The sequence below is a fragment of the Scyliorhinus canicula genome, chromosome 18 (genome assembly GCF_902713615.1).
Source record: "Scyliorhinus canicula chromosome 18, sScyCan1.1, whole genome shotgun sequence".
In the NCBI taxonomy this organism is placed as follows: domain Eukaryota; kingdom Metazoa; phylum Chordata; class Chondrichthyes; order Carcharhiniformes; family Scyliorhinidae; genus Scyliorhinus; species Scyliorhinus canicula.
In genome coordinates this window covers 72,532,224-72,665,803 of record NC_052163.1, presented here as the reverse complement: position 1 = coordinate 72,665,803, position 133,580 = coordinate 72,532,224, and the positions used below count along the sequence as shown (strand labels likewise).

At 48.8% G+C, this 133,580-nt stretch overlaps 2 protein-coding genes across 3 annotated transcripts; both read right to left on the bottom strand.

Moving 5' to 3' along the window:
* Nucleotides 1-12,520: 12,520 nt before the first annotated feature.
* wdr55 (WD repeat domain 55) lies at nucleotides 12,521-51,159 on the bottom strand. Of its 2 annotated transcripts, none has more exons than XM_038778072.1 (8): nucleotides 51,048-51,159; nucleotides 47,483-47,551; nucleotides 41,698-41,840; nucleotides 31,095-31,195; nucleotides 28,280-28,367; nucleotides 20,866-21,045; nucleotides 13,442-13,541; nucleotides 12,521-12,717 (listed from the first exon to the last, which is right to left on the bottom strand). In XM_038778072.1, exons 2-8 carry the CDS (start codon nucleotides 47,537-47,539, stop codon nucleotides 12,544-12,546), a joined length of 843 nt encoding a protein of 280 aa, XP_038634000.1. In that variant the 5' UTR covers nucleotides 47,540-47,551; nucleotides 51,048-51,159; the 3' UTR covers nucleotides 12,521-12,543. The 2 variants fall into 2 exon arrangements, with proteins under 2 accessions (XP_038634000.1, XP_038634001.1); XM_038778073.1 differs by lacking the exon at nucleotides 51,048-51,159 and adding an exon at nucleotides 50,869-51,003 and having other exon boundaries at nucleotides 12,544-12,717.
* A 6,224-nt stretch (nucleotides 51,160-57,383) lies between these two features.
* LOC119953043 (vimentin-type intermediate filament-associated coiled-coil protein-like) lies at nucleotides 57,384-63,655 on the bottom strand. Its single transcript, XM_038776844.1, has 2 exons — nucleotides 63,343-63,655; nucleotides 57,384-58,294 (listed from the first exon to the last, which is right to left on the bottom strand). Exons 1-2 carry the CDS (start codon nucleotides 63,540-63,542, stop codon nucleotides 57,925-57,927), a joined length of 570 nt encoding a protein of 189 aa, XP_038632772.1. The 5' UTR covers nucleotides 63,543-63,655; the 3' UTR covers nucleotides 57,384-57,924.
* Nucleotides 63,656-133,580: the final 69,925 nt, after the last annotated feature.

Here is a 133,580-nt window from a genome sequence, read left to right as displayed (position 1 = left end):
ACACCACACACCCAGTCACAGGAACACCACACACACAGTCACAGGAACACCACACACACAGTCACAGGAGACCCACACACACACAGTCACAGAACACACACACACACACAGGGAAACCACACACACAGTCACAGGAACACCACACACACAGTCACAGGAACAACACACACACAGTCACAGGAACACCACACACACAGTCACAGGAGGACCACACACAGTCACGGAACACCACACAACACAGTCACAGGAGACAACACACACACAGTCACAGGAACACCACACACACAGTCACAGGGTACACCACACACACAGTCCACAGGAAACACCACACACACAGTCACAGGTGCACCACACACACAGTCACAGGAACACCACACCACAGTCACAGGACAACACCACACACAATCAGTCACAGGAAACACCACACACACAGTCACAGACCACCCACACACAGTCACAGGAACACCACACACACAGTCACAGGAACACCACACACACAGTCACAGGAACACCAACAACACAGTCCCAGGTAACACCACACACACAGTCACAGGAACACACACACCACAGTCACAGGAAACACCACACACACAGTCCACAGGGAACCACACACACAGTCACAGGACACACACACACACAGTCACAGGAAACACCACACACACAGTCACAGGGCACCACACACACAGTCAGGAACACCACACACACAGTCACAGGGCATCACACACACAGTCACAGGAACACCACACACACAGTCACAGGAACACCACACACACAGTCACAGGAACACCACACACACAGTCACAGGAACACCACACACACAGTCACAGGGGCACCACACACACAGTCACAGGAACACCACACACACAGTCACAGGGGTACCACACACACAGTCACAGGAACACCACACACACAGTCACAGGAGACACACACACACAGTCACAGGAACACCACACACACAGTCACAGGAGACACACACACACAGTCACAGGAACACCACACACACAGTCACAGGAACACCACACACACAGTCACAGGAACACCACACACACAGTCACAGGAGACACACACACACAGTCACAGGAACACCACACACACAGTCACAGGAACACACACACAGTCACAGGAACACCACACACACAGTCACAGGGGCACCACACACACACAGTCACAGGAACACCACACACACAGTCACAGGAACACCACACACACAGTCACAGGAACACCACACACAGTCACAGGAACACCACACACACAGTCACAGGAACACCACACACACAGTCACAGGGCACCACACACACAGTCACAGGAACACCACACACACAGTCACAGGGCACCACACACACAGTCACAGGGGCACCACACACAGTCACAGGAACACCACACACACAGTCACAGGAGACACACACACACAGCCACAGGGGCACCACACACACAGTCACAGGAGAACCACACACACACAGTCACAGGAACCACACACACAGTCACAGGAACACCACACACACAGTCACAGGACACCACACACACAGTCACAGGAACACCACACACACAGTCACAGGAACACCACACACACAGTCACAGGAACACCACACACACAGTCACAGGAACACCACACACACAGTCACAGGAACACCACACACACAGTCACAGGAACACCACACACACAGTCACAGGAACACCACACACACAGTCACAGGGGCACCACACACAGTCACAGGAACACCACACACACAGTCACAGGAACACACACACAGCCACAGGGGCACCACACACACAGTCACAGGAGAACCACACACACACACAGTCACAGGAACACCACACACACAGTCACAGGAGACACGAACACACACAGTCACAGGGGCACCACACACACAGTCACAGGAACACCACACACACAGTCACAGGAACACCACACACACAGTCACAGGAACACCACACACACAGTCACAGGAGAACCACACACACAGTCACAGGAACACCACACACACAGTCACAGGAGACACGCACACACACAGTCACAGGAGACACGAACACACACAGTCACAGGGGCACCACACACACAGTCACAGGGGCATCACACACACAGTCACAGGGGCATCACACACACACAGTCACAGGAGACACACACACACACAGTCACAGGAACACCACACACACAGTCACAGGAACACCACACACACAGTCACAGGAACACCACACACACAGTCACAGGAACACCACACACACAGTCACAGGAACACCACACACACACACAGTCCACAGGGGCACCACACACACAGTCACAGGAACACCACACACACAGTCACAGGAACCACACACACAGTCACAGGAACACACACACACAGCCACAGGACACACCACACACACAGTCACAGGAGACACACACACAGTCAACAGGAACACCACACACACAGTCACAGGAACACCACACACACAGTCACAGGAACACCACACACACACGTCACAGGAACACCACACACACAGTCACAGGAACACCACACACACAGTCACAGGAACACCACACACACAGTCACATGGAACCACCACACACACAGTCACAGGAACACCACACACACAGTCACAGGAACACCACACACACAGTCACAGGAACACCACACACACAGTCACAGGAACACCACACACACAGTCACAGGGGACACACACGCACACAGTCACAGGAGACACACACACACACAGTCACAGGAACACCCACACACAGTCACAGGAACACCACACACACAGTCACAGGAACACCACACACACAGTCACAGGAACACCACACACACAGTCACAGGAACACCACACACACAGTCACAGGAACACCACACACACAGTCACAGGAACACCACACACACAGTCACAGGAACACCACACACACAGTCACAGGAACACCACACACACAGTCACAGGAACACCACACACACAGTCACAGGACACACACACACACAGTCACAGGAACACCACACACACAGTCACAGGGGCACCACACACACAGTCACAGGAACACCACACACACAGTCACAGGGGCACCACACACACAGTCACAGGAACACCACACACACAGTCACAGGAACACCACACACACAGTCACAGGAGAACCACACACACAGTCACAGGAACACCACACACACAGTCACAGGAACACCACACACAGTCACAGGAACACCACACACACAGTCACAGGAACCACACACACAGTCACAGGAACACCACACACACAGTCACAGGAACACCACACACACAGTCACAGGAACACCACACACACAGTCACAGGAGAACCACACACACAGTCACAGGAACACCACACACAGTCACAGGAACACCCCACACACAGTCACAGGGGCACCACACACACAGTCACAGGGCACCACACACACAGTCACAGGAACACCACACACACAGTCACAGGGGCACCACACACACAGTCACAGGAACACCACACACAGTCACAGGGGTACCACACACACAGTCACAGGAACACACACACACACAGTCACAGGGGAACACACACGCACACAGTCACAGGAGACACACACACACAGTCACAGGAACACCACACACACAGTCACAGGAACACCACACACACAGTCACAGGACACACACGCACACAGTCACAGGAGACACACACACACACAGTCACAGGAACACCACACACACAGTCACAGGAACACCACACACACAGTCACAGGGGACACACACACACACAGTCACAGGACACACACACACACAGTCACAGGAACACCACACACAGTCACAGGAACACCACACACACAGTCACAGGGGCACCACACACAGTCACAGGAACACCACACACACAGTCACAGGGGTACCACACACACAGTCACAGGAACACCACACACACAGTCACAGGGGTACCACACACACAGTCACAGGAACACCTCACACACAGTCACAGGAACACCACACACACAGTCACAGGAGAACCACACACACAGTCACAGGAACACCACACACACAGTCACAGGAACACCACACACAGTCACAGGAACACCACACACACAGTCACAGGGGCACCACACACACAGTCACAGGGGTACCACACACACAGTCACAGGAACACCACACACACAGTCACAGGAACACACACACACACAGTCACAGGAACACCACACACACAGTCACAGGAACACCACACACACAGTCACAGGAACACCACACACACAGTCACAGGAACACCACACACACAGTCACAGGAACACCACACACACAGTCACAGGAACACCACACACACAGTCACAGGAACACCACACACACAGTCACAGGAACACCACACACAGTCACAGGAACACCACACACACAGTCACAGGAACACCACACACACAGTCACAGGAACACCACACACACAGTCACAGGAACACCACACACACAGTCACAGGAACACCACACACACAGTCACAGGAACACCACACACACAGTCACAGAACACACACACACAGTCACAGGAACACCACACACACAGTCACAGGAACACCACACACACAGTCACAGAACACCACACACACAGTCACAGGAACACCACACACACAGTCACAGGAACCACACACACAGTCACAGGAGAACCACACACACAGTCACAGGAGACACCACACACACAGTCACAGGAACACCACACACACAGTCACAGGAGAACCACACACACAGTCACAGGAACACCACACACACAGTCACAGGAACACCACAGACACAGTCACAGGAGACACACACACACAGTCACAGGAACACCACACACACAGTCACAGGAACACCACACACACAGTCACAGGGGCACCACACACACAGTCACAGGAACACCACACACACAGTCACAGGAACACCACACACACAGTCACAGGAACACCACACACACAGTCACAGGAGAACCACACACACAGTCACAGGAGACACGCACACACACAGTCACAGGAGAACCACACACACAGTCACAGGAGACACGCACACACACAGTCACAGGAACACCACACACACAGTCACAGGAGAACCACACACACAGTCACAGGAACACCACACACACAGTCACAGGAACACCACAGACACAGTCACAGGAGACACACACACACAGTCACAGGAACACCACACACACAGTCACAGGAACACCACACACACAGTCACAGGAACACCACACACACAGTCACAGGAACACCACACACACAGTCACAGGAGACACGCACACACACAGTCACAGGAGACACGCACACACACAGTCACAGGAGACACGCACACACACAGTCACAGGAGACACGCACACACACAGTCACAGGAGACACGCACACACACACACAGGGGTACCACACACACAGTCACAGGGGCACCACACACACAGTCACAGGAACACCACACACACAGTCACAGGGGCATCACACACACAGTCACAGGAGACACACGCACACACAGGCAGGCACACAGAGAGCTCCTATTCCTCCAACATCCCCCACCCCATTCCCACCTCTAAACTTACTTACAACCTTTCCATCCCTAACATTTACTAGTTTTGATGAAAGGTCACATTTCTGAACTATTAACCCTGTTTCTCTCTACATATGTTGCCTGACCTGTTCAATGTTTCCTGTGGGTTGTTTAAAAAAAAAAGATTTCAAGCGTCAGCAGGATTCTTTCTCCATCAGTTCATATTTCTATTAACTGTTTACTTGGGATAGATGCTGCTCGTTCCAAATAAAGAACAATACAGCACAGGAACAGGCCCTTCGTCTCTCCAAACCTGTACCGGTCATGATAGCAACCTTTGCCAAAACCCCCAGCACTTCCTTGTGCCATTCTATCCATGTGTTTGTCAAGATGCCTTTTGAACACCATTAATGTATCTGCTTCCACAACCACCCCTGGCAACGAGTCCCAGGCAGTCACTACCCTCTGCGTAAAAAACCTGCCTCACATATCTCCTCTAAATTTTGCCCCATGGATCTTAAACTTGTGCCCCCTGGTGACTGACCCATCCACCCTGGGAAAGAGTGCCTGCCCATCCATTCATAATCTTGTAGACCTCTTATCAGGTCCCCCTCGACCTCCGTCTTTCTAATGAAAACAGTCTGAGTCTATTCAGCCTCTCCAAATAGCCAACACCCTCCAGACCAGGCAACATCCTGGTAAACCTCCTCTGCTCCCTCTCCAAAGTCTCCACATCCTTCTGGTAATGTGGCGACCAGAATTGTGTGCAATATTCCAAGTGCAGCTGCACCAAGGTTCTATGTAGCATGACTTGCCAGTTTTTATACTCAATTACCTGCACAATGAAGGCAAGTATTCTGTACGCTTTCTTGACTACCGTGTCCACTTGTGTTGACCTGCACACCCAGACCTCTCTGACTTTCTATATTTCAAAGAGTATATTTTCCCTTTTATGTTAGACCTACCAAAATGCATTACCTCACATTTGTCCGGATTAAACTCCATTTGCCATTTCTCTGCCCAAGTCTCCAACCCATCTATGTACTGTTGTATCCTGACAATCCGTAACACTATCTGCCACTCCACCAACCTTGGTGTCATCCACAAACTTACTAATCAGACCAGCTACATTTTCCTCCAAATCGTTTCTGTATACTACAAACAACAGAGGCCCCAGCACAGATCCCTATGGAACATCACGAGTCACAACCTTCATTCAGAGAAACACCCTTCTACTGCTACCCTTTGCCTTCTGTGACCGAGCCAGTTCTGTATCCATTTTACACCTGAGCTCTGATCCTGTGTGACTTCATCTTTTGTAAGAGTCTGCCATGAGGCACCTTGTCAACGTCCACGTAAACAACATCCACCGCCCTCCCCATATCAATCATCTTTGTCACCTCCTCAAAAACGTGATCAAGTTAGTGAGGCATGACCTCCCCTTGACAAAACCATGCTGTCCATCGCTAATGAGTCTATGTGTTTCCAAATGGGTATAAATCCTGACCCTAAGAATTCTCTCCAGTAATTTACTTAGTACCGGTGTGAGGATCACTAGCCTATAGTTTCCAGGATTGTCCCTGCTACCTTTCTTAAACAGCGGTATCACATTAGCTAATCTACAGTCCTCTGTGATCTAGCATTCATGTCGAGAGGGTTAGAATACAAGACCAGGGATGTACCTCTGAGGCTGTATAAGCCGCTGGTCAGACCCCATTTGAAGTATTATGAGCAGTTTTGGGCCCCGTATCTAAGGAAGGATGTGCTGGCCTTGGAAAGGATCGAGAGGAGGTTCGCAAGAATGATCCCTGGAATGAAGAACTTGTCTGTACTCATTGGAGTTTAGAAGGATGAGAGAGGATCTTATTGAAACTTACAGGATACTGCGAGGACTGGATAGAGTGGACGTGGAGAGGCTGTTTCCACTTGTAGGAAAACTAGAACCAGAGGACACCATCTCAGACTAAAGGCGTTCCTTTAAAACAGAGATGAGGAGGAATTTCTTCAGCCAGAGGGTGGTGAATCTGTGGAACTCTGCCACAGAAGGCTGTGGAGGCCAAATCACTGAGTGTCTTTAAGACAGAGATAGATAGGTTCTTGATTAATAAGGGGATCAGGGGTTATGGGGAGAAGGCAGGAGAATGGGGATGAGAAAATATCAGCCATGTTGAATGGCGGAGCAGACTCGATGGCCTAATTCTTCTCCAATGTCTTATGGTCTTACAAAGTCCCTTCCTTTTGGTGAACACTGCTGCAAAGCATTCATTTAGTACAAAGAACAAAGAAAATTACAGCACAGGAACGGGCCCTTCGGCCCTCCCAGCCTGCGCCGATCCCAATCTTTTATCTAAACCTGTCTCCTATTTTCCAAGGTCTACTTCCCTCTGTTGCCACCCGTTCATATACCTGTCTAGATGCCTCTTAAATGATGCTATCATGCCCGCCTCTACCACCTCCGCTGGTAAAGCGTTCCAGGCACCCACCACCCTCTGCGTAAAAAAGTTTCCACGCACATCTCCCTTAAACTTTCCCCCTCTCACCTTGAAATCGTGGCCCCTTGTAACCGACACCCCCACTCTTGGAAAAAGCTTGTTGCTATCCACCCTGTCCATGCCTCTCAATTTGGTATACCTCAATCAGGTCCCCCCTCAACCTCCGTCTTTCCAACAAAAACAATCCTAATCTACTCAACCTTTCTTCATAGCTAGCACCCTCCATACCAGGCAACATCCTGGTGAACCTCCTCTGCACCCTCTCCAAAGCATCCACATCCTTCTGGTAATGTGGCGACCAGAACTGCACGCAGTATTCCAATGTGGCCTAACCAAAGTCCTATACAACTGTAACATGACCTGCCTACTCTTGTACTCAATACCCCGTCCGATTAAGGCAAGCATGCTGTATGCCTTCTTGACCACTCTATCAACCTGCATTGCCACCTTCAGGGTACAATGGACCTGAACTCTCGGATCTCTCTGTACATCAATTTTCCCCAGGACCCTTCCATTGACCATACAGTCCGCTCTTGAATTTGATCTTCCAAAATGCATCACCTCACATTTGCCTGGATTGAACTCCATCTGCCATTTCTCTGCCCAACTCTCCAATCTATCTATATTTTGTTGTATTCTCTGACAGTCCTCCTCGTTATCTGCAACTCCACCAATCTTAGTATCATCTGCAAACTTGCTAATCAGACCACCAATACCTTCCTCCAGGTCATTTATGTAGATCACAAACAACAGTGGTCCGAGCACGGATCCCTGTGGAACACCACTAGTCACCCTTCTCCATTTTGAGACACTCCCTTCCACCACTACTCTCTGTCTCCTGTTGCCCAGCCAGTTCTTTATCCATCTAGCTAGTACACCCTGAACCCCATACGACTTCACTTTTGCCATCAACCTGCCATGGGAAACCTTATCAAACGCCTTACTAAAGTCCATGTATATGACATCTACAGCCCTTCCCTCATCAATTAACTTTGTCACTTCCTCAAAGAATTCTATTAGGTTTGTAAGACATGACCTTCCCTGCACAAAACCATGCTGCCTATCACTGATAAGTCTATTTTCTTCCAGATGTGAATAGATCCTATTCCTCAGTATCTTCTCCAACAGTTTGCCTACCACTGACGTCAAGCTCACAGGTCTGTAATTCCCTGGATTTTCCCTGCTACCCTTCTTAAACAAAGGGACAACATTAGCAATTCTCCAGTCCTCCGGGACCTCACCCGTGCTCAAGGATGCTGCAAAGATATTAAGGCCCCAGCTATTTCGAACCTCGCTTCCCTCAGTAACCTGGGATAGATCCCATCCGGTCCTGGGGACTTGTCCACCTTAATGTCTTTTAGAATACCCAAAACGTCCCCTTTCCGTGTGACAACTTGACCTAGAGTATTTAAACATCCATCCCTAGCCTCAACATCCGTCTTGTCCCTCTCCTTTGTGAATACCGATGCAAAGTACTCATTAAGAATCTCACCCATTTCCTCTGAGTCCACGCATAAATTCCCTCTTGTCTTTGAGTGGTCCAATCCTTTCCCTAGTTACCCTCTTGCTCCTTACATACGAATAAAAGGCTTTGGGATTTTCCTTAACCCTGTTAGCCAAAGATATTTCATGACGCCTTTTAGCCCTTTTTATTGCGCGTTTGAGATTTGTCCTACTTTCCCGATATTCCTCCAAAGCATCATCAGTTTTGAGTCGCCTCGATCTTACATATGCTTCCTTTTTCATCTTAGCTAGTCTCACAATTCTACCCGTCATCCATGGTTCCCTAATCTTGCCATTTCTATCTCTCATTTTCACAGGAACATGTCTATCCTGCACTCTAATCAACCTTTCCTTAAAAGACTCCCACATTTCAAATGTGGATTTACCAGTTAACAGCTGCTCCCAATCCATATTCCCTAGCTCCTGCCGAATTTTGTTCTACTCTGCCTTTCCCCAATTTAGTACTCTTCCTTTAGGACCACTCTTGTCCTTGTCCATGAGTATTCTAAAACTTACGGAATTGTGATCGCTATTCCCAAAGTACTCACCCATTTTCTTTGGCTCAACACATAGATTTCCCTCCACTGTCCTTAAGTGGTCCAATCCTTTCCCTGGCCACCCTCTTTCTTTTTACATATGAATAAAAAGCTTTGGGATTCATCTTAATCCTACTTGCCAAGGACTTTTCATCACCTTTCCAAATTTCCCTCTTAAGTACCTTTCTATTCCTCAAGGGTTTTGACTGTCCCCACCCTTCTAGATCGTACAAAAGTCTACTTTTTCTTTTTGACGAGATTCACAACATTCCTCATTATCTAAGGCTCCCTAAACTTCCCATCCTTATCCTTTGCTCTCTCCAGAACGTGACTTTCCTGAATCCTAATCAACTGTCGCTTGAAAGACTCCCACATGTCCGATGTTGATTTACCATTCAACAGCGGCACCCAATCCAAATTCTTCAATTCTTGTCTAATATTATCATAATTTGCCTTTCCCCAGTTCAGCACCTTAATGTGAGGGTTACCCTCATCCCTATCCAAAAGTACTCCAAAACTTACAGAATTGTAGTCGCTACTCCCAAAATGTTCCCCTACTGAAACCTCAACCACCTGTCCAGGCTCATTCCCCAATACCAGATCCAGTACTGCCCCTTCCCTCGTTTGACTATCTACATATTGCATCAAGGCGGCTTCCTGGACACACCTTACAAACTCTGCCCCATCCAAGCCCCCAGCACTAAGTGAGTCCCAGTCAATATAGGGGAATTTAAAATCTCCTACCACAACAACCCTGCCCTGTTACTTTTGTACCTATCCAAAATCTCTCTACCCATCTGCTCCTTTATCTCTCGCTGGCAGCTGGGGGCTGTAATAAATCCCCAACATTTAAAAAAAATGAATTGTGTAACTTTTAAAAAATAAATTTAGAGTACCCAATTATTTTTTTATAATTCAGTGGCAATTTAGCGTAGCCAATCCATCTACCCTGCACATCTTTGGGTTGTTGGGGGTGAAACCCACACAGACACGGGGAAAATGTGCAAACTCCACACGGACAGTGACCCAGGGCCGGGATTCGAACCCGGGTCCTCAGCGCCGTGAGGCAGCAGCGCTAACCCACTGCGCCACCGTGCTGCCCCATAAATCCCCAACATTGTGAATGTCCCCTTCCTGTTCCTGAGCTCTACCCAGATTGCCTCATTGTATGAGCCCTCCGAGGTGTCCTCCCGCAGTACGGCTATAATATTCTCCTTAACCAGTAATGCTACTCCCCCACCCCTTTTACACCCCCCTCTATCTCTCCTGACGCATCTACATCCTCCAATGTTCAGCTGCCAATTCTGCCCTTCCTTTAACCATGTTTGTGTGATAGCCACAACATCATAATTCCAAGTACCAATCAGTGCTCTAAATTCATCTGCCTTACCCGCTATACTTCTGCCGTTGAAACAAATACTCTTCAAACCACTGCATTTGAGTAGACAGGGTGATGTTGTTCTCTTATTTTGGTTCTTTATTTCCCCTTCAGTTATTACACCTTCTAAGCTCCACCTCCCTACCATACTTGTTTAAATCCTCCTGATTCCAGCAAACCTCCCAGCCAGGATATTGGTGCCCCTTCTGTTTAGATGCAACCCGTCCTTCTTCTATAGGTCCCACCTGCCCTGGAAGAGATCCCAGTGGTCTAGAAATCCAGTGGTCCAGAAATTTGAAACCCTCCCTCCTACACCACCAGTTTAGCCACGTGTTTTGCTACACTATCCTCCTATTTCTGGCACGTGGCACAGGGAGTAATCCTGACATGACAACCCTGATTTTGAGCATTTTGCCTAACTCCCTGAACTCCTTCTGCAGGACCTCATCACTCTTCCTGCCTATGTCATTAGTACCTATGTGTACTACAACCTCTGGCTGTTCACCGTCCTCCTTCAGGATTTCCTGTGTTCGTTCTGAGACATCCTTGATCCTGACACCAGGGAGGCAATACACCATCCTGGAGTCTCCTTCACGTCCACAGAAGTGCCTATCTGTGCCCCTTACTATAGAGTCCCCTATAACTATTGCTCTCCTGCACTTTGCCCTCCCTTGCTGAGCAACTTTACAAAAAGTTGATAATCTTTTAACCCTTGAGCCCACAGTGGCCATCTGATCAGATGACCTACATTCCATCTGCTCCCAGCTCCTTCTGCAGTAAAAGCTGCTAAACATCAGCTCCACTTCGAGCAACATTTACAATGTTAATGTTAATCCTCATCGCAGGGATAAGGACAATGGTTGCACTTTGCCCGGCTGTGGTACCTTTACTCAAGAGCTGAAACCAGGTTCAATTAATCAGTTTCTGTGTCCATCTTTAGACAGAGATGTTTATTTTCTTAGCCAATAAAGTTTGAATTGAGGGCAACAAAGAAAATTGATGGAAGCAACAGCCCAGGATCCTGCCTGAAATTCACCCCCTTGAAGTCCATGTCCTTGATGGGTGGTATGCTGGGGTACAATGGGAGTGTGACACTACATGATACAGTGGGTGGTATAGCTGGTGTGATGTGACAGTAAGGGTCTATGGTTCAGTGAATATGTAACTGGTGATATGGTGTTGGGGGAGTTGCTGCGCTACAGACCATTTGCTCTCACCTGATGACTCCATCCATTGATGCAGCACACAGAATGTTATCAGTGATGGGCACAACACAGTCAATGGATTCACCCGGCACCAAGAAGCGATCACTGGTGGCTCCAAACCCATCCCAGTTGAAGAGGTAGATCATTCCCTCGGTTGAACTGCAGACAACCTTACTGCCTCGCTAATAACAAACAGAAACAGAGTCAGCAACCACCAGCAAACCAGGATAGAGGAGGAGCCGGGGCAGGAATGGGGAACGAGGAGTCTTCCCGAACTTCTCACCAAAGTGAAATAAAGATTATTCAATCCATCTGATTAACTTTACAATATCTGGCCAATCCTCGAGAAGCCAGTCCACAGAACCATTGGATTGGCAACTTCCAAGGTCAGGAATTCAAATCCCAAATTGTGAAATGGAATTGAATAAACCTGTTGCTCTGTGGACTGGTACCAGGAAAATGAACATGAAAAGCATGTGATCCAAACTCAATTAGTCACGGATGCCCTTCCCTCCCCTTTCTGGGTGACTCCAATCCCACAATCCCAATGACTCCAGTATATCGGAGTTCAGAGTGTGAACCTGAACACACCGGCACGATGGTCCTGAGCCCAGTCCCATTGTCCTGATCTCATTGGCCATTACTTGGAGAAGGAAAGGCGCACTCTCCTCACTCACTCACTCTTGTCCCAACGCTGAGCTGGAGACGGCAAGGGCAGAGCTCTGGGGGATATTGTGTATCCATTGGGAGTTCAGAGGGTAAAGCCCCCAGGTCCAAACAGCAATAATCTGACTAATCGCCAACACTGTTCCCAATCACACCTGCTGGCACCTCCATGACAAGCAGGCTTAGGCCTCAGTTTGACAGTCCTCAGTTTGCACACATTTCAATTCGGAAAGAACTTACCTTCATTATAGCCAGTGATGTGAGATCACCATCCTGAAACTCTGACTGCAGGTCAAAGCGACGCCTCTTAATATTAAAAACACACATCGTACCATCACCACTGCAGAAATAAAAGGAGAAATGTTAGGAAGGGAGAGAGAGAGAGAGAGAAAGAGAAAGGGGATAGAGATAGAGAAAGAAAGGAGATAAGGACAGAGAGGAGACAGGGACAGAGAGGAGATTGAGAAAGAAAGAGGACAATCATAGAATCCAAACATTGCAGGAGGAGGCCATTCAGCCCATCGAGTATGCACCGACCCTTCAAAGAGCACCCTACCTAGTCCCTATCCCCGCTCAAGCTTCATATCCCCACGCAAACTTTTGGATGCTAAGGGGCAATTTAGTATGCCCAATCCGCCTAACCTGCACATCTTTGGACTGTGGGAGGAAACCGGAGCACCCGGAGGAAACCCCGCAGACACAGGGAGAAAGCGCAAACTCCACATGGCCAGTCACCCGAGGTCCCTGGTGCTGTGAGGCAGCGGAGCGGTATTAACCACTATGCTACCGTGCCGTCCTAGGATAGGGACAGAGAGAGGAGAAAGTGAGACAAAGAGAAAGGAGAGAAGGGAGAGATAGAGATAGGGAAAGAGAGAGACGAGAGATAGAGACGGACAGAGAGAGAGGAGAGAGACGGACATAGAGAAAGAGGAGATAGAGAGAGGAGAGATGAAGACAGGGACAGAAAGAGAGTGGAGATAGAGCCAGAGAGAGGATATGTTGGAGAGATAGAGAGAGGAGATAGAGATAGAGACAATAGAGATGAGGCAGAGAGAGGAGATAGAGACAGAGAGAGAGGAGATAGAGACAGAGAGAGAGGGGATAGATACAGAGAGAGGGGATAGAGACAGAGAGAGGGGATAGAGACAGAGAGAGGGGATAGAGACAGAGAGAGGGGACAGAGACAGAGAGAGGGGACAGAGACAGAGAGAGGGGACAGAGACAGAGAGAGGGGACAGAGACAGAGAGAGGGGACAGAGACAGAGAGAGGGGACAGAGACAGAGAGAGGGGACAGAGACAGAGAGAGGGGATAGAGACAGAGAGAGGGGATAGAGACAGAGAGAGGGGATAGAGACAGAGAGAGGGGATAGAGACAGAGAGAGGGGATAGAGACAGAGAGAGGGGATAGAGACAGAGAGAGCGAGGGGATAGAGACAGAGAGAGGGGATAGAGAGGGGATAGAGACAGAGAGAGGAGATAGAGACAGAGAGGGGATAGAGACAGAGAGGGGATAGAGACAGAGAGAGGGGATAGAGACAGAGAGAGGGGATAGAGAGAGAGGGACAGAGAGAGGGGATCGAGAGAGAGGGGATAGAGACAGAGAGGAGGGGAATAGGAGACAGAGAGAGGGGATAGAGACAGAGAGAGGGGATAGAGACAGAGACGGGATAGAGACAGAGAGGGGATAGAGACAGAGAGAGAGGGGATAGACACAGAGAGAGAGGGGATAGACACAGAGAGAGAGGGGGATAGCGACAGAGAGAGAGATAGGTAGAGACAGAGAGAGAGGATAGAGGACAGAGAGAGAGGATAGAGACAGGCGAGAGGGGATAGAGGACACAGATGAGGTGATAGAGGACAGAGAGAGGGGATGAGACAGAGGAGGAGGGGGATAGAGACAGGGAGAGAGGGGATAGAGACAGGGAGAGAGGGGATAGAGACAGGGAGAGAGGGGATAGAGACAGAGAGAGGGGATAAAGAGAGAGAGGGGGGATAGAGACAGAGAGAGAGGGGATAGAGACAGAGAGAGGGGATAGAGACAGAGAAAGAGGGGATAGAGACAGAGAAAGAGGGGATAGAGACAGAGAGAGGGGATAGAGACAGAGAGAGGGGATAGAGACAGAGAGAGGGGATAGAGACAGAGAGAGGGGATAGAGGCAGAGAGAGGGGATAGAGACAGAGAGAGGGGATAGAGACAGATAGAGGGGATAGAGACAGAGAGAGGGGATAGATACAGAGAGAGAGGGGATAGAGACAGAGAGAGAGGATAGAGACAGAGAGAGAGGGGATAGAGACAGAGAGAGAGGGGATAGAGACAGAGAGAGGGGATAGAGACAGAGAGAGAGGGGATAGAGACAGAGAGAGAGGATAGAGACAGAGAGAGAGGAGACGAGATAGGGACAGAGCGAGTGGAGATCGGGACCAAGCAAGAGGAGATAGGGACTGAGCGAGTGGAGATCGGGACCAAGCGAGAGGAGATAGGGACAGAGCCAGAGGAGATATGCAGAGCCAGAGGAGGAAGTGCTGCGGGAGAGGACGGAGTTGCCGAAGGGAAGTGTGGGCGAGGATCAGCAAATCACACACATATGTTCTGAGGCTGCGGGAAGTTGGAGAGATTGGGAGGGGGGTGTTCGGGACGCTATCGAAGATTATGGTGGAAGAGGCCGGGCCGGACCTAATGGTGGTGAAAAGAACATAAGAACTAGGAGCAGGAGTAGGCCATCTGGCCCCTCGAGCCTGCTCCGCCATTCAATGAGATCATGGCTGATCTTTTGTGGACTCAGCTCCACTTTCCGGCCCGAACACCATAACCCTTAATCCCTTTATTCTTCAAAAAACTATCTATCTTTACCTTAAAACATTTAATGAAGGAGCCTCAACTGCTTCACTGGGCAAGGAATTCCATAGATTCACAACCCTTTGGGTGAAGAAGTTCCTCCCAAACTCAGTCCTAAATCTACTTCCCCTTATTTTGAGGCTATGTCCCCTAGTTCTGCTTTCACCCGCCAGTGGAAACAACCTGCCCGCATCTATCCTATCTATTCCCTTCATAATTTTAAATGTTTCTATAAGATCCCCCCTCATCCTTCTAAATTCCAACGAGTACAGTCCCAGTCTACTCAACCTCTCCTCATAATCCAACCCCTTCAGCTCTGGGATTAACCTAGTTAATTTTGGGCAGGCTTTGGTCAGAAAGGCCGGTTTTAGAGGCAGAGATGGTTCGGAGGAAATTCCAGAACTTAGATTCCAAGCAGCTGAAGCAACAACCACCAATAGTGGGCCAGAATTAAAGGAGCGTGAAGATTTCAGAGGGTTGCAGGAAGTTATAGAGATACAATAAACACCTTGTGTAAACTATGCAGGAAGATGATTACGGTTTTAAATAGATTACATTAACAGCTGCACAGGAAGGTATTTTGATACAGCTATGTATGATAATAAATAATTGACCATGGTCTAAAAAGACAATGGAACAGATTATTGATAAGGATGAGGCCCACATGGCTGCATTCAGCAATGTGTTTAAAGGTCCCAAAGTTAATTGCAATGACCTTAGGGTCACAAGTTAAAAACTTGATGTCTGAAGTGAACTGTGAAAGTGATAAACATAACCATCTACAGGTAATAAACTGGAAACGGGAGGCAGCTTCAAGGGCAACTCAGGATGAACAATAAACGCTGGACTTGCCAGCATATCTCTCACCCCAGGATATAATTTAAAAAACCCAAACAACTGTTTCATTGCTGATCGAATTGGTCTAATAGAATGGTGCACTGACATGGGCTTGGATACTATAAGATGGCCAAATAAGTTAATGAGAACCGAAACCCAATACATGATCAGATCATTCTTAAATGTTAATTAAGAGAGGAATACAAGCCAGGACAGCTTTCCCACTCCTCTTCCAAATGGGATCATTTACATCCACGAGGATTCTGTTTAATATCTCATCGCATACTACAATAATGAGCGAGTGCAGCATCGAGTGTCAGCTAACATTTCTTTTTTTTTAAAAATGGGATATGGGTGTTTCTAGTGAGTGCAGCACATATTGTCCATAGCTTATGAGTATCTTGCTCGGCTATTTCAGTGGACAGTTAAGAGTCAACCATATTGCTGTGGGTCTGGAGTCACATTTAGACCAGACAGAATCAGAGTTTACAGTGCAGGAGGAGGCCATTAGGCCCATCGAGTCTGCACCGGCCCTTGTAAAGAGCACCCTACATAAGCCCACACTCCACAATCTCCCCCTGTAACCCCACCCCACCCAACTCAACCTTTTTTTGACACTGGGGCAATCCACCTAGCCTGCACATCTTTGGACTGTGGGAGGCACCCGGAGGAAACCTACGCACACACGGGGAGAAAGTGCAAACTCCAAACAGACAGTCACCCAAGCCGGATATCGAACCTGGGACCCTGGAGCTGTGAAGCAACTATGCTAATCACTGTGCTACCCACCAGGTAAGGCTGGCTGACTTCCCTCCCAAAAGGACATTAGTCAAACAGATGTTTTTTAAAAAAAATTTAGAATACCCAATTCATTTTTTTTCCAATTAAGGGACAATTTACAGCGGCCAATTCACCTACCCTGCACATCTTTGGGTTGTGGGGGTGAGACCCACACAGACACAGAGAAGAGGGCAGCATGGCGGCACAGTGGTTAGCACTGCTGCCTCACGGCACCGAGGTCCCAGGTTCGATCCCGACTCTGGGTTACTGCCCGTGTGGAGTTTGCACATTCTCCTCACGTTTGCGTGGATTTCACCCCCATAACCGAAAGTTGTGCAGGGGTAGGTGCATTGGCCATATCTTTTTATTAAAACAGTAAAAGATATATACAAGGCCAAACGGTACAAACACTCATTTTGTGTTGGAGAAACAGGGTATCCTCCCCTCAGTACCAATGTACCAATATTCTGATTAATAAAACAGTTCACAATACATTTCTGCAAAAAACAAACGGTACAAGCACTAAACTTAGCGCTGGAGAGACCAGATACCCTCACCAGAAGGGAAAGGAAGAGGGTAGGTGGGGAGAGAGGGAGTCAGGGTGTTGGTGGAGGGAGGCAATAGGACACTGCCTGAACTATCTACAGAGGCAGAAAAAACAAAAGACACTTCAATTATGATATGCCAGATCCCGGGAGTCCCCCAGAGAGGGTGAGGGGCGACAGTGTCAGGCACGGGTGAGCCCTGCACCCCACTGCAGAGAGCCTCATGTGCACCCTGCGCTCCCGACACTGGGCGGCTGACAACCTTCGGACAGTCACCCTCCGGGCCTGAATCCTCCACATTGAGTGTGGCGGGCGACATGGGCCCACCAGCCAACCCAGGGTCTGCCTTGATCCCACTACCGGGATCATCGACAGGCGGGATCTCCTCAGGCTCCTCCCAGACTCCCGGGCCAGTGGGAGGCGGTGGTGCAGATGCCTGCTCCACCCCTGCCGCCTGGTCACCGGAAGGCCCTGAAAATAACTCCGGAAACAGGTCTGGGATGGTGGCAGATGTGCCCGAAGACAGCTGTTGGGACAGAGGGTCTTCCAAACTATAACGCATTAAGAACCTAAGAAGCAGGGGGTTATTGCTGGCCCCCTCCCCAGAGAAATTAAACAAGTCCGGGGTGCTAAATTGTACTGGGTGGAACGGGCTTGCCAGGGTCCTGTCCAACCCCGAAGCACCCTACTCGTGGGAAAGTGGCAGCTGCTGGGATTTCCTCGCTATCCCTGTCTCTTTTCTTTCAGGGACTGGGCATAACATCTATGGACAAGAACCTGGAGTGACTCCGTTTTCGGGGGAGAGGGTCACACACCAGGGAGACCTCTATCTCTGGAGGCCCCTCCAGGCTGACTCCTCGTCCCTCAATGCTTCTCTCCAGAATTTGTGGCACCTCACTACCGCCACCCACAGGGGCCTGCGCAGAATGTCGCTTGACCCGGCATCCGATGGCAAAATGTCATTAGGCTGAGGGTATTGCTGGGTGATGGTGGGACGAGGTGTAACGGCTGCACCCGAGTCAGAAGCCAGGGGCACTGGGTCAGTCAGGGTCAGAGGGATCCCAATCTGACTGCTGGCGATTCGTCCTGTTGGTCTTCCTCCCAGCCTTCCGGCCACATGGTTGTCCTTTCACCTTCCGGCCGCGCTAAATTGCCCCTTAATTGGAAAAAATGAATTGGGTACTCTAAATTTATATTTAAAAAAAGAAGACACGGGGAGAATGTGACCCGGGGCCGGGATCAAACCCAAGTCCTCGGTGTCATGAGGCAGCAGAGATAACCACCATGCCCCCAGACAAACACTGTTGTCTCTTTAAGCAGGACTCCACTCGGCTATCCAGGAACACAAGGAATAGCAGCAGAGTAGAGACTTGGTTCGTCGTCTCTGCTACGCCATTCAATATGTTCATGGCCAATTTTGGGCTTGAATCCCTTTTCCCACCCACTCCCCATGTTCCTCAATTCCTCGAGAAACAAAAATCTGTCTAGAACATTCTCAACCCTCTAAAGTTGAGAATTAAATATATTCAATTTAGTAGTGACTCTTTAATCAAATAGGATGACCATGGGCCAGCAGCACTCACATAGTAATAACTACTTATTGCACTTCTAAAGTACTTTACTGATTTGGAGACACTTTGAATTGTCCACGGGTGTGATGAGGAATGATCTGAAATGGTTAATGTTTTGTGTAGCTTATTCACCATCTGCTGGCAAAACGTGTGTTATGGCTTTTTCTTGTTATCTGGTCGGATACAAACAAAAGCTGACATTTTCAAACACCTTTAACATTGGAAAACATCTCCGAATGCAATCAGACAAAGACGGATAGAGCTATCAGGTGATAATAGCCTAGTCAAAAGTAGGATTTAATGTGGCTCTTAAAGGAGCAGATAGGGAAATGTAGAGCCAAATTGAAATAGGGAGGGTATTCCAGAGCTCGGGGTGCATTCTAAATGGCTTGAAATAATAAGCGTTTTAATGGGTAAAGAGATTGGGCTATAGGAAAGAGCCAGAGTTGGAGGAACACAGAGTTCTCTGTGCGTTGTGGAGCTGGCGGAATTTAGAGTTTGAGAAGGGCAATGTCATAAATGGATTTGACCACGAGGATGAGAATTTTACATTTGTGTTGGTGGTCTGAGACCAATATCAATCAATAAACACAAAGATGATCCATGGAAACTGTACAGTGCAGGAGGCTATTCAGCCCATCGAGTCCCCTACCCTATCCCCGAAACTCCATGTATTAATCATGACCAATCCACCTAACCTGCACACTTTGGGACTGTGGGAGGAACCCGGAGCACCCAGGGGATACCCATGCAGACACTGGGAGAACGTGCAAGCTCCACGCAATCACCCAAGGCCGGAATTGAACCTGGGTGCCTGGCACTGTGAGGCAGCAGTGCTAACCACCGTGCCTGCTCATGTCAATGATTGAACTGAACTTGCTGTGGGTCAGGGGCAGCAGAGGTTTAAATGAGCTCCAGTTATTTGAAGGATGGAAGATGGAAAACTAGCCAGGAGAGCATTGAAATAATTGAGTCAAGAAGTGACAAATGCATGGATGAGAGTTTGGAAGCTCAGCATAGCGTCAGTACCCCAAGGTTGCAAAATTCAGCCCATGACAGTGACTCATGCCCTCAAGCCTGAGGAATTCTAATACCTGGTTGTGAGCAGAATCTTTTTGTTACGGTCGATCTCGATGTCACTGATATAGTCATCATGATTTTTCATCTCCATGAATGAAGTTTCCTTACGTAGGTCCCACACCTTCAACAGACCATCATCATCACCAGTGGCAAAGAGATTTTCATCAATCAGCTTCAAACTATTAATGGCGGCACTGCAGGGAGCAAAGATCAACAGAATTTGAGTTTAAAAGAACACGAGAGGAGCCGGGAGTTTAAAAGAGCGCAAGAGGGGGCAGCACAGTGGCGCAGTGGTTTAGCCCTGTTACCTCACTGCACTGAGGTCCCAGGTTCGATCCAGGCTCTGGATCACTGTCCATGTGGAGATTTCGCATTCACCCGTGTTTGCGTGGGTTTTGCCTCAAAGATGTGCAGGCTAGGTGGATTGGCCATGCTAAATTGCCACTGAATTGGAAAAAATGAATTGGGTACTCTAAACTTATAAAAAAAAGAAGAGTGCGAGAGGAGCCGGGAGTTTTAAAGAGCGCGAGAGGAGCCGGGAGTTTTAAAGAGTGCGAGAGGAGCCGGGAGTTTTAAAGAGCGAGTGGAGCCGGGAGTTTTAAAGAGTGCGAGAGGAGCCGGGTGTTTTAAAGAGCGAGTGGAGCCGGGAGTATTAAAGAGTGCGAGAGGAGCCGGGAGTTTTAAAGAGCGCGAGAGGAGCCGGGAGTTTTCAAGAGTGCGAGAGGAGCCGGGAGTTTTAAAGAGCAAGTGGAGCCGGGAGTATTAAAGAGTGCGAGAGGTGCTGGGTGTTTTAAAGAGCGAGTGAAGCCGGGAGTATTAAAGAGTGCGAGAGGTGCTGGGTGTTTTAAAGAGCGAGTGAAGCCGGGAGTATTAAAGAGTGCGAGAGGAGCCGGGAGTTTTAAAGAGTGCGAGAGGAGCCGGGAGTTTTAAAGAGAGTGTGGAGCCGGGAGTATTAAAGAGCGAGTGGAGCAGGGAATATTAAAGAGTGCGAGAGGAGCCGGGAGTATTAAAGAGCGAGTGGTGCCGGGAATATTAAAGAGTGCGAGAGGAGCCGGGAGTTTTAAAGAGCAAGTGGAGCCGGGAGTTTTAAAGAGTGCGAGAGGAGCCGGGAGTATTAAAGAGTGCGAGAGGAGTCGGGAGTATTAAAGAGTGCAAGAGGAGCCAGGAGTATTAAAGAGCGAGTGGAGCCGGGAATATTAAAGAGTGCGAGAGGACCCGGGAGTATTAAAGAGTGCGAGAGGAGCCGGGAGTATTAAAGAGTGCGAGAGGAGCCGGGAGTATTAAAGAGTGCGAAAGGAGCCGGGAGTATTAAAGAGTGCGAAAGGAGCCGGGAGTATTAAAGAGTGCGAGAGGAGCCGGGAGTTTTAAAGAGCGAGTGGAGCCGGGAGTATTAAAGAGTGCGAGAGGAGCCGGGTGTTCTAAAGAGCGAGTGGAGCCGGGAGTATTAAAGAGTGCGAGAGGAGCCGGGAGTTTTAAAGAGCGAGTGGAGCCGGGAGTTTTAAAGAGCAAGTGGAGCCGGGAGTATTAAAGAGTGCGAGAGGAGCCGGGAGTATTAAAGAGCGAGTGGAGCCGGGAGTATTAAAGAGTGCGAAAGGAGCCGGGAGTATTAAAGAGTGCGAGAGGAGCCGGGAGTTTTAAAGAGCGAGTGGAGCCGGGAGTTTTAAAGAGCGAGTGGAGCCGGGAGTATTAAAGAGCAAGTGGAGCCGGGAGTATTAAAGAGCAAGTGGAGCCGGGAGTATTAAAGAGTGCGAGAGGAGCCGGGAGTATTAAAGAGCGAGTGGAGCCGGGAGTATTAAAGAGTGCGAGAGGAGCCGGGTGTTTTAAAGAGTGCGAGAGGAGCCGGGAGTTTTAAAGAGAGAGTGGAGCCGGGAGTATTAAAGAGAGAATGGAGCCGGGAATATTAAAGAGTGCGAGAGGAGCCGGGAGTTTTAAAGAGTGCGAGAGGAGCCGGGAGTATTAAAGAGTGCGAGAGGAGTCGGGAGTATTAAAGAGTGCGAGAGGAGCCAGGAGTATTAAAGAGCAAGTGGAGCCAGGAATATTAAAGAGTGCGAGAGGAGCCGGGTGTTCTAAAGAGCGAGTGGTGCTGGGAGTATTAAAGAGTGCGAGAGGAGCCGGGAGTATTAAAGAGTGCGAGAGGAGCCGGGAGTATCAAAGAGTGCGAAAGGAGCCGGGAGTATTAAAGAGTGCGAGAGGAGCCGGGAGTTTTAAAGAGCGAGTGGAGCCGGGAGTATTAAAGAGTGCGAGAGGAGCCGGGAGTATTAAAGAGTGCGAAAGGAGCCGGGAGTATTAAAGAGTGCGAGAGGAGCCGGGAGTTCTAAAGAGCGAGTGGAGCCGGGAGTTTTAAAGAGCGAGTGGAGCCGGGAGTTTTAAAGAGCGAGTGGAGCAGGGAGTTTTAAAGAGCGAGTGGAGCAGGGAGTTTTAAAGAGCGAGTGGAGCCGGGAGTATTAAAGAGCAAGTGGAGCCGGGAGTATTAAAGAGTGCGAGAGGAGCCGGGAGTATTAAAGAGCGAGTGGAGCCGGGAGTTTTAAAGAGCAAGTGGAGCCGGGAGTTTTAAAGAGCAAGTGGAGCCGGGTGTTTAAATGAGCGCTAGAGGAGAAGGATAAATACAAATGCCAGTTCAGAAAGCGAAACAGCTGAGTGGTGAGTAAGTCCTGGTGTGTATTTTATTTTGAAAAAAATATTTCTATTCTCTTTTCTCACATTTTCTCCCAAATTTACACCCAACAATAAACAATAATCAGTAACGAATGTCAATCTCCATATCAACAACAATCCCATCCTCCCACCAACCCCCAAACAGCAGCCCGCATGTTACCATAAACAAATAACAAAAGGGAATCAGGAAACACCCATAGTCACCATTAACACATATAGTCCCCCTCCACCCAACCCCCACCTAATGTTTGATGTAATCCAAATGTTGAAAGTGCATAATGAATAACACCCATGAATTGTAGAACCCCTCCATCTTTTCCCTCAGATTAAACTTAACCTTCTCAAGAGTTAAGAATTCCAACAGGTTCCCCCGTCCACCAGGGTGGAGAGGTTGCTCTCCCATCCATCAGGATCCGCCTTAGGGCGGATCAACAAGGCGAAGGCTACAACATCTGCCTCCACACCCGTTTCCAACCCCGGCTGGTCAGACACCCTGAATATGGCCTTTCGAGGGCCCGGGTCCAGTTTCACGTGCACCACTTTAGATATTACCCTAAAAACCTCCTTTCAGTAAACCTCCAGCTTTGGACAGGACCAAAACATATGAACGTGATTTATGGGCCCTGCCCTGCAACATTCACACACATCTTCTACTCCCTCAAAGAGCCGGCTCATCCTCGCCCTTGTGAAATGTGCTCTATACACCACCTTCAGCTGTATCAGCCCCAACCTCGCACATAAGGTGGAGACGTTCACTCTCCGGAGCACCTCACACCAGAACTCCTCCTCCATACCCTCTCCCAACTCTTCCTCCCACTTTGCCTTGATCACTTCCAGCGGTGCCTTCTCCTCTTCCAAAATAGCCCCGTAAACTGCCGACACTACCCCCTTCTCCAGCCCCTCTGTCATCAGCACCTCCTCCAGCAATGTGGAGACCGACTCCATCGGGAAGCTCTGTATCTCCTTCCTGGCAAAATCTCAAACCTGCATGTACCTAAATACTTCACCCTGCTCCAGCCCATACTTCGCTCCCAGCTCCTTCAATCCTGCAAACCGACCCCCAAGAAACAAATCTTTTAGTGTCCTAATTCCGTTCTCCTCCCATCTCCGAAAACTTCCATCCCACTTCCCCGGCTCAAATCTATGGGTCCCCCGAATCAGCATTTCATTAGACTCTGCCCCCAACCCGAAGTGTTGGTGAAATTGCCCCCAAATTCTCAACAAAGCTATTACTCTGGTGAGTATTTTCAATCTTTTAAACTAACTCATTGCTTAATACTAAGGTAGGACCAAAACAAAAGGGACGATAGAATAGCACCGTACAATTAAAGTGTTTGGTAAGAAGCAAGATTTCTAGTTAACGTACCTAAGGCCTTCTAGCTAATGTAATTTTTTTCCAGAGAGTAACTAGCTTAATTGAGAGGGACATTAAAGCAAGCAGCACGGTAGCATTGTGGATAGCACAATCACTTCACAGCTCCAGGGTCCCAGGTTCAATTCCGGCTTGGGTCACTGTGTGTGGAGTCTGCACATCCTCCCCGTGTGGTGTGGGTTTCCTCCGGCTGCTCCGGTTTCCTCCCACATTCCAAAGATGTGCAGGTTAGGTGGATTGGCCATGCTAAATTGCCTTAGTGTCCAAAATTGCCCTTAGTGTTGGGTGGGGTTACTGGGTTATGGGGATAGGGTGGAGGTGTTGACATCGGGTAGGGTGCTCCTTCCAAGAGCCGGAGCAGACTCGATGGGCCGAATGGCCTCCTTCTTCACTGTAAATTCTATGATATGTCTATGTATTTATGTTGTGTATTTATCCTATGTTTTTCATATATGGAATGGTCTGCCTGGACTGTATGCAGAAAAATACTTTTCGCTGTACCTCGGTACACGCAACAATAAATAAATCAAAATATGCTCCTTCCTCCTGCACAATGTGGGAAGTTTCCACCATCCCTGGTGACCATGTGTGCAAAGGGTGTGTCTAAATGCAGCGTCAAGCAAACTGGATTTAGAAGCTGGAGCTGCGGGTGGACTCACTGTGGAGCATCCACGATGCGGAGGAAGTCGTGGATAGCACGTTAAGCGAGATGGTCATTCCGCAGCTGAGGATTGCACAGGCAGAATGGGACTGGATGGAGATCAGGAACATTAAATGACTCAGGAAGGTAGTGCAGGAGTCCCCAGTGGTCACCCCCTCTCAAACAGATGTAGCGCTTTGGATACTGTTTGATGGGGATGGACTCTCAGGGGAACGCAGCAGCAGCCAAGCTTATGGCACTGTGGGTGGCTCTGCTGCTCAGATGGGTGGGAGAAAAATGAGTGGCAGGACTGTAGTGATAGGGAATTCAATAGTTAGGGGCACAGACAGACACTTCTGTGGCTGCAAACATGAATCAAGAATGATATGTTGCCTCCCTGGTGCCAGGGACTGGGATGTCACGGAGTGGCTGCAGGGCATTCTGGGAGGGAAGGTGAACAGCCAATGGTTGTGGTACACATTGGTACCAACAACATCGGCAAACTAAGGGATGAGGACATGCAAGCCGAGTACAGGACGTTTAGAGATAAACTAAAATGCAGGACCTCAAATGTAGTAATCTAAGGATTACTCCCACGGGCTGGAGAGAGCAGGAATAAGAGGATGGATCAGATGACAGTGGCTGGACAGGTGCTGTAGCCAGGAGTGATTCAAATTCTTGAGGCACTGGGACCTGCTATGGGGTAGGTGGGACCTGTACAATCCGGACGGGTTGCACCCAGGCAGAGCTGGGACCAATGTCCTTGGAAGGGGCTTTTGCTGGTTCAGTTGGGGAGTATTTAAACGGGTGTGACAGGGGGATGGATTCCAGGTGTAGGATCAGATAGGTCAAACTCAGATCCGGAAAATGAAGGTGGAACATTAGCTAGTGATGTAGAAGATGTCGTGATAGACTTGGACGTACAGGAGAAGCAAAGTTTATTAAGTGTCCAGTAAAGGAAAATGGTGGGGTTATACTTCAATGCAAGGAGCATTACAAACAAGATAGATGAGTTACGGGCACAGGTAGACACATTGCAGCAAGATGTCATTGCTAAAATGGAAACCTGGCTAAAGGAGGGGCAAAATTAGCAGTTCAATATCCCTTGTTAAACAGTCTTCAGACACAATACAGTGGGAGATAAAAAAGGAGGGGGAGTAGCACTAATGGTTAAAGAATCAATTCCAGTTGTGAGAATTAAAAGGGTCAACAAGTGAGGCTTTATGGGTTGAGCTTAGAAATAAAAAAGGGGCAGTCACACTACTGGGAATATACCACAGACTCCCAAATAGTGAAAGGGGGATAGAAAATCCAATATGAAGGCAAAGTTCTGCCTGTAAGAATAATAGGACAATAATAGTAAAGAGACTTTAACTATCCCAATATCAACTAGGGTTCAAACAATACAAGGGGAACGGAGGGAGAAATATTAATGCAGTGTTTCCAGAAAGCTTTTTTCAACCAATTAGTAACAAACCCAATGAAAGGAAATGCAATTCTAGACTAGCCTTGGGGTACTAAGTGGTGGACAGTGTAGAGGATAGCTATAATCTCTAAAATGATAGATTGGTGGAGTGGGTGATGAAGTGTCAGATCAAATTTTTTTTCTGTTTTATTATAAATTTAGAGTGCCCAATTCCTTTTTGCCAGTTTAGATATGCGGCAGAAGATGTAGACGACATATGAGAAAAAACGTTCTTTACTCGAGGGTAGTGGGAGTCTGGAATTCACTGCCTGAGTTGGTGGTGGAGGCAGAGACCGTAAAACACTTCTTAAAAAGTACCTGGCTCTGCACCTTACATTCTGTAAGCTACAGGGCTATGGACCAGGTGCAGGAAGATGGGATTAGAAAGGGCATCTGGGTGACCTCGGGCTGATATGGCAAGATGGGCCAAATGGCCTTTTCTGTGCTATAACTTTTCTATTGTGCTAACTGGAGTCAAAGGTAAGGTACTGGGAGGGAGCAAAGTCAAAGGTCAGCCACTTTAGGGGAGCCGAGTCAAAGGTCAGCCACTGGGAGAGAGCCGAGTCAAAGGTCAGCCATTGGGAGGGAGCCGGGTCAAAAGTCAGTCACTGGGAGGGAGCCGAGTCAAAGGTCAGCCACTGGGAGGGAGCCAAGTCAAAGGTCAACCACTGGGAGGTTGCCGTGTCAAAGGTCAGCCACTGGGAGGGAGCCGAGTCAAAGGTCAGCCACTGAGAGGGAGCCGAGTCAAAGGTAAGCCACTCGGAGGGAGCCGAGTCAAAGGTCAGCCACTGGGAGGGAGCCGAGTCAAAGGTCAGCCACTGAGAGGGAGCCGAGTCAAAGGTCAGCCACTGGGAGGGAGCCGAGTCAAAGGTCAGCCACTGGGAGGGAGCAACGGTCACAAGTCATTAACTAGGTGGGAGCAGACTCAAAAGGTCAACCACTGGGAGGGAGCAGAGTCAAAGGTCTGACAAGTGCAGGGTGGGGCGGGGAGCTACATAGCTTCCCGAACACAATATCTGATTAACAAGTTAAACCTTTAACATAACCAAGGAGCAAACAGAGTGAAAACAGCCACCTCTAAAAGAATGAAATGGAGCTTGTGGATGTAAACTGAGGAAAAGTATTGTTAGATATACTCCTTACCCCTGACCCCAGTTCCTGCTGGACTCCCCATCCATTCCTTCCCATGCACCACTTGCTGCCCTCTTCCCAGGCTCTCCCATGATTCATTGCCACCAAACCATATCCCCACATTGGTTTGCCCACTCCAGGGTGGTGATCACCCACATCACGAACCTGTGAGCTTTTGGAATCTTGGTTACCAATTTGCCTCTTTCAACATTGAGAATGTGAATCGATTTGTCTTTGGAAACAGTGAAAAGTTCTGAAAGACAAGAAACATGGTGAATTCTGACAATACTGCTATACCACTTGAAGTTTTAATGCGTTGAATGGCTCAAATATTTACAATTTTAATAACATACAGTGTTGCTGATGGGTGTGAGTATCAGAGTGTTAGTGAGGAGAGTGAGTTTCAAACAGTGTTGCTGATGGGCGAGTGCATCAGATGGTGTTAGTGAGGGGTGCGAGTATCAGACAGTGTTAGTGAGGGGTGTGAGTATCAAACAGTGTTAGCGAGGGGTGTGAGCATCAGACAGTGTTAGCAAGGGGGGTGAGGAACAGACAGTGTTAGCGAGGGGGGTGAGGAACAGACAGTGTTAGCGAGGGGGGTAAGGAACAGACAGTGTTAGCGAGGGGTGTGAGTATCAGACAGCGTTAGCGAGGGGTGTGAGGAACAGACAGTGTTAGCGAGGGGTGTGAGCATCAGACAGTGTTAGCAAGGGGTGTGAGCATCAGACAGTGTTAGCGAGGGGTGTGAGGAACAGACAGTGTTAGCGAGGGGTGTGAGGAACAGACAGCGTTAGCGAGGGGTGTGAGGAACAGACAGCGTTAGCGAGGGGTGTGAGGAACAGACAGTGTTAGCGAGGGGTGTGAGGAACAGACAGTGTTAGCGAGGGGTGTGAGGAACAGACAGTGTTAGCGAGGGGTGTGAGTATCGGACAGTGTTAGTGATGGATTTGAGCATCAGACAGTGTTAGCGAGGGGGGTGAGTATCAGAGTGTTAGCGAGGGGTGTGAGCATCAGACAGTGTTAGCGAGGGGTTTGAGCATCAGACAGTGTTAGCGAGGGGTGTGAGCATCAGACAATGTTAGCGAGGGGTGTGAGCATCAGACAGTGTTAGCGAAGGGTGTGAGCATCAGACAGCATTAGCGAGGGGGGTGAGCATCAGACAGTGTTAGCGAGGGGTGTGAGTATCGGACAGTGTTAGTGATTAATTTGAGCATCAGACAGTGTTAGCGAGGGGGGTGAGTATCAGAGTGTTAGCGAGGGGTGTGAGCATCAGACAGTGTTAGCGAGGGGTTTGAGCATCAGACAGTGTTAGCGAGGGGTTTGAGCATCAGACAGTGTTAGCGAGGGGTTTGAGCATCAGACAGTGTTAGCGAGGGGTGTGAGCATCAGACAATGTTAGCGAGGGGTGTGAGCATCAGACAGTGTTAGCGAGGGGTGTGAGCATCAGACAGTGTTAGCGAGGGGTGTGAGCATCAGACAGTGTTAGCGAGGGGTGTGAGCATCAGACAGTGTTAGCGAGGGGTGTGAGCATCAGTGTTAGCGAGGGGTGTGAGCATCAGACAGTGTTAGCGAGGGGTGTGAGCATCAGACAGCGTTAGCGAGGGGTGTGAGCATCAGACAGCGTTAGCGAGGGGTGTGAGCATCAGACAGCGTTAGCGAGGGGTGTGAGCATCAGACAGCGTTAGCGAGGGGTGTGAGCATCAGACAGCGTTAGCGAGGGGCGTGAGCATCAGACAGCGTTAGCGAGGGGTGTGGGCATCAGACAGCGTTAGCGAGGGGTGTGAGCATCAGACAGCGTTAGCGAGGGGTGTGAGCATCAGACAGCGTTAGCGAGGGGTGTGAGCATCAGACAGTGTTAGCGAGGGGTTTGAGCATCAGACAGCATTAGCGAGGGGGGTGAGGAACAGACAGTGTTAGCGAGGGGTGTGAGCATCAGACAGTGTTAGCGAGGGGTGTGAGTATCGGACAGTGTTAGTGATTAATTTGAGCATCAGACAGTGTTAGCGAGGGGGGTGAGTATCAGAGTGTTAGCGAGGGGTGTGAGCATCAGACAGTGTTAGCGAGGGGTTTGAGCATCAGACAGTGTTAGCGAGGGGTTTGAGCATCAGACAGTGTTAGCGAGGGGTGTGAGCATCAGACAATGTTAGCGAGGGGTGTGAGCATCAGACAGTGTTAGCGAGGGGTGTGAGCATCAGACAGTGTTAGCGAGGGGTGTGAGCATCAGACAGTGTTAGCGAGGGGTGTGAGCATCAGTGTTAGCGAGGGGTGTGAGCATCAGACAGTGTTAGCGAGGGGTGTGAGCATCAGACAGCGTTAGCGAGGGGTGTGAGCATCAGACAGCGTTAGCGAGGGGTGTGAGCATCAGACAGCGTTAGCGAGGGGTGTGAGCATCAGACAGCGTTAGCGAGGGGTGTGAGCATCAGACAGCGTTAGCGAGGGGCGTGAGCATCAGACAGCGTTAGCGAGGGGTGTGGGCATCAGACAGCGTTAGCGAGGGGTGTGAGCATCAGACAGCGTTAGCGAGGGGTGTGAGCATCAGACAGCGTTAGCGAGGGGTGTGAGCATCAGACAGTGTTAGCGAGGGGTTTGAGCATCAGACAGCATTAGCGAGGGGGGTGAGGAACAGACAGTGTTAGCGAGGGGTGTGAGCATCAGACAGTGTTAGCGAGGGGTTTGAGCATCAGACAGCATTAGCGAGGGGTTTGAGCATCAGACAGCATTAGCGAGGGGGGTGAGGAACAGACAGTGTTAGCGAGGGGTGTGAGTATCAGACAGTGTTAGCGAGGGATATGGGTATCATACAGTGCTAGTGAGGGGTGTTTGCACTAGACAGTGTTAGTGAGGGGTGTTTGCACTAGACAGTGTTAGTGAGGATGTGAGCATCAGACAGTGTTATTGAAGACATTACTTTACAGCACAGCTTTCAGTGAAAGTTAAACCATTGTCTTGGCTGTTGCAGACATTGGTCAATGGGGCTTACCCTGTCCAGTTGAGGTAAATGCTAGCTGTCGACAGGATTTCAAGTGGTGACCCGATGACCACAGTTCCTGGTTTCCAGATTCTTCACACGAATACGAAATACTTTAATAGAAATAAACGTAGATGATCAGTTTCCTTGGACACATTTTGAGCTTCGTTCAATTTCTACTGTTGACACTTTGCTCAGTGATAACCCAGCTACAAAAGATTTACAGACAGGCATGAACGGGCTCATGGAGCAACAGAACAGAACCTCAGTATACCAGATACTCCCCACTGACTGACACCGCCCCCCTAATCCCCAGACGCACACTCACAGCTACCCCCTCCCCGCCTCTGACTGACATTCCACGACCCCCTCCCCGCCTCTGACAAACATTCCGATACCCCCTCCCCGCCTCTGACTGACATTCAGATACCCCCTCCCTGCCTCTGGCTCACATTCCAATACCCCCTCCCAACCTCTGGCTCACCTTCCGATACCCCCTCCCAGCCTCAGGCTCACATTCCGATACCCCCTCCCTGCCTTTGGCTCACATTCCCATACGCCCTCACTGCCTCTGGCTCACATTCCGATACCCCCTCCCTGCCTCTGGCTCACATTCCGATACCCCCTCCCTGCCTCTGGCTCACATTCCGATACCCCCTCCCTGCCTCTGGCTCACATTCCGACAGCCCCTCTCCGCCTCTGACTCACATTCCGATACCCCCTCTCCGCCTCTGACTCACATTCCAAATCCCCTCCCTCCCACTGGCTCACATTCCGATACCCCCTCCCAGCCTCTGGCTCACATTCCGATACCCACTCCCTGTCTCTGGCTCACATTCCGATATCCCCTCCCAGCCTCTGGTTCACATTCCAATACCCCCTCCCTGCCTCTGACTCACAAGGGGCTTGTTTAGCTCACTGGGCTGAATCGCTGGCTTTTAAAGCAGACCAAGCAGGCCAGCATCTCGGTTCGATACCCCCTCCCCACCTGACTCACATTCAGTTACCCCCTCCCTGCCTCTGACTCACATTCCGATACCCCCTCCCTGCCTCTGGCTCACATTCCAATACCCCCTCCCTGCCTCTGGCTCACATTCCGATACCCCCTCCCAACCTCTGACTCACATTATGATACCCCCTCCCCGCCTCTGACTCACATTCCGATACCCCCTCCCCGCCTCTGACTCACATTCCGATACCCCCTCCCCGCCTCTGGCTCACATTCCGAATCCCCTCCCTCCCACTGGCTCACATTCCGATGCCCCCTCCCTGCCTCAGGCTCACATTCCGATACCCCCCTCTCCGCCTCTGACTCACATTATGATACCCCTCCCCGCCTCTGACTCACATTCCGATGCCCCCTCCCCGCCTCTGCTTCACATTCCGATACCCCCTCCCTGCCTCTGGCTCACATTCCGATGCCCCCTCCCTGCCTCTGGCTCACATTCCAATACCCCCACCCAACCTCTGTCTCACCTTCCGATACCCCCTCCCAGCCTCTGGCTCACATTCCGATACCCCCTCCCAACCTCTGGCTCACCTTCCGATACCCCCTCCCAGCCTCTGACTCACATTCCGATACCCCCTCCCAGCCTCTGGCTCACATTCCAAATCCCCTCCCTCCCACTGGCTCACATTCCGATACCCCCTCCCAGCCTCTGGCTCACATTCCAAATCCCCTCCCTCCCACTGGCTCACATACCAATACCCCCTCCCTGCCTCTGACTCACAAGGGGCTTGTTTAGCTCACTGGGCTAAATCACTGGCTTTTAATGCAGACCAAGCAGGCCAGCAGCACGGTTCGATACCCCCTCCCTGCCTCTGGCTCACATTCCGATGCCCCCTCCCTGCCTCTGGCTCACATTCCAATACCCCCACCCAACCTCTGTCTCACCTTCCGATACCCCCTCCCAGCCTCTGGCTCACATTCCGATACCCCCTCCCAACCTCTGGCTCACCTTCCGATACCCCCTCCCAGCCTCTGACTCACATTCCGATACCCCCTCCCAGCCTCTGGCTCACATTCCAAATCCCCTCCCTCCCACTGGCTCACATTCCGATACCCCCTCCCAGCCTCTGGCTCACATTCCAAATCCCCTCCCTCCCACTGGCTCACATACCAATACCCCCTCCCTGCCTCTGACTCACAAGGGGCTTGTTTAGCTCACTGGGCTAAATCACTGGCTTTTAATGCAGACCAAGCAGGCCAGCAGCACGGTTCGATACCCCCTCCCCACCTGACTCACATTCAGTTACCCCCTCCCTGCCTCTGACTCACATTCCGATACCCCCTCCCCGCCTCTGGCTCACATTCCGATACCCCCTCCCCGCCTCTGGCTCACATTCCAATACCCACTCCCAACCTCTGGCTCACCTTCCGATACCCCCTCCCAGCCTCTGGCTCACATTCCAATACCCCCACCCAACCTCTGGCTCACCTTCCGATACCCCCTCCCAGCCCCTGGCTCACATTCCAATACCCCCTCCCAACCTCTGGATCACCTTCCGATACCCCCTCCCAGCCTCTGGCTCACATTCCGATACCCCCTCCCAGCCTCTGGCTCACATTCCAAATCCCCTCCCTCCCACTGGCTCACATTCCGATACCCCCTCCCAGCCTCAGGCTCACATTCCGATACCCACTCCCTGTCTCAGGCTCACATTCCGATATCCCCTCCCAGCCTCTGGTTCACATTCCAATACCCCCTCCCTGCCTCTGACTCACAAGGGGCTTGTTTAGCTCACTGGGCTGAATCGCTGGCTTTTAAAGCAGACCAAGCAGGCCAGCATCTCGGTTCGATACCCCCTCCCCACCTGACTCACATTCAGTTACCCCCTCCCTGCCTCTGACTCACATTCCGATACCCCCTCCCTGCCTCTGGCTCACATTATGATACCCCCTCCCTGCCTCTGGCTCACATTCCGATACCCCCTCCCTGCCTCTGGCTCACATTCCAATACCCCCTCCCAACCTCTGGCTCACCTTCCGATACCCCCTCCCAGCCTCTGGCTCACCTTCCGATACCCCCTCCCAGCCTCTGGCTCACATTCCGATACCCCCTCCCAACCTCTGACTCACATTCCAAATCCCCTCCCTCCTACTGGCTCACATTCCGATACCATCTCCCAGCCTCTGGCTCACATTCCGATACCCCCTCCCAGCCTCGGGCTCACATTCCGATACCCACTCCCCGCCTCTGGCTCACATTCCAATACCCCCTCCCTGCCTCTGACTCACAAGGGGCTTGTTTAGCTCACTGGGCTAAATCGCTGGCTTTTAAAGCAGACCAAGCAGGCCAGCAGCACGGTTCGATACCCCCTCCCCACCTGACTCACATTCAGTTACCCCCTCCCTGCCTCTGGCTCACATTCCGATACCCCCTCCCTGCCTCGGGCTCACATTCCGACAGCCCCTCTCCGCCTCTGACTCACATTCCGATACCCCCTCTCCGCCTCTGACTCACATTCCGATACCCCCTCCCCGCCTCTGACTCACATTCCGATACCCCCTCCCCGCCTCTGGCTCACATTCCGAATCCCCTCCCTCCCACTGGCTCACATTCCGATGCCCCCTCCCTGCCTCAGGCTCACATTCCGATACCCCCCTCTCCGCCTCTGACTCACATTATGATACCCCTCCCCGCCTCTGACTCACATTCCGATGCCCCCTCCCTGCCTCTGGCTCACATTCCGATACCCCCTCCCAACCTCTGGATCACCTTCCAATACCCCCTCCCAGCCTCTGGCTCACATTCCAAATCCCCTCCCTCCCACTGGCTCACATTCCGATACCCCCTCCCAGCCTCAGGCTCACATTCCGATACCCACTCCCTGTCTCTGGCTCACATTCCGATATCCCCTCCCAGCCTCTGGTTCACATTCCAATACCCCCTCCCTGCCTCTGACTCACAAGGGGCTTGTTTAGCTCACTGGGCTGAATCGCTGGCTTTTAAAGCAGACCAAGCAGGCCAGCAGCTCGGTTCGATACCCCCTCCCTACCTGACTCACATTCAGTTACCCCCTCCCTGCCTCTGACTCACATTCCGATACCCCCTCCCCGCCTCTGGCTCACATTCCGATACCCCGTCCCCGCCTCTGACTCATTCCGATACCCCCTCTCCGCTTCTGACTCACATTATGATACCCCCTCCCTGCCTCTGGCTCACATTCCAATACCCCCTCCCAACCTCTGGCTCACCTTCCGATACCCCCTCCCAGCCTCTGGCTCACCTTCCGATACCCCCTCCCAGCCTCTGGCTCACATTCCAATACCCCCTCCCAACCTCTGACTCACATTCCAAATCCCCTCCCTCCTACTGGCTCACATTCCGATACCATCTCCCAGCCTACTGGCTCACATTCCGATACCATCTCCCAGCCTCTGGCTCACATTCCGATACCCCCTCCCAGCCTCGGGCTCACATTCCGATACCCACTCCCCGCCTCTGGCTCACATTCCAATACCCACTCCCTGTCTCTGGCTCACATTCTGATATCCCCTCCCAGCCTCTGGTTCATATTCCAATACCGCCTCCCTGCCTCTGACTCACAAGGGGCTTGTTTAGCTCACTGGGCTGAATCGCTGGCTTTTAAAGCAGACCAAGCAGGCCAGCAGCTCGGTTCGATACCCCCTCCCCACCTGACTCACATTCAGTTACCCCCTCCCTGCCTCTGACTCACATTCCGATACCCCCTGCCTCTGACTCACAAGGGGCTTGTTTAGCTCACTGGGCTAAATCGCTGGCTTTTAAAGCAGACCAAGCAGGCCAGCAGCACGGTTCGATACCCCCTCCCCACCTGACTCACATTCAGTTACCCCCTCCCTGCCTCTGACTCACATTCCGATACCCCCTCCCTGCCTCTGGCTCACATTCTGATACCCCTCCCCACCTCTGACTCACATTCCGATACCCCCTCCCCGCCTCTGACTCACATTCCGATACCCCGTCCCCACCTGATTCACATTCTGATACCCCCTCCCTGCCTCTGGCTCACATTCTGATACCCCTCCCCGCCTCTGACTCACATTCCGATACCTCCTCCCTGCCTCTGGCTCACATTCCGATACCCCCTCCCTGCCTCTGGCTCACATTCCGATATCCCCTCCCTTCCTCTGACTCACATTCCGATACCCACTCCGTGCCTCTGGCTCACATTACGATGCCCCCTCTCCGCCTCTGGCTCACATTCTGATACCCCCTCCCTGCCTCTGGCTCACATTCCGATGCCCCCTCCCCGCCTCACGTTCCGATACCCCTCCCTGCCTCTGGCTCACATTCCGATACCCCCTCCCTGCCTCTGGCTCACATTCGGATACCCCCTCCCCACCTGACTCACATTCCGATGCCCCCTCCCTGCCTCTGGCTCACATTCCGTTACCCCCTCCCTGCCTCTGACTCACATTCCGATACCCCCTTTTTGTCTCTGGCTCACATTCCAATACCCCCTCCCCGCCTCTGGCTCACATTCCGATACCCCCTCCCCGCCTCTGGCTCACATTCCGATACCCCTCCGTGCCTCTGACTCACATTCATCTACCTCCTACTGCCTCTGACTCACAAGGGGCTGGTTTAGCTCACTGGGCTAAATCGCTGGCTTTTAAATCAGACCAAGAAGGCCAGCAGCACGGTTCGATTCCCGTACTAGCCTCCCTGGACAGGCGCCGGAATGTGGCGACTAGGGGCTTTTCACAGTAACTTCATTGAAGCCTACTCGTGACAATAAGCGATTATCATCTTTCATTTCATTTTCATTCAGCTACCCCCTCCCTGCCTCTGACGCACATTCCGATACCCCCTCCCTGCCTCGGACACACATTCCGATACCCCCTCCCCGCCTCTGACTCACATTCGCTACCCCCTTCCTGCCTCTGACTAACATTCCGATATCTCCTCCCCACCTCGGACTCACATTCCGATACCCCCTCCCCCGCCACTGATCACACTCATTGCAGTAATAAGAAGCCCTAACAAAATTGAAGTCAGTGAGAATCAGTGGGAAAACTGTTCACTGGTTGGAGTCACATCAAGCAAATGGAAGATGGTTGTGGTTGTTGGAGGTCAATCATCTGAGCTACAGAACATTAGTGCACAAGTTCCTCATGTTAGTGTCCTTGGCCCAACCATCTTCAACTAATAATAGTAATAATCTTTATGTCACAAGCAGGCTTACATTAACACTGCAATGAAGTTACTGTGAAAAGCCCCTAGTCGCCACATTCCGGCGCCTGTTCAGGTACACAGAGGGAGAATTCAGAATGCCCAAATTACCTACTAGCACGTCTTTTGGGACTTATGGGAGGAAACCAGAGCACTCAAAGGAAACCAATGCAGACACAGGGAGAACGTGCAGACTCCACACAGACAGTGACCCAAGCTGGGAATTGAACCTGGGACCCTTGGCTGTGAAGCGACAGTGCTAACCATTGTGCTACCGTGCCACCGAACTGCTTCATGCCAAGGTCAGAAATGGGGTTGCTGATTTCCGGTGGGGGGGAATGTGCTGAGCATTCACATGAAAAGTGGCTCTCCCCTGGAAATTACAACTTAGATACTTTTAACTCAAAAATGGAATTGATCCGTTGTTGCCTGGCCTCCCTCTCTTCCAGGTCTCTACGTTCCTCGTAGGCTATAGTCTCTCCTCTAATCACCGCCTTCAGTGTCTCCCAGAACATGGAAGGTGAGATGAGACTTCCCCATTCTGGTTATTAATAACGGACTCGCCTATGGCTTGTGATTTTGTTTGGCAGAAGACCTTACCGGCCAAGAGGTCCGCGTCCAACCTCCACGCGGGGTGTTGGGCACGGCCCGTCTCCAACCTAACATCCAAGTAATGTGGAGCACGGTCAGAGATAACTATTGCTGAGTATTCTGCCGTTATTATTCCTGGAAGCACCGCTTTCACCACTGCAAAGAAGTCTATCCTTGAGTACACTTGGTGGACCAGCGAAAAGAACAAAAACTCCTTTGTAGCAGGATGTAGGAACCACCATGGGTCCACTGCCCCCATCTGCTCCATGAATGATCCCAGTTCCCTAGCCATGGCCATCCTTTTCCCTGACCTGGAGTTTGATCGGTCCTTCAGTGGGTCCCGTACACAGTTGAAGTGCCCCCCCACCCAAAACGATCAGTCTGTGCGTGTCGAATTTGGGGATTTCCGCCATGATCTTTTTAATTAAATCTGTCTCGTCCCAGTTGTGCACGTACATGTTTACCATAAATACTGGTGCCCTGTCTAGGACACTGCTGACCATGACGCACCGACCCCCTGGGTCCGCAACGTCCTTGTCGCTGTGAACCTCATCAAGGGTAGATAGCAAACTGCCAACATCATGGCTGCTGAATATAATAATGACACCATCCGGGGAGAGAGCACCAGAGGTGATAATCTCCCTCGACACAGAAAAGGCCTTCGACAGAGTCGAATGTAAGTACCTCTTTAAGGTAGTGGAACGGTTTGGGCTCGGGACAGGGTTCACTTCATGGGCAAAATTCCTGTACAACACCCCCATGACAAGCAATGGGGCCTAAACCACCAGCTTGGAGTACTTCCAGCTACACAGAAAGAAGTACAAGGCAGGAATGCCCACTATCCCCGCTCCTGTTCGCCCTGGCAATTGAAACCCTGGGACCCTAGAATCCCTAAGTCGACACTGCAAAGGAGGAAAAACATGGGCGGTCTGGCCCTGCCGAATCTATAATACTACCACTGGGCAGCCACAGCCGAGAGGGTGAGGGGATGGATACGAATACCCAACACAGAATGGGTTAGGTTGGAGGAGTCCTCCTGCACCGCAAGGCCGCGAGAGACACTAATAAATGCACTTAGATATGGGGCCCAGAACTGCTTACAATACACCAAATGGGGTCTGACCAGAGCTGTATACAGCTCAGCAGTACATCCTTGCTGTATTCTAGCCCTCTCGACATGAATGCTAACATTGCATTTGCCTTCCTAACTGCCAACTGAATCTGCACGATAACCTTAAGAGAATCCAGGGGCAGCACAGTGGTGCAATGGTTAGCACTCATGGCACCGAGGTCCCGACTCTGGGTCACTGTCCGTTTGGAGTTTGCACATTCTCCCCATGTTTTTTTAAAAATATTTTTATTCTCCTTTTTCACATTTTCTCCCAAACTTACACCCACCAACAATAAACAGTAACAAACATAACGTCAACCCCCATATCAACAACAACAATCCGATCCTCCCACCAACCCCCAAGCAACTGCCCGCATGTTAACATAAACAAAAAACAAAAAGGAATCAGGAATCACCCATAGTCACCATTAACACATACAGTATGCCCCCCCTAATGTTCAATGTTATCCAGTTCTTGAAAGTGCATAATGAATAATGCCAATGAATTGTAGAACCCCTCCATCCTTCCCCTCAGTTCAAACTTAACCTTCTTAAAAGAGTCAGGAATTCCAACAGGTCCCCCCCCCCCGCCACGCCAGGGCACAGGGTGGAGAGGTTGCTGTCCAACCTATCAGGATCCGCCTTCGGGCGATCAACAAGGCGAAGGCTACAACATCTGCCTCCGCACCCATTTCCGACCCCGGCTGGTCCGTCACCCCGAGTATGGCCTCCCGAGGGCCTGGGTCGAGTTTCACGTGCAGCACTTTAGAGATTACCCTAAAAACCTCCTTCCAGTAAACCTCCAGCTTTGGACAGGACAAAAACATATGAACGTGATTCACTGTGCCTTCAATACTACAAACCAAGCCCCAAGAAACAAATCTTTTAGTGCCTTAATACTACCTTCACCTACCATTTCCGAAAATTTCCGTCCCAGTTCCCTGACTCAAATCTGTGGTTCCACCTGAATCGGCATTTCCCTTGACCCTGCCCCCAACCTGAAGTGTTGGCGAAACTGACTCCAAATTCTCAATGAAACTATTATTACCGGACTCCCTGAGTATTTACCCGCAGGCAATGGGAACGGCACTGTTGCTAGTGCTTTCAATCCCAACTCCCTACACAAACTCTCCTCCATTTTGACCCACTGGGAATCAACCCCTCTGATCCAGCTCCGCACCTTCTCCACATTCGCCGACCAGTAATAATACATCAGGTTCCGAAGACCCAAACCCCCTGCCTGGCCCTGATGGATGAGCATTAGTGAGCAGAATATTGCTAAGCAAGTACCGCTTAATAGCACTGCGATGACGCCTTCATTCACTTTGCTGATAATGGAGAGTAGACTGATGGGGTGGTATTTGACTGGGTTTGTACTGCTTGTGTGTACAGGACATGCTTGGGCAATTTTCCACATTGTCGAGTAGATGCCAGTGTTGTAGCTGTACTGGAACAGGTTGGCTCGGGGCGCAGCATGTTCTGGAGCACAAGTCTTCAGTACAATTGTCAGGGCCCACAGCCTTTGCAGTATCCAACAGCTTCAGCCATTTCTTGATATCACAAGGAATGAATTAAATTTAGATAACACTGAAATCTGTGATGCTGGGGACTTCCGGAGGAGGCCGAGATGGATCATCCACTCGGCACTTCTGGATGAAGAGTTACGAATGTTTCAGCCTCGTCTTTAGCACTGATGGGCTGAGCACCTCCATCATTGAGGATGGGGATATTTGTGAACCTCCTCTTCCAGTGAGCTGTTTAATTGTCCACCACCCTTCTCAGCGAGATGTGCCAGGACTGAAGAGTTTAGATCTGATCCGTTGGGAGTCGAATCTATCTCAAAAGGAAGATTGCTTGGTTTTTGGAGGTCAATCATCTCAGTCTCAGGACTTCATTGCAAGAGTTCCTCAGGGTAGTGTTCTAGGCCCAAACACCAACAAGAACTGGCTGCCAGCAGGAAATGTGATGAGAGCCACTGGGGTGCAAAAAGGGCCCAAGGTAGTTCAGGAGAAGATGCCAACAGGAAAAACCATTTAAAAGATGGGAGAACGAGGAGGCTGATGGGCTGAGGACCTTTAGGTTCAGTCCTTCTTACCCCTCTTCTGCACTCAGAGCTCTCTCCACATACAGAGGGAACACAGAAGTGTGCCCTCTGCCCCTACTATTCTGGTGTTCCCCATTTAAAAACGCAGAAATAAAAAGTGGAGATCACTGATCATGAAACACAGGTAATCCTAAAAAAAGTGTCACAAATATCCTTTAGGGAATGAAGGCTACTGTCGCTACTTTTCTCATCAGCACAAAACGTTGACTTTATAATCAAAGCCTTCAATCCATGAATTTAAAATCCACGTTTTTAAAAAAGTTAGTCTGAAAGTCAGGGGTCTGCCTTACTATTGGTCTCCTGGTGACCCAGGACGGTGTGGCAATTGGACTCTTACTGACCCAAAGGGTACAGCAATTGACTGATTAATGACCCAGGAGGTAAGGGAATTGGCCTCTTACTGACCCACGGTTGCAGTATAATTATAGCTTTAAAGTTAATCTAATGGAATATGTTGCATGGTAGATTCAGCTACCCAGGGACCACCATATACCATTTGTTTCCACTTTGTACCTTTTGGTTACAGTTAGCAAATTTGAAACTTTGGCAGGCTGACATCAAAAGGCCTCATGTGTCAAGAAGGCCTGTGCATTTTTACCTGTGCTAGATTTCTCTGATAACTGTAGTAAAATGCTGCAGTGAAATACATACACATATACATCTCCATCCACATCTCCCGCTGCGATGACATCCTGCGTTGGGTGAAAAGCTATTGTATTTACAATTGCATCAAAGGTGATGTCTTCAGGAGTCTCTCTCACTCTGGCCTCTTTCACCTCCTCTTCAGAATGATCCTGTCAGAAGCAAGATTAGAAGTAAAGATATGGTGAGCTGCAGCAAGTCACAGGGCCTCACGCAGTCCCAAAATACAATACCACTAAACTAAGGCAAGAGCCGTTTACAAGCAGCAACCTGACCTTTTGCTGTAAGCTCTGTGTATTCAGAGATACCAGGCAGTATAATCAATACAGAATTGCCATACCATCTGGGATTTAGCCAGCAACACTGGGTTAGAGAAAACTCTCCTCGCTCTATGTCTGTGTCAGTTGTAAGGGTCCTTGTGTTACGGACGCCTTGTCAGCCCTCAACAGTGGCTCAGAGACTGAACCAGATGCCATAACGTTTTTAAAGTTTTAAAGAGGGTGTGGAAAGACTCATTCGTTCCAGGAAGTGATAATATCAGAAATAGGGCTTGGTTATTGCATAAACAAACTTTATTAAAACAAAACAAACAAAATCAGTGGCGCGATCTACTCGAATGGGGACAGAATATCGCAGCACACGTGATTCGCCGGGCATTTCCCAGTGCTCGGAGCGCCAAGAAAGACCGCACTATATAACGGCCATCCAGGTAGATTGGGGGCCTCAGTGGGGAACTTAGCCCCGTTTTCTGCACTGAGGAGCTCCGCTCGCAGGATTCCTCAGTGCGGCGAGATTGGGGTCGTCGTCCCCCTGCCCAGCACCCTCAGCCTGACCACCACTGCGCAAAGATTGCCAGCTTGCCACCTTGGTAGTTCCAAGCTGGCACCCAGATGGCACTGCTAGGATGCCCAGGTGGCAGTGCCAGGATATCAACCTGTCAAAAGTACAAGCACTGGGGGCCTCCAATCCCCTGGGAGACCCTTCCAAGTGCCTTTCCGTGTGGTCCTCGTTTGTGGAGACCAGGACAGAACGGCGCTCGCCCAAGGCCGCAGAGGCATGGTGGGGCTGGATAGGACGACAGCGGACAGGCGAAGGTCAAGTCCCACCACTCCACGCAAACCCCCCCCCCCACCCCCCGATTACAGTATAAATGTGACCATATTTCTAGTCCTCTCTAGCTTTGACAGTCATCCAGATTTGAAACATTAGCTCCCTTATCTCGCCACAGATGCTGTCAGCACCAGCTGAGATTGTCCACTATTTTGTTTTTGTTTCATATTCCAGCACCCGCAGTAATTTGTTTTCATCTAATAGATTACCTGCAGTTTCTTAACCTTCACACACTAGTTCTCATCAAACATCGTTTTTAAATAAACATGCCACTCTCAAAGGCTAGCAAAGGCAATACTTGCATTTACAAAGCAACTTTTCTTCTGAAGGGACATTTGTTCAGAACCTTTCCCAAAGCCTGCCTTGGCGGCAGCATTCATGACTTTCTTGTTGATTTCCAAAGCCTTCTGCCCGTACCTGTTCCAAACAGCATTCTTTTTCTCTCGCTCTCTCTCAGTTTCGCCCAGCCCCTCAAACAAAGGCTCTCTGGGGTTCCAGGCTTGAACCTATCATTTTTATCTTGGTTGTTTCGATTGCCCATTCCCGTTTATACGAAAGAACAGAGCCATGCTATTGATATGCAACTAACCTCCCATTGACAGACAAAGAGGCCATCAGACTCTGTAATGGGCTATTAGCTGGTCAGAAAAACAATGGATCTGAGGTATCCTCTGTTCCAACTAACATGTTTTAAGTCTGACTGGGACAATGTAACTCAGCCAGGTGTGGGCATATCCCTCTAATTCTGTGCTAACAGTTTTTTTTCTCCTCAGTCTGTTTAAGCCCTAAATTGCATCCTACATTGGGGTCTCATTTCTGCACCCAATTTCCTAATATCTCCCTCTCGTGTTGTTTGGGCTGTTTAAACTGAGGCTGTTGTTTGGATTGTTTAAACTGAGGCATCAGCAATAGATTTAATTTCTCCGTGTCAGAAGGGCAAAGGTTCAAGCCCATTCTAGCATGTAACGCAGGCTAACACTCCAGCGCAGACTGAGGAAGTGCTACACTGTCAAAAGAGTCAATAAACCAAGATCTCATCTGCCTCATAGGATGAAAAAGTGGAGACTATATCTAGTAATTAAGGGATAAAGAACATGGGGCCAGCGATACAAAAATAATTGTAAGAGCCTTAGACAGAACAAGAGACACTTCTGTGAAATTCACTTCCAAGGTTATTGATTGAGGAAGAAAAAAATGTCAATATTGAACATTAGATTGGGTAGGTGCAAGAAGGAGAAGAGGTTTCAAGAATATTGGAACAGCTTGGGAAAACATGATTAGGACTATTTGGTTGCATGGAGGCTACATATCTACACAAACATGTTGGCAAAATGGCTTGTTGTAATTTCAGTGGATGGATGTTAAAGATATCCCAGGAATTCCTCCAACCCCCCCCCCCCACCCCGGCCAACACTCTGTCTCTTTCAATCAACACCCAAAACAATTCGCTAGTTATTAATTCACTACCTAATTATGGGCCCTTGCTGTACTCAAGCCAGCTGCCAAAAAGACATTAATTCATTTGTTTCAATAAATGTGTTATTTCTTTCACTGTAAAAACAAACTTGTATTTAAATAGCACCTTTCATAAACTCAGGAAAGTCAATGAAGCACTTTCTATTTGTCTAAAATAGGGGGTCGGTTAGCTCAGTTGGTTTGTTCATGATACAGAGCGAAGCCAACAGTGTGGGTTTAATTCACGTACAGGCCGAGTGGTATTCATGATGAACACCGCCCTTCGCCTGAGGAGTGGTGACCCAGAGGTTTAATCACCACTGGTAAGCTCTCAAAGGGGAGAGCAGCTTATGGTTATCTGGATCTGTGACGATGTTTACATCTTATAATGTGGGAAATTATGCTCAGCAATATAACTAACAAGCAGCGAATCTGTTTTGTTTTAAAAGTGTTGGTTAATATTATTAAATATTAGCCATAGAGCCGCTGGCAATTGCTCTGAGAGCTTCCAGGGGCTGGAAAGGGCTGGTTCGGGGGTGGTGAGGGGAGGGGGTATATGGGGATACAAGTGGCGCGCGACTGGGGCCGGTTACATAAATTGAACTTTTTATTCCCGGCTGGTTGAGCAGATGAGGGCCAAATTTCAGAGATGGGATGCGCTCCCGCTATCACTGGTGGGGAGGGTGCAGACGGTTAAGATGGCGATATTGCCGAGATTCTTATTTGTGTTCCAATGCCTCCCGATTTTCATACCGTGGTCTTTTTTTAAAGAGGATCAACAAAATCAGTTTGGGCTTTGTTTGGGCGGGTAAGTCCTCACGGGTGAAAAAGGTGATGCTCGAGAGGAATCGGGAGGAAGGGGAGGCTTGCCCTGCCAAATTTTAGTAATTATTACTGGGCGGCCAATATTGCGATGATAAGGAAGTGGGTGGTAGGGGCGAGGGCAGTTTGGGAGCGGGTGGAAGCAGCTTCATGTAGGGGCACCAGCTTTGGGGCGCTGATAACGGCACCACTGCCATTCCTGCCGGCGAGATATTTCACCAGTCCCGTGGTGACGGTGGCCCTGAGGATCTGGGGTCAATGGAGGAGATTTGTTGGTGCAGGGAGGGCGTCGGTTTGGTCCCCAATATGCAACAATCATCGGTTCACTACGGGGAGCTTAGATGGGGGATTTCGGGTATGGCAAAGGGCGGGGATTGAGAAGATGGGGGACCTGTTTCTGGAAAGGAGCTTTCCTAGCTTAAGGGCGCTGGAGGAGAAGTTCGGGCTGACAGCAGGGAATGATTTCAGATATCTACAGGTGCGGGACTTTCTGGGCAGGCAGGTACCATCCTTTCCACTCCTGCCACGAAGAGGGATTCAAGATAGGGTAGTGTCTTGGGGATGGGTGGGGGGAGGGGAGCATCTGGGACATCTACAAAGAATTAATGGGGGCGGAGGAGACGCATACAGAGGAGCTGAAGCGTAAGTGGGAGGAACTGGGGGGTGAGATGGAGGGCGGCCTATGGGCGGAGGCACTGAGCAGAGTCAATGCGACCGCTACATGCGCAAGGCTCAGCTTGATTCCGTTTAAGGTGGTGCACCGGGTGCACATGACAGCGACACAGATGAGTAGATTTTGTGGGGTGGAAGACACGTGTGTCAGATGTGCGGGTGGACCAGCGAACCATGTCCATATGTTCTGGGCATGCCCAAAACTTAGGGGATATTGGCAGGGGTTCGCGGATGTCATGTCCAGTGTATTGAAGACAAGGGTGGAAATGTGTCCAGGGTAGCGATCTTTGGGGTGTTGGAGGACCCGGGTGTTCAGGAGGAGGGAGAGGCAGATGTTCCAGCCTTTTCCTCCTTGGTAGCCCGACGACGGATACTACTGGCTTGGAGGAAGTCTAGGCCTCCGAAGTCAGAGGCTGGTTAACCGGCATGGCGAGCTATCCTGGCCTGGAAACGATCAAGTTCGCCTTGAGAGGGTCGGTGTCAGGGTTCGCCCGTTCAACCATTCGTTGACTTCTTCCCGGGGAATTAATCGTCCTCATTAAAAATTGTTTGTTAAAAAAATATATATTATTAAATATTAGCCAGGTTGCCGAGGAGAGCTCGGTTCTTCCTCAAAATAGGCCCGGGGAATCTTTTATATCCATCTATTTCAGTCTCATCCAAAAAACAATGCAACAATCCCTCAGCCACATTCTGTGCTCCAGTGTCTGAGGTGAGACTTCAACCTATGAAACCTATGAGCTTTGAATATTAGCTCCGTTCTCACTCCACAGATATTGTCAGACCTGCATTTTCTATGTTTGTTGCAGGTTCCAGCATCCAGCCTTTATTCAACCTATGACTTTCTGACTCCGAACACAGCACTCCGCAATGAGTCACAACTTAAATAAGTAACAAAGGGACAGATGTAGACATCTAAGATGGCCACCTGCAAAGGACCATGGGAATTATGGCAACCCAGGACTCAGACAGATACACAGTCTATGTGTATCTAAAACACAGGCAACCAGACCTGATTGAAACCCCCCGCTCGCTTGCATTTTAATGGTCCATTTTCCCAGGACAATAGAACTCCAATTAAGCAAGCGGTACAGACACAGACTGATCGGCGCCACTCCCATTACTCAGAAAGCACAACTGCCAAGGTCAATGACCGCTAAGGACTCGCCCAGCCACCAAGGCACCCGCCCCTTTATTGGCCGAAATCGAAGACAGTGAACTATTGGGCCCAAGGTTAAGGACCGCCCCAAAGAGCGCAAAATCGCAGAGTGATAAAAGAGGACACAGCCATGTGTTCTGTCTCTCTTGGATCCGGCCTGTGCCTACCCAATTGCAGCAGGAACAGCCAGCTAAGTTCATGACCAACAATTGCTACCTGGCAGATGAGCCCAGCAGAGACAGAGCCACTTTCTTCAAACTAGCCAAGTGAAATCCAGATACAGGCCTTTATCCATTTTCACAGTGCCAGTCGCCCTGAAGTTAAGTATCGCTCATTTCTAGGTTATTGTAGCTGATAGGTGTAGTTTAACTCGTAGTAGATATTGTGTTTGCATGTTGAGATAACTCTTGTGTATGTAAATAAACCATCTTTTGAACTAACTGGTTGTGTGGTCATTTTATCAATGTAAGGGAAAGGCTTGTGGTTCACCAAGATCAATAAATAGAGCAACACAGGTGAGGATTCCAATTGTAAACTCAGTGTTCCTGGTGAGTAATGGAAGTTCCCCATCATTACCTCATTTGCCAAAGCTGCTTCCTGACCAACTTCACACACACTAGGACTTTCTTGCATATTTTGTCCTTCCTAAGTGAAAGGAGGAAAACAAATGAAGCATGAGGTACTGTGAACATTCACCTAACAAGCTGTTAAATATACACTGGGCCGTGTGCTTGATTTCCAGTCATCACTTACTCTGATCCTCCATCAAGTTAAGGCCCCAAAACTGAATAACGAATTGAAAGATGCTGAAATACGGGCACAACACGCCGACTGAGTTCACAAATTTATCAAATGGTAAACCAAGCCAGTCAGGCCTAGAATTTCTTCCCATCGATCCCAGTGTCACGATTCAGCCCTTTTCACATATGCATTTTACCCCTATTCATGCTCAAACTGAAATCGGAGTTATCCCTGGATCAGCGGTACACAGATTCAACAATTATCATGAAATCTATGGAATACAAGGATTATCCTTGACAAAGAACAAAGAAAAATTACAGCACAGGAACAGGTCCTTCGGCCCTCCAAGCCTGCGCCGATCCAGAACCTCTATCTAAAACTGTCGCCTATTTTCTAAGGATCTGTATCCCTCTGCTCCCTGCCCATTCATGTATCTATCCATATACATCTTAAATGACGCTATCGTGCTCCCTTCTACCACCTCCGCCGGCAATGCGTTCCAGGCACCCACCACCCTCTGCGTAAAGAACTATCCACGCACATCTCCCTTAACTTTTCCCCTTTCACCTTGAACTCGTGACCCATAGTAATTGAGTCCCCCACTCTGGGAAAAAGCTTCTTGCTATCCACCGTGTCTATACCGCTCATGATTTTGTAGACCTCAATGAGGTCCCCCCTCAACCTCTGTCTTTCTAATGAAAATAATCCTAATCTACTCAACCTCTTTTCATAACTAGCGCCCTCCATACCAGGCAACATCCTGGTGAACCTCTCTGCACCTTCTCCAAAGCATCCACATCCTTTTGATAATGTGGCGACCAGAACTGTACGCAGTATTCCAAATGTGGCCGAACCAAAGTCTTACACAACTGTAACATGCCCTGCCAACTCTTGTACTCAATACCCCTTCCGATGAAGGAAAGCATGCCGTATGCCTTCTTGACCACTCTATCGACCTGCACAGCCACCTTCAGGGTACAATGGACCTGAACACCCAGATCTCTCTGTACATCAATTTTCCCCAGGGCTTTTCCATTTACCGTATAGTTCACTCTTGAGCTGCATCTTCCAAAATGCATCACCTCTATTTGCCCGGATTAAACTCCATCTGCCATTTCTCCGCCCAACTCTCCAATCTATCTATATTCTGCTGTATTCTCTGACAGTTCCCTTCACTATCTGCTACTCCACCAATCTTTGACATTTCCCTTCAATCCAGCAGCAACTGTAAATATTACAGGCAATATTACAGACCAAGTGGAAGGCAGGCTAAACATTTGTTCCAATTTATTTGCAAATAAAACATAAAGCAAATTAAACTGTAAGATTAATACCAGCGCTTATCACAAAAGGGGAACCACATTTCGGGCCACTCTTCTAAGTTTGTTCTTGCTCAATCTGTTGGTGATTAGCCCAAAGTTCGAAGTGATGAACAGAAGGGACCAGAATTTGAAGTTGCTTTCATTCACTTTGAGACAGTATCCAAGCACAGATCCATCACAATGAATGATGAATTGCTGGTGCAGGAAACATGTTTTTGTCACTGATCTTCACAGAGACACATCCCAACATGATTAAAAGTGGAACTACAGATGGCACCGTGGCGCAGTGGTTTTCACTGCTGCCTCACAGCACCAAGGGCCTGGGTTCGCTCCCGGCCCCAGGACACTGTCCATGTGAAGTTTGCATATTGTCCCCATGTCTGCGTGGGTCTCACCCTCACAATCTAAAGCTGTGCAGTGTTGGTGGATTGGCCATGCTAAATTACCCCTTAAGTGGAAATTTTTAAAAAAGAATTTTAGTGGAACTACAATTCTTGAGATCGTCGAAAGAAATTCAGACAAGAGTAACCCTCTGAACATCAGCAGCGGTCTGGACTTTGGATAGCTGGAAAGAATGAGAGAACACAAAGACATTGCTAAGTGATTCATCCAACCAGCTCTCACAGCACAACACTTCCCCACATTGATTAAGAACAGCCAGATCCTGGAAAACATCAATCATTTTCCAAATTTTGGTACTCTCCTCTTGCTGAAGATGAGCATAAACAATGATATTTATCATTGCCACCAATGTGCCAGTTACAGCCTTCAACTGACTGAGGAAGAGAGTATTTAAGGGCCATGGTTTACTGATCCCTGCACTTCTATTGCTTCTGAGACTTGTATAATCTACAGCTGGCGGGACACGTTGTTCGTATTCCGGAAACAACTGATCTGCTCAGAAACTGGCTGCAGTAGGAAACTCCCTGGAGTACAGATGTCCTCAAAGCATCACCAAAAAGGGAAAACAGCCCCATTTACCGACCAATATTGAGGTTTATTTGGGAAGACACCGAACACAGGTTTAATCGGGATCATGCAAAAGTAAAATCGAGGCTTTGCACCGATTGCACAAACCTATAAACAATTGCTCTACCCAGTCCTTCAAGCACTACCTGCAGATTGCACATTGAACTAATCAGCCATCTCAGAACCCAAGCAAGTCATCTTTGATCCTGAGGGACTGCCAAAGAACTCTGGTCAATTCTACATTTAACATCGAAAGTAGAAGGGATCCTTACGCAGACCACCCAGACACAATAACAGCAACACAAATACTTGAATTGTTGAAGTCCTGGTCACTTTAGTTACACCCACAGTGCTTTTAGGGAGGGAGTTACCAGATTTTGACCCAGCAATATCTTTCCAAGTCAGGATGACGTGCAACTTGAAAGGGAACTTGCAGATGGTGTTGGTGCCATCCATCTGCTGCCCTTGCTTTCCTCGGTGGTAGAGGCCATGCATTTGTAAGGTGCTGGTGAGTTGTTTGTAGATGGTATACACTACTTCCATTGGACGTCTGTGGTGGAGGGAGTGTATATTTGTGAATGGGGTGCCAATCAAGTGGGCTGCTTTGTCGGATGGTGTTGAGCTTCTTCAGAGCTGCACTCATCCTGCATGGGGAGATTATTCTATCACACACCTGACTTGTGTTTTGTAGATGGTGGTCAGGCTTTGGGAGTCAAGAGGTGAATGACTCGCCACAGGATTTCAGGTCTCTGACCTGCTCCTGTAGCTACAGTGTATATATCTGGCTGGTCCAGTTCCTGGTCAATGGTCACCCTCCAGGTTGTGAACAGTGGGGAATTCAGCGCTGGAAATGCCATGGGGAGATGGTTAGACCCTCTCTTGATGGAGATGGTCATTGCTTCCCACTTGTGTAGCGCGAATATTACTTGCCACTTATCATCCCAAGTTCAAATGTTGTTGAGGTCTTGCTGCTTGGTACAGAGCTCCGGCATGAGGGGGGGGGGATCGCTTGATTCCCTCCATCTTCCTTTTCCCACAGCTGGAAGGGATTGGCATGAGCCCTCCTTCCCGGCCACCCTTCCCTCCCCGCTCCCCTCACAGCTCCTTACACTCAATCCGGTCTCCAGCCCCAATCTCCGCTTGGAGATCTTCTCAGCGTGCGACCAATGTGATTCCCAGAATGCAGGCGGTTCTCGAAGATGTCACTTCCGGCATTCAGAGCGACCGGAAATGTCATTTCCGGAAAGGGACATGTCATTTCCGGAAAGGGAAAGATCATGGGGGGGGACATCATAGGAAAGAATAAAAACAGGCAGGAGCCCTGGGACAAAGAGCTGACATAGGCAGTTGCTTCCTTCCATTGCTGTTGCTGTGTTACGCCTTGACGTTACAGTAGAAGGTTCCTCCAGTTTCTCACTCTAGGAATAATGACTAACAGGCACTATCACTCTGGGACAGAGCAGTTAGCTGCCTTTAACTTCCACTTTCTTCAGTCTATTTGGGAAGTTTGTCCTGAACACAGGTTGAAAACTGAATAGTCGCAGGGGTGTTTGAGAAATACTGATGCACAGTAGCTAAGTGGTTAGCACTGTTGCCTCATAGCACCAGGGTCCCGGGTTCGATTCCTGATTGGGTCACTGTCTGTGTGGAGTCTGCACGTTCTCCCCGTGTCTACATGGGTTTCCCCTGGGTGCTCCGGTTTGTTAGGTGAATTGAAATTTCTGAATTCTCCCTCTGTGTACCCAAACAGGCGCAGGACTGTGGCGGCTAGCAGATTTTAACAGTATCTTCATTGCAGTGTTAATGTAAGCCTACTTGTAACACTAATAAAGATGAAAGTCAGATGAAGACATGATCAGGTTCTGAAATCCCCACTGTGAATTATCGGCCACGATCATTCCTGATAGCAGCAAAAACCCTTCTGGATCATAGCACACAAATTACACAAACTACTTAAAAAGTTATTGCACAGTTTTATAAAAGGCACCAATTTATCAGATTTGTGTCTACAAACAATGATCAAAAACTGCAAACATGTGAAATATTTGCCCTGAGCAAGTCTCACCCAGTAACTTTCAAACAAGGAACACCACATCACAGTCCCAAATCCCTTTATACAAAAGTAATATATTTCAAGGGAACATGAACAAGCTAGTACTGCATATATTCCTGAAATCTATAAGCAAACTCAAGAATACCTTCTCAAAATGACACGTCATCATTTTCAGTATGTACTTCAGAATGGTTTCCTACCTGTCTAACTCACAAGCGATTTAGTGCAAAGTTGCAGTCAGGTAATATGCAATGCAGATAACGGGTAAATCAGCAATATAAACACAAAATGAGAAAAGGGCAATGGTGTATTGTAACAAAGCCCCCAGAGTCAGGTCTATCTCTCGCCCAACCTCTGGGTTCCAAGAACTTGCCAAATCAGCTCAAACTTTACTTTGAAAGTTCAGTTTCCTGAATAAGACAGTCAGCTGCCTTGTAACTTCCATCCATGTTGTAACAAACATCCAAAAACTACAAAGAGAACTGAAGAAGTAAATTACTAAACAGGATTCCAGCAGATTCACATAATGAATTCTAGCATTACATAGATATATGGAAAATTATAAAGTAAGTTTTGATTATATAGAAAGTATTGGTTTAGGAGTGATTACATGAACATCAGTTTCCTCGAGTGAATATATTGAGATTGATATACACCGGGACCACAGAGAATTCTTGTGGATGTTCGAAAATAGCCTTCATACAGAAGATTACACACAGAATAGACAGCGAAGGGATTGACACAGAATAATGACTATCGGAGAAGCGGGATATCAGAGAGTGATTACACAAGAGAATAATGGATGCCAGGGAGTTATAACACAGATAATAATGGATATCAGAGTGATTAGACATAATAGAAGACAGGGAATGATTACACAGAGAATAATGATGAGAATAAGTATATACAGAATAATGAATACTACAGAATAATGGTTATCACGAGAATGATTACTTACGTAATCATTCAATAGACAATAAATTAGCTCGAGGAGCGATCAGACACAAATGGGTTTTTTGAGGAATAACTTCTATACAGACCAGGGAATGATTACAGGTTTATCAAGAGAACAAGAGCATAGTGACTGGTCATTGAACCCAGAGAATATATTGAAGACCTCCCCTCCCCTTGCATATTAAGATTCTAATAGCTGGGGCACACCAACAATGTGTGCCTGATGTCAGCTTTACTGTGACACCATCAGTACTTTACCAAAGACCAGCTACATTCGAGGCTGCGGGGAGTCTGGCCCACAAGCTGCCACTTCCATTTTTTCCTAGATCCCTCCAGGCTCATATGAGGCTCTATCTCCCTGTTGTGATTCAGGATTTATGAGTTAACGAGACAGCAACTGTTCAAAATGGATAAAGCAACAAATATCAACTATGAATAGGACTGTTATTGTTATTTTCCCTTTAAGATATAGTTGTGCTGGTTTGCCATTTCTGTTGACAGATGAAGTGTTGGTGTAGTCAGATGAGGACATCCTCAGTCCTATCACATACCAGATAAGGACTGTGTAAGACAAATGGAGTCAATGAAATGAACGTGCTAATCAATTGCATAGTTCTGTAACCACTGACAAATTAACTCCCGAAACCTGTACGAACCATTTTCAATTTCACTTCTACTTCCAAGTCACTGAATGCCTGATAAGAAGGAAGATTGCACGTGGAGCCAGTCTTCAGATTAGTGATGTGCAATCCCAATGGGATAAAGTGCAAATCTTACTATAGGGGAAATTACATTTATAGTTCCTCAATGTGGCCAAAAAGGCATCTTGTGCAGCCCACTGTAACAGTGCCACGCAGAGCAGAAGACCCAAGCATCCAAGAGGAGGTCAGTGTTGAAGTTAACATTGGAGGAGGACTACCAAATTATTGTTGGCAGCCTCCTGATCACCAGCTCAGTTCAGCACTAAAAGAACAAACTTGCACTTCCATAGCACCTTTCACACCTCCGGAAGTCCCAAAGTGCTTTAAAGTCAATGAAGTGCTTTTGAAGTATCGTCACTATTCTAATGCAGACTGAATGTCAGCTCATCCACCAGAATCTCTCCCTCACTGCCACTCGCCATACTCCCACCACAGAATCTCTCCCTCACTGCCACTCGCCATACTCCCAGGACAGACTCTTTCCCTCACTGCAACTCGCCATACTCCCAGGACAGACTCTTTCCCTCACTGCCACTTGCCATACTCCCACCACAGAATCTCTCCCTCACTGCCACTCGCCATACTCCCAGGACAGACTCTTTCCCTCACTGCAACTCGCCATACTCCCAGGACATTCTCTTCCTCACTGCCACTCGCCATACTCCCAGGACAGACTCTTTCCCTCACTGCAACTCGCCATACTCCCAGGACAGACTCTTTCCCTCACTGCCACTCGCCATACTCCCAGGACAGACTCTTTCCCTCACTGCAACTCGCCATACTCCCAGGACACTCTCTCCCTCACTGCCACTTGCCATACTCCCAGGACACTCTCTCCCTCACTGCCACTCGCCACACTCCCAGGACACTCTTTCCCTCACTGCAACTCGCCATACTCCCAGGACAGACTCACTCCCTCACTGCCACTCGCCATACTCCCAGGACAGACTCTTTCCCTCACTGCCACTCGCCATACTCCCAGGACAGACTCTTTCCCTCACTGCCACTCGCCATACTCCCAGGACAGACTCTTTCCCTCACTGCCAATCGCCATACTCCCAAGACAGACTCGCTCCCTCACTGCCACTCGCCATACTCCCAGGACAGACTCACTCTCTCACTGCAACTCCTCAAACTCCCAGGACAGACTCTCTCCCTCACTGCCACTCGCCATACTCCCAGGACAGACTCTTTCCCTCACTGCCACTTGCCATACTCCCAGGACAGACTCGTTCCCTCACTGCCACCCGCCATACTCCCAGGACAGACTCACTCCCTCACTGCAACTCCTCATACTCCCAGGACAGACTCTCTCCCTCACTGCCACTCGACATACTCCCAGGACACTCTCTCCCTCACTGCCACTCTCCATACTCCCAGGACAGACTCTCTCCCTCACTGCCACTCGACATACTCCCAGGACACTCTCTCCCTCACTGCCACTCTCCATACTCCCAGGACAGACTCACTCCCTCACTGCCAATCGCCATTCTCCCAGGACAGACTCTCTCCCTCACTGCCACTCGCCATACTCCCAGGACAGACTCTTTCCCTCCCTGCCACTCCCCATACTCCCAGGACAGACTCACTCTCTCACTGCCAATCGCCATACTCCCAGGACAGACTCTTTCCCTCACTGCAACTCCTCATACTCCCAGGACAGACTCTTTCCCTCACTGCCACTCGACATACTCCCAGGACAGACTCACTCCCTCACTGCCGATCGCCATACTCCCAGGACAGACTCTCTCCCTCACTGCCACTCGCCATACTCCCAGGACAGACTCACTCCCTCACTGCCACTCGCCATACTCCCAGGACAGACTCGTTCCCTCACTGCCACTCGCCATACTCCCAGGACAGACTCTCTCCCTCACTGCCAATCGCCATACTCCCAGGACTGACTCTCTCCCTCACTGCAACTCGCCATACTCCCAGGACAGACTCTTTCCCTCACTGCCACTCGCCATACTCCCAGGACTGACTCTCTCCCTCACTGCAACTCGCCATACTCCCAGGACAGACTCACTCCCTCACTGCCAATCGCCATACTCCCAGGACAGACTCTCTCCCTCACTGCCAATCGCCATACTCCCAGGACAGACTCTCTCCCTCACTGCCATTCGCCATACTCCCAGGACAGACTCGTTCCCTCACTGCCACTCGCCATACTCCCAGGACAGACTCGCTCCCTCACTGCCACTCGCCATACTCCCACCAGACTCTGCCTCACTGCCACCCGCCATACTCCCAGGACAGACTCTCTCCCTCACTGCCACTCGCCATACTCCCAGGACAGACTCTCTCCCTTACTGCCACTCGCCATACTCCCAGGACAGACTCTCTCCCTCACTGCCACCCACCATACTCCCAGGACAGACTCACTCCCTCACTGCCACTCGCCATACTCCCAGGACAGACTCGCTCCATCACCGTAACTCGCCATACTCCCAGGACAGACTCGCTCCCTCACTGCCACTCGCCATACTCCCAGGACAGACTCGCTCCCTCACTGCCACTCGCCATACTCCCACCAGACTCTGCCTCACTGCCACCCGCAATACTCCCAGGACAGACTCACTTCCTCACTGCCAATCGCCATACTCCCAGGACAGTCTCACTCCCTCATTGTCATTTGCTATACTCCCAGGGCAGATTCATCATACTCTCAAGAGTCCGTAACCTGCATGCTGTGTGAGAGCCTATAGCGGTCAGTTACTGAGTGTTAGACACTAAGGCCAAGGAAACAAACGCAAAAACTACCACCAAAAAAAAACAATGGACAGTAATTTAAACGCTGGACATTGCTGTGGGTTACAGCAGGGTTTGAGTAGGGTACAGCTATTGCAGGAACTTTCTCTGTAACACAGTTTCTTCTCCCTGTTATTAATATGAAGTGCACAAGGAATCACAACTCAATGGTCCACTGAATCTTTCGTGTTTCAAACTGATAAGATTTTGATGGTTGAAGTTGAGCCAATTGACTGTCCTTAACTCAATGGCCAGGAATCTCTTCCGCTGCTGCTCTTCACAGGAACTTTGCTGAAGTCCTGTTCACACACGGAAACAACAGTGCCAGCTGCACCTCCGGCAATGGTAGAACAGCAGTGGAGCAAATTCCAGGCCAGAATCTCATGATATTCCAGGTTGATATCACGAGCACCCGTTAATTCTGGAGATAAAAAACCCGGAAGTTTAAATTTTTGATGGTGGGCAGAGGGTGGAACTTATCAGATGAGTTTTGCCAGGGATGGTTTCCACTGCAACTTGCAGTCACAGCTATTGTGGGCAAAACAGAGGCAGAACTCAGAAACAGCGAGGTACAGAATCCTGTAAACGTCATTGGCTCAACACTAACCATCATCCCAGAGGGAAGTTCCCAATCTCCACAGTCCCAGATCTTGACTCACACACTGATGGGTACAATTTTAGGCTAAGTAATTTTGTGTTGTGAATGAACAGAATCTCTGGACATGAAAGCTGTAACAAACAATCACAATTCAGGCCACTCTGTCAGTGGAGATGTTCTCCATTTCCGATAATAATTCCACTGCTCAATATCCACAGAGTTCGAGAGAACTTATCCAATCCGGACTGGATTTAAACTCGGATTCCAGAGACTATCATTACTACACTATCTAAATACCCTTTATAAGCAGTTCCACACTGGTATTAAGATGGAATTGGCCATCACAGTATTGTAACTTCCACCATTCCAAACACTCAATGCACCTAGCTAAACTCAAAAAGCTTTGGGAACAATCCCCTCTTTTATTACTCTGGTGACATGATTATTTTCTATAAACACCAAAAGTTGGGAGAAACCTAGAAATGGAAGAAGCTGGTGTTTCGGCTTTGTGCTCTACCTACATGAAGGTTATTACCAGACTCCTCCCGACCTCTTCTCCCAGCCTTTTGGAATAAAGATTTCATTCAGCTAAATCCAGCAGTACCAAAAAACCATTGTTCATAACTGCACCAAGGGATTGATAAACAATGTCACATTTCTTTACATTCAGAGAAATAACCCCTCAGTTCCAAGTTACAGTGAAAAATCCCTCGAATCTTTGGAATGTAGTGTCAGTGAGTCCAGAAATCGGACCCCACACAGTTTAGGAGTGCTTCTGGCTTCCACTTCATTTTAATTTAGGTCATTGATGGAAGGTTTGATATTCACAGGTGTCGGTGTGGTAATTTGCAACGCTGCAGAAACGACAGGCACTTGTGGACTCTACCCAACATCTCTGAGGAGGGGGTCAGGCCTCTGGATGCAGAGATTTAGACCGTGGTCCCAAAGATTGCATCATCTTGAGCTGGCTCCTCCATATCATCCTCGCTGACAGAGAAATTGCGGTCATTGGGGCAGGTGTTCATTAACCCGTTGATTCCCACCAGAGAGTGTGCATGGTGGTCAGGGAAGGCAGGGTGTGAGTCAAGGTGTGAGATGTGGACACTCTGCGAACGCTCGGCTTCAGCCATGTACGACAGCAGGTTATCAAGGAGGGGTCGGCTGCGAGTAATTTTATCCAACAGTTGACTGCGGTGCCTGAGCTGGGCGATCACACTGTCCTTCTCCTTCATCACCATCTGCAGCCTCTGCACTGTCCCTTCACAATCCTGCAGTTTCTCTTGCACATCCACCATCTCCCTGCAGAACACGGGCGACAGCAATGGAGACATCTCAGTTCAAGTACAATCAACATGCCCAGCCCTTCCTGAAGCACTCCCCCACCCACCCCGCCCCAACCAACTCTCTCCACTCCCCCTTCTCCACTCAATTCCTCCTCCTTACCAACCACCCAATTCACCCCATATCCCTCCTATCCCCAACCTACCCATATCCCCCACGTCCCACAATCCACTCTCCCCACTTCATTCCATCACACCCGAAACTGCCCTCCCTTCATTCTCCCACCCCATTACCACTTATTCCTGCTCCTATACCCTCTTCCTCTACCCAACTGCCCTCAATAACCTACACCCCCTCTTCCATTCCCTCTTTATCCATATCCCCTCTCACCTATCCTCCCTCAACCCCTTCCTCCATATTTCATCCTATTCCCCCATTTAAAGTGAGCATTTATCTTAAAGTGCATCTGGGGAATTGGTAATGGAAAGAAGGGCTATGGTGGTTGAATTAAACAGGTATTTTGCATCTGTCTTCACTCTAGAGGACACCAGAAATAGCTGTAAATCAGGAAATGGAAGGGAGTGAAGAACTCAAGAAAATTACAGACACCAGGGAAGTGATATTGAGCAAATTCTTGGGTCTGTCGGCTGAGAAATACCAGGGTCCAGATGGACTTCAACCAAAGGTCTTGAAAGATGTGGCGAATCAGATAGTTGATGCATTGATTTAAATTCAGGGGAAGGTCACATTAGACTGGAAGCTAGCAACTCCTTCATTCAAAAAGGGAAGGAGACAGAAAGCAGGAAACTACAGGCCAGGTAGCCTAACATTTGCCATAGGGGAAATATTAGAAGCCGAAGCCATTATCAAAGATGTTATAGCAGGGCACTTGGAAAAATACTAGGTGATCATGGTCTTCTGAACAGGAAATCGTACTTAACCAATTTATTGAAGTTCTTTGAAGGAGTCACAAGTGCTGTGGATGTACTGTACTTAGATTTCTAGAACACAATAAATAAAATGCCACATCAAGTGTTATTGCAGAAAATAAAAGCTCATGTTGTCGGGGGTAACATATTGACATGGATTAAAGATTGGCATACATTTTTTTCTGGTTGGTAAGATGTGGCAAGTGGTATGCATTGGCGGTCATCTTCCAAAGTTCTTTAGACTCTGGAACATTTCCTACAGATTGGAGGGTAGCTAATGTAACCTCACTATTTAAAAAGGGAGGTAGAGAGAAAACAGGTAATTATAGACTAGTCAGCCTGAAGTCACTAATGGGGAAATTCTGGAGTCCATGATAAAAAATTTAATAGCAGAGCACTTAGAAAACAGTAGCAGGATTAGACAGAGTCGGCATGGATTTACAAAAGGGAAATCATGCTTGCAAGTCTACTGAAATTCTTCAAGGATGTAACTATAAGAGTTGATGAAGGGAACCAGTGGATGTGGTTTATTTGGACTTTCAGAAGGCTTTCAACAAAGTCCCACATAAGAGATTTGAATGTAAAATTAAAGTGCATGAGATTAGGGATGTGTATTGAGATGGATAGAAAACGGTTTCCTCTGACTAGTGGGGTACCGCAGAGATTGGTGCAGAGATCCCAGCTATTTACAATATATATTAATGATTTAGATGCGGGAACTAAATGTAATATCTCCACATTTCAGATGACATAAAGCTGGGTGGGAAGGTGGGCTGTGAGGAAGATGCAGAGATGCTTCTGTGTGATTTGGACAAGTTGAATGAAGGGCAAATGCGTGGCAGATGCAATACAATGTGGATAAATGTGAGATTGCAAAAACAGGGAGGCAGATTATTTTCTGAATAGCTATAAATTGAAAGAGAATGTGCAACGAGACCTGGGTGTCCTTGTACACTGGTCACTGAAGGTAAGGATGCAGGTGTAGCAGGAGGTAAAGAAGGCAAATGGCATGTTGGCCTTCACAGCAAAAGGATTTGAGTACAGGAGTAGGGATGTCTTGCTGCAATTGTGTCTTGGTGATATTACACCTGGAGTATTGTGGGCAGTTTTGGTCTCCTTATCAGAGGAAGGATGTTCTTGCTATTGAGGGAGTGCAGCAAAGGTTTACCAGGCTGATTTCTGGGATGTCTGAACTGACATATGAGAACAGATCGAGTCGGTTAGGATTATATAGGGGAGGCGGTGGCGTAGTGGTAGTGTCCTGGGCCCAACCATCTTCAGCTGCTTCATCAATGACCTGCCTACCAGCTAAGGTCAGAAGTGGGGATGTTTGCGGATGACTGCACAACGTTCAGCACCATTTGCGACTCCTCAGATAATGAATCAGTCCATGTCCAAATGCAGCAAGACCTGGACAATATCCAGGCTCAGGCTGACAAGTGGCAAGTTACATTCGCGCCACACAAGTGCCAGGCAATGACTATCTCCTACAAGAGAGGATCTAACATCGCCCCTTGATATTCAATCGCATTACCATTGTTGAATTCCCCACAATCAACATCCTGGGGGTTACCATTAATCAGAAACTGAACTGGACTAGCCACATTAATTCTGTGGCTACCAGGGCAGGTCAAAGGCTAGGAATCCTACAGCAAGTAACTCACCTCCTGACCCCCCCCCCCCCCCCCCCCCCCCAAAAGCCTGTCCGCCATCAACAAGGCACAAGTCAGGAATGTAATAGAATACTCTCCACTTGCCTGGACGAGTGCAGCTCGAACAACACTCAAGAAGCTTGATACCATCCCGTACAAAGCAGCCCGCTTAATTGCTCATCCTTCTACAAACATTCAAACCCTCCACCACTGACGAACAGTGACAGCTGTGTGCACCATCTACAAGATGCACTGCAGTAACTCACTAAGGTTCCTTCGACAGCACCTTCCAAACCCATGAACACTCCCATCTAGAAGGACAAGAGCAGCAGATACCTGGGAACCCTACCACCTGCAGGTTCCCTCCAAGTCACTCACCACCCCGACTTGGAAATATATTGCCATTCCTTCACTGTCACTAGGACAAAATCCTGGAACTCCCTCCCTAACAACATAGTGGGTGTACCTAACCAATGATTCCCACAACCTATAAATGAATATTTGCTGGATTTTAGAAGAATTTTTATAGCAACCTACAAAATTCTAACAGGACTCGATAAGAATAGATGCAGGAAGGATGTTCCAGAAAGTGGGGAGTCCAGAACCAGGAGTCATAGTCTGAGAATACAGGGTAAACCATTTAGGAATGAGATGAGGAGAAATCTATTCACCCAAAGATTGGCAAGCCTCCTGTGGCATTTCCTACCACAGCGGCCGATTGATATCAAAACACTGTAGGTTTTCAAGGAGTTATATATGGCACTTGGGGTGAAAGAGGTCAAAGACAGGAACAGGCTATTAAATTGGATGATCAGCCATCAGTGCTGTAATCTCAATCTGTTACAGTTTATATAAATTACTTGGATGAAGGGGTTGTTAAATTTGCTGATGACACAAAGATAGGTCAGAAAGTAAATGCGGGGCAGCACGGTGTTGTAGTGGGTTAGTCCTGCTGTCCCATGGCGCACAAGTCCCAGGTTCGATCCCGGCTCTGGGTCACTGTACATTCTCCCCTTGTTTGCGTGGGTTTGGCCCCCAGAACCCAAAGATGTGCTGTCTAGGTGGATTGGCCACACTAAATTGCCCCTTAATTGGAAAAAAAAAATGAATTGGGTACACTAAATTTATAAAATAAAAAAAAGTAAATGTGAAGAGGGCGCCAGGAGGTTACAAAGGGACATAAATAGCTTAAGTGAGTGGGCAAAAATCTGACAAATGGGAGTATAATATGGGAAAATGTGAAATTATCCATTTTGGCAGGAAGAATTAAAAAAACTTATATAAATGCCGAGAGATTGCAGAGCTCGGAGGTGCAGAGGGATGTGGGTGTAAAGTGCATGAATCAGAAAAGCACAGATCTAGCAAGTAATCTAGCAAGTCTCAAAATATGTGCTTGTTCGGTGAATTGGACATTCTGAATTCTCCCTCAGTGTACCCGAACAGTGTGGCAACTAGGGGATTTTCACAGTAACTTCATTGCAGTGTTAATGGAGCCCTACTTGTGACGCTAATAAAGATAATTATTATTGTCAAGGGATTTGATTACAAGAGTGGGGAAGTTATGCTTCAGTTGTACAGGGCATTGGGGAGACCACATCTGGAGTATTTTGTACAGCATTGGCCTCCTTACCCAAGGCACAATGTAAATGTGTTGGAAGCAGATTTACTGGATTATAATACCAGGAATGAGCAGGTTGTGTTATGAGGAAAGGTTGGAGAGGTTAGGTTTGTATCTACTAGAGTTTAGAGGAGTAAGAGGCGACTTAATCAAAACCTTGAAGACCCCGAGGGCAATTGACAGAATGGACATGGAAGGGATGTTTCCCCTTGTTGGAAAATTTGATCTAGGGGGGTCACTCTTTAAAAATAAGGAGTCATTCATTTAAGACGGTGATAGGAATTTTTTCCCCTCTGATGGCTGGTTTAGCACACTGGGCTAAATCGCTGGCTTTGAAAGCAGACCAAGGCAGGCCAGCAGCACGGTTCAATTCCCGTACCAGCCTCCCCGAACAGGCGCCGGAATGTGGCAACTAGCGACTTTTCACAGTAACTTCATTGAAGCCTACTTGTGACAATAAGCGATTTTCATTTCATTTCTCTGGAACTCTCTTCCACAAAAGGCAGGGGAAGCAGAATCTTTGTATATTTTAACGGCAGAACTGGATTAACTAGTTTCTTTCACTCTTCATCCCTGCTCCCTATTCCCGCTTTAGCCCATTCCATCCACCCCCAATTTCCTGACAGTCCTCCTAATCTCCTCTGACTATCCTCCCCACCCCTCTCCCTGACTCGCCCAATTCCCTCCCCTTTCCTGACCATCAACCCAACTTCCTCATTAGCCTCCTCGCCCCAATTTCCCCGCACTCCCACCCCGGCTGAAACCAATGATGCGCGTCCCCGGCAGAGCGGGGCCCAGTGAGATTCCGCGCGCGTCCGTAACTGTGGACCCTTCCCCTCTGCGCGCGGCCCCGGGCTGTGTGCTGACCGCTCCTTGCGCAGGCTGAGTTCCCGGATGGCGGCCTGCAGCTCCCGGTCCTTGCCCATCAGCCGCTCGGCCTGTTCCCGCACAGTCCGCTCGGCCGCCTCCAGCCGGCGCTCCAGCTCTGTCACCCGGCGGTGCACAGCCGCCAGGTGAGCATTCGCCTCTTTGATCTGCACCGGACTCAGTACAGACATCCTGCGCATCCGAGCCGGCTGTCACCGCTCTCACAGGCGGAAGCCCCGGTACCCGATCCCGAGGCTCAAACAAGCATCGGCCTCGCTGTCATTACGCACGCGCTCTGCTCCTCATTGCCAGCCCGCGCACGCGCTCTGCTCCTCATTGCCAGCACGCGCTCTCTGCGCCCCATTGACAGCCCGCGCACGCGCTCTCTGCTCCACATTGCCAGCCCGCGCACGCGCTCTCTGCTCCCCCTTGCCAGCCGGCGCACGCGCTCTCTGCGCCCCATTGCCAGCCCGCGCACGCGCCCTCCGGGCCCCATTGCCAGGCCGCGCACGCGCTCTCTGCGCCCCTTTGCCAGCCCGCGCACGCGCTATCTGCGCCCCATTGCCAGCACGCACTATCTGCGCCCAGTGCCAGCACGCACACTCTGCGCCCCATTGCCAGCCTGCGCACGTGCTATCTGCGCCCCATTGCCAGCCCGCGCACGCGCTATCTGCGCCCCATTGCCAGCACGCGCTATCTGCTCCTCATTGCCAGCCCGCGCACGCACTCTCTGCGCCCCATTGCCAGCCTGCACACGCGCTCTCTGCGCCCCATTGCCAGCCTGCGCACGCGCTCTCTGCGCCCCATTGCCAGCCGGCGCACGCGCTCTCTGCGGCCCATTGCCAGCCCGCGCACGCGCTCTCTGCGCCCCATTGCCAGCCCGCGCACGCGCTCTCCGGGCCCCATTGCCAGGCCGCGCACGCGCTCTCCGGGCCCCATTGCCAGCACGCACTCTCTGCGCCCCATTGCCAGCCCGCGCACGCGCTCTCTGCGCCCCTTTGCCAGCCCGCGCACGCGCTCTCTGCGCCCCATTGCCAGCCCGCGCACACGCTATCTGCGCCCCATTGCCAGCACGCGCTATCTGCGCCCAGTGCCAGCACGCACACTCTGCGCCCCATTGCCAGCCTGCGCACGTGCTATCTGCGCCCCATTGCCAGCCCGCGCACGCGCTCTCTGCGCCCCATTGCCAGCCCGCGCACACGCTATCTGCGCCCCATTGCCAGCACGCGCTATCTGCTCCTCATTGCCAGCCCGCGCACGCACTCTCTGCGCCCCATTGCCAGCCTGCACACGCGCTCTCTGCACCCCATTGCCAGCCCGCGCACGCGCTCTCTGCGCCCCATTGCCAGCCTGCGCACGCGCTCTCTGCGCCCCATTGCCAGCCCGCGCACACGCTCTCTGCGCCCCATTGCCAGCCCGCGCACACGCTCTCTGCGCCCCATTGCCAGCCTGCGCACGCGCTCTCCGGGCCCCATTGCCAGCCCGCGCACGCACTCTCTGCGCCCCATTGCCAGCCCGCGCACGCACTCTCTGCGCCCCATTGCCAGCCCGTGCACGCGCTCTCTGCGCCCCATTGCCAGCCCGTGCACGCGCTCTCTGCGCCCCATTGCCAGCCCGCGCACGCGCTCTCTGCGCCCCATTGCCAGCCCGCGCACACGCTCTCTGCGCCCCATTGCCAGCCCGCGCACACGCTCTCTGCGCCCCATTGCCAGCCCGCGCACGCGCTCTCCGGGCCCCATTGCCAGCCCGTGCACGCGCTCTCCGGGCCCCATTGCCAGCCTGTGCACGCACTCTCTGCGCCCCATTGCCAGGCCGCGAACGCGCTCTCCGGGCCCCATTGCCAGCCCGTGCACGCGCTCTCCGGGCCCCATTGCCAGCCTGTGCACGCACTCTCTGCGCCCCATTGCCAGGCCGCGCACGCGCTCTCCGGGCCCCATTGCCAGCCCGTGCACGCGCTCTCCGGGCCCCATTGCCAGCCCGCGCACACGCTCTCTGCGCCCCATTGCCAGCCCGCGCACGCGCTCTCTGCGCCCCATTGCCAGGCCGCGCATGCGCTCTCCGGGCCCCATTGCCGGTCGGCCCATTACGCATTGCTCATTTTCAGAGTACGGTAAGACAACACCAGGTTAAAGTCCAACAGGTTTGTTTCAAATCACTAGCCTTCGGAGCACTGCTCCTTCCTCAGGTGAATGAAGAGATATGTTCCAGAAACATATATATAGACAAAGTCAAAGATGCAAGACAATGCTTAGAATGCAAGCATTAGCAGGTGATTGAGTCTTTATAGATCCAGAGATAGGGGTAACCCCAGGTTAAAGAGGTATGAATTGTCTCAAACCAGGAGGACAGTTGGTAGGATTTTGCAAGCCCAGGCCAGATGGTCGGGGGGGTGAATGTAATGTGACATGAATCCCAGGTCCCGGTTGAGGCCGTACTCGTGTGTGGAACTTGGCTATAAGTTTCTGGTCAGCGATTCTGCGTTGTCGAGCGTCTTGAAGGCCGCCTTGGAAAACGCTTACCCGGAGATCAGAGGCTGAATGCTCTTGACTGTTGAAGTGTTCCCCGACTGGAAGGGAACATTCCTGCCTGGCGATTGTCACGCAATGTTAGTTCATCTGTTGTTGCAGCGTCTGCATGGTCTCGCCAATGTACCACGATTCGGGACATCCTTTCCTACAGCGTATGAGGTAGACAACGTTGGCCGAGTTGCACGAGTATGTACGGCATACCGGTGGGTGGTGTTCTCACGTGTAATGGTGGTATCAATGTCGATGATTGGAACATCCTGCAGAGATTGTGTGGTGTTGTGGTCGCTGTTCTGAAGGCTGAGTAGTTTGTTGCAAACAATGGTTTGTTTGAAGGCAAGTAGTGGGGGTGTGGAGATGACCTTGGAAGATGTTCGTCTTCATCGATGACGTGTTGAAAGCTGCGAAGAAGATGTCGTAGTTTCTCCGCTCCGGGGAAATACTGGACGACGAAGGGTACTCTGTCGGTTGTGTCCTGTGTTTGTCTTTGAGGAGGTTGGTGTGGTTTTTTTGCTGTAAGTGAACAGGTGACCTGATGCCAGGTAGGGCGCAGGTGAAAAGTGAAGACTTCCCTCCAGTACCAGACCCAACAAGGATTTACAGATACTTTTGTGGCAGATGAAATGTAATGCAGATTCTTTAGAGCAGAAGAAACTGAGCAATGTTAACAGAGTGCGTGATGAACGGTGTGAAGTTAAGAATCTGGTGTAGATGGTAACGGTAGTGCACTTTCCAGAATCATAAAATCAGATGTGGTCATTCAACCGTGGGACATAATGTCCGTGCTGACCCTCTGCAAGAGCAACACACCCACTCTCCAGTCCTTTCCCCGGAGCCCTACAAGGTTTTAAAAAAAATCTTCAGGTGCTTAGCCTAGTAGTAGGCAGTTAATGGTAGGAAGTTGGGGAGAGTTACAGAACAAAGAGATGAACAGGGTGCTGAAGAAGGCATTCAGCATGCTAGGTTTTATTGGTCAGAATATTGAATACAGGAGTTAGGACCTCTTGTTGAAGTTGTACAAGACATTGGTAAGACCACACATGGAATACTGTGTTCAGTTCTGGTCACCCTATTATAGGAAGGATATTGTTAAACTAGAAATAATTCAGAAGAGATTTAGGAGGATGCTACCAGGACTTGATGGTCTGAGTTATAAGGAGAGGCTGGAACTTTTTTCCTCGGAGCGTAGGAGGCTTAGGGGTGAGCTTATAGAGATCTATAAAATAATGACCAGCATAGATAAGGTAGTCAACATCTTTTCGCAAAATGTGGAGTTGCCAGCGCTGGACTGGGGTGAGCACACAGTAAGAAGTCTTACTGTCTTACAACGCCAGGTTAAAGTCCAACAGGTTTGTTTCAAACACTAGCTTTCAGAGCACTGCTCCTTCCTCAGGTGAATGAAGTGGTAGGTTCCAGAAACATTTATACAGACAAAGTCAAAGGTGCAAGACAATAATCTTGCGAGCATTTGCAGATAATTAAGTCTCGATGTGTGCGAGCATTTGCAGATAATTAAGTCTTTACAGAGACTTAAATACCCTCTCTCTGGCTCTGTAATTACCTGCAATCTTTGACTTTGTCTATATATATACATGTTTCTGGACTTTGTCTATATATATATATGTTTTGTTGAGAATTTAAGGCCGTTTCAAAAGCACTGCGGGTTGGGGGCAGGTTCAAGGGAAATGCATTCTGAATTAAAATTCGGGGGAACCATAGATTTGAGCCAAGGAAGTGGGATGGAAATTTTCAGAGATGGGAGGGGAAAGGAATTTGGACACTAAAAGATTTGTTTCTTGGGTGTCGTTTTGCGGGATTGAAGGAGCTGAGAGCAAAGTATGGGCTGGAGCAGGGGAAATATTTAGGTTCGAGACTTTGCCAGAAAGGAGATACAGAGCTTCCCTGTCGAGCCGGCTTCCACATTGCTGGAGGAGGTGCTGACGACAGGGGGACTGGAGAAGGGGGTAGTATCAGCGTTTTACGGGGCTATTTTGGAGGAGGAGAAGGCGCCGTTAGAAAGGATCAAGGCAAAGTGGGAGGAAGAGTTGGGACAGGGTATGGAGAAGGGGTTCTGGTGTGAAGTGCTCTGGAGGGTGAACGCCTCCACCTCGTGTGCAAGGTAGGGGCTGATACAGCTGAAGGTGGTGCATAAAGCACACCGTACTAGGGCGAGGATGAGCCGACTTTTTGAGGGGGTAGAAGATGTGTGTGAAGATTGTGGGGGGGGGCGCAAACCACGTTCATGTGTAAGGGGGGGGGGGGTCCCGCAAACCACATTCATGTGTTTTGGGACAGTCCAAAGATGCAGGATTACTGGAAGGAGGTGTTTAGGGTAATCTCTAAAGTGGTGCACGTGAAACTGGACCCGGGCCCTTGGGAGGCCATATTCGGGGTGTCGGACCAGCCGGGGTTGGAAACGGGCATGGAGGCGGATGTTGTAGCCTTCGCCTCGTTGATCGCCCGAAGGCGGATCCTCTTAGGGTAGAGATCAACCTCTCCACCCTGTGCCCTGGCGTGGGTGGGGGACCTGCTGGAATCCTTGATGCTTGAAAGGGTCAAATTTGAACTGAGGGAAGGATGGAGGGATTCTACAATTCATGGACGTTATTCATTATGCACTTTCGAGAATTGGATCACATTAGGGGGGTTGGAGGCTGGGAGGGTTGGGGCAGGGGGACTGTATGTGTTAATGGTGACTCTGGGTTCCTGATTCCTCTTTGTCATTTGTTTATGTTAACATGCTGGCTAATGTTTAGGCGTTTGGTGGGAGGATGGGATCGTTGTTATTGATATGGGGATTGACATTACATTCGTTACTGATTATTGTTTATTGTTGAGTGTAAATCATGTAGAAAATGTGAAAAACAAAGAGAATAAAAAAATATTTAAAAAAAAAGATAGTTCTGTAGCCATCTGGGATGGCCACGTCCCGATTACAAAATGGACACTTTGCAAAGAATGCAGGGAAAATGGACAATACTGAGAAAGCAAGCAGGTGCAAGGTTTGTCTGTTGATTGGAGCCGTAGCTCCCAGACAAGACCAATACTGCAAAGCCATTCCCATACTAATGAGCCATCTCCGGGACAAAAAGGTAACATTTAAGTAAACAATACCAAGGCAGACACCCCGGCACCAGAGGAGACTAGAACAAAGCAGGCCAAGGGACACCTAGGACACCAGCAATCAGGGCACCCACCTCTTTATTGGAGGAAATCGATAGGAACGATCGAGATACGGCCCAATTAATTGGAGCCAAGTTCAAGGCCCGCCCAAAAGCGCGCGAAGCCCCTTTTGGGTAGAAGAAGGATCCCCCAAGAGACACTCGCTCTCTTGGCCTTGGCTCTCAGCAAGGAAAGACCTGCGTAGCAGCTGCACCAGAACAAGTAAGTCCAAAGTCAACGCACGCTACGAGAGAAACGCTCTTAGCTGCTATTCCGTACCAGCTCAACCCCAGCAGCCTCAGAACCGGACAACGGCTATTGTTCCTCTGACTGAGTGGGCGCCCGAAGCTAAGTATAGGCTTTAGTAGTAGTGATAGTTTAGTTGGTAGAGTTTTGTGCATGAGTATATTTGACTGTGTGTGTAAATAAATGAGCATTGATTTTGAACTTACCAACTGGTGTATCGAGTCTTTGATCAGTATTCGGTTTTGAACCTTGTGGAGGTATCGAAAGATACCTGGCGACTATAGAGCAAACATAATTAGGATTAAGGAAGGCGACCATATTAACCGCCATAAACAGCCAATTAAAGAGGGAACACAATTAGCAACAGTTCTTCCTTCAAAACTATATGGCTTATGTGATGGGGCAGCACGGTAGCATTGTGAATAGCACAATTGCTTCACAGCTCCAGGGTCCCAGGTTCGATTCCGGCTTGGGCCACTGTCTGTGCGGAGTCTGCACATCCTCCCCGTGTGTGCGTGGGTTTCCTCCGGGTGCTCCGGTTTCCTCCCACAGTCCAAAGATGTGTAGGTTAGGTGGATTGGCCATGATAAATTGCCCTTAGTGTTGGGTGGGGTTACTGGGTTATGGGGATAGGGTGGAGGTGTTGACCTTGGGTAGGGTGCTATTTCCAAGAGCTGGTGCAGACTCGATGGGCCGAATGGCCTCCTGCACTGTAAATTCTATGAAATTCTATGATTTTCAAACTTAATTCAGAATCAATTGTATTATGATCACAATTTCCAAGTGGATCTTTTACGATGACATTAGTCATTAACCTCACTACACAACACTAGATCTAAAATGGCTTTATCCCAAGTAGGTTCCACAATGTATTGCTCCAGTAAATTGTCAGGAATGTATTAGAACCATTGAATCACAGAAAAGAGGGCCATTCGGCCCATCCTGTCCATGCTGACCCAAAGACACCCAGATGCCCTTTCTTTTAAAAAAACATTAGAGTACCCAATTCATTTTTTAAATTAAGGCACAATTTAGTGTAGCCAATCCACCTACTCTGCACATTTTTTGGTTGTGGGGGCAAAACCCACGCAGACACGGGGAGAATGTGCAAACTCCACACGGAGAGTGACCCAGAGCCGGTATCGAACCTGGGACCTCAGCGCCGTGAGGCTGCAGTGCTAACCCACTGCTCCACCGTGCTGCCCAGATGCCCTTTCTAATCCCACCTTCCTGCAGAATACAGCACTTAAGGTGCAGATCCAGGTACTATGTAAAAGAGTTGAGAGTCTCTGCTTCCATCACCAATTCAGGCCGCGAATTCCAGATACCCACTCCCTTCTGCTAAAAAAATGTTTCTCCTCATTTCCCGCCAATCCTTCTGTCACTTAGCCCGAATCTATGACCACTGGTTTTTGAACTCTCTGCCAAGGGAAACTGGTCCGTCCTGTCTACTCTATATCTACCCCTCACAATTTTGTATACCTCAATCATGTCACCCCTCAGACATGTTCCAAGGAAAATTACTCCAACCTCTCAAATCTCTCCTTGTAGCTACAACTCTCCAGCCCTGAATTTTCTCTGAATTCTCTCCAGAGCATTTACGTCCTTCTGGCAATATGGTGATCAGAACTGCGCGGTATACTTTTCCATTGCCTTAACCTTTATTTTCACCTGCATGATATGCTGAACATCGTTGCACACCAACAGCACATTCATGGATTGGAATCTGTACATCACGACATTTAGATGCAGCAAACACATAGCCACATGTCTGCAGCTGGTGGCACCATGAAGCATGGAGAAAACACTCTCATGGCAAAGCCGCATATTCACTCTGCTTCCCTGAGACCAGAGAGAATTCTAGGTACTTCCCTCTCCTGAAATAAAGAGTGCCAGGAACCATTAAACAGCACTGGAAGATGTTCCTGGCTTGGGTTGAGGTAAGAAATGTTTTCTGAAGACACAGGGTGGGTATGGGCTCCTATCCTTTTTCCTCCTTCCTCTTCGATCAGCTTGTCCATACGTTGATGCTACCTCTGCCCATTGCAGGCCAAGGGGGTGGTAACTACAGAACCATGACTGGGTAACCATGAGGAAATAGTCTGATCATGTGAGAACCAAAGCCTCCACCATGAACAGCACCACTCCTTGTGAACTCACCAACTTTCAGCAGCCCCGCAAACCACCAAATACTTCTACGGACTCAGACAGCAAAGCCACTGTCTAACAGCAACAACCCCAAAAGGAGCTCATTATCCATTTAAAATCCACTGGTGGTGAGGTCTATTCTGTTGCTGAATGCACGTACAGCTGTGGGTGGTTAAGAGAGGGTCCATAATAGCACCCAATCAGTGTTACACACTGAGAAACATCATTTTTCTGTCCACACTACATACCTAGCACTCGCTGCTAATGCCTAAGCCAACACCCTCATCAAAAAGGATTTCACCTTGGGTCAGCACAAAATATCAACAGCTAGGCTGAAGGTGGACCTACATCTGGATAACAAGTTCAATAAGTTCAACCAAGGAATCACTTACCAGAATCCAGCTCCTGAAAGCAAATAAGGTGAACAGTAACTGCAGAACAAAACCTGCTGCTTCAAGTCTCACGGTGAAACGTCCAAGGAAAGGGAAAGATGCAAGTCAGGCTCCACAGTCACAGTGCTTCAATCAGAATTCATCCCATTTCCATCCAGTTTCCACACTGAGGAGGCGGTCCCCTCCTGTAAAAATAAGGAATGTTTTCTGTGCCACAGAATAATGCTTGGCATTTATGGTAAATGTTCACCTGACTGTTCAAAGTCTCTTTCGATTCTGACCAGCACCAGTTGAACGATTGTAGGAATCGTCAGTTTAAAGTTCAGTGAGTGGGGAACTTGGGCAGGACTGCATCTGGCAAAAAAAAAAGCTCCTGCTGTCTGCCATTCCTGTCCCCTTTTGCCTTTCCTTTGTCTTTGGTTAATTAGATGGGGGGGGAAATCAGATCAGCAACAACACAAAATGGAATTAAATGCGGTTCACAACAATGATTGAGCATTTTGTATCCTTTACTGATTAACAGAGATTAGGACAAGGGTCAAACTGTTAGAAATTAACCATGTGTCACGCATCAGGAGAAGGAGCAAGAGAAAATCCTTGGAGTCTCGATGGTAATGTTGGATAAATGGAGAGGCGTCTCCTAGAATGTAGGCTTCGCGCTGAGGCAGAGGTCCTTAACCGCTGTGTCCTACCTTTCATTTTTAAGGAAATACATGTTGATTGTGCCCAAACCATTTCTGTTTTGAAGGTAGCCCTTTTGTTCAGCTGCAGTTTTCCCGCCAAACTTTTGTTCCAGTCAATCCGGCCCAATTCTGTTCTTGCCCCATTGAAGCCGGTTCTCCCCCAGTTAATTTTTTAAATATTTTTTTAAAATTTAGAGTACCCAATTATTTTGTATCCAATTAAGGGGCAATTTAGTGTGGCCAATCCACCTAACCAGCACATTTTTGGGGATGAAACCCATGCAGACACGGGGAGAATGTGCAAACTCCACACGGACAGTGACCCAGGGCCGGGATTTTAACCCAGGTCCTCAGCGACGCAGTCCCAGTGCTAACCACTGCGCCACCGTGCTGCCCCCAGTTAATTATTTTTGCTCTGGGTTGCGCATTATCCCTTTCTACCATCATCCTAAACCTTACAGTACATTGACCACTGTCTCTTGCATGTTCCCCACTGACACCCCCACTATTTGGCCCACCTCATTTGCAGGAACCAGCTCCAACAGTGCATTATGTTTTGTTGGACTGGACACAAACTGTTGTGGAAAACTTTCACCGGCACATCTAGGAACATTTACCTCTCTCAGCCCTCACACTACCACTGTCCCAGTCTACATTCGGGTAATTAAAGTCCCCCATTATAATACAAGGGCCCTTTGTGTTGATTCCCTTATTGCCTATTTCTTTGTGGGCAGGATCACTTTTGGGAAAATTAGCATATTTGAGTGATACAGCTAGTCTCACTCTAACATGCAGTTTCACGAGGCACCCAATGTTGGGATCTATCCCCTTCACCTCGGGCAACTGCGTTGAGTATTGGTCTCCACAAACGAGAACAAGATGGTTAGCACTGCTGCCTCATAGCGCCAAGGACCCAAGTTTAATTCTGGCCTTGGGTCACTATGTGGAGTTTGCACGATCTCGTATCTGCGTGGGTTTCCTTCTGGTGCTCCGATTTCCTCCCACAGACCAAAGATGTCCATGCTAGGTGGATTGGCCATGTAAGATTTCCCCATAGTGTTCAGGGAAGTGCAGGTTAGTTGAGGTTAGGGTGGGGAAGTGTGCCTAGGTAGGGGGCTCTTTTAGAGGGTCAGTGCAGATTGTAGGGATCCTTTGGTTCGAGAGATGGGCTACAGGAATAATAAGCAATTTGGTTAGACATTGGCCTAAGTGTACAGGAGCCAGAACAGGGGAAGAATGGTGCATGTAGTAGCTTGTTGGAGAGTGAGGTTGCACATTAATTATTCTGATGCGTTAGTGTGATGAATGTAGCAATTTCAGATGTATTATGTGTATTTGGTGCAGTGAGGGTTAAATGTCTGGGTTAGTGTGAGTGTGACTGCTGCAATCATGTTTTGAAAGAAATCCCAGTTTGAAAGGTTGGGAATCAGGAGTGCAATTAAAGCCTCTTAAAAAGCTTGGGCTAATGGAATGTTGTTTTGATTAAGGGGATTCCCTGTGGAGTTAATTAGATATCAGCTTCGTAAGATGTTGTTGTTGGGTGGAGCTTAAGGCTTCAGGCATTTTGAGAAAGCAGTTCAGTTCTGATCTGAATGAAACTATCAAGAAGTGAAGCCGTTTTGTGCTCACTGCAGTTCAGTTAAAAGAGATTAACAGTCTTTAAAGCAATACAGACTTTTCTGAGAGCAAGGAGGAACTGAATCAAGCTCAGAACCATCTTCTGAAGAAATACAACCAGAAATTCTGCATGGGTCTGATGGGAGTCAGATCTTTTCTTTAAAGCAATTTCAAGAGATATCTCTTTCTCAAAGAAAATCCCTGTAAAGCAAATATTCCTACGTGCCATTGGTAAATACAGTGGATTGAGAGTTGAGATATAGTTTTTTCCCTTGTTGTTTGAGTGGGAATAAAAATAGCAGTTAAGGGTATTGCATGCACTGTATTGAGCAGCATTGTTTAAGGGGTAATTGTAAATTATTTTCTGGTGTGATGTTTTTTAAAAATATATTTTTATTAAAGAATTTTCACATATTTTAGAATATCTTTATTCTCCTTTTTCACATTTTCATCAAATTTACGCCCACCAACAAATAATCAACAATAACAGATGCAATGGCAATTAGCGAGGCAAAGGCGAGAACATCCACCTTCATCACTGTCCGATACCTCGCAAATGGCCACCAAAGGACAAGGCTCCAGTTCAGTGTTCAGGATCGCTGACATGGTGTTAAAAGAGAACCAAAAGCTTTCCATCCTGGGACACAACTGGAATATATGGGTGTTCCCAAAGAACAACGCTCACGCCTGTCTTTCACCCCTGAAAGATAACTGCTCGTCCTAGTTTTAGTTAGGTGTGCCCTATCCACTACCTTGAGCTGATTGAAACTGAGTCATGCGCAGGAGGACGTGGAGTTCACCCTGCAAAGGGCCTCATACCACACATCCCCAGTTAAAATAGGTCCCTGTGCTCCCTCCCATTTTACTAGCATCTCATCCAGTGGGGCCCCCTCCGTTGACAAGATTTGCCCATAGATGTTGGAAATGCTCCCCTCACCAGATACTGCAAATGATAGGTTCCTACTCAACAGGGAGGGTTGTGGAGCAAAGGGGAATGTGGGAAAAGTCATACAAACAAAATCATGCACCTGGAGGTAACAGACAAGTTTGTCCACGGAAGTTGAAATCCCATCAATAATACCTCTGAACTAGCAAACCGTCCCTCCACAAACAGATCGCTGAAACACCCAAGGCCCATCCCCACCCGTGACCTAAACGTTGCGTCTAAACGGACGGAGCAACTAGGTGGTTGCCACAGAAATGGGCCAGAAATGACATGGATCACAATTTGTAATGCTGTCAAAAGTTTCGCCATATTTCATCAGCACCTTCATCAACGCCTTTATCACCACCTTTATCAACACCTTTATCACCACCTTTATCACCACCTTCATCAACAAATCAAAGGCCTTCTCTATGTCCATGGAGATGATTACTTCAGGTAACACCTCCATGGATGGGGACATGACCACAAATAAGAGTCGCCTGATATTGGACGACAACTGTCTGACCTTGACAAACACGGTCTGTTCCTCTGCAATCACCTTTGTCAAGCAACCCTCTAGCCATCTTGTAAGAAACTTGGCCAGCACCTTTACATCAGTGTTCAGTTGGAAGATAGGTCTGTATGACCCACACTACACTGAGTCTTTGCCTATCTTCAGGATGAATGAAATTGACGCCTGTGCCAACGTGGGCGGCAAACCCTGTCCCCGATACAGTGAGGCTTTGAACATCCCTGTAAATGTGGCACCAGCACCACCGTAAATCACTTGTAGAAGTTCACTGCGAAACCATCCAGTCCCAGTGCCTTCACTGATTGCCTCCTCCAGTCCCTGCCCCCTCGTTCTCCCACCGGAAAATCCAGCCCCTCCAGCAATTGCTTCATACCTGACTGAACGTCCAGGGATCCATCCCTACCTGTTCCATGAATACTGCCAATTCTCTCGCCAATCCCGACTTAACGGATTCAACCTGTCCAACCATGGGTCCAGCACACAGTTGAATTGATAAGTTGATGAGAGTCAAAGTTGGGGATCACTGCCAGTGCTTTCTTGATGAAGTCAACATCATTCGAATTTGGGGCGTACATGTTCACTAGCACCACCGGCACATTCTCCAGAACCCCACTCACCATTACATATCGTCCCCCGGATCCGTTACCGTGTTGGCCGGTGTGAAGATCACCCACTTCTTGAACAGGATAGCCATTCATCTCATCTGACGTTGAAATCTGATTGGTATGTTTGTCCTACCCAGCTCTTCCTTAGCCTCGTCTGATTCTCAAATGTGTTTCTTGCAGAAAGACTACGTCAGCTTTCAGGCTTTTTAGAACATCCAGTGCAGAAGGAGGACATTTGGCCCATGACGTCTGCACCGACCCACTTAAGCCTCACTTCCACCCTATCCCCGTAACCCAACAACGCCTCCAAACCTTTTTTGGACACCAGGGGCAATTTAGCATGGCCAATCCATCTAACCTGTACGTCTTTGTACTGTGGGAGGAAACCGGAGCACCCGGACGAAACCCATGCAGATGCGGGATTAACGTGCAGACTCCGCACAGACAATGACCCAGCAGGGAATCGAACCTGGGACCCTGGCGCTGTGAAACCATAGTGTTATCCACTTGTGCTACTGTGCTGCCATGTTTGGTGTAAACAAATATCACCAGTACGTCTATGGTAGGCGTCCCATCATAGTGACTACCCACAAAATCTTAAATGGACTTTTATAAGAGGACAAGGCAATCCCCCCATTACCTCCATCTGGATACAGTGTAGTACCCTGTTATATTTAGATTATGAATATCTCTTAGAACACAAAGAGCTAACCCTAATACCTTGAGTCACCTTCCTCTGCCCATAAGCCTCACTCCATTGCCAACATAGGAAGAGGTCACGATGACCCTCAATTTGCCAGTCTCCTCAAAGGTAATCAAGATCTGGATGCAAGTGGATCCAAGACTGCCAAAATTGAAGCATATGATCCTGAGCGGTGGAGCCTTGGGACAATCCTCAGAAGAAATTAAACCTTATCTGACCTAGAAAGACAAACTCAGTGTTGAGGACAGTATCATTCTTTGGGGGTCCCAGATAGTTGTCCCTTGACCAGGGTGGCGCTCAATTTTAGTAGAGCGCCATAATGGCCACTGTGGGTATTTTAAAATGAAAATTCTCATCAGGAGCTATGCATAGTGCGCTGGTCTCAACTCAGGCACCACGGACTTGGTGAAGCAGTGCAATTCATGCCAGGAAAATTAGAAACCCCTCCTTCAGCTCCCTACAATCATGGGAGTTGTCAAGCAGGCCAGGAGTGCGATTGCACATGGACTTTGCCGGGCCTTTTATCATAGAACCATAGAATCCCTCCAGTGCTGAAGGAGGCCATTTGGCCCATTGAGTCTGCACCTAACTTCCAACCTCCAACCACTCTAACTAGGTCCACGTTCTCCCCGCGTCTGCGTGGGTTCCCTCCGGGTGCTCCGGTTTCCTCCCACAGTCCAAAGCTGTGCAGGTTAGGTGGATTGGCCATGCTAAATTGCCCTCAGTAACCAAAAAGGTTAGGAGGGGTTATTGGATTACGGGGATAGGGTGGAAGTGAGGGTTTAAGTGGGTGCAGACTCGATGGACCGAATTACCTCCTTCTGCACTGTATGTTCTAAGTTCTATGACCTCTTTCTCGATTTGAGAGTATCTCTGCTCGGCGTCCAAAAGAGTCCGGGGTGCAGAGGCGATAGGCCTTTCTGCCCGTCTTTCCAGTGGTGTGGAAGTTCCACCCCAACCCCGTACAGGGAAGCATCACATATCAGGATGACTTCCTTTTTGGGGTCGAAATGGGCCAATGTATCAGACAACAGCAGCTGTTGTTTTACTATCCCATTTTTGGTACTTTCGTAGTAGGAGGGGAGGACAAACACGGAATGAACTTCTCATAATAATTAATCCCAGGAAGGATTTCAATTCCATGGTGCTTCCCTGGTGGTACTTGCCTTGTCCTCCACTGGATGTAACCCCTTTTTATCCACCCAAGTAGGTCACTTCGCTCACTTGGAAAACACAGTTTTCCCTTTTCAGATACCCCAGCTTTTGAAAATCACTGGAAAACTTCTTCCAGGTTTGCCAGTTGCCCTTTTTTTATATAGATGTTTTTTATTGGGTTTTTGAACAAAGTATATTTACAGTTATGTTCACAGAATAAAAAAAAAAAAAATATATATATATATATATATATATAGAAGAGATGAGAAAAAAAACAATTTAAAAAAAGACTGGTATGATATTGTGCACAAGCTCAACAACAGCAACTCTGTACAGTTGGCAATATTAACACATAAGTAGGCACCTGTTTGTGGGGGGGGGGGGGGTGGCGGGGGCTGGGAAGCTACATATACATTGGGTGAACAATTACATTAGTTATGTCCAATACAGAGAGGGCAATACGAGAATAGATCTGGTGTTGGTGTTGTCACTTGCTTCTCCCGGACGGTTTTTGCTGCCATTATCGTCGCGAGTTCACCTCCACTTCGGCAGTTCGTGCTGTCTTTCACCCATATTTTCCTTGCTCTCTGTTACTTATTTGCCAATTTTGCTGCCATTTCCCGTGCTTGCCTTCCGGCTATCATTCCCTTGCCTCCCCCCCCCCCCCCCCCCCACCCCCTGTTTTCTGGTTCCCCTCTATTGTTCCCTGTCTCCTCCCTCTTCCCTCTTCCTCCCCATCACCCTTCTGCCCTCCTTCCCCCCTCATCCCTCCCCTTCTCCTTTGGTTCACCTTTCTTTTCTCTTAGGTTTAGCTCTCCCCGTCCCGGTCTATCCCTCCCTCTCACGCCGTGGCTACTTTCCTCTGATTCCTGGCTTCCTGGCTATTTTTCTGTTTGTTCATTGGCCACAAACAGGTCCTGGAGCAATTAGGTGAATGGCTTCCACGTTCTGCGGAAGTCGTTATCTGACCCTCGGATGGCGAATTTGACATTCTACACTTGGAGAGATTCTGAGAGGTCGGACAGCCAGTCTGCAGCTTTGGGTGATGCTGCTGACTGCCAGCCGAACAGTTAGTTAGGCCACACTTGGAGTTTAATGTTCAATCCTGGTCGCCACACTACCAGAAGGATGTGGAGGCTTTAGCGAGGGTGCAGAAGAGATTTACCAGGATGTTGCCTGGTATGGAGGGCATTAGCTATGAGGAGAGGTTGAATAAACTTGGTTTGTTCTCACTGGAACGACGGAAGTTGAGGGGCGACCTGATAGAGGTCTACAAAATTATGAGGGGCATAGACAGAGTGGATAGTCAGAGGCTTTTCTCCAGGGTAGACGGGTCAATTACTAGGGGGCATAGGTTTGAGGTACGAGGGGCATGATATAGAGTAGATGTACGAGGCAAGTTTTTTACACAGAGGGTAGTGGGTGCCTGGAACGCACTGCCAGAGGAGGTGGTGGAAGCAGGGATGATAGTGACATTTAAGGTGCATCTCGACAAATACTTGAATAGAATAGGAATAGAGGGATACGGACCCAGTAAGCGTAGAAGATTTTAGTTTAGTTGGGCATCATGGTCGGCACGGGCTTGGAGGGCCGAAGGGCCTGTTCCTATGCTGTACTTTTATTTGTTCTTTGATTCTACAGCGGGCGGTCAGGGAGGCAAAGGCAAGGGTGTCCGCCCTTCTCCCCAGGAATAGATCTGGCTGGTCTGATACCCCGAAGACCGTCACTTTCAGGCATGGCTCCACTCTCATCCCCACCACTTTGGACATTGCCTCAAAGAAGGCTATCCAGTACCCCGTTAGTTTGGGGCAAGACCAGAACACGTGGGCGTGGTTGGCTGGGCCTCCTTGGTACCATTCACATCTATCCTCCACCTTCGGGAAGAATCTACTCATTTGAGTTCTTGTTAAGTGGGACCTATATACTACTTTTGGTTGCGTCAGGTTGAGCCTTAAGCACATGGAGGTGAAGTTGACCCTATGCAGTGCTTCACTCCAGAGTCCCCACCCTATTTCAATCCCCAGGTCTTCCTCCCATTTCTTTCTTGTTGTGTCCAGTATGGTGTCGGCCCTTTCTACCAGTCGATCATACATGTTGCTACATCTAGGATGTTTGCGTCCAGTACCTCTCCCAGTAATGTCTGTCGTGACGGTTGTGGATACGTCCTTGTCTCTTTTCGTAGGAAGTTTTTGAGTTGCAGGTACCTTAGCTCGTTCCCCCTGGCTAGCTGGAATTTCTCTGTCAGTTCGTCCATTGTGGTGATCCTGCCGTCCGTATGTAGGTCCCTAACTGTCAGTGTCCCTCCGTCCTGTCCCCACCTTTTGAAGGTGGCGTCAGTCAGTGCTGGTGTGAACCTATGGTTGTTGCAGATGGGAACTTTGTCTGACATTTTGCTCAGGCCAAATTGTTGCCGTAGTTGGTTCCAGGACTGGAAGGTGGCTATCACCACCGGGCTGCTGGAGTGTTTTTTCAGTGGGGATGGGAGTGCCGCCGTGATGAGGGCCTGGAGGGAGCTCCCCGTGCAGGAGGCCTCTTCCGCGTGCACCCACTCGGTTTCTGGCTCGTTGATCCATCCTCTTATTCGCTCGGCTGTCGTCGCCCAGTGGTAGAATTGTAGGTTTGGGAGGGCTGGACTTTGATTTTTGTAAGACCTTCTTTTATCTAGTGCTTTGAAAAAGGCCTTGGGGATGTAGATCGGGATAGATCTAAGTACGAAGAGGTACCTGGGCAGTACGTTCATTTTGATCGTCTGGACTCTCCCCCCGAGGGAGAGAACAAATGTATTACTTCCTCTGTCAGACTGGTGAGGTTCCATTTGTGGATCCCTTTCCAGTCGTGGGCTATTTGGATCCCCAGGTAGCGGAATTTGTGTTGGGCTTGTTTAAACAGCAGCCCCTTTAGTGCTGCCCCCTCCCCCTCTTGCGGGTGTACTGGGAAGATCTCGCGTTTGCTCATGTTGAGTTTGTAGCCTGAGAAGGCGCCAAACTATTTCAGGAGCGTGATGATTCCGTCCATGCTGCTTCGTGGGTCCAAAATGTAGAGGAGCAGGTCATCTGCATAGAGTGAGACTCTGCTCTCTGCCGCCCCTTCGGATCCCCCTCCAGCTTTTTGCTGCTCTGAGAGCAATTGCTAATGGCTCGATCGCTAGAGCGAACAGCAGCGGGGACAGTGGGCATCCTTGTCTGGTGCCCCTGTGCAGCTGGAAGTATTGGGGGTTGGTGTTGTTGGCCCATACGCTCACCATGGGAGCGTTGTATAGGAACTTTACCCAGGAGGTGAACTCTGTTCCAAGCCCGAACCCCTCCGGTACCTCTATGAGGTATTTCCATTCGATCCTGTCGAAGGCCTTTTTTGCGTCTAGGGAGACGATCACCTCTGGTATTCTCTCCCCAGATGGGGGTCATTATCACGTTCAGCAGGCACCTGATGTTCGAGGTTAACTGTCTACCTTTGACAAAGCCCGTCTGGTCCTCTGCGACCAGCTCTGGTACGCAGTCTTCTAGCCTTTTGGATAGGATTTTGGCCAGTATTTTGGCATCTGCGTTTAGCAGAATGACCCATGTTCCATTGGGCATTTATCTTTCTTAGGTATCAGCGAGATTCAGGCCTGTGCTAGCGTGGGTGGCAGTGTGCCCCTCACCAGCGAGTCTGTGAACATCTCCCGCAGGTGCGGGGCCAGTGCTGTTGCAAAGTTTTTGTAGAAGTCTGCTGGGAACCTGTCTTATCCCGGTGCCTTCCCCGCCTGCATGGAGCTAATTCTGTCCATGATCTCTCCCAGTGCTAGTGATGTGTCCAGGGCCCGTTTTCTGCCCTCCCCCATGACTAGTATGTCTAGTGTTATGGGCCAGGGTTTAGAGAACCCCAAAGTGCGTCATGGAGTTCACCTGACCCACAACGTTTAATAGGTTGCGGTATGGGGAGCACACGGCCCACTCTACAGGTGTGGTGCAGCAGAAATTTAAAAGTAATTTGTAAAGCAAAACAATGTTTATTCTATGAACTCAGTTAACCTTTTTTAAAACATACAGTGAACATCTTAGCACCCATCAATTCAACTTAAACTTAATTCCTTAAACTTTCCTTTTAACATCCACAAGACAAAGGTCCTTTTTACAGAAGTACATCAGGTTTAAATTCTCTACTGAAAGCAGTTATCACTCTGAATTCACCAAAGGATCTGGAGATAGTGTTTAGATGGCAGAGAGATCGAAATTACACCTTCTTTGGCTGGCTTCAGCTCCAACACTAAAATGAAACCAAAAAACACAGACACACCCAAGCTTTTTCTCAAAACGAAACTAAAAAGCAACACCAGAGCTCAGCTCCACCCACACTCATACATGCATAAACATAGTCCAATTCAGTTCTTCTTCCTGTATCTCATCATTGCATTCTTTTTTTTTGTTAAATTTAGACTACCCAATTCACTTTTTCCCATTAAGGGGCAATTTAGTGTGGCCAATTCACCTAATCTGCACATTGTGGGGGCGAAACCCATGCAAACACAGGGAGAATGTGCAAATTCCACACGGACAGTGACCCAGAGCCGGGATCGAACCTGGGATCTCAGTGCCATGAGGCAGCAATGCTAACCACTGCGCCGCCATGCTGCCCTTCATCATCACATTCTTGACAAAGCATCGGCTATCACGTTTTCTCTTCCTGCCACATGTATTATTTTTAAATGAAATCCTGTAACAATAAACCCCACTGAAACAGCCTGGCATTGTTATTCCACAATCGCACCAGTGGATTATGATCAGTATAGATAATTGTGTCAGATGGATAGCTGGTCACATAAATTTGAAAATGTTGCAAAACCAGCATCAATCTCAAAGTCTCCTTCTCAATCGTGGAATACTTCTTCTGGTGAGAATTCAATAATAAAAAAATAACCAAAAGGCCGCTCTTGCCCTTCATCGTCGTATTGTAGAAGCACCGCACCTACGCCTACATCACTCGCATCAACAGTTACATTGAATGGTTTGGTATAATTTGGGATGACTAACACAGAAGCAGTGGTTAAGGCCGTCAAATGCCTTAAGGGCCGTCAAATGCCTGTTGACACTCCACTGTCCGGTGGAATTTATTACGCTTCTTCAGCAAGTCCGTCAGTGGAGCGACCACACTGCTAAAATTTGGTACAAATTTCTGGTAAAATCCACTCATACCCAGAAATCACATTATTTCCCGTCATGTCGAGGGTATCGGAAACTCCCCAATAACTTTTGTTTTCACATCCCGTGGGACCATTCGACCCTGTCCAATTGTATGTCCAAGGAAAGGGATTTTTCAAATTCACTTTTGGCGAGGTTTATCGCCAAACCCGCCTCCTGAAATGGATCAAATAACTCCATCAAATGCTTCAAATGTTCTGTCCATGTCTGGCTAAAAATTACCAGACCGTCGATGTATACCGCACACTTGGGTAACCCTGAAACGACTTTGTTAGTTAACCGTTGAAATGTGGCTGGGGCGTTTTTCATGCCAAATGGCATAACTTTGAGATTGGTATATACCATCTGGAGTCAGAAAAGCTGAAATCACCTTTGCCCTGTCAGATAAAGGTACCTGCCAGTAACCTTTGAGCAAATCCAATTTGGAAATACAAGCTGTTTGTCCCACTTTCTCAATGCAATCCTCCAAACATGGGATAGGATAAGAGTCTGTTCCTGTAACTGCATTAACCTTTCTATAGTCCACACACTGGGTACCATCCAGTTTTGGTACCATCACTATGGGTGAGCTCCATTGGCTGCAACCCACTTCAATTATGCCATTTTAAAGCATACTTCCAATACTTTGTTAACCTCTGCCAATTTTAAAGGGTTAAGTCTATATGGATGTTGTTTACTTGGAACAGCATTTCCCACATCTACATCATGTATAGCCATTTTGGTACTTCCCAATTCATCGCCACAAACTTGCCCATGTGATATCAATAACTCTTTCAGGTCAGTCCATTTTTCCTCTGGAAGACAACTCAATAATTTATCCCAATTTTTAAGAACATCCTCATTTTTCAATTTAATTTTAGGTATGTTAAATTCAACGTCATCTGGATTTGGTTCGTCATTTTGAGTTAGAATCATCAAAACCTCCTTTTTCTCTCATTCCCTTTCAAAGTACCATTTAAGCATATTCACATGACACACTCGGTGAGTTTTCCTTCTATCTGGCGTTCTTACCACATAATTCACCTCACTTAATTTCCTTTCAATCTGATAAGGTCCACAAGACTTTGCTTTTAAAGGCTCACCTACCACTGGTAACAATAGTAAAACTTTATCTCCACTGGTAAAACTACGAACATTGGATTTTTTGTCCGCTACCCGCTTCATCACATGTTGTGCAACTTTTAAATGTTGCCTAGCCAATTTCCCTGCTCTATTTAATTGTTCCCTAAAATTTGATTCATAATCCAATAATGTAATTTCCGATTTCTCACTCACCAATTTTTCCTTAATCAATTTAAGTGGTCCTTTTACCTCATGACCAAAAATTAGTTCAAAAGGACTGAATTTGGTTGACTCATTAGGTGCATCCCTAATTGCAAACAGTACGAATGGAATTCCTTTATCCCAATGCTCTGATAATCTTGGCAATAAGCCCTCAACATTGTCTTCAATGTCTGATGCCACCTTTCTAATGCTCCCTGCGATTCTGGATGGTACGCAGTTGATTTAAATTGTTTTATTCCTAAGCTATCCATGACTTCTTTGAATAACTTTGAGGTAAAATTTGATCCTTGATCCGATTGTATTTCTGTGGGTAGTCTATATGTAGCAAAGAATTTCAGTAACTCCTCCACAATCTTTTTAGCTGTAATATTGCATACTGCAATGGCCTCTGGAAACCTAGTAGACATATCCATCATAGTCAAGAGATATTGATTTCCACTTTTCGTTTTAGGAAGCGGTCCTACGCAATCAATTAGGACCCTTGTAAAAGGTTCCTCAAATGCTGGAATGGGTATTAAGGGCGCTGGTTTTATCACTGCTTAAGGTTTCCCTATCACTTGACACGTGTGACATGATCGACAAAATGTAACTACATCTTTATGTAGTCCAGGCCAATAAATTTTTTTTTGTATTTTGAGTTTGTGTTTTCCTTACTCCCAAAATGACCTCTCACTGATACCTCATGTGCAACTCGCAACACCTCCTTTCTATACCCTACCGGCAATACTACTTGATGAACTTCTGCCCACTTTTCATCCGCCTGCATCTGTAAAGGTCTCTATTTTTCTGCTGTAACTCCACCAATTTTCCTGAACTAAAAATATCTGCCTCATCCTTCACCTGTTCTTTTTCAACCATCTGATCAAAAATCTTTTCTGATAATTGAACTTCAACTTTATCTTCATTCTTTGATTTCTCCTCTTGTCTTAACCTGTGACTTTGCGACCTTGTTACTACACAATCCGGAAAAATCCCAGGATACTTATCCTTCAAAACTTCAGTTTATCAACCACAGTTGGCATCACTCCCACCTGCGATCCAGCTACATCATTACCCAAGATAAACTGTATTCCTGGACAAGATAGTTTCTCTATTACTCCGACTGCCCCTTCACCACTCTTACTGTACTTTCCAACCTTACCCTATTTAATGAAACACTACTCTTCTCATCCTGAATTCCACATATTACCACCTTTTCTGGCAATATTCCTCCCAAACTACATACCTCCTCATCTCTTACCATTAAAGATTGACTAGCTCCCGTATCTCTTAAAATTGTGACTTATTTTCCTGCTCCTAACTTTATCCACACAAGTATATTATTTAAAGAGATCTGGCACCTCCTTATTAATCACCTCTTGGTCAGGCTGTACAATTTTTTGCACCTCCTTCGCCTCACTTGGGCTTTCCTTCACCACTTTAACAAACCCCACTGTCTTATCCTGTTTTACCACATCAGCCTTCCCAGTGCTTTTCTTCCACCACCAAACTGAGACTTTACATGGCCTAGTTTATTACAGTGAAAACATTTTAAACTTTTCATGTCTCTTCCACCCTCCTGAATTCCTTTTTAAATCTGAGGTACACTTTCCTTATTATCTCCCATCAGATCATCTTTACCTCTACCACTTGAGTATTTCTCATGTCCCCAGTTTCTATCCCTCACAGGCTGAAATTGATGTTGGAAACCAAGCTTTGATTTATGAACTAATTCATAATCATCTGCCATTTCTGCTGCTAACCTTGCAGTTTTAACCCTCTGCTCTTCCACATGAGATCTCACTACACCAGGAATTGAATTTTTAAACCCCTCCAAAAGTATAATTTCTCTGAGAGCTTCATACGTGTGGTTTATTTTCAAAGCCCTTATTCACCTATCAAAATTACTCTGTTTGATCCTTTCAAACTCATGTTTGACCAAATTCTGTCCTTAAATTTCTAACCCTTTGGCTGTGTGCTTCAGGCTTTAGTTCATATGCACCTGAGATGGATTTTTTCATCTCCTCATATATCCCAGATACCTCCTCTGATAGTGATGCAAACACTTCACTAGCCCTACCTACCAGCTTTGTTTGAATCAGTAATACCCACATGCCCTGTGGCCATTTCATTTGTTGAGCTATCTTCTCAAATGAAATGAAAAAGACTTCTCCCTCCTTCTCATCAAACCTTGGCACTGCGTGGACATATTTAAATAGACCCCCACCAAGCTTTCGACTATGACGCTCTTTCTCACTATCCTAATCACTACCCTCCAACTGTACGCTTTCCTTTATGTCCGCCAATTTTAACTGTCATGTTTCATGACCATTTTCTGAAGTTCAAAGTCTCTCTCTTTATCTTTTTTCCTGATCTGTATCTCCCTTTCTCTTTCTTTTTGTTCTGCTAGGGCTATTCTTTCTTTTCTCCTTTCTTCTCTCCCTTTTTACTCTCTATCTCTTTCGTATTCAAGCTGCTTTAATTCTTTCTTGTGTTCCATTTGTTTAATTTGTAACTGAATCTTTGCCATTTCCAATGAGTCAAACTGTATCTCAGGCAATTGTAAATGCTTACCCACCGCCATAATTACCTCATATTTTCGCATTTTGTCAGGTAATGTTAACTGCAATGTTTTTGCCAACTCTAAAAGCCTGATTTTAGTCTCTATCCGTAGGGTACTGCGTGTGACCGCCTCCACCCCCAAAAACTTCAGAGCCTCTGAAAGAGCCATTGTCCACAACACACTCCCTACTTAAACTGAAATACCACATCTGAAAAGCAACCACAATATGCTCACCTCCCATTGTCTTTAAGTTCACTAAGCCAATCCAATAGATTGACTTTTATTCCCCTTGAGCCTCCAATTTGTTATGCGCCAGGGTTTAGAGGACTCCAAAGCATATCATGGAGATCACCTGACCCACGACTTTTACTGTATCGTGGTAAGGGGAGCACACGGCCCACTCTACAGGTGTGGTGCAGCAGAAATCTAAAAGTAATTTTTGAAACAAAGCAATGTTTATTCTATGAACTCAGTTAACTTTTTTAAAACATACAGTGAACATCTTCGCACCCATCAATTCAAATACACCCCCCAAAGAATATAACACTTTAAGTAATCCTTCAACATTCCTTTTAACATCCATAAGACAAAATCCTTTTTACAGAAGCACACCAGGTTTAAATTCTCTATTGAAAGCAGTTATCACTCTGAATTCACCAAATGATCTAGAGATAGTCTTTACATGGCAGAGAGATCGAAATTACACCTTCTTTGGCTGGCTTCATCTCCAACACTAAAACAAAACCAAAAAACACAGACATACCCAAGCTTTTTCTCAAAACGAAACTAAAAAGCAACGCCAGAGCTCAGCTCCACCCACACTCTGACATCACTGCAGCCACTTGAGCAGACAAACATTTCTTGAAGTGACATTTCCGTGACACCAGTCCATCAAGGAACTATTTCATCCTGGAATCCCCCGTTGGTGGCTCTGAGGTGTACAGCCCATGGTAGAAGGCCTTGAAGGTTTTGTTGATCTTTTCTGGTTCTGTTTCTAATGTGCCTCTGATATCCCTGATTTGTGCAATTTCTCTGGTAGCTGCCTGCTTTCTCAGCTGGTGTGCCAACAGGCAGCTGGCTTTCTCCCCGTGCCCGTATAGGGTCTCCGTGCCTGGTGGAGTTGGTGCACTGCTTTCCTGGTGGAGAGCATCAAAGTTCCTTTGTAGCTCTTTCTTTTCCGCCAGGAGCTCTACGGTCGGAGCCTCAGAGTATTTACGGTCCACCTCCAGTATGGAGTCAACCAGCTGCTGCCTAGCCGCCCTTTCCTCCCTATCTCTTCAAGCTTTGAAAGCGGTAATTTTCCTTCTTACAATGGCCTTTAGCGCTTCCCAGAATGTGGAGGGTGAGACCTCCCCGTTTTGGTTGTTCTCTGTGTTCTCTGCTATGGCCTGCGATATCTTTTCGTTGTCAGCTAGTAGAGCAGTGCCCAACCTCCATGTGGGGCGTTGGGCCCTGCCTGTCTCCAGTCTCACGTTCATGTAATGTGGAACGTGGTTGGATATCACAATTGCGACGTATTCCACTTTGTCTATCCCCGGAAGCACCGTTTTGCCCACCACAAAGAAGTCAATTCTGGTGTGTACATTGTGTACTGGGGAGAAGAAGGAAAACCCCTTCTCTCCTGGGTGGGTGAACCTCTAGGGATCCACCCCTCCCATCTGTTCCATAAAGTGACCGAGTTCCCTTGCCATGTTTGAGGTTTTCCCCGTTTTGGAGCTTGATCTGTCAGTCATTGGATCCTGTACACAGTTGAAGTCCCCCCCACCCCCCATGATTAGTCGGTGTGTCGCTATGTCAGGCATTTCTGCCATGATCTTTTTGATGAAGCTGGTGTCGTCCCAGTTGGGCGCGTACACGTTAACTAGTACTACCGGTGCCCCATCGTCCTCTTGCTGATCAGTATTGCCACCCCCTGGCTCTCGTGCCGTAGCAGGTCTTCCCTACCCAGCCCTTTCTTACCCACAGTCGGTCCTTCTCTCTTAGGTGTGTCTCTTGGAGGAAGACTTTGTCGGCTTTCATGTTTCTTAGGTGGGTGAAGACTCTTTTCACTGGGCTATTGAGCCCCTTTACATTCCTGGTGACTATCGTGGTGGGGGGGGCTTCTGTCCCCCCGCTCCTGTGGGATTAACCATACTTACCTTTTGTATGTGCCCCTGCCCTCCAGGGTTTCCCTTTGTTAGGGGGCCGTCCAGGATGGCCGCTGTCACTGCTCTCTCCATGCAGTCGGGCCTCTGCGCTCCGGGGTTTCCCTTTGTCCCGGGGGCACCCGACATGGCCGCTCACTGTGCATCCACCCCGTGGGTAGTCCCCTGCACTCTGGGGTCTCCCTTCGCCCAGAGACCATACTGGGTGGGTGCTTGCAGCGAATCCTTGTTCCGAGCCCTTGGTTGTGGCACTTTGTAGCCTTATTGTTATTCTCTTTCTCGCCTTGTTCGTCCCTCCTTCCCTGTGTCCCCCCCCCCGACACCGGTCCCTCCATTTCCCCCATTATCCCCCCCCCCCTCTTTTCCCTCCTCTCCCGTATACAACTCTTTTGTCCCTCTTTCCCCTGTTCCTATCCCCGTTTTTTCTCCCGCCATCCCCCCGCCCCCTCCCTGCCTGGCGCACCGCGGCTCTGCCTTGTTGCATGCCTCCTGCTAGTGTAGTGGCCCCCTTCTCAGGAGTTACTGTCTCGCTTCTCCCTCGTCCAACCTCCACCATTTTCTGCCTGCTCTTCCCCCATCCTACCCTGCACTCGTCTCGCTTGCTCTCCCTTCTCCGCTGCTCTCATTCCCTCGTGCTGGGGCTTGGTCTCCCATGCCGTGGGGGGGGGGGGGGGGGTGTGTGTGTGAGGCAACACTGTTGCCCCTTGCCAGGGGCCCCTTATTTCCACCCTTGCTGTTGGTTTTCCAGCCCGTGTTCCTCAACGAACTTCTTTGCTTCAGCAGGGGCTGTGAAGAAGTACTCTCTTTCTTGGTATGTGACCCAGAGTTTCGCTGGGTACAGCATACCAAAACGCACTTTGCTCTAGTGAAGAGTTGCTTACGCTGTATTGAATTTGGCCCGTCTCCTGGCTAGGTCTGCTCCAATGTCCCCGTAGACTCTAATGAAGTGTCCTTCCCATTTGCAGGTTCTGTTTTGCCTGGCCGGATTGTTTCCCTGTCTTGGTACTGGTGCAGTTTAGCTATAACTGCCCTCAGTTGATCCTCTGCCTTGGGTTTCGGGCGCAGCGACTGGTTTGCTCTGTCCATTTCTGGTGGGTTGGGAAAGTTTTCCTCCCCACTAAGTTGCCCAGCATCTCGGCCATGTATGCCGTGGGGTTTCTACCCTCGATCCCCTCTGGTAGGCCCACTATCCTGACATTTTGCCGCCTTCAGCGGTTTTCCTGGTCGTCCACTCTGCCCTTCAGGCTCCCCTGCATTGTGACCAGTCTCGACACCTCCTTCTCCAGGGCCGTGATCCGGTCGCTCTTGTCAGTCATGGCTTTTTCCAGCTCCTTAATGGTCACCTCTTGGGCTTCCAGTTTCTTCTCTGCTCTGCCCAGGGCGAGCTGCACCTCCGCCAGGGCCTTGGCCATTGCTGCCTTCTCCGTGGACTCCATGTCTGCTCTGGTCTCTGCCTTGTTTTCCTGCTGATGTTCCCTCAACGCCTCGGCAAAGGCTGCCTTCCAGTTCCAGTTCCCCCCTGGCACAGGGGGAGAATGCTCCTGTCTGCCCAGTTCTTTTTGTTGCGGCGAACCTTCCGCTTTGTGCGCTGGTTAGCTTGTCTGAGCGGGCTCGCCCATGGCCCCTTCTGCTTCTGGTCCCCTTTCTCCCTCTCCTTTGGCTCCCTTCTGGCATTTCCCCCCCCTTTCCTCCCCCCCCCTCTTCTCCCCTACAACACTTTTTAAAAAGGGGGAAGTTTGTTTCCCCCTCACTCATCCACACACTCTCAGAAGGGGAGAGAGAGAGAGGCTTCTGGTCAGGCCGGGAGTCCTCCTTTGTTCAGCTGCCTGCCTTGTGGTCGCCGCCTGGGGCGGGGGGGTTCTTTGTCATTGGCTCCGCTCAGTCCTGACTTTGGTCCGGGCCACCTCTCTTCTTGCCCTGCGTTCTCCTGTCGTGCGGCGGGGCGGGGGGGGGGGGGGCAGTCCGGCCGTTTTTTGTGCTTTGGTGCAAGCTTTTTCTGGGCACCGGGATGCGACTGCGTTCCCCCCTCCGAAGCTCCGCTGCCCGGGACCGCTCTCTTCCCCCGCCAGAAGTCGAATCCTTGCCAGTTGCTCTTGTTCTGAAGTCCCCATGACCTGAACATCATCAAAGTAACACTGCTGCTTTGAATAACCCTTGGAGGATGTTCTCTGTGATCCCATGGAATATGGCGCACGCTGATGTACCCCAAAGGGCAATCGAGCATACTCATACAGACCCTTGTGCGTGTTGATCATAATATATTTGCAGGAAGGCTCAACTAATTCAAGTTCAAGATAGACGTATCTCACATCTAACTTGGAGAACATCTGGCCACCTGCTGGATGGGCATATAGATCTTCTATTCATGGCATTGGGTACCTATCCAATTTTGAAAGCTGATTAACTGTAATCTTATAATCTCTACAGAGGTGGACCAATTTGTCTGTTTAAGGATGGGGACCACAGGTGCTGCCCATTCTGCGAATTACATGGGCCCTATTGTATCTAGATTTTCCAGGCACCCAAGTTCGGTCTATACCTTCTCCAACAGGAAATATGGAACTGGTCTTGCTCTGGAATATTTAGGTGTACCATCTGGGTAGACATAAATTTTGGCTTTGACACCTTTTATTTTTCCAATAGGCCCTCCTGGAAGAGTTTAGGGTATTTGCTGATGATTTCATACAGTCCTCCCACGCCCAGCCTGAAAATCTCCAACCAGATCAGCTTGATTTGCTGAAGCCAATCTCTTCCCATAGGACGTGGTCACTGCCCCCGCACAACAATGAGTCTTTGGTGTCATTGTGGTGCCGTTAATCCGCAAATGTTCCCCCATGTAGGTGGCTAGTCTGGCCCTTGTGTCTTCTGGACTCAAGAGTTGGATACCAGTTTGAAGCAGAATGTCAGCTCCCCAATAACAGAGACGGCAGCCCCTGTGTCCACCTCCATTGCCAATTGATCACTATTTACCAGTAGTTCCACCATTATTGTGTGTTCCGCACACCAATCTGTCTTACCTCTGAAGGATGATAGAGGGCTTCAGGTCATAGTAATTTCGCACTCAGTCTATGAGCTCATCAAAAGTTTGAGTCAGAGGCACCTGGGTAAGTCGGGCTATTCATCACACTGAATGTTGGGGCCCCGCATACTGTCAGCAGCATTACTTTCTGCTTCTCATCCCCACAATGTTATTAGCCAGGAAGAAGTAATGCAGTCGCGTTACCCCTTTATTGCAGTAACATAAAAGACTGCTGCCGCTTACAGTACACACGTGCAAGCCCAGGACCACGGGAGATGCCAGTCTGAGTTGGAGCAGTGGGTTTTAAGCCCCCATCATTCACTTCCGATTGGGAAAGTTCTCGCCTGCTTAATAGGCGCATTCATATTCCACAAAGCCCACAGGGAGATCTATTGCTGACCCCCGTGTCCTTCATGGCCACCGTAACACTACTAATGATCGAGTCCACTACATCCAGCATCATGGAAACATAAAACTAGCATAATATCTTTCTTATTTGGCCAATTGTTTCCTTTCAAAGCTGAAGTAATGGATTAATTGATTGATCCCTCAAGAGCAATGTATCGGTCAATACCTCATCGGGCGGACAAGGAGCATGAATGAGGACCAATGCTTCCTATTTGTGGGAATTAAATGAGTGATTGGGAGGTTTCTGCTTCTGTGACATTTTATTCAACTCCATTTTCCCGCCACCGCATTGGGTAAAATTCCATTCAGGTTGGCGAATATCACTCAGGACTGTGGCACAAGGGATACTGGATAATTTATTTGCTAAGTCCACCATCCTCCCTTATCCAGGAGCCACTGCCATGCTTTTCCCTACAGGAGACCCTGTGTACCAATCAGAAGCAGGAATACAGGCTGAGCTGTTCCTCCAGTAAGAGACCAGAGCTGCTTTCAGCTCACAGTGAGAACATTTTACTGCTGAATTGCACCATATGGGAAAGTGAAACATGGTATGTTCACGGCCTTTCCATTAGTGACAATATGACATTAAGTTGCCACAGAAATTACTGCTACTTGTAGAAATAGGTCTCCAACTTTCTGTCAAGCCACTGGCACCAAAAACTGGATGAATCAACAGTCTTGTCTTTGCTACTTAAATAATCTGTCTAATTGATGCAGGGAAGCCATTTTCTGACTGCAATCTTGCACATTTTCCACATGACGGTTAGAAATATTTTCAAATCATTTTATTAAAAAGAAACATTTATTCCATCAATCACCATTAGAGTACAATGTCAGAGATTACAAAACAGCACATGTCTGGATTAAATGATGGCAAAAAAGAATACCTTGTTTATTGTATATTGTTAAAAAAGCTGTGTTCAAAGAGGCAATGAGAGAGGCACCCCAGCCAACACATTCATAACCTGACTGAACAATTACTTGATATTTCTATCTCTCCTCATTTGTACTGAGATTGATCAAATCCTTTTGAAAATCTGTAGCTTCTGATGCAGATGGAAATTGCTGATTCCCGGGTCAGGGGCTGGTTAGCTTCAGGCTGTTGTACGTACATGTACATACTTAAAACTGCAGGACATGAGATGTTTTAACTCCACCTTGCAGTCCTCACTTCTGACACTTTGATCAAATGTGTACTTTTCTTCTGGCTGTTAGTCCTTGCAGAACATACCTACTATAGTCAAAAGAAATGTTATTGAGAAAGAAAACAGCTTTGAGTACACAAATCAGGTTTCTTTATAACATGTACCCATCAGTTTTGGAAAGTAAAATGATTTCAACCAGTCTGTAAACACAAGGTGAACTCAGTCCCAAACACGGAGGGTAAACATTCGTCTGTGCCAATTATCTGGACACAGGAGTTATGATTCATCATTTGTCACTACCATCTCATTTAGCTGATTTAGCAGGGAGCCGAGCAGTGTGTATGAATAGCACATGGTGCAGCCAACCTCCTGTTGGTCTGTCTCTCTTAAAGGGAAGCTGTGTTGAATCACAAGAGCCAACTTGATGCTATAGTTACAATTGTAAATACGGAAAATGGAACAGCAGGGCAGTTCCAGGGTAAAGGATGCAGGGTTGGAGGCCCTTGTGATGAAGGTGCACACGAGGAGAGTAGCCATTATTCCGCAGGGGGCCAAAAGGCTCACAAGACCACCCTCAGAAGGGTTTGAAGTATATGGTCAGGGAGGTCAATTGCTGGACCCGAAGACCAGGCAGCTGTGAAACAAGCCATCTAATGGCCTCACACACCTGGTAAAGGTCACGGAATGTATTTTCACATGACAGGTGAAGAGTTAAAAAGAGCAGGAGCTGGGAGTAAGTACAGAGTTTTAAAAAGAGCGGGAGCTGAGATTCAGATCAGAGATTTAAAGAGAGCAAATGCTGTGAGTCCTAATTTTTCAGTAAAGGACCAATCTGAAAAGAGAGGCTGGGACTAGAAGTCGACCGACTGGAGGGCGGAGATTAGTGTATTTAGCATTTAATATTTTTAGTGGAAATCTAGCGCCAGGGATCATATAGTTAATGGAAACTTAATTTAATACGTATTTATTTTTAAATTAATTAATTAGTGCTAGAAATGTCAGTCAGCGGGTTAAAGTGCTTCACCTGTGAGATGTGGGAGATCGGTGACACTTCCAGCGTTCCGAACAGCTACATCTGCAGGTCGTGTACCCAAATTACAGCTCTTCACAGACAGCATGGGTCAGTTGGAGCAGCAGTTGGATGGACGTAGGAGCATCAGGTGGCAGAAAGCGCATAGACAGGTATTTTAGAGACATGGTCATACCCAAGGTGACCACTAGAAGAGGCAAGCATAACCACGTAACCCCACATTTTTGGACACTATGGGGAAATTTAGAATAGCCAATCCAGCTAACCTACACTTCTTTGGACTGTGGGAGGGGGAACAGGACCAACTGGAGGAAACCCACGTAGACACGGAGAAAGTGTAATCTCCATACAGTCACCTGGAATTGAACCCGGGTCCCTGGCGCTGTGAGTTGATTGACTAATCTGTGAGACAGTTCTCCCAATTTTGGCACAAGCCCCCAGATGTTGGTAATAATACAGAAATAACTGCACTGAGTATTTGAACAATAAAATACAAAAAGCAAAGGAAAAAAGGTTCTGTACCTGGTCTGTCAACATCATCATAGATACTGCTGCAAGGCAGAGAGTACAGTTAATGTGAGAAATAGGCACAAATTAAACATACTGAAATACGGTCATTCCAAATTCAGAGCAATAATCACTAGTGAAGAGAAATTGAGCGAGTAGTTAGTGATGAGGACTGGTAGTAATTTAAACATGTTAGTAATACAGGATAATCAAGACTCATTAGATTTGGTCTTCGTTAATGATAGAATAAAGGGAAAAAGCCGACTGGACTAATCATCAAAAACTACAGCAAAAAGAGCAGGTCAAAGGCTGGGGATTCTTTGGCAAGTATCTCACCTCCTGGCCCCCTATCTACAAGGCACAAGTAGGAATGTGATGGAATACTCACCAATTGCCTGGATGAGTGTAGCTCCAACAACACTCAAGGGGAATGATACCATCCAGGTCAAAGCAGTCCATCAGCACCCCATCTACAACCTTAAACGTTCATTCCGTCCACCACTAGCGAGTACACTATGGCTGCAGTTTCCACCATGTACAGGTTGCACAGTAGCAACTCACCAAGGCTCCTTCAACACCACCTCTCAAACCCACAACCATGCTGCCCAGACAGACAGTGACAGAAAACACATAGAAAAACTGACACATCCAAGTTCACCTCCAAGTCACACACCATCCTGACACATTTTGGTCCACTCTCCTAACATATCTATATACATTTGTACGGTTCTTATTTCCTCACTGCAACTTACTGTCCCACCTATTTTTGTGTCATCTGCAAAGTATATAATATTATACTCAATTCTTTTTGCTATAACTCTGCATTCACCGCACTCTGGGGTCGCAAATTCCAGAATCACAATCCTCTGGGAGAAGTAGTTTTTCCTCAAATCTGTTTTAAATTTGCTATTTCTTACTATTTTGCTGTAATCCCTGCATCCACCGCACTCTGGGATAGCAAATTCCAGATTCACAACCCTTTGGGCGAAGTAGTTTTTTTCCTCAAATCTGTTTCAAATTTGCTACCTTTAAGATTATGACCTCTTATTTTAGAATGCCCCACAAGAGGGAGTATCAGCTCCACATCTACTTTATCCATACCTTTTAGCATCTTGTATACCTCAATTAGATCTACCCTCATTCTTCTAAACTCTAGAGAGTATAGGCCAAAACTGTTCAATCTCTCCTCATACGACAAACCCCTCATCTCTGGAATTAACCTAGTGAACCTCCTCTGAACTGCCTCCAATGCCACTACATCTTTCCTCAAATAAGAGGACAAAAACTGTGCACAATATTCCAGGTGCAATCTTACCAATGCCTTGTACAACTGCAACAACACTTCCTTACCTTTATCCTCAATTCCTTTTGCTATAACTGGGGTGGCATGGTAGCACAGTGGTTAGAACTGCTGCCTTACAGCTCCAATGTCCCAGGTTCAATTCCGGCCTTGGGTGACTGTGTGGAGTTTGCACGTTCTCCCCGTGGTCTGCGTGGGTTTCCTCCGGGTGCTCCGGTTTCCTCCCACAGTCCAAAGATGTGCGGGTTCGGTGGATTGGCTATGCTAAATTGCCCCTTAGTGTCCAAAAGGTTAGGTGGGGTTACTGGGTTACGGGGTTAGGGTGGAGGCATGGGCTTAAGTGGGGTGCTCATTCCAAGGGCTGGTGCAGACTGGATGGGCCTCCTTCTGCAGTGTAAATTCTATGTAATCTATGTGAATGCCAACATTCCATTTGCTTTCCATACTATCTGCTGCACCTGCTTGCTTGTTTTCTGTGACTCATACATGAGGACACCCAGATCCCTCTGCCTCAGAGCACCCCCAAGTCTCTCCCCATTTAGATCATAATGCCTTCCCATTTTTTCATCCAAAATGCATGACCTCACACTTATCCATGTTAAATTCCATCTGCCACATTTTGGCCCACTCTCCTAACCTATCTGTATCCATTCGTAAGGTTCTTATTTCTTCATTGCAACTTACTGTCCCATCTATTTTTGTGTCATCTGCAAATTTGGCGAACCTTCTATCCCTGTATCCAAGTCGTTAATATAGATTGTAAATATCTGGGGCCCAAGGACTGAACCCTTGGCACCCCACTGGTTACATCTTGCCATCCATCAAAAAAACATTCCCTGTCCGTCAGCCAGTCTTCTATCCAAGCTAATAGGTTACCCCTAATCCCATGTGATCTCACCTTGTGAATCAACCTTCTGTTTGGCACCTTATCAAATGCCTGCTGGAAGTCCAGATACACTACATCTACAGGATCCCCATTATCCACTTTGCTTGGTACATCTTCGAAGAACTCAGGCAAATTAGTCAAACATGATTTACCCTTCATAAAACCATGCTGACTCTGATGGATAGTGCTTTGGCTTTCCAAATGTCCTAATATTACGTCCTTGATAATTGATTTGAACAATTTTCCAACAACAGATCTGGTCTGTAATTTCCCACATTTTGCCTCCCTCCCTTTTTGAATAAGGGTGGTACATTAGCATTTTTCCAATCCACTGGAACCTTTCTCATGTCCATGGAATTTTGGAATATCATAACCAATTTTACACGCTGGAAGCCTATCAGTTGGATACTGAGGGAAATTTGGTTGTTGGATTTCATGGTTGAAATTGACCAGCAAGATTATCTCCTAGATGCTTGCATGCCATGGTGAGAGATTTCGAAAGGTGGCTGGTTCGAGTCATAGAATTTACAGTGCAGAAGGAGGCCATTTGGCCCATCGAGTCTGCATCGGCCCTTTGAAAGAGCACACTACCTAAGCCCACCCATCCCCATAACCCAGTAACCCCACCTAACCTTTTTGGACACTAAGGACAATTTAGTATGTCCAATCCATCTAGCCTGCACATCTTTGGACTGTGGGAGGAAACCGGAGCACCCAGAGGAAACCCACACAGACACGGAGAGAATGTGAAGACTCCACACAGACAGTGACGCAAGCCGGGAATCAAACCTGGGACCCTGGAGCTGTGAAGCAACTGTGCTAACCACTGTGCTACCGTGCTGCCCACGGTTGTTCCATGGAAGAATATATCATAGACTTTAATAGACTCCATGTTTAGCTCTCACATTCAGATTTTGTGCTACTGTGTCGTTTAGCAACAGGCTCCCAGACTTACCTGGGGTTCAGGGCTTAGTAAGAGACACCCTTTTGGGGATAATGTCTGCTGCCTTAAAAACTCCCCAGGGAAGCTGTAATTTTAAGTGGCCTTGATGGAACAAAGGCTGGAGGACTCTACCTCGAGACTGTCCAGATACTGGACACAAGCACCAGTACAAAGGAATAGTTACAGACAGGAATGAGAACGAAAACACTTAGTGGATCTAGATACTTTAGTAAACGACAGGGTTGGAGCAGCAACAGAATGTAAATGAACCCCAGGAATGCCCAGGGAATAGTTAACAGCTGTTTCAGATGTGTCTCAAAATATTAATACGCGATGAACTGCCCAAAGTGCAACAGCAGAGGTCTCGAGGTGATAATGTGGAGGCTGAAAATGATGCTAATGGTCAGCCTGAAAGAATTGTGCTAGTCACATGAAGCTTTGGTTTGGCGATAAGTGTATTAATTGTGGAATTATTTAAGTTGCTATGGGCGAGGATTTAGAGAACCCCAAAGTGTATCATGGAGTTCACCTGACCCACAACATTTAATAGATTGTGGTATGGGGAGCACACGGCCCACTCTACAGGTGTGGTACAGCAGAAATGGAAAAGTATTTTTTAAAGCAAAACAATGTTTATTCTGTTAACTTAAGTTAACCTTTTTAAAAAAAACAGTAAACATCTTAGCAACCATCAATTCAAATACAACCCCCAAAGAATACAACACTAAGTAAGCCTTTAAATTTTCCTTTTAACATCCAGAAGACTTTAAAAAAAACCTTTAAAACAGAAGCGCATCAGGTTAAAGTCACTACTGAGAGCAGTTATTAGTTTTAAATCACCAAAGGACGATTTACAATTTTTAGATTACACAGAGAGAGAGAGACAAAAACACCTTCTGGCTGTGACTGCAGCTATCCAGCGCTGAAAACAAAACTAAAACACACCCTGCAGCAAACAGCCTAAAACAAAAGTAAAAAGCTGTCAGACAGCCCAGCTCCACCCACACTCTGACATCACTGATAAACACCCATTTCTTAAACACCCATTTCGTAAAGGTACTCTCACATGACAAAGTTATGACATGTTAGTTATGGTTGTACCTCAACAGTGTATGGACAGATTGGCTAAATACTTATCTAAACTCACTCAGTAATGAGGATTGATGTAAGGTCAGGGAATATGAAAATTGCACTTATTTTAGGTTTCAGGAAGATAGTACTTTGAGCTGACTAATAAGAGTGAAGATTCCTTGCAAAGTAGATGGATTTTCCTGCCAAGGGAAGACAAGGCCCCTAAAGGACTGCAGCATTCAGGATGATGGAGTGGTGGTTGCAGCAACAGCGAGAGCTGCGTCAGCTGGAGTGATAGACAGGCTGGGAGGAGGAGTCTTGGTACCTTCACAGCTGTCTGAAACCCCTCCTCAGCATTTTAACCTCCAGTTCAACCAGGCCCAGTGGGCATAAGTGAGTGAGTGCAAGAGACTGTGAGTGAGTGTATGTGTGAGTGAGTGTGAATGAGTGTCTGAGGAAGAGAGTGTGATTTTTAAAAATGTATTTACAGGATGTGGACATCGCTGGCTAGGCCAGCATTTATTGCCCAACCCTAATTTCCCACCAGAAGCTAGTGGGGAGCTGCCTTCTTGAACTGCTGCAGTCCACGTGCTGCGGGACACCCACAGTTCTGTCGGTGAGGGAATTCCAAGATTTTGACCCTGCAACAGCGAAGGAACGAGGGTATATTTCCAAGTCAGATGGTGAATGACTTGGAGCGAAACCTCCAGGTGGTGGTGTTCCCAGGTATCTGCTGCTCTTGTCCTTCTAGATGGCAGTGGTCCAGGATTTGGAAGGTGCTGCCTAAGGAATCTTGGTGAGATCCTGCAGTACATCTTGTAGGTGGTACACATGACTGCTGCTGTGTTTCGGAAGTGGAGGGATTGAATGTTTGTGGAAGGACTAGCAAACATGCGGGCAGCTTTGTGCTGGATGGTGTTGAGTTCCAGTGTAGTTGGGGCTGCACTCAGCCAGGCAAGTGGAGAGTATTCCATATACTTCTGACTTGCCTTGTAGATAGAAACATACATAGAAAATAGAAGCAGGAGGAGGACATTTGGCCCTTCGAGCAAGCATTATGGCCATGGCTGATCATCAGGTTCAATACCCTGATCCCACCTTCCACCATATCCCTTGACCCTTTAGCCCCAAGAGCTATATCTAATTCCTTCTTGAAATTACAAAATGTTTTGGCCTCAACTACTTTCTGTGGCAGTGAATTCCACAGATTCACCAGTTTCTGGATGCAGAAACTTATCCTCACCTTGGTACTAAAAGGTTTACCCCTTATCCTCACCAATGACTCCGCATACTGAACTCCCCCACCAGAGGTATACTCTTCCCAGACTGCTTCACTGTGATACTGACTGCAGGACACTCTTCCCAGACTGCTTCACTGTGATACTGACTGCAGGACACACTTCCCAGACTGCTTCACTGTGATAATGACTGCAGGATACTCTTCCCAGACTGCTTCACTCTGATACTGACTGCAGGATACTCTTCCCAGACTGCTTCACTGTGATACTGACTGCAGGACACACTTCCCAGACTGCTTCACTGTGATAATGACTGCAGGATACTCTTCCCAGACTGCTTCACTCTGATACTGACTGCAGGATACTCTTCCCAGACTGCTTCACTGTGATAATGACTGCAGGATACTCTTCCCAGACTGCTTCACTGTGATACTGACTGCAGGACACTCTTCCAGACTGCTTCACTGTGATACCGACTGCAGGACACTCTTCCCAGACTGCTTCACTGTGATACTGACTGCAGGATACTCTTCCCAGACTGCTTCACTGTGATACTGACTGCAGGACACTCTTCCCAGACTGCTTCACTCTGATACTGACTGCAGGACACTCTTCCCAGACTGCTTCACTCTGATACTGACTGCAGGACACTCTTCCAGGCTGCTTCACTGTGATACTGACTGCAGAACACTCTTCCCAGACTGCTTCACTGTGATACTGACTGCAGGATACTCTTCCCAGACTGCTTCACTGTGATACTGACTGCAGGAGACTCTTCCCAGACTGCTTCACTGTGATACTGACTGCAGGAGACTCTTCCCGGACTGCTTCACTGTGATACTGACTGCAGGATACTCGTCCCAGACTGCTTCACTGTGATACTGACTGCAGGATACTCTTCCCAGACTGCTTCACTGTGATAATGACTGCAGGATACTCTTCCCAGACTGCTTCACTGTGATAATGACTGCAGGATACTCTTCCCAGACTGCTTCACTGTGATAATGACTGCAGGATACTCTTCCCAGACTGCTTCACTGTGATACTGACTGCAGGATACTCTTCCCAGACTGCTTCACTGTGATACTGACTGCAGGATACTCTTCCCAGACTGCTTCACTGTGATACTGACTGCAGGATACTCTTCCCAGACTGCTTCACTGTGATACTGACTGCAGGAGACTCTTCCCAGACTGCTTCACTGTGATACTGACTGCAGGATACTCTTCCCAGACTGCTTCACTCTGATACTGACTGCAGGACACTCTTCCCAGACTGCTTCACTGTGATAATGACTGCAGGAGACTCTTCCCAGACTGCTTCACTGTGATACTGACTGCAGGACACTCTTCCCAGACTGCTTCACTGTGATACTGACTGCAGGACACTCTTCCCGGACTGCTTCACTGTGATACTGACTGCAGGACACTCTTCCCAGACTGCTTCACCGTGATACTGACTGCAGGAGACTCTTCCCAGACTGCTTCACTGTGATACTGACTGCAGGACACTCTTCCCAGACAGCTTCACTGTGATACTGACTACAGGAGGCTCTTCCCAGACTGCTTCACTGTGATACTGACTGCAGGACACTCTTCCCAGACTGCTTCACTCTGATACTGACTGCAGGACACACTTCCCAGACTGCTTCACTGTGATAATGACTGCAGGAGACTCTTCCCAGACTGCTTCACTGTGATACTGACTGCAGGACACTCTTCCCAGACTGCTTCACTGTGATACTGACTGCAGGAGACTCTTCCCAGACTGCTTCACTGTGATAATGACTGCAGGACACTCTTCCCAGACTGCTTCACTGTGATACTGACTGCAGGACACTCTTCCCAGACTGCTTCACTGTGATACTGACTGCAGGACACACTTCCCAGACTGCCTCACTGTGATACTTTTTTTTATAAATGTTTTTATTCAGTTTTCGTATTTTATATTGAACAAATTACAAATTGTTAGGAGAGAGAAAAAAAAACAAACAAAAACAAACACGCAAAAATTAACATACATATTTACAGGTAAGCATCTTCGTAGTAGTAACTGCGCCCCCCCCCCCCCCCCCTCCCCCCCTTAACATGTTTATTTAGCTTGGTTTTGGGCCTTAGCTAGCCATCGAACCCCCGTAACGAACCTGTAGCCCCCCCCCCCCCCCCCTCCCGCTACCTTCCCCCGACTATTCTTCCTCTTGTACATTGGCCACAAATAGGTCCCGGAACAGTTGCATGAATGGCTCCCACGTTCTGTGGAAGCCGTCGTCCGACCCTCGGATGGCAAATTTGATTTTCTCCATTTGGAGAGATTCCGAGAGGTCGGACAGCCAGTCCGCAGCTCTGGGCGGTGCTGCTGACCGCCAGCCAAACAGGATTCTACGGCGGGCGATCAGGGAGGCAAAGGCAAGGGCATCCGCCCTCCTCCCCAGGAATAGATCTGGCTGTTCTGAAACCCCGAAGACCGCCACTATCGGGCATGGCTCCACCCTCACTCCCACCACTTTGGACATTACCTCGAAGAAGGCTGTCCAGTACTCCACGAGTCTGGGGCAGGACCAGAACATGTGGGCGTGGTTGGCCGGGCCTCTTTGGCACCGTTCACATCTGTCTTCCACCTCCGGGAAGAACCTACTCATACGGGTTCTTGTTAAGTGGGCTCTATGTACCACTTTTAGTTGCGTCAGGCTGAGCCTTGCGCACGTGGAGGTGGAGTTGACCCTATGCAGTGCTTCGCTCCAGAGTCCCCACCCGATCTCCATCCCCAGGTCGTCCTCCCATTTCCTCCTTGTTGCGTCCAGTACGGTGTCGTCCCTATCTACCAGTCGGTCATACATGTCACTACAGTTCCCTTTCTCTAGGATACTTGCGTCCAGTAGGTCTTCCAGTAGTGTCTGTCGTGGCGGTTGTGGGTACGTCCTTGTCTCCTTTCGTAGGAAGTTTTTGAGCTGCAGGTACCGTAGCTCGTTCCCCCCAGCTAGCTGAAATTTCTCTGTCAGTTCGTCCAGTGTTGCGATCCTGTCGTCCGTGTATAGGTCCCTGACTGTCAGTGTCCCCCCGTCCTGCCTCCACCTTTTGAAGGTGGCGTCGGTCAGTGCTGGTTTGAACCTATGGTTGTTGCAGATGGGAGCCCTGTTCGACATTTTGGTCAGGCCAAGTTGCTGCCGCAGTTGGTTCCAGGATTGGAGGGTGGCTGTCACCACTGGGCTGCTGGAGTGTTTTTTGGGTGGGGATGGGAGTGCTGCCGTGGCGAGGGCCCGGAGGGAGGTTCCCATGCAGGAGGCCTCCTCCGCACGCACCCACTCAGCTTCTGGCTCCTGGATCCATCCCCTTACTCGCTCGGCTGTTGCTGCCCAGTGGTAGAATTGTAGATTCGGGAGGGCTAACCCTCCCCTGGTTTTTGTTTTTTGTAAGACCTTCTTTGGGATCCTAGCATTTTTACCCCCCCATACGAACGCCATGATGAGTTTGTCCAGCGCTTTGAAAAAGGCCTTGGGGATGTAGATCGGAATGGATCTAAACAGGAAGAGGAACCTGGGCAGTACGTTCATTTTGATCGTCTGAACTCTCCCCGCGAGGGAGAGCGGGAGTGTGTTCCATCTTTGCAGGTCCTTTTTAACTTCCTCCGTCAGGCTGGTGAGGTTCCATTTGTGGATCCCTTTCCAGTCATGGGCTATTTGGATCCCCAGGTAGCGGAATTTATGTCGGGCTTGTTTGAACGGCAGCCCCTTTAGTGCTGCCCCCCCCCCCCCCCCTTGCGGGTGTAATGGGAAGATCTCACTTTTGCTCATGTTGTGTTTGTAGCCCGAGAAGGCTCCAAACTCTTTCAGGAGCGCGATGATTCCGTCCATGCTGCTTTGTGGGTCCGAGATATAGAGGAGCAGATCATCCGCATAGAGTGAGACTCTGTGCTCTCTACCTCCCCTTCGGATCCCCCTCCAATTTTTTGCTGCCCTGAGCGCGATTGCTAGCGGTTCGATTGCTAGTGCGAACAGCAGCGGGGACAGTGGGCATCCTTGTCTGGTGCCCCTGTGCAGCTGGAAGTATTGGGAGTTGGTATTGTTGGTCTGTACACTCGCCATGGGAGCGTTGTACAGGAGCTTTACCCAAGCTGTGAACCCTGTTCCAAGCCCGAACCGCTCCAGTACCTCTATGAGGTATATCCATTCGACTCTGTCGAAGGCCTTTTCTGCGTCCAGGGAGACGATCACCTCTCACTGTGATACTGACTGCAGGACACTCTTCCAGACTGCTTCACTGTGATACTGACTGCAGGACACTCTTCCAGACTGCTTCACTGTGATACTGACTGCAGGATACTCTTCCCAGACTGCTTCACTGTGATACTGACTGCAGGACACTCTTCCCAGACTGCTTCACTGTGATACTGACTGCAGGACACTCTTCCAGACTGCAGGACACTCTTCCCAGACTGCTTCACTCTGATACTGACTGCAGGATACTCTTCCCAGACTGCTTCACTGTGATACTGACTGCAGGACACTCTTCCCAGACTGCTTCACTGTGATACTGACTGCAGGACACACTTCCCAGACTGCTTCACTGTGATACTGACTGCAGGATACTCTTCCCAGACTGCTTCACTGTGATACTGACTGCAGGACACACTTCCCAGACTGCTTCACTGTGATACTGACTGCAGGACACACTTCCCAGACAGCTTCACTGTGATACTGACTGCAGGATACTCTTCCAGACTGCTTCACTCTGATACTGACTGCAGGACACACTTCCCAGCCTGTTTCACTCTGATACTGACTGCAGGACACTCTTCCCAGACTGCTTCACTGTGATACTGACTGCAGGAGACTCTTCCCAGACTGCTTCACTGTGATACTGACTGCAGGATACTCTTCCCAGACTGCTTCACTGTGATACTGACTGCAGGACACTCTTCCCAGACTGCTTCACTGTGATACTGACTGCAGGACACACTTCCCAGACTGCTTCACTGTGATACTGACTGCAGGATACTCTTCCCAGACTGCTTCACTCTGATACTGACTGCAGGACACTCTTCCCAGACTGCTTCACTGTGATACTGACTGCAGGATACTCTTCCCAGACTGCTTCACTGTGATACTGACTGCAGGACACACTTCCCAGACTGCTTCACTGTGATACTGACTGCAGGATACTCTTCCCAGACTGCTTCACTGTGATACTGACTGCAGGAGACTCTTCCCAGACTGCTTCACTCTGATACTGACTGCAGGACACTCTTCCAGACTGCAGGACATTCTACCCAGACTGCTTCACTGTGATACTGACTGCAGGACATTCTTCCCAGACTGCTTCACTGTGATACTGACTGCAGGACACTCTTCCAGACTGCAGGACACTCTTCCAGACTGCTTCACTGTGATACTGACTGCAGGACACGCTTCCCAGACTGCTTCACCGTGATACTGACTGCAGAACACTCTTCCCTGACTATTCACTGCGATGGCGATACTGACAGCAGGGCATCCTGTCACCGTCATCAAAGCCCTCAAAACGATCTTCGCTCTGTTCGGTTTCCCCGCCTACATCCACAGTGACAGGAGATCCTCATTCATTCATTCGGGGCTGGGGTCACTGTGGGCGGGCGGTCCGGGGTGCGCGATGGCTGAAGGGGGGCACTTGTTTTGCGGTCCAGGTCCGCGGGCTGAGTCCACCATGGAGAATGGCATGACTGCTGCAGGCCGCCACGCACAAGCGCAGCCACAAAAATGCTCAGGGCCGTATCGGCAGCTCGAGCTGCGAGCTCTATGCTGCCTCCCTGCTAGCCCCCAGTAAAACGGGGAATTGGTGGCCATTTTGCACCACCACTGTTTTCACGCTGGTGTGGGGACTTAATCTCCCAAACGGAGAATCCAGCCCCATGTTTCCCAAAATGCGGCATATGTGCGGCAAGCAAAACGTCCTGCAGAAGCCTTCGGAGAGATGATCGAGCTCAGCGAAAATAGAGCCGTCTGCAGCTCCACTTGATCCTCGTTGCCAGTTTGAGTTTGAGGAAGCGACCAAACAGGAGCGTAAAGAAACAGAAGGTTTATGAAAATAAAATGAAGACTCCAAGTCCACTGGTCCCAGAAGGGACTGAGCCCACACTCAGGACGGGCTTTTTATGTCCTGAATTGCTCCCTGCTGATGACGGAGCTCCACCCCCAAGGGGGAAAGTTCATACTGCACAAGACGCACAGGGAGCTTAATCGGCCCGACCCCATGGGTCCTATGTAGGTTCAGTAAATGCCTTATTCCTTTCCCTCTCACTACTTACTCTTACTCATGCACCCAAGTAATAACCTCCTTTGTCCTTTCACTATCATTATTTTATGGTCCTGTAGCCAGGTTACTACCAAGACCAAGATTTGAACAGGTTTCTCTACTGTGTGGCCTGAATCCTTCTTTCCACCAACTGTAGGCCAAAGTGCCTCTCACCAGCTCCTGATCAAAGGAGAGTGCAAGAGAGATAAGTGAGAGAGAGTTAGAGAGGGAGACACAGAGACACAGAACTTGCAATAATTTAAGGTGCATATTGATCCAACACCTACAGGGTGTGCAAGTATATTCCCAGACCAAATCCCTCATTGTCAAAATCCAACTGGACTTATTCCTAGGGTTTTCAGCACCACTTGCCACGACAAATGTTCAAAAAGCCTGAGAGATAGATAGAGCCACAGAGAAAGGGCCCAAGAGTGACAAGAAGAGAGAGTTCAAGAGAGACAGGAAGAGACAGACAGAGAGGAACATCAAGACTGTTCCTTTCGAGACAGACATAAGGAAAGAGAAAGAGAGGATACCTTCTGCAACAAATTCTTTGTTAGTACTGGATGACTAAACACGATTGCCTTCAGTGGAACCATTTTGCCCATTGTTCTAAAGTATGCAGATGGCTATTCTGCTGGTAGCTGTGAATTGAAATTTCAGGGCTGGAGTATGTGGTGAACTGTACCTGAACTCTGGTGGAGGGTTGAGAAACTCATCCGGTATCACATCAACATCATCATATACTGGCGCTGAAAGACAGTGAGATAATTTAATTACACCAGTTACAGCACATGACCAACTCCCGGGCTAGCTGATGACAATTGAACAATGAATTTGAAATGAAAATGAAAATGAAAATTGCTTATTGTCACGAGTAGGCTTCAATGAAGTTACTGTGAAAAGCCCCTAGTCGCCACATTCCGGCGCCTGTCCGGGGAGGCTGGTACGGGAATTTGAACTCAATTAAATAAATAAGTCTGGATTTAAATCTAGTCTCCATAAAAGTGATTATAAAATCACCCCATATTGTCATAAAAAGCCAAATGTCCATTAGGGAAGGAAAATTGTACCTGTATCCCGCCTGAAAGATGTTGGTGTGACTCCAGACCCACAGCAATCTCCACTGGAGATCTTTCCACCTCAGCTCCCCACCTTATAGTTCCCCAATCCAAATATCCTGGCCAGGATTGTGTGATCTGAGCCCACCGTTTCTGGGGGTGCAGGGCCGAACTCACTGACAAATCTGGGGCAGTGGGGCCTAACCCTTGGACGCATCTTGGGAAGTGGAGCATTAATCACCGGCATTTCTGGAGGAGCGGAGCCTAACTCATTGGAAAATCTTGGGGAGCGGGGTCTAACTCAACGGCAAAGCTGGGGGGTGTGGCCTCACCCGACAGCAAAGCTGGGGGAATGGGGCCTAACTCACCGGCAAAGCTGGGGGAATGGGGCCTAACTCACCAGCAAAGCTGGGGGAATGGGGCCTAACTCACCGGCAAAGCTGGGGAATGGGGCCTAACTCACCAGCAAAGCTGGGAATGGGGCCTAACTCACCGGCAAGCTGGGGGAATGGGGCCTAACTCACCAGCAAAGCTGGGGGAATGGGGCCTAACTCACCGGCAAAGCTGGGGGGTGTGGCCTCACTCGACGGCAAAACTGGGGGAATGGGGCCTAACTCACCGGCAAAGCTGGGGGAATGGGGCCTAACTCACCAGCAAAGCTGGGGGAATGGGGCCTAACTCACCAGCAAAGCTGGGGAATGGGGCCTAACTCACCGGGAAAGCTGGGGAATGGGGCCTAACTCACCAGCAAAGCTGGGGAATGGGGCCTAACTCACCGGCAAAGCTGGGGGAATGGGGCCTAACTCACCAGCAAAGCTGGGGAATGGGGCCTAACTCACCAGCAAAGCTGGGGGGTGTGGCCTCACTCGGTGGCAAAGCTGGGGAATGGGGCCTAACTCACCAGCAAAGCTGGGGAATGGGGCCTAACTCACCAGCAAAGCTGGGGGATTGGGGCCTAACTCACCGGCAAAGCTGGGGGGGTGTGGCCTCACTCAGTGGCAAAGCTGGGGAATGGGGCCTAACTCAATGGCAAAGCTGGGGGAATGGGGCCTAACTCACCCGCAAAGCTGGGGAATGGGGCAGAACGCACCGGCAAAGCTGGGGGGGGGGGGAGGGGTGTGGCCTCACTCGACGGCAAAGCTGGGGGAATGGGGTCTAACTCAATGGCAAAACTGGGGGATTGGGGCCTAACTCACCCGTAAAGCTGGGGAGTGTGGCCTAACTCGACGGCAATGCTGGGGGGTGTGGCCTCACTCGGTGGCAAAGCTGGGGAATGGGGCCTAACTCACCAGCAAAGCTGGGGAATGGGGCCTAACTCACCCGCAAAGCTGGGGAATGGGGCCTAACTCACCAGTAAAGCTGGGGAGTGTGGCCTCACTCGACGGCAAAGCTGGGGAATGGGGCCTAACTCAATGGCAAAGCTGGGGTAGTGGGGCTGAATGCACTAGTAAAGTTGTTGGTGCGGGGCCAAAATCACAGGAAGGGCTGGGAAAGTGGACCTAACTCATTGGCAAATGTGGGGGGGGGGCTAACTCACTGGCAAAGCTGGGGGAGTGGGCTACAGCTCATCGGCAAACCAAGAGGACATGAGGCCTAACTCACCAGACAAATCAGGGGGAGTAAGGCCCAACTTACCAGAAAACCTGAGGTGTAGGGCCTAAATCACCAGCAAAGCTGGCAAGCGGGGCCTAACTGACAATCAAAGCAGGGGGAGCTGGGCGTAACTCTCCAGCAAAGCTTGGGGGACAGTGCCTAACTCATCAGCATAACTAGGGGAATGGGGTCTAACTCACCGACCAAGCTAATGGAGCGGGGCCTAACTCATCGGCAAATCTGGGTGATGTTATATTCCTTGTTTTGTTCTCCAAGATATGTAGTGTTGACAAAGAATATAAAACTAAGTTCAAATCAAAACTAATTTATTTTACACTACTTAACTTGATTAGATTCGCACACTTACTGAGTAACAGATAATAAAATAATAGTACTGAATCTGTACTACAGTAATCAATAATCTCTCTAATTTATAAACTATACTATAACTCAACCTCACACTATCCTTCTACATTGAAATCTCCCATTAGCTTCCCCCAGCATACCTAGAGACACAGCCTTTTATATGATCACTCAGTGATGCCATCTAGTGCTGAAATACATTTAGTCTCTCTTGTTAACCCTTTCCTATACTTGTACTATAGATATCATTATATCCCCTTTTTTTTAGACATTTTTGTACATGACAAAAAGGAAAATATGAACAACATTAGGACATGATACATTGATATGTATACTAACGTTAAGGAGTGAGTAAAAAATAATTTTAAACAGTTAATTTATGTTTCTTCACAAATTAAGTCTGTTGGGTTTCTTTCTGATTCTGGATGATCTCCTCAATCCAGTCAGTGAAGTGGTAGATGTCGTTAACGGTTTCTGGAAGTCATCTGATATTTTGTTAGATATTGTATTACAAAATAAATTCTCATTAAATTGAAGACTAAGAAATAACGTACGAGAAGATTGAACTTTCAAAAGAGCCCGACAATTTCTTCTAAAGATAGAACCATCAGTCAACTGAATAATGTATGAACGAGGTGCTGCTTAACGTATGACCTAAGCTAGATCAGACCATCCTTCAGTGGGAATATGAATTCTCACGTAATCACCTGGATGAAGTGGTTCCAGTGATTTTGCATGTTGATTGTAATATTTCTCTTGAAGATTCTTTTGATGTTGCATTTTCTTGATGACTGGCTGAAGACCTGGATCAGGAAGTCGTTAACAAGTACGCAACGTTCTGTTCATCAACAACTGTGCAGGAGATAAACCAGTTGAAAGAGGAGTAGTTCGGTAATTCAATAAAGCTAAGAACAGATCTGAATCAGAGTCAAGAGTTTTCTTGGAAAGTTGTTTCACAATGTGAACACCTTTTTCAACTTTGCCATTGGATTGTGGATAAAGAGGACTGGAAGTTATATAAGTAACATTGTATGCATGAGCAAATTCTGTCCACTCATAGCTATCAAAACAAGGTCCATTGTCTGTCATCACTCTGCAAGGTATCCCATGACGAGAAAAAATCTCCTTTGTTGCTTTAATCACAGATTTTGAGGTAGAATCAGACAATTTAGTCACTTCGGGATAGTTTGAGAAATAATCGATGATTAGAATATAATCACGATCATGAAAGTGAAAAAGATCTATGCCAACCTTCGACCACGGAGTCTTCTCCAGATCATGAGGTGTAAGCGTTCTTTATTCTGAGTCGATCGATTACGCTGGCAGGTCTCATATTGTACAATTAGATTGATTATATCATTATTTATTCCTGGCCAATATACTGCCTGTCTCGTTCTGTGTTTGCATTTCTCTATGCATAGATGACCTTCATGTATTTTTCTTAGTACCATGGGTCTTAGCATCATAGGAATAACAATACGATTCAGACAAAGTAGAAAACCATTTAGAACAGTGACGTCAGATTGAATGCTTCTGAATTTCGAAAAGTGTCCTTTCGGCCAACCATTTTTCATTTGACTGATGACTCGTTGTAACATTTCATCTTTTTTCTCCTTTCTGATCAGTTTGAGTTTTTCATCAGAAACAGGAAGAGTTTCAGCAGGAAGCTGCACTTGAGCTTCAATTTGTTGAACAATCTCTGGTTCTTCTGTGTTGGTAGACCGAGATAATGCATCCGCAATTATAAGATCTTTACCTGGAGTGTAGGCAAGTGTAGGCATTGTAGTCTTGGAGTCACGTCATTCAAATCTTTGTGAATGATGTGAACTAATGATCGGTGATCCGTTTCGACGGTGAACATAGACGTAGTCATGGAATTTTTGTATTCCTGACAGCAAGCCTAAACACTCTTTTTCTATCTGAGCGTACATTTGGCTCAGTCTAGTCGTAGATCTTGATGCAAATGCTCGAGGTGTCCACAAGGAATCATCATTTCTTTGAAGTAGGGCTGCCCCAATTCCATTCTGACTTGCATCTGTGGAAATCTTAATTTCTCGTCCAGGGTCAAATAGGGAAAGGACAGGTGCGACAGTCAAAGCTGACTTGAGGTGCAGCCATTCTGTGTTGTGCTGTTCAGTACACAAAAATTGTGGTTTTATTGATGAGGCTACCCCAAAGTTGTTGTTCTTGAGGCTAAGTTGGGTATAAATTTTCCAAAGAAATTCACAACACCGAGGAATTTCAACATTGCTTTCTTGTCCTCTGGGACTGTCATCTTCTGAATGGCAGCAATCTTAACATTATCTGGTTGCACACTAGGGGCGGGATTCTCTGACCCCCCGCCGGCTCGGAGAATCGCCCGGGGCTGGTGTCAATCGCTGTGTCCCGAATTCTCCGCCACCCGGGATTCGGTGGGGGTGGGAATCATGCCGTGCCGGTCGGCGGGCCCCCCGCGGCGATTCTTCGGCCCGCGTTGGGCCGAAGTCCCGCCACTGACAAGCCTCTCACGCCGGCGTCGATTAAACCACCTACCTTACCGGCCGGATTGGCGGCGCGGGCGGGCGCCGGGGTCCTGGGGGGGGTCATGGGGCGATCTGGCCCCGAGGGTTGTCCCCACGGTGGCCTGGCCCGTGATCGGGGCCCACCGATCGGCGGGCGGGCCTGTGCTGTGGGGGCACTCGTTTTCTTCCGCCTTCGCCATGGTCTTCACCATGGTGGAGGCGGAAGTGACCCCCTTCCCTGTGCATGTACGGGGATGACGCAGCAGCCGCTGATGCTCCGGCGCATGCGCGGACTTACTCCGGCCGGTGAAGTCCTTTTGGCCCCAGCTGGTGTGGCGCCAAAGGCCGTTCACGCCAGCCGGCGGAGCGGGAACCACTCCGGCGTGGACCTAGCCTCTCAATGTGAGGGCTTGGCCCCGAAAGGTGCGGAGACTTTCGCACCTTTGGGGCGGCCCAACTCCGGAGTGGTTCACGCCACTCCAACACGCCGGGGCCCCCACCCCGCTGGGTAGGGGAGAATCCCGGCACATGTTCTGAGATTTGATCACTCAGAAATTTTAAAGTTGAGATACCAAAGTTGCATTTAGATCGATTTAGCTTCAATCCATATTTGTGTATTCTGGAAGACTTGCAGTAGTCTTGCATTATGTTCTTCATGCGAAGATGATCATATGATGATGTCATCAACATACACCAGAACTCCATCTATGCCTTCTGTTATCTGTTCCATGGCACAATGAAAGATCTCAGATGCTGAGATTAAGCCAAATGGCATTCTGTTAAAACAGTAACGATCAAACGGTGTCTTGAACGTACACAATTTCTTGCTTGTGTCATCCAGCTGCATTTGCCAAAAACCTCTGGAAGCGTCAGTTTAGAGAAAATCTTGGCATTTGCCATCTCACTCATAATCTCTTCACGTTTCGGTATTGGATTGTATTCACGTTTGATGTTCATGTTCAAATCTTTCAGATCAATACGAATTCTTATTTACCATTTGTTTTCTTTTTTTTTAAAATAATATTTTATTGAGGTATTTGAAAATTTTTATAACAGTAACATAAACAATGACATCGCCATGGTAAAATAAACATCCCCCCCCCCACAGCCCAGTCTTCACCCACCTCAACCAAACAATAACAATCCGCCCGTCCCCCCCCCCCCCCCCCCTTCGAATACTCCATCTGCTGACATTTTAATTTTCCCCAAGAAAGTCGACGAACGGCTGCCACCTCCGGGTTAACACTAACATTGACCCTCTTAAGGTGAACTTTATTTTCTTGAGACTGAGAAACCTAGCCATGTCACTAACTCAGGTCTCTACACTCAGGGGCTTCGAGTCCCTCCACATTAATAAGATCCGTCACCGGGCTACCAGGGAGGTGAACAAACACTTCCAACACTGATGAAGGTTCAACTCAATTTTATTAACTACTTCTAACTAACTAACACACGATGACTGTGGGTCTAAATGATGCTAACTTAAACTAGAGACCTAAGCCTTGTCCGAACCAGTTGATTCTCTCAGCACGTGGTGTAAATCTGTGCTGGGCTGAATGAGTTCCTGTTACACTGAGAGGCAGCACCCAGAATGAGTGGGAACCGTGGTGCCCTCTGCCTTTATAGTGTGTGTATTCTAACTGGTGATTGGCTGCGGTGTTTGTACATGTTGATTGGTCCCTGTGTGTGTCCATCAGTGAGTGTCTGCATCATGGTATACTGGTGTATATTATGACATCCTCCTTTTGTAAAAAATGTTGATATAGGCATGTGATAATAAATAGTGTGGGTGTGTGGACAATGCACCTAGCTACGTGTGAGGTGCGAAGACATATGTACAAAGCTATATACAGGGGACGTGATTGCTGCAATCTTGTCCTCGTCCGGACGCACCCCCTGGTGGGAGATGTGAGCCCCAGAAACTTGATACTCGACTGGCCGAAGGAGCATTTGGCCCTATTGAGGCGGAGGCCGTGTTCGTGGATGCGCCTGAAAACGCGCTTAAGGCGGGAAATGTGTTCCTGCGGGGTGGTTGACCAGATAATAATGTCGTCGACATATACCCGGACGCTGTCGATCCCCTCCATCATCTGCTCCATGATCCGGTGGAAAACTTCAGACGCAGAAATGATGCCGAATGACATCCGGTTGTAGCAGAACCTGCCAAAGGGTGTGTTGAACGTACACAGCTTCCTGCTTGACTCATCGAGCTGGATCTGCCAGAAACCCTTCGAGGCATCCAGTTTTGAGAATAGTTTGGCGTGGGCCATCTCGGACGTGAGCTCCTCACGTTTCGGAATCGTGTAGTGCTCCCGCATGATATTCTGATTCAGATCTTTAGGATCAGTACAGATCCGCAGCTCGCCGGACGGCGTCTTGACGCAGACCATGGAGCTTACCCAGTCTGTGGGTTCCGTGACCCTAGAAATGACTCCTTGCTCCTGGAGGTCCTGGAGCTGTTGTTTGAGGTGGTCCCTGAGGGGCGCTGGGACTCTGCCAGGTGCGTGAACGACAAGCGTGGCATTGGGCTTGTGTAAGATTTTTTACGTGTACGGGAGCGTACCCATGCCTTCGAAGACATCATGGTATTGCTGGATGATGGATTCAAGTTGCGCGCTGAAGTCTGTGTCAGAGGATGCAGACACATTGCTTGAAGAGAGAGAGTGTACTCTCTGTACTAAGTGGAGCAGCTTGCATGCCTGCGCACCAAGCAAGGAGGCTTTCGAGGCAGCAACAATCTCAAACGGGAGAATGGCTGCGTGAGCACGATGTGTCACCTCAAGGCGGCAGGAGCCGGTGCCGGCGATGGCATTGCCATTGTAGTCCAGCAATTTACACGCAGATGGCAGGACAGCAGGCTGCACGGAGAGCTTGCGAAAATCAGACGACATGATGAGATTGGCAGAAGCGCCAGTGTCCAGGCGGAACCTGACAGGGGTTGACCGTAAGGGTGGCACACCACTCATCATCCTGGCCGACGCTGTGGACGTGGACGGGTTCAGTGCCACGCTTGGGGGACACCCTGTTCGTAGTACTAACGCCGATTTGGAACGGGACCTGTGGGTCATCGCAGGCACAGTCAGAATCAAGGTCTAGAGTAGGTTCATTGATGGCAGGCTGGATAGCCCTGACGTCTCTGTGGGGCTGGGTGGACCTCCTAAAAACAGCAGGTATGGAAGATCTGCACATTGCAGCGTAGTGGCCTCATTTACCACACTGCAGGCAGCATCGGGACTTCGCGGGACATTGCCGCTTTAAGTGGGCGGAGCCGCAGTTGCCACACGCCGGAGTGTCAGGACGTTCGTCGCACCACCGCGCATGGCAGCGTGGCACGCACCTGCGCAAAGCGGCCCATGAGGTCAGCACGCTCGTTGCATGTAAGCGCGGGACTCCGTGAAAAGCGCGCGAAATGGCCGCCATCGTTCAGATCCAGGGCCTGAAAAGATTTAATCATTTGGACCCGTTCTGCCTCGTATGGGGCTTGCCGCACCGTTTCAGCGGCCTGGATGCAGGAGTAGGGTGTGGAGGCATGTTCATGAAGTGCACAGGTCTCAATGGCCGTGGAGAGAGTGAGCTGCTTTACTTTTAGTAGCTGTTGGTGCAGGGGCTCAGATTGAACACCAAAAACAATCTGGTCACGGAGCATGGAGTCAGAGGTGGACCCGTAGTTGCAGGACTGTGCAAGGATGCGGATGTGGGTAATAAAGGACTGGAAAGGCTTGTCCTTACCCTGAATTCGCTGCTGAAACATGTATCTCTCGAAGCTCTTGTTGACCTCGACCGCGCAGTGGCTGTTGAACTTTAGAATTACGGTCTTGAACTTCGATTTGTCCTCCCCCTCATCGAAGGGGAGTTGAAAATGTGCAGAGCGTGGTCCCCGGCTGTGAAGATGAAGAGAGCAATCTTCCGTGCGTCCGAGGCAGCTTCCAGGTCCCTGGCTTCGAGGTACAGCTGGAAATGCTGTTTGAAAAGTTTCCAGTTCGAGCCTAGATTCCCGACAATGTGGAGAGGCGGCGGAGGGCGAACGGAGTCCATTCTGTAGGATGGCGCGAGACTGGTGGAAGGCAGATCACTGAAAGGTAGGTCTCAGAAGTGCCAGCATCCCTCAACTTCTGGTACCATGAAGTGTTGGCTAGTGTAGACTTGAGAGATGAACAGACACTTCCAACACTGATGAAGGTTCAACTCAATTTTATTAACTACTTCTAACTAACTAACACACGATGACTGTGGGTCTAAATGATGCTAACTTAAACTAGAGACCTAAGCCTTGTCCGAACCAGTTGATTCTCTCAGCACGTGGTGTGAATCTGTGCTGGGCTGGATGAGTTCTTGTTATACTAGGAGGCAGCACCCAGAATGAGTGGGAACCGTGGTGCCCTCTGCCTTTATAGTGCGTGTATTCTAACTGGTGATTGGCTGCATTGTTTGTACATGTTGATTGGTCCCTGTGTGTGTCCATCAGTGAGTGTCTGCACCATGATATACTGGTGTATATTATGACAGGTATTAACCCTGCTTAGGCATCTGCCCATAGACCCGCCTCTATCTCTCCTCCTAGCTCAGCCTCCCACTTGCCCTTAAGCTCCTCCACCGGGGTTTCCTCTACCTCTGAAAGCTCCTGGTAAATATCTGATATCTTCCCCTCTCCCACCCAGGTACTGGAGATTACTCTATCCTATATCCCCCGTGGCGGCAGCAGCAGAAAGGACGGCACCTGTTTTCTCAGGAAGTCTCGCACCTGCAAATACCTAAAACCTGCTGCTAATTTACATTTATCCTCCAAAGCATTCAAGCTGGGAAAGCTCCCGTCTATAAATAGATCCCTCCATCCTTCTAATTCCTGCCATTTGCCAACTCCGGAACCCGGCATCTAGCCTACCTGGGATAAACCTGTAGTTATTATGAATCGGGGTCAAAATCGATGCTCCCTCCACTCTCTTATATCTCCTCCATTGCCCCCAGATCCTCAGAGCCGCCACTATCACCGGAGTTGTGGAGTATTGGGCCGGCGAGAACGGCAGAGGTGCCGTTACCAATGCTCCAGGACTGGTGTCTTTACATGACGCCGCCTCCATCCGCTCCCATGCCGACCTCTCCCCCACTACCCACTTCCTAATCATAGCTATATTAGCCGCCCAGTAGTAATTGCAGACGCTTGGCAGCGCCAACCCACCCTCCCCCCGACTGCGCTCCAGCAACACTTTCTTCATTCGCGGGGTTTTACCCACGCACACAAAGCCCAAAATAATCTTATTCACCCGCTTGAAAAAGGCTTTAGGGATGAAGATGGGGAGGCACTGAAAGACAAGCAGAAATCTGGGGAGGACCATCATTTTCATGGTCTGTACCCTCCCGCCAGTGATAGCGGGAGCATGTCCCATCTCTTAAAGTCCCCTTCCATTTGTTCTGCCAACCGGGATAGGTTTAACTTGTGTAGTACCTCCCATTCCCGGGCCACCTGGATTCCCAGATATCGAAAGCTCTTCCCTACCATTCTAAGCGACAGCTCTCCCAGTCTCTTCTCCTGTCCTCTTGCCTGGATTGCAAACATCTCGCTTTTCCCCATGTTCAATTCATATCCCGAAAAATTGCCAAATCCCCCATCCCCTCCAGCAGGTCTGAAATGTACAAGAGCAGGTCACCTGCTCAGAGCGAGACCCAGTGCTCCACCCCCCATCCCCCCCCCCCCCCCCCTCCCCCCCCCCCCCCCCTGCCAACCCGAACCAGCCCTTTCCAGTTTCTAGAGGCTCTTAACGACATGGCCAATGGCTCTATGGCCAGAGCAAACAGTAACGGGGAGAGGGGGCACCCTTGCCTCATCCCACGGTGTAGTTTAAAATACCCCAACCTCAGCCGGTTCGTACGCACACTCGCTACGGGGCGCCTGATAGAACAACCACACCCAGTCAGTAAAGTCCTCACCAAACCCAAACCTTCCCAGCACCTCCCACAGGTAATTCCACTCCACTCGATCAAAAGCCTTCTCCGCATCCATCACTACCACCGCCTCCGCCTCCTCTCCTTCTGAGGGCATCATAATAACATTTAGAAGCCTTCGAACATTGGCCTTGAGTTGCCTGCCCTTAACAAATCCCGTCTGGTCTTCCCCTATCACCCCCGGGATACAGCCCTCTATCCTTGTGGCCAGTATCTTAGCCAGCAGTTTGGCGCCACATTCAGTAGAGAAATCGGCCTGTGTGACCCGCATTTCTCCGGATCCTTCTCCCGTTTCAGGATCAATGAAATCGAGGCCTGTGACATTGTTGGGGGGAGGACTCCCTTCTCTCTTGCTTCGTTGAATGTCCTCACCTGCAGTGGGCTCAGTTTCTCTGAAAACGTCTTATAGAATTCCACCGGATAGCCGTCAGGCCCCCGGGGCCTTGCCCAACTGCATGTCCTCCAGCTCAATCTCAATTGGGGCTCCCAACCTTCCACCAGGTCCTCCTCCAACCTCGGAAACCTCAACTGATCCAAAAACTGTCTCATCCCCTCCACCTCAGCCGGGGGTTCCGACTCATATAATTTACTATAGAAGTCCTTAATCACCTCGTTTACCCCCGCTGGGTCCAAGCCAGTATTACCGTCTCTACTCTTTATTTTACTTATCTCCCTAGCCGCCTCTCTTTTCCTGAGCTGGTGCACCAACATTCTGCTTGTCTTTTCCCCTCTCTCCACATTAACCCATAGATCCACCCAATGCGGGGCATGATCCGACACTGCGATTGCCGAGTACTCAGTATCCACCACCTTCGGTATTAGTGCCCTGCTCAGAACAAAAATATCGATGCGAGACTATACCTTGTGGACATGCGAGAAAAAGGAAAACACCTTCGTCCTCGGCCGTGCAAACCTCCATGGGTCTACTCCCCGCATCTGTTCCATAAACCCTTCAATTCCTTTGCCACAGCCGGCCTCCTCCCTGTTCTGGATTTTGACCGGTCCAATTCCGGATCAATGACCGTGTTAAAATCTCCTCCTCTGATCAGGTTATGTGACTCTAAGTCTGGGATCGTACCTAAAACCTGCCTCATAAATTCCACATCGTCCCAATTCGGAGCATACATATTCACAACAACCACTTGCACCCCCTCCAGCTTCCCACTCACCATTATGTACCTACCCCCCTTGTCTGACATGATTCTCCCTGCCTTGAATGCCACTCGTTTGCTGATCAAGATCGCTACCCCCCCTGAGTCCAGCCCTGAGTGGAACACTTTGCTGACCCACCCCTTCCTCAATCTCGTCTGGTCTGTAACCTTTAGGTGTGCCTCTTGTAGCATTGCCATGTCCGTCTTCAGTCCCCTCAAATGCGCGAACACGCAAGGCCCTTTTGACTGGCCCATTCAGTCCTCTAACGTTCCATGCGATCAGCCTGGTCGGGGGGCTTCCAACCCTCCCCTCTGCCGACCAGCCTCACCCTTTTTAGGCCAGCCTCTAGCTCGCGTCCCCGGCTTCCTCGAGCCCCCCCTCGGGCATTCACCATCCCCGACCTCCCATTTGCCCCCTAGTAACAGTTCCTCCCCTGTCAGCAAAGCAGCTCCCCCCTTCACCCCCTAGCAACATCAATAGAAACCCAATTCCCCAAGTCAAGCTCCAGCTTAACACTTGCTCACCCCCCACTGCACTTCTGAGAGTCAGCTGACCCATAGCGCCCGCCCCTGGCACCAAGCAGTCTGTCTCCCTATTGGTCTCGCCCCTCTCCTCCCGCATAAATAAACATTTTTAAAGCATCACATTCCCCAGTAAGCAAACAGTGAAGAAACAGTCACCTTAGAAAAATAATCACCCAAAAAGCAGAACTAAATTCAAAGCCCAGCCATCCTCTAACCAGCTTCCTGCAAGACAAAGCAACCTTTAACCATTCACACAGCCCATTATTACACATAGCACTACTTAAATTTATACAATCCAGCACCACAAATCACCGCCACAGTACTTCTCCAAGGCTTCAGTGTCTTTTAATTCACATCCAGCCTCATTTCTTTAATAAAGGTCCATACTTCGTCTGGTGTTTCAAAGTAGGAGTCCCGTTCCTCATGTGTGACCCACAGATGGACTGGGTACAGCATCCCAAACTTTACCCCCTTCTTAAAGAGGGTAGTTTTTGCCCGATTGAACCCAGCTCGCCTCTTGGCCAAATCCGTTCCCAGATCTTGATAGAGGCGCAACTCACAATTCTCCCACTTGCTGCTCTGTTCTTTCTTGGCCCACCGCAAAACGTGTTCCTTGTCCATGAAACGGTGAAAGCGTACCACCATGGCCCTCAGAGGCTCGTTCACTCGAGGCTTCCTCGTGAGGGCTCTGTGCGCTCTGTCCAATTCCAGAGGCCGAGGGAACACCCCAGCCCCCATCAACTTCTCCAACATGTCCATCACAAAAGCCCTCGCATCCGATCCCTCACTGCCTTCAGGGAGGCCGACAATTCTGAGATTCTGCCTCCTGGACCTATTCTCCAGGTCCTCCAGCTTCTCCTGCGTTCTTTTCTGGCGGTCATTCATCATCCCCACCTTGCTTTCCAGCACGGTTATATACTCCTCATGCTCAGACAACTTTTGTTCCACCTCCTGTATCGCTCTTCCGTGGGTTTCCTGATTCTGAACCACTTGATCAATCAAAGCCTTAATCGGGTCCAACGTGTCCTTCTTTAGCTTGGCGAAGCAATATTCAAAAAACTTCACCAGCTGCTTTGTCGACCACTGTGCCGTCTCCCCGTGGCCCTGCCTCTCTGCCATGCTGTCCCGTGTTACCAGCGCTACTTGCGTCTTCCTTGTAGAACTTTGTCTTCTCACATGGCCACTTCTGGTCCAATTATCCATACACCGGAGGGGGATTTCTCCTTACTGTCTCACTCTTCACCGATTCATCGCATAAAATCCGGGAAAAAACAGGGGAAAAAGGTCCAAAAGTCTGTTCCAGGCGGGAGCTATCAAATGTGCGACCTACTCCTCCATGGCCACCACCGGAAGACCTTTTCTTAAGACATTTGTTTTCTTAACGTACACCATTGAGCTGACCTAATCTGTCGGTTCTGTTATCTTGGAGATGATTCCAAGGTGTTGCATGCATTCCAGTTCTTGCTTCAGACGATCACGTAACGGAGCAAGAACTCATCTAGGAGAGTGTACCACTGGTTTAGCATTTGCTTTTAGTTGAATCTTGTATTGAAAATGAAGAGTACCCATGTGGTAGTATGACTAGGGGTATTACGGTACCTGGGAGTGTGAGCTGCCATTGGTACAGAAGGCTCGCTGCCCATTGGCCCAAGTGTTGTACTCTCATTGGTCGAGAGGAAGGTAGCTCTGCCTATGAGGCGGAGTATAAGAACCCGCCTCTCCCAGCAGCCAGGTAATTTCTGTACTCCTGCTGCTGGGCACACTTCTTGTAGATTAAAGCCAACGATTCAGACTGCTCCTTCGTTTCCATGTCCATTGATTGCGCATCAACCCAGACCTTCAAATACCTGAGGAAATTGAGTGAGGATTCTTTCAATATCTTCCTGTGCAGGTGGAAGAGGTTTGTTGGTGCTGTAGATTCTTCGCACAAGGTATAAATCCTGACAGGCTTGTGCACCTAGTAATAGATCTATGATCTATGACGATCGATTGGATTCAACAATAGAACATACAACATTACAACGCAGTACGGGCCCTTTGGCCCTCGATGTTGCGCCGACCCGTGAAACCATCTGAAGCCTATCTGACCGACACTATTCCATTTTCATCCATATGTCTATCCAGTGACCACTTAAATGCCCTTAAAGTTGGCGAGTCTACTATTGTTGCAGGCAGGGTGTTCCACACCCCTACTACTCTCTGAGTAAAGAAACTGCCTCTGACATCTGTCCTATATCTACCACCCCTCAATTTAAAGCTATCTCCCCTCATGTTGGTCATCACCATCCGAGGAAAATGACTCTCACTGTCCACCCTATCTAACCCTCTGACTATCTTATATGTCTCTATTAAGTCACCTCTCAGCCTTCTCCTCTCTAACGAAAACAACCTCAAGTCCCTGAGCCTTTCCTCGTAAGACCTTCCCTCCATACCAGGCAACATCCGAGTAAATCTCCTCTGAACCCTTTCCAAAGCTTCCACATCCTTCCTATAATATCACAGTGTCGTGATTTGTCACTTAGCATGACCCTAAAGAAGTAATTATGTTACCATTGTAGTCACGCAATTGGCAATCAGTTTTCTAAATCTTAGGAAACTTAGGACTAAGTTGTGATAAGTCACGAGTATTTATCAAATTTGCGGAAGCTCCAGTATTTAACTTTAAGACAATCTCGGAACCATTGATTTGTAATGGCGTGTTCCGTTTCGATTCCGTGTTAATCGATTGTACTATCTGTGGATTGGAAGTGTCATTATCAGTTGTGTGGAATTTCTCAATAATTCCCACAACGAAGGAATCTTCCAGACTATAAGCATCAATATCATTATCGGTGTTGTCAATTTTGGAGGTGTCTGCACTTGGTGTTAAGTCTTCGTATATTCATGTGTGTTTTCATTAAGTTTGAAGATTTAAAGTGTGTCCCTTTTAGTGCAATTCTGCACTGAACAGCAAAGTGATTAAGTTTACAACATTTTGAGCAAGTTTTTCGAAGTGCTGGGCATTTTTTATGTGGGTGGACGTGTCCACAACGTTCACATGTGATGACGTTGCTTTCGTCACGCGCAAATTGTTTTTGCGCATGCGCAGAACAGTCTTCATCCAAATCACACAGTTTATTGAAGTGCGCATGTGCGGGTCGGGTATGCGCATGTGCGGGTCGGGTATGCGCATGTGTGGGTCGGGTATGCGCATGCACAATATGGTTGCCGTCAGAAATGTGCATTTTTCTGAACTGCGCCACAGATCCGACGCAGTCAGCCTCGAGGTGCATTTTCACGCCCTTTTCTTTTATCTGAATTTCAGAGTACTGATTTTTAGATAATTCATTCACTTGACACATTTCAATAGCATCTTCTAATTTCAAATCTTTTTGCCTCAATTAACGTTTCTGAGTTTCTCATCTGTGATGCCAAAAACGATTTGATCTCTGATCATAGAGTCTGACAATATAGAGAAGTTACAGATTTGTGATTTGAGCCTTAAATCTTTTATGGAGCAATCAACAGATTCCCCATCTTTCTGCACTCTCTTCCTAAAGATAAATCTTTCCTGTGTCTCATTAATTTGAGTTCTACACGCAGATCAATTTTTTCAATTACAATATTATATTTATTTTTATCTTCTTTTGTGGAGAATTGAAAGGAGTTATAAAGTTCAATAGCCTGTGGTCCAGCCATTGTTAAAAATAACGCAAGTTTTCTGTATTCACTGGCATTACCTAAATCTGATGCAGAGATGTACAGTTGAAATTGCTGTTTGAATACTTTCCAGTTTACATCAAGTTTACCAGAAATCCTGAGCTGACGTAGAGATTGCACTTTCTTCATTAGTTCGGGACTTGTCTGTGTATTGAAGTAGCAGGTCTGGAAGCAGTCTTGCCTTCGAAGTTTGATTCACATGCTAGTTTTTCTTTTCTTAGAGTCTGACTATTTTCAATCTAAATAACTTCAGCAATACCCTGGTACCATGTTATATTCCTTGTCTTGTTCTCCAAGATAGCCAGGTATGTCGTGTTGACAAAGAATATAAAACTAAGAAGTTTAAATCAAAACGAATTTATTTTACACTACTTAAATTGATTAGGTTTGCACACTTTACTGAGTAGCAGATAGTAATATAATAGTACTGAATCTATGATGAAATGAAATGAAATTAAAATCGCTTATTGTCACGAGTAGGCTTCAATGAAGTTACTGTGAAAAGCCCCTAGTCACCACAATCCGGCGCCTGTCCGGGGAGGCTGGTACGGGATACAGTAATCAATAATCTCTTTAACACTGTAACTCAACCTCACACTATTCTTCTACATTGAAATCTCCATCAGCTTCCCTCAGCATGCCGAGAGACACAGCCTTTTATATAATCACTCAGTGACACCATCTTGTGCTGGTATATATGTAGTCTCTCTTGTAAACAGTTTCCTATGCTTGTACTATCCATATCATTACAGGTGAGCGGGGCCTAACTCACTGGCAAATCTGGGGGGGGGGGGCTAACTCACCGGCAAATCTGGGGGGGCGGGGGCTAACTCACCGGCAAAGTTGGGGGGCGGGGCCTAACTCACCGGCAAATCTGTACTTGAACTCTGATGGAGGGTCGGGAAACCCATCCGGTATCACATCAACATCATCATATACTGACGCTGAAAGACAATGAGATAATTTAATTACACCAGTTACAGCACATAACCAACTCCCGGGCTAGCTGATGACAATTGAACAATTAATTTGAACTCAATTAATTTTTTTAAAATCTGGATTTAAAATCTAGTCTCCATAAAAGTGATTATAAAATCACCCCATATTGTCATAAAAAGCCAAATGACTCATTAATGTCCATTAGGGAAGGAAAATTGTACCTGTATCCCACCTGACAGATGTTGGTGTGACTCCAGACCCACAGCAATCTCCACTGGAGATCTTTCCACCTCAGCTCCCCACCTTATAGTTCCCCAATCCAAATATCCTGGCCAGGATTGTGTGATCTGAGTTCACCGTGCCATCGCTGCCAGCGAGAATGGACAATTTAGTGCTCAGAAAGAACTCCATTCCCAGCAGTGGGACCAGAGAATCACGCCGGCATGAACGGACGGAGAACCCCGGCTCGGGTTCTACCATCTTCGCAAAATCCAATAAGTAGGACTGTGCTGGTAAACCACAATGTGCTGGATCAGGTGGGAAAAGCAGTGTGAAACTCACTGGTTTTACTGATGTCTTTTATAGTCAGATCAAACTCTGTGCAATTTAAAGGTTCTGGTGAGGATAACTCAGCCAGCTGGGGAAGCGAGGCCTAACTAACCAGCAAAGCTGGGGAAGCGAGGCCTAACCCACTGTCAAAGCTGGGGAAGCGTGGCCTAACTCACCGGCAAAGCTGGGGAAGCGAGGCCTAACTCACCGGCAAATCTGGGGAAGCGTGGCCTAACTCACTGTCAAAGCTGGGGAAACGAGGCCTAACTCACCGGCAAAGCTGGGGAAGCGAGGCCTAACTCACTGTCAAAGCCGGGGAAGCGTGGCCTAACTCACCGGCAAAGCTGGGGAAGCGAGGCCTAACTCACCGGCAAAGCTGGGGAAGCGAGGCCTAACTCACCGGCAAAGCTGGGGAAGCGTGGCCTAACTCACCGGCAAAGCTGGGGAAGCGAGGCCTAACTCACCGGCAAAGCTGGGGAAGCGAGGCCTAACTCACCGGCAAAGCTGGGGAAGCGAGGCCTAACTCACCGGCAAAGCTGGGGAAGCGAGGCCTAACTCACCGGCAAAGCTGGGGAAGCGAGGCCTAACTCACCGGCAAAGCTGGGGAAGCGTGGCCTAACTCACCGTCAAAGCTGGGGAAGTGTGGCCTAACTCACCGGCAAAGCTGGGGAAGCGAGGCCTAACTCACCGGCAAATCTGGGGGGGGCGGGGGCCTAACTCACCGGCAAATCTGGGCGGCGGGGGCTAACTCACCGGCAAATCTGGGGGGCGGGGCCTAACTCACCGGCAAATCTGGGGGGGGGGCTAACTCACCGGTAAATCTGGGGGGGCGGGGGCTAACTCACCGGCAAATCTGGGGGGGGGGGCTAACTCACCGGTAAATCTGGGGGGGCGGGGGCTAACTCACCGGCAAATCTGTACTTGAACTCTGGTGGAGGGTCGGGAAACTCATCCGGTATCACATCAACATCATCATATACTGACGCTGAAAGACAATGAGATAATTTAATTACACCAGTTACAGCACATGACCAACTCCCGGGCTAGCTGATGACAATTGAACAATGAATTTGAACTCAATTAATTTTTTAAAATCTGGATTTAAAATCTAGTCTCCATAAAAGTGATTATAAAATCACCCCATATTGTCATAAAAAGCCAAATGACTCATTAATGTCCATTAGGGAAGGAAAATTGTACCTGTATCCCACCTGACAGATGTTGGTGTGACTCCAGACCCACAGCAATCTCCACTGGAGATCTTTCCACCTCAGCTCCCCACCTTATAGTTCCCCAATCCAAATATCCTGGCCAGGATTGTGTGATCTGAGTTCACCGTGCCATCGCTGCCAGCGAGAATGGACAATTTAGTGCTCAGAAAGAACTCCATTCCCAGCAGTGGGACCAGAGAATCACGCCGGCATGAACGGACGGAGAACCCCGGCCCGGGTTCTACCATCTTCGCAAAATCCAATAAGTAGGACTGTCCTGGTAAACCACAATGTGCTGGATCAGGTGGGAAAAGCAGTGTGAAACTCACTGGTTTTACTGATGTCTTTTATAGTCAGATCAAACTCTGTGCAATTTAAAGGTTCTGGTGAGGATAACTCAGCCAGCTGGGGAAGCGAGGCCTAACCCACTGTCAAAGCCGGGGAAGCGTGGCCTAACTCACCGGCAAAGCTGGGGAAGCGAGGCCTAACTCACCGGCAAATCTGAGGGGGCGGGTGCTAACTCACCGGCAAAGCTGGGGAAGCGTGGCCTAACTCACCGGCAAAACAGAGCAATGGCCCCAAACACAGTGCAAACATGGTTCATACAAACCAGAAGAAAACCAAAATACAAAATAGGAACATCCCCTCCAGAGTTCAATGTCTTCATTCTCCTGCCATTCTCCTGTCTCTAATAAATTCCATCGCCTCCTCTGGCGATCTAAAGTAGAGTTCCTAGCCTTCATATGTTACCCACAAGCATACTGGGTATAACATGCCGAATTTCACTCCCTTCTTGAAGTGGGCCATCTTAACCTTATTGAAGCTCGCCCTCCATTTGGCCAGCTCCGCACCCAAGTCCTGATAGACACGCAGCTCGCTGCCATGTATAGAGCCTCGTCTGTCTGGCCCTTCTCAAATTCCGTTCCTTATCCAGGAACCGGCGCAGTCGCACCATCATTGCACTCGTTCCCCAGTGACATCCTCATAAGCATCCTGTGTGCCCGGTCCACCTCCAGGGGCCAAGCAAATGCTCCTTCCCACAGCAGCTTCTTGAACACTTGCACCACATATGTGCCGGCAGGCCAATGATCCTAACGTTCTGCCTGCGCGATCTATTCACCAGATCCTCCACCTTGTCCTGCAGCCTCCTCTGTTGATCTGGCTTCAACCCCATCTCAGCAGCCATCGAGGCAAGCTGCTCCTCGTGCTCCCCCACTGCCTCCTCCACCTTCTGGATTGTCTGGCCCTGGGCCTTTAACCTCATCTCCACGCGGTCGATCCCGCATTTATCAGATCCATCACCCTGGCCAGGTCCTCCAAATTCTCCTTCCACTGCTCGGCAAATTTCTCATAGAGGAAGCTCACTAGCTGATCTGTTGATCAGTGGGCAGGCAGGCTCGGACCCTGACAAGAGAAGTTGAATGTCTTGTTCAGAGGAAACAAGGTTCAGACAGAGCGCTGAAGGGATACACGACAGCCAGGAGGGAACTGAAGAAAGGGATTAGGAGAGGCTAGAGAGGGCATGAAGGATCAAGGAAAACCCCAAGGCTTTTTACACATATGTGAGAAATATAGAATGACTAGAGTGAGGGTGGGTCCGTTTAAGGACAGTAGCGGGAGATTGTGTATTGAGTCCGAAGAGATAGGAGAGATCTTGAACGAGTACTTTTCTTCAGTATTTACGAATGAGAGGGGCCATATTGTTGGAGAGGACAGTGTAAAACAGATAGGTAAGCTCTAGGAGATACTTGTTAGGAAGGACGATGTGTTGGGCATTTTGAAAAACTTGAGGACAGACAAGTCCCCCGTGCCTGATGGGATATATCCAAGGATTCTATGGGAAGCAAGAGATGAAATTGCAGAGCCGTTGGCAATGATCTTTTTGTCTTCACTGACAGCAGGGGTGGTACCAGGGGATTGGAGAGTGGCGAATGTCGTGCCCCTGTTCAAAAAAGGGAATAGGGATAACCCTGGGAATTACAGGCCAGTTAGTCTTACTTCGGTGGTAGGCAAAGTAATGGAAAGGGTACTGAGGGATAGGATTTCTGAGCATCTGGAAAGACACTGCTTGATTGGGGATAGTCAGCATGGATTTGTGAGGGGTAGGTCTTGCCTCACAAGTCTTATTGAATTGTTTGAGGAGGTGACCAAGCATGTGGATGAAGGTAAAGCAGTGGATGTAGTGTACATGGATTTTAGTAAGGCATTTGATAAGTTTCCCCATGATAGGCTTATGCAGAAAGTAAGGAGGCATGGGATAGTGAGAAATTTGGCCAGTTGGATAACAAACTGGCTAACCGATAGAAGTCAGAGAGTGGTGGTGGATGGCAAATATTCAGCCTGGAGCCCAGTTACCAGTGGCGTACCGCAGGGGTCAGTTCTGGGTCTCCTGCTGTTTGTGATTTTCATTAATGACTTGGATAAGGGAGTTGAAGGGTGGGTCAGTAAATTTGTGTTGTAGATAGTGAGGAGGGCTATTGTCAGCTGCAAAGAGACATAGATAGGATGCAGAGCTGGGCTGAGAAGTGACAGATGGAGTTTAACCCTGAAAAGTGTGAGGTTGTCCATTTTGGAAGGAGAGTAGGTCTTACGAGGAAAGGTTGAGGCCTTTTCTCATTAGAACGGAGAAGGACGAGGGGCGACTTGATAGAGGTTTATAAGATGATCAGGGGAATAGATAGGGTAGACAGTCAGAGACTTTTTCCCCGGGTGGAACAAGGGAACATAAATTTAAGGTGAATGGTGGAAGATATAGGGGGGATGTCAGAGGTAGGTTCTTTACCCAGAGGGTAGTGGGGGCATGGAATGCACTGCCTGTGGAAGTAGTTGAGTCGGAAACATTAGGGACCTTCAAGCAGCTATTGGATAGGTACATGGATTACGGTAGAATGCTGGGGTGTACATTACTTTGTTCTTAATCTAGGACAAAAGTTTGGCACGACATCGTGGGGCAAAAGGCCTGTTCTGTGCTGTATTTTTCTATGTTCTATGTTCTAACCCTCCGCCATCTTCCCCAGTGTTGCAGGCACCACATCAACTTTCAACAATTGTTCTCTCCTTTTTCGACCATTTCTAGTCCACAAATCCAAACACCGGTGGGATACTTTCTTCTTCCACCGCTTGTGCACCTTTTACAATCAGTCAGCTCTGCCATTAGCCGGGGAAAAGGTCCCAAATGGCCACCACAAGCGGGAGCCACCAAATGTGCGACCACTCACACCATGGCCGTTACCTGACGTCAAGCGGGTCCTAACTCAACAGCAAGGCTCGGGGAGTGGGGCTTAATTCACTGGCAAATCTGGAGGAGTGGGGGCTTTAACCTGGTGTTGTAAGACTTCTTACTGTGCTCACCCCAGTCCAACGCCGGCATCTCCACATCATGCCTAACTCAATGGCAAGGCTGGGGGAGTGGGGTTTCACTCACCGGCAAATATTGGGGCGGGGCCTAACTCAACGGAAAAGCTGGGGGAGCAGGTCTAGCTCACTAGCAAACCTGGGGTGGGGGGCTTAACTCACAGCAAAGCTGGAAGGGCAGGGCCCAATTCACCGGCCTAACTTACCAGACAAATCTGGGGGAGCGGGCCTAACTCACCATCAAAGCTGTGGGAGCGATGCCCAACCCACCAGCAAATCTGGGGGAGCGGGGCCTAACTCACCGAAAGACATGGGGGAACGGGGCCTAACTCATGGGGAAAATGGGGAGCTTACCAGCTGAGCTGGGAGAGCAGGGCCTAACTCCCACAAACTGGTGGGGCAGGGCCTAACTCACCGGCAAAGCTGGGTGAGTGGTGCCGTACTCACTGGTAAATCTGGGGGAGTAGGCCTAACTCATTGGCAAAGATGAGGGGGTGGTGCCTAAATCACCTGCAAAGCTGGGGGAGGGGGGCCTAGCTCACCGGCAAAGCTGGGGGAGCCTGGCCTAACTCACCGGCAAAGCTGGGGGAGCCGGGCCTAACTCACCGGCAAAGCTGGGGAGTGGGGCGTAACTCACCGGCAAAGCTGGGGGAGCTGGGCCTATCTCACTGGCAGAGCTGGGGGAGCCGGGCCTAACTGACCGGCAAAGCTGGGGGAGCGGGACATAACTCACCGGCAAAACTGGGGGAGTGGGACCTAACTCACTGGCAAAGCTGGGGGAGCCGGGCCTAACTCACCGGCAAAGCTGGGGGAGCGGGACCTAACCCACCTCCAAAGCTACGGCAGTGGGGCTTAACTCCCTGGAAAAGTTGGGGGAGTGGCACCTAACTATCTGGCAAAGCTTGGGGGTGGGGTCTAACTAAGCAGCAAATCTGAGGGAGTATGGCCTAATTCACTAGCAAATCTGGGGGAACGGGGCTTAGCTCACTGGCAAACCTGGGGGTGTGGGCCCTAACTCACGACAAAGCTGGGGAGCTGGGCGGCAAGCAGGGTCTAGTTCACCGCAAAGCTGGGGGAACGGGGCTTAACTCACCGGCAAAGCTGGAGGAATGGGGCTTAACTCACTGGCAAACCTGGGAGTGCGGGCCCTAACTCACCGAAAAAGCTGGGGGAACGAGGCCTAAGTCACTGGCAAAGCTGGGGGAGTTGGGCCTAACTCACCGGCAAAGCTGCGTGACTGGGACCTAACTCACCGGCAAAGCTGGGGGAGGGGGGGGCCTAACACACCGGCAAAGCTGGGGGAGCCGGGCCTAACTCACCGGCAAAGCTGGGGGAGTGGGGCCTAACTCATGGGGAAAATCTGGGGGAGCCAAGCCTAACTCACATAAACTGGTGGGGCGGGACCTAACTCACTGGCAAATCTGGGGGAGTGGGGACTAACTCACTGACAAATCTGGGAGGGGGGGCAGGACCTAACACTTGGGCAAATCTTGGGAAGTGGGGCCTAAATCACCGGCAATTTTGGGGGAGTGGGGCCTAACTCACTGGCAAATCTCAGGGAGCGGGGTCTAACTCACCAGCAATTCTGGTGGTGCGGAACCTATCTCAACGGCAAAGATTGGGGAATGGGGCCTAATTCATCAGCAAAGCTCGGGTAGCGGGGTCTAACTCACCAGTAAAGTTGTTGGTGCAGGACCAAAAGGGTTGTGAGAGTGGGCTTAACTCACCGGTAAAGTTGTTGGTGCAGGGCCAAAATCACGACAGGGTTGAGGGAGCGGGCTTAACTCACCGGTAAATGTGGGGAGTGGGGCTTAACTCCCTGCAAAACTGAGGGGGGGAGTTTAATGCACTGGCAATTCTGGCAGAGCGGTGGGCAGCACGGTGGCCTAGTGGTTAGCACAACCGCCTCACGGCGCTGAGAGCCCAGGTTCGATCCCGGCTCTGGGTCACTGTCCGTGTGGAGTTTGCACATTCTCCCCGTGTCTGCGTGGGTTTCGCCCCCACAACTCAAAAATGTGCAGAGTAGGTGGATTGGCCACGCTAAATTGCCCTTTAATTAGAAAAAATAATTGGGTAATCTAAATTTTAACAAAAAAAAAGAAAAAAAAAAAAATTCTGGCAGAGCGGGGCCTAACTTACCGGCGTACTTGGGTGAATGAGCCCTAACTCACCAGCAAAGCTGTAGGACCGTTTTCGAAAACCTGATTCCTGTCATCGTGGGAGCATTCAATGTTCTCAGAAGCATGATAATGAGGTTTGCGCCCTCTCTGGGTGTGAACTTGATTTTGTTGCTGGCGGGAGGGGCAGGAAAGATCTCAAAATGGGATCTCGCCACCGCAAATCCAGTTATAGCCTCTCACGAGAGTTAGTGGCCATAACAGGATTTGCGTCAGCGGCAAATGGGCCCTGAGAATCTCGCCAATTGATTCAGTCTGTTCCTGCCCCACTGAACTTAAGTCTTCCTAACTTGACTCTATTTTCTCTTCCCTTCTCCAACTCCTTCTCAGCTACATTCATGATTCTTCTGATGTCCAACATCATTTAAACAATTTCCAGTTTTGGTTTGGTAGCCAATCGCTCCACACCTCCATCCCCAGCAGACAGTCTGTGCAGTCTCCTCTTCCTTGAACAGAGGCCTGAACAGTTCCCATCCAGCATCACACTCCTCTGCCTCACTGAGCTCGTTCTCTCATTGAAGACACGATGGGCTGAATGGTCCTTGTTGTAACAAGTCTCTGATTCTTTGAACAATTTCTCCTTCCACCTGCCTCACTTCCTCCAAATGGCTATGGGTACCTACATAGAATTTATAATGCAGAAAGAGGCTATTCGACTCATCGAGTCTGCACCGGCCCTTGGAAAGAGCACTGTACTTAAGCCCACACCTCCACCCTATCCCCGTAACCCGGTAACCCCACCTAAACGTTTTGGACACTAAGGACAATTTAGCATGGTCAATCCACCAAACCTGCACATCTTTGGACTGTGGGAGGAAACCGGAGCACCCGGAGGAAACCCATGCAGACACGGGGAGAACGTGCAGACTCCACACAGACAGTGACCCAAGCCGGGAATCGAGCCGGGGACCCTGGAGCGGTGAAGCAACTGTGCTAACCACTGTGCTACCGTGCTGCCCACATGGGCCCCAGTTACACCTGTCTTTTTTTCTGGAGTATGTAAAACATTCCTGTTCTAGTCTCCCTGTCCCAGCTTCCCCTTGGTGAAGGAACAATGACCAGGGGGCATAGATTTAAGATAAGGGGCAGGAGGTTTAGAGAAGATGTGAGGAAAAACCTTTTCACCCAGTGGGTGGTGGGAATCTGGAACTCACTGCCTGGAAGGGTGGTGGTGGCAGAGACTCTCATAACATTTAAGAAATATTTAGATGTGCATTTGCAATGCCAAGGCATATAAGGCTATGGGCCAAGTGCTGGAAAATGAGATTAGAATAGTTAGGTGGTTAGATTTGACCGGCACCGACGCAATGGGCAAAAAGGCCTGTGTTGTAAACCTCTACGACTCCATTTTTCCATCTAACTTGTTAATAAATAATAATGAAATAATAATACGAATATTAACACAGATCCTTGTGAGATGTCTTTAGCCACAGCTTGAATTAGATGCCCTGTCCATTATCCTTAATCTCTGTCTCCTGCCACTCAACCAATATCCGAACCAGGTTAGTAATGTACCTTCAAC

Bases quoted from the DNA above. Each gene is read 5' to 3' on its own strand.
- LOC119953043 (XM_038776844.1), bottom strand. From the start codon at position 63,542: ATGCGCAGGATGTCTGTACTGAGTCCGGTGCAGATCAAAGAGGCGAAT. The intron at 58,295-63,342 runs GTCAGCACACAG...CGTGTTCTGCAG, and splicing joins CTCAGCCTGCGCAAGGAGCG to GGAGATGGTGGATGTGCAAG.
- wdr55 (XM_038778072.1), bottom strand. From the start codon at position 47,539: ATGCAAGAAAGTCCTAGTGTGTGTGAAGTTGGTCAGGAAGCAGCTTTG. The intron at 21,046-28,279 runs GTTCGTGATGTG...TGCTCCCTGCAG, and splicing joins AAGATTCCAAAAGCTCACAG to TGCCGCCATTAATAGTTTGA. The intron at 13,542-20,865 runs GTATTAGAATTC...TTATTTCTGCAG, and splicing joins AAGATTCTGCTCACAACCAG to TGGTGATGGTACGATGTGTG.